This window comes from Polyodon spathula, chromosome 3 (assembly GCF_017654505.1).
Source record: "Polyodon spathula isolate WHYD16114869_AA chromosome 3, ASM1765450v1, whole genome shotgun sequence".
NCBI classification, from domain to species: Eukaryota; Metazoa; Chordata; class Actinopteri; order Acipenseriformes; family Polyodontidae; genus Polyodon; species Polyodon spathula.
The window spans coordinates 78,774,277-78,899,819 of NC_054536.1; the positions used below are offsets into that span (position 1 = coordinate 78,774,277).

Below are 125,543 nucleotides of genomic sequence, written 5' to 3' on the forward strand. Positions count from 1 at the left end.
TGTTCTTAATACAGTAAAAACAATATAAAGAAATTAACATAAAGGTAAAAAAAAAAAGTTTAATTATATTGTGTAATCAACCAGTGATGAAATGAAGAACATCCCCATTATAAAGTAAAGAAGCAACAAAATCAGATCAGATGTCTTATTAAATGAAAACGTAATGCATCCAGCAATAAATGTGGATACGTTCATAGGAGACCGACCGTATAAGACCCCGTTCACACTCCTGGGCTGGCCTAGGGTCACCTCAGGGGCCGCCTCAGGGCTGCCCCATATTTAGATTTGCAAACCTGTTCACATTTGTGTTTAAGGCACCTTTGCACGTTCATATATGTGAATGAAAAGCAATCCTAAAATGTGGTGAATTGCTTTTGTTATTTTTTTATGGAACAATAACCTGCACTCAAAATGAGATATATAATCCTGATTTGTAGCAACTAAACATCTATATATATTATATATATATATATATATATATCATATATATATATATATATATATATATATATATATATATATATATATATATGATTTAGATATATAGAGATATAGATATATATATATTTACTGTCGGTAGTGATTTTATGGTTAAACTGCTAGATTTATTTTTTTTGTCTAATATTTTTATAAAGTAGTATGATGTAGAAATAATGGCCATTCAATATTGATCCACTGCTGTCTTGGCTAGCAGAGAATTCACCTTTCTATTTACCTTTCACCAGTATGGGAGTGTCTATTGAGCTACGTAATCAAATTAGTCAGGTGATACGAAAAGGAGGCGCTAAGTCTGCTTTGCACTCATATATATGTAAAGGCCAGCTCTGGTCTTGCAATTGCAGGCCCTGGGCCACATCAAAACGGTGGTCTAAATCTAGGCCAGCCCTGGGCTGCCTTAAATCGCAAGTGTGAATGGGGCGCTATTCATAAAGGGTTAACGCCTGTTGAAATGAGAAGACATGATTAGGATTTCATCCATAGCCGCCGATTTAACAGCAGTTGCAATTGTCAGCCCCAACGATTTTAGTCTATGAAGACATGTTTTAAATGAATCAAGATAAAGCTTAACGATTACCTCATTAGCATAAAGTTTTCATTGGTCCTGAGTGCCAAGCTGCTATTCATAAGAGTGAACGAAAGCAAAATGCTGTTGATAACTAGGAGTTATTGAACACTTTCTACAGTCAAGTCTAAACTAATGACAGCCTCGGCAGACTTTTTAAAAAGACATATTGTATTACTACACTTTCTCTGTTATACAGTTTGACAAGCCCGGCTCCTGACAAGTTTGACGGCTCCCAAGCCCCAGTATCAGTACCCATCTAAGGGTGTTTAGCTCTCAATGTGCCAAGTTTAAAATCAGCAACTTCAACTGTTCCACAGAAGAAGATTTTGAAAGTGTTTTTTTTTTTTTTTCAAAAATGCATCAGGCAGCCATCTTGTTTAACGCAAGTTTCTTAAAAGTCAGTTGTATTGCTACAGTGTCAAGGATGATGCTTGTGAAGTTTCGAGTTAGTCAAGTAAACCATTTGTCAACTGAAGCCGTTTTAAATTTCAGACGTAAACATACACCTGGCGGCCATCTTGTTTTATAAAACATAACCATTTTGACATATTTGTATTTCATTGTTACTGGGATAATAACTACCATGTTTGAAGTTTGTTGGTGAAACGGAGTTCAATAGCAGCAATTTGTTGTTAAGGGCGCTTTTCGATAAGATTTGTGGCAGCCATTTTTACATTAAAATTTATAGCAGAATCTTCTGCGTCACAAATTTGATGCGAGTTTGAATGCTGATGATATATGCCAATTGTTAGATCAATCGCTTCACCGGTTCCTAAAAAGAAGATTTTGAAAGGTTTCTAAAAAATGCATCAAACAGCCATTTTTGTTTCCGGTCAACACAATTTTTTAAAAGTCAGTTGTATTGATACAGTATCAGGGAAGATGCTTGTGAAGTTTGGAGTTAGTCAAGTAAATCATTTGTCAACTGACACAGGTTTAAATTTCAAATGTAAATGTATAAGTGGTGGCCATCTTGTTTTATAAAACATAAGATAAGATTTGTGGCAGCCATTTTGACATTAAAATTTATCACAGAAACTTCTGCTTTGCAAAGTTGATGCAGGTTTGGATGCTGATGATATATACCAAGTTTCAGATCAATCGCTTCACAGGTTCCCAAGAAGATTTCGAAAGTTTTTATTGAAAAATGCATCACGGCACCAATTGCAAGGACTCAGCAGCAAAATTTCGATGGAGAGGAACACTTGTAACTCCCTGCCCACATAATTCAAGAACATTACTGATGAAAAGAAATGTCAGAATGAATCACTGAATCATCCCCCACATGTTTCATGCTCCTTTGTATTAAGTGACAGTGCCCTCAAACATTTGTACTGAACCTATAGCCAGGCATTTGCTTTCCTTGCTAATATGAATATGGTTAACAGGCATGTCGGCAGTATTCAGAGGGGGTTGACAAAAAATAACACTTACTGTTTAAACAAGCTATCCCTCACATTGATCATGTGAGTGGCATGTTTCCTTGTTGTATATAAATGTTGTCTCTCCCTGTTCAAATCAGTTCCAGTCATGATGGGCAAGATTTGAGCAATTTAAAAATGTCTATAAGCTCACCACCAAAATATCCTTTAACTGTCTAAACATTCCAGATATAGGCAGTACCTGTAATCTTAATTTGAGCATTTTTGTCATTTAAGAGGGTCTGATGGCATTACAAAGTCAACAATCATCACTTTTAAATCAAGTACACTGGAAAATGCTTACAACCTTTCAACTGAATCACTACTGACAGAGTAAACTAACTGCAGGGCTAAAATGGCTTCTTGACACAATCCATCAGCACACTACAGTGACAAACTAGATGCTCAAAGTGAAATTTCAAGCAGCGATGAGGATTTTGGAGGGTGAAGATGCTGAATGTTATACAGATATGTCTGAAGGCAATATTTTTGCTTATTCTTTTTTTTTTTATTTCAGTAGTAATTCGGTTTGAACTAAAGAAATAACATTGTTTGAAACAGTTTTAAAATCATATGCCGATATGAATATGCAGCAGAATATATTAACAATGTGGTTATTTACAGCTCCACCTACTGTCTGTACTGTCTGTCTGTCTGCAATGGAAAACTTGTTTTCGTTTCTCAAAAAAATACAAATGGCATCCTGCAATTTTCGATGAATCGCCAGAGAACCTTGCCTTTAAGTTTTAAAATTCGCACATGCATAGAAAGTCTCAAAAAGGCAAACGCTAACTTATTTCATCGCTAACTTATTTCATCGCTAACTTATTTCCTGTGACAACGGTACAAATAGAGGTTGAAGTGACATGATCAGTTCCTTCAGTTATGGTTAAGGAAAGAAACAAAGTTGTTTGACTAAACAGAAATCGAAAGAAAGCAGACTGACTTTTGAGATTTCCAATTTAAATAAAACACGCTGGCGCTCCTTCTCTGCAATGATGTTAGTAAACATAGGATTCATCTACAAATAGAAACAGATAATCTAACATAGAGCTTGTAAATTATTTACCAAGTAAAATGATTAAAGTTCACAGTCTAGCTTTTCAGCCTACAGAGGAAGATGTCTGTCAGCATACTCACAATTTCCTTGCACTAAAACTAATGGCAGCTAAAAGTACATTATGTGGGATCAATATTGTTTTCATTTACTTCTTCTTGTATCCTAAGGGTTTCACTGAATTTATCAAAGCTTTGATAAAGACAAGGTATTTCTCCATGAATGTAAAGCTGGAAAATATATTTAAAACTTGTATCTGCCTTGTGTTAAGTCAGAAAAAGAAAATTGTCCAGTACATGGTGTATTTTAGAAGGTCTGGTGGTTTCTGAAATCCTTAGAGTGTAAAGAACAAAATGTGATTATTAAGGCTTACATCAAATAATTACAATATCTGTTGGCATTGGTAGGAGTCTGCCTTCAAAATGTGCTGTATAACCTTCTAATGTAAAGTCAAGATGTAAGCAATCAAGTGTTCCTCCTTGTCTCTCCTCTGAGTTGTTTTTGTCCTGTTTCATTTCAAGAAATGAAGCTTTCCCAGTAGTATTTTGTTAGAGCTGGATACAATTTTACATCACGAGGTGTACTGAAGCACTTTCATTTGTAATGTCCTCAGACACTACATGCCATTTCTTTAGTTTTAACAGTACTTAACCTTTTATTCCCTTGTTGAAAATACACTCAATTCTTATTGTTATCTGCTCAACGCAAACACAATATTGAATATCATTTCTAGTTGTTTTATATATATATATATATATATATATATATATATATATATACAAACACACACAAACACACACACACACACACACACACACACACACACACACACACACACTGATGCACAAAAGAAACACAACAATCAGGTCTAATGGATTTAATGAAATATTTTAAACATCAAACAAAAACACAGAACATTTGAATACAAAAATTAATACAAAAATACAAATTAAAGAATCATGATAAGTTTTTAGTATGGAAAGTGACACACTGTCAAAATGAAAACATTACAAAGTTTGTTTTGGGTATGACCTCCCTCAGCATTAATACAATCCTGGCTGAGTTGACGCATAGACCTGATAAACCTCTGGATAGACTGCTGTGAGATGTTCTGCCACTCTTCCTGTGCAGCTGCATCCAGTTGGCAAAGGTTGGCTGGTCATACTTGTTTCCTGTGGATGGCACTGGCGATTTGGTCCCACAGATCAGGAGAAAAAGCTGGCCACGGCAAGACCTCGACATTGTTTTCCTGAAGTTGTGCAACTGTAATCCAAGCACTGTGTGGTCTTGTATTGTCCTGCTGGAAAATCGACACTTCCAGATTAGCTTGCAGGAACAGAAAAACTGTTGCCTCAAAGACTTCGTCAATGTATCACTGAGCAATAAGGTTGCCCTTAATCTGCATGTGGCAGGGCACCCCACCCTTGTGCGTATTTTTGTGTTTTATGTTGTATGTGGTGTGTTGTTAAAATGTATATTTATATTTAGGCATGGGGATTGCACAATCACTTCACGTTGGCAACCTGGCAAAAGCTCCCCCAGATATGCCATGTCAATGCCGGACGCCATGGTTTGTGTGCCTGTAATCCCAGCTACTGGGAGGTTCGCTGGTGGATCACTTGAGCACAGGAGCTCTGTGCTGTAATGGGCTGTGCCAATCAGGAATCCGCTCCAAGCACAGCATCAACATGGCACCTCTGGGGGAGCTTGTAAATGCCAGGTTGCCTAAAATGAAGTGATTGTGCAATCCCCGTGCCTAAATACAAATATACATTTTAACAACACTCATACTACATAGCCCAATTTATACCCCGTGCACCAATATATCCACACCAACAACAACATGCCACATACAACATAAAACACAAAAATATGCATAAGGAGGGGCACCATGCCACACTTCACCGAAGGCATTCTTGTGTTAAAGGAGATTCCTCTACATTATCACACTTCGACCACCCCACCGATTGGCATGAACAATGCAACAGTCAGCATAACGGTCCTGGGCCAGTGTGGTAACCCTTTCTGCCTTCCAGGACATGGCCTTTCCCTCACAGAGGCAGTTTCTTGGTTTCTCTGGACTAGTCTGCTGATTGTTGAAGCAGAATGTCAGGCCGCCTTCAATCTTTATCTTTAGCTATTCTTGTGTTAATTATAATCATGTATTTTTGAATGGCTATTTATACAGACTCTTAATCAAGTAACTTTGGCAACTTTAACTCAACTGAAATACCAAACATTGAGCAGCAGCCTGGCGTTTTTATGAAATCACACGACACCTCAAGAGGGCTCAACAGTGATTCTGGCATCCCAGCATCACCCCCCCCCCTCGATCCCCCACCATAAATAACATTATTCATACGCCCAATGAGCTATTGATGTAAAACTTAGACTACTGCATTTTCATTGTGCTTCAGTATATATAGATATATACCTTGCAGAGGGGCAACTTACTGCAACTGTAAGTAGTAGGAGCATGTTTGTTTAATTCATTGAGTGAACATATCTGTCAAGCTATATATATATATATATATATATATATATATATATATATATATATATATATATATATATATATATACAGTGTCTATAGAAAGTCTACACCCCCTTTCAAAATGTTCACCTTTTGTTGCCTTATAGTCTGGAATTAAAATGCATTAATTTTTTTTTTTTTTTTCATTTATCTACACATCCTAACCCACAACTTCCAAGTGAAAAAAAATATTCTAGAAATTTGTAGAAAATTAATTAAAAATTAAAAACTGAAATAGCTTGGGTGGATAAGTGTCCACCCCCCCCCTTGTAATAGCAATCCTAAATTAGCTTAGGTGTAACCAATCACCTTCAAATTCACACACCAAGTTAAGTGGCCTCCACCTCTGTTAAATTGTAGTGATTCACATGATTTCAGGATAAATTCAGCAGTTTCTGTAGATTCCTTCTGCTGGGTAGTGCATTTTAAAGCAAAAACTCAACCATGAGCACCAAGGCTCTTTCAAAAGAACTCCTGGACAAAGTTGTTGAAAGGCACAGATCAGGGGATGGGTATAAAAAAAAATATCAAAGGCCTTGAATATCCTTTGGAGCACGGTCAAGATGATTATTAAGAAGTGTAAGGTGTATGGCACCACCAAGTCCCTTCCTAGATCAGGCCGTCCCTCCAAACTGGATGACCGAGCAAGAAGGAGACTGATCAGAGAGGCTACCAAGAGGCCAATGACAACTTTGCAAGAGCTATAGACTTTTATGGCCAAGACTGGTCAAAGTGTGCATGTGACAACAATATCCCAAGCACTCCACAAATCTGGCTTGTATGGTAGGGTGGCAAGAAGGAAACCATTACTCAAGAAAGCCCACCTTGAATCCAGTTTGAAGCATGCAATAAAACACGTAGGAGATTATGTACCCATGTGGCAAAAAGTTTTGTGGTCTGACAAAACTAAAATGGAACATTTTGGCCTAAATGCAAAGCGTTATGTTTGGCACAAACCCAACACAGCGCACCAACCAAAGAACACCATCCCTACTGTGAAGCATGGTAAGATAAGATAAGACAAGAACCTATGCAATAGTCAGCGTGCCCACGAACAGCCAAGTAAGATCAATTTATGCCCGTGCCCAAATTACTTTGAGGACCGCTGTACTAGACCAATCAGTCAGAAACTTCTTCATTGCCCCCTCCAGCAGAAGTTTTGGTGCTCTGCCAAGTTAAATTACTCATTTAGTGCCCAATCATGGGGTTACCTATTAACAACAGTATCCCAGCCGAGTTTATGTGCTCAACATGTGACATGATGTGTTGATATCCAAATTCATCATGTTCTAAAACCATTTGTACAGTTGTGTCTTTCCAGGCTCTAAACCCAGGGCACCACATCAGTCAATTCTGAAAGGGCCCAGTTTCAGCATTTGGCAGGGAACAACAAGAAGTGACAGATATAAAGACAAAAGAGAATGGCTAAAAAAATATTGTGATTCAGTTACTAGGCAACAAGAGACTGGAATGTAAATTTTAGTTCAAACAAATCCAATGCATGTTCCCATGTAAAAAATTAGGGTATATATATATATATATATATATATATATATAGATATCATATATATATATATATATATATATATATATAATATATTAAAAATTATAAAATCATTTATTAATTTAGTTAAATCATTGTTCGTTGTCAAAGGGGGAGAGAAAACGTATGTCCTTGCAGCTAAAACCTTTGAGGAATGCAAATCTGGACTGCAACCAAGATATGCTTTCAAAGCAGATTGCACAAGAAGGTTATAACCATGGAAGAATACTTAACTATGACATTACGTAGTAGTCAGACACCAAGGAATTATATGTTACTGTCCAACTGGCGTTACTGAGGGACAGTGCAGCTTTAAGTCAAGTGTTTTAGTAGGCTGAAAAAGCAATGCATATATTAAATTGCAGCATGCAAAAGACAGCTTGCCAATTCTGATTTTATTGTTCTGTATCTAATAGGACAAGGAACCATACAACATTAAGAAAAGGTAATGGCACATCTGTTTGAAATCACCACTACAGTCAATTGTATATTTGTCTATTTTTGTTATTTAACTTTTGTTTTTTAACCATTTGTATAACTAATCTTTGTCTTATTATTAATCTGAAGCAGCCGGTGTTTCACGCTTCTCTTCTTGAGAGGTGTATTAAATGAATGTGTTGTGCTCATGCACGGAATGGTTCCAAGCCCGTCTGAATCCATGACGACATTCTGGTAAGTAACCACAGTGTTAGAGTAATTGCTGAAGGTCAGGGCTGAATACAGAAACAATAAATATCAAAACCCAGGTCCACAATTACAAGAAGTGACCATAACATAAACTACACAAATGTAAAGAGATTGCAAATGTTATTGAAACAAACCCTGTACTGGTATGTTAAAACGCACATATCCATGATTGTTGTCATGGAAACTGCTAATTCTGTCTCCTGAAGTAGACATTTTTTGGATGCTGATTTGTTTTTTACTTATTTTTTTGAAGATTTTAAAGACAATTTAGTGAGAGGAATAAATAAACTACATTCTTTTCTGGGTAAAATGTTCTCCTTGTCATATTCACAAGCAAAAATAATATCTAAAAACTCATTTTAAAGCAGGAAATGATTACTGCAAAAGCAATACATGTATTCAGTTTCTTTTAAACCCCCCTTTAGAACACGAAATGATACTGTAAAAGCAATACAATTCAGAGGGAGGAGACACTTCACACAGAGATGTGTCTCTGAAATGGGTTTCCAAGTCACCTGGCTCAGTTAAGACCCAGCTTGACATTGTTTTGTGATTAATCACTTACTATAAAGCAGAGAAGCATAGATGGGCCAAATGAACTCCTCTCGTTCATACATTTTCTTATGTTCTTATAAATTAAATTATAACATTGAAAAAATATTGCCTGCCAATTGGGAAAACCTTAAAAACATTTTTATACTTGTGGCGGCCACGACCTCCTCTTCTCAACTGTCCAGGTAGCTGAACACAGGGCAAGAAACTACCAGAAACAGTGGCTGGCAGCGTTCCACTTCCTACAATAAAAAAATAAACCTGGTTACGCCACACCGCCACAACAGAGATTTAACACAGAAATTACATTAAAACACTGTTTCCTTTACCTCAGGAGAGTCTGGAATATTGACAGCCAGAGTATATCCACCAACTCTATAATATACCAATAAACAATAAAATAAAACCAGAACACCACAAGAGTACTGCATTCATCAACAGAGATCGAGAGGGAGAAAAACAATAGTGGAACCGGCTTACCTCATCACAGGGGGAACCATGGGAACACAGGAACACCAAAACACAAGTACGTAGGAACAGAGGTACACAGGAAGACCAATTATCTCTCTCTGCTGCACCTTTGCAGTGCTGGTATTTATAATGCCGGCAGTTCACACTTCCTGGTTCCTACGGTCACACCGCTACATTCTAACCCCCCTATTTTGTGTCGACGCCCCCGTTTCCAACACTTTAACAACCACTGCCAGAAATACCAGGCAGCAACTTGATTGTGCAACTGTTGGTGCCTGGCCTAATGAGATTCACAGCCCTTATTGCTGGACCTGGAACGTCTTCAGCGTGCTGGACTACAGACCTAAGAAGGTTGTGGGGATTAGAATGATGACCCGCAGTACTCCATATGGTCCATCGAAGGCCTCTTCCACAACTGGGGGCAGCTCCTCATCCACCACTAGGGACAGCTGTTCCAGTTCATCTTCCTCATGCGGTCAAATAGGGGGCTCCTGAGGTACCGGGAATCCGCTCCTCACCACACTCTTCCCATCCTCTGATGATGTATTTTCTCCTGCAGTGGGAAACTGAGGGGAACAGGTCAAAATCTAGGTCTACAGCAGGTGATATTACTTCAACAACATTGGCATGAAGTGGTCTTAACTCACCTCGATGGGCATTCCGAACCATCCCAGTTCCATCCACAGGAGCAACAGAATAAAGGTGCTTTCAAAGTTTCTTCTTTGATCTGAGTGAATTCTCTCAGGCACTCCAAAATGATAAAAAAAACATTCCTGGACTAGTACTTTGGCCAAAGTACTAGCTCGTTGATCCCAAGTTGGCACTGCCTGTGTATACTTTAACAACACATTCATCATTGCTAAAACATTTTCCCTATCATCACTGGAGGGCTCCAATACAGTAAAGTTGATGGCCAAAACTTCTAGGGGCCTTGAGGCAAGTAAATTCCTCATGAAGGTTTGGATCTTTGGTTGAAGATTCTTGGACAATGTGCATCGATTACGTTGTTCACACCAGTGCTGAACATCCCTCCCCATACCTGGCCAAAATACCCTCTGCTGGACCAGGTGCATAGTTCGGTCCACCCCTTGATGGCCATCCGTTCCCATTGACGCACAAGTTCCAACAGTGGCTTCAACAGCTGTGTTCTCACGGCGAGGTCTGGTCCATAACCCAGTCTCCAAAAATCACAGAAACGCCCAATCACAGGGTCCCGGGCCTGTATGGTGTGCTGACTTGCTTCCCCCGTCCTCATGTCCTGATCTTGAAGTCTAGAATGAGATTCTCATAGAATAAGGGGCAGTTGTGATCCCACAACCGCTCCAGCCAAAGCAACCATAACTGTAATCCTTGGGTTTTGACCCATAACCAAAAGTCCAGGTTTTACACACACCCACACCAAACACAAAACACAAACACAAGACAGTGCGTGAAATTAGGTGCTAGTGGTGTAATTACAGTACTCCATGAAATACAGGGGTGAAAGTGATGTCCGGGTTGATGCTGGCTTGTGCTATAGCTTTGGATCGTGTTACTGGGAGTCTATTGAAACAAACAACAGTTACAGCCGACACTAGCAAACACAAAACAAACACTCACGGTTTTCAGCAATACGTTTTGCTCCTTCAAGGTCAAATCCAACCATTTACAAAGGAACATATTACTTTGCTCGCCCCTATTTTATATCCTCCCTCATGATCCCTTGGTTAACGAGCGCATGCTCTTCTCCAATCCGCGAATGCCACGCAATTTTTCTGTTCGGGTCATTGAGTTTGGGTACCGTAGATCAGTCCCTTTTCTAGCCAGCTGACTTCCACCTACCCACAGGAATAAAGTGTCATGCCTTTTGGTATTCTGTTCCCTTTACCAAGTGCCCTCATAGGTTGGGAGGGAGATTTAACACCAAGCACCATTCGATCTCTGTCACATGTCCCCAGCTTGGCAGTCTGCAAATAATGGAAAGGATTATTATCAGTGTATAACAGGTAATGCTGCCCGAGCAAATACTCTCTGAACTTTTTCGTCATGGCCCATTTGAGGGTGAATAGCTTCAGTTTCATGGAGCTTTAGTTCTCCATTTTCCACTCTGTTGGTCTCAAACCCCAACAGGTTAGCATCTGTCTCCAAAACAAAGGGTTTAGAAAAATCAGCATAATCCAAAATTGGAGAAGAAACAAGTTTAGTTTTTAGTGCCTGAAAACAGGTATTGCACTCCTTAGTCCAGATGCTCTCTGTAGTAACCCCTGGGCCTCTCTGCCCCTTTTTTCCCGTTCCTGCTAACTCAGCCATTACCTGGTGAAGGAAGGGCCACCAACTTGGCAAATCCTTCAACAAACCTATGGTAGTAAGTGCAGAATCCCAAGAAAGACCAGTGCTCAGCAAGACTTATAGACTGCTTCCATTCTGCAATGACGGTAATCTCAGGGTCAGTAGATACACCCTCATGGGAAACCAAATGCCTCAGATATTTCTGTATGGAAGAAACAGTACTTACTGAGATTAGCCTTAAAACCCTTGATGTTGGAGGCAACTAAGGACCATTTCTAGACTTCCCAGGTGCTGTTCCACAGTGGAGGAAAACACAACCACATCATCCAGTTATAAGAGGAGGAACTGGCAGCTCTAATCTGCAAACAGTCATTCCATTAGTCACTGGAATGTGCCAGGGACATTACAGGGTCCGAAGGGCATCCTGTTAAACTCAAACAGACCAAAAGGGGTACAAAATGCCATTTTATGCCGATCATGTTCTGCTACTGGAACTTATATCCACTTGCTAAATCAAGGATGAAGAACCAATGGGCGCCCGAGAGGGCATCCAAGGATTCTTTGATACGTGATAGGGGGTATGCATCCTTCCTGGTCCGGGCATTAAGTTGCATGTATTCAATACACATACTCAGACTGCCACATAACAAAGGAGGTAGCTGCTTCTGCATCCAGGGCCTTTTAAACCTGTTTTACTCTGAAAAAAAATATTTTATACAGTGCGTGTAAAACAAACAGCGTGTGTGAAAATAAATTGGACCTGACGCGGCTGACAAGCACTGAATAAATGGACTGCAAAGGGTTAACTCCCAGCACAACATACGGTCTTGCACATTCTCTGTGACTTGGTAACACAATCTCTGAGTTTGGAATACTGTTAGAATTACTCCGCAAAACCATTTCTAGTAAGGACATTAATGCATGGGAGTACTCTCCCTCGTTCTGCCTTCGCTAAAAAGACTCCTTCTATAAATCCACATAGGACTGGGAACAGCCATATAACTCAATCAATATTTGAAATACTTTCCCAGGATCCTCCCTCTCTTCCTTGGGTCGGTATTTTATCTCATTCCTAGCCTCACCTTCTAAAAGGTCGTATAAAAACATCACCTGATCTAATTTAGACATACAGTATGTCGGGCCCGAATGCTAGTTTGTGCTTCCTCCACCCAATCATCAAAAGACAGCCCACCGGTCACGGTGTTCCCTTGGAACTTGGAGCACCTCCGTTCCCATGGTAAATACACTACTTTTTTGGTTGCCGCAAGACTTTCTCCTGGTATAGCTGCAGCCAGGGTGTCATGAGCTGCCTGCAACTCCTGCAACTGCTCCCTCAATTGCTCCATCTCCGTCATCTTAGCATCTCTGCGTCCACGTTAGAAGAGCCCAAACACTGTTTCCTATCTTTCCCTTTATACCAAAAAAAAGAGAATAATTCAGCACTGCAGCATACAAACCAATTTCCAGTCTCCAAAATTCTTCTACTCAACTGACCAGGTCGGTGTCAAAATTACTCTGCCTATAGTTTTACAAGGAATAGAATCTCCAATAACCTTATCTATATACCAGTAATATTTGGGTACTCCCTCTGTGGCAAAGTGGTGAGCGGATTCAGGTGAGTGCAGTGTAGTGCAGGTACAAAACACCCAGACAATTACTTTCAGGGGTGTTTAATGATAATAATAACAAATGTCCAGAGCCCTAAGGCAAACACCTGTAAATAATAAATGCTGGAGTGATACAGCAGCATGTATCACTCGTAACTGTAATCTCCGGGTTTAACCCGCAACCAAAAGTCCAGGTTTTATACACACCCACACTAAACACGAAACAAACAAACACAAGACAGTGAGTGAATTTAAGTTCTAGTGGTGATTACAGTACTCTGTGAAATGCTGGGGTGAAAAGTGACCCCTTCATGACCCCTTGGTTAACGAGCTCATCCACTCCTCCAATCCACAGATGCCACCCCGTTTCCCGTTCAGGTCATTGAGTTTGGGTACCGTAGCTCAGTCCCTTTTCTAGCAGGCCGACTTCCACCTACCCATGGGAATAAAGTGTCATGCCTCTTAAAACCTAAAATAAATAATTGCTGCAGTGCAATAGTAGAAAAACAAAATCTTAACCGTGTATCTTGCACTAAAAATAATTATGTTTGCTTATTGTCCCCAGTGACACCTAGAGGAGAGATAGAGAAATGTCAATCCAATTGATAAATAATGTTGGGCTGTTCCACCCAACAAAGCCCAGAAGGACAGTCAAGCAACATCTGTGATTAAATAAACAAAATAAACAACACATGAATAATTAAGTAAATATATATTAAGTGTACCTATGAAACAAATCACCACACCAGAATTAATAACAATGAACAATTCAAAAGGAAAATACAGTCCAGCACCTGACTTGACTGAACACTCAGTGCTCTGTGGGGCAGAGCAGTGCTCTCCCTCGCAGCTCCTACAGACACACACATCATAAGCTAGCGAAATGCTGCACGGTACTATTAAAATTATAAAGATAAATAAAACCTTGCATATACACAACTAAAAGGAAGGGGACAATAATTACAAAAGCAATGTGCAAAATATAAACACATGGAAAGAAACTACCAGAAACAGTGGCTGGCAGCATTCCACTTCCTTCAATAAATTAAAAAAAAAAAAACCCCGGGAGAGTCCGGAATACTGACAGCCAGAGTATATCCGCCGACTCGCCCTCCAATATACTAATAAACAATAAAATAAAACCAGAACACCACAAGAGTACTGCATTCACCAACAGAGATTCAGAGGGAGCAAAACAATAGTGCAACTGGCTTATCTTGTCACAGGGGGGAACCATTGGAACACAGCTACACAGGTACACCAATTACCTCGCTCTGCTGCAGCTTTGCGGTGTCGGTATTTATAATACCGACAATTCACACTTCCTGGTTCCCACACACTACATACTGAATTTCAAAAAGAGAGAAAACAACTGTATCTTGTATTATGCTTTTCAATTCCAGCACATTTACTAGAATGTCATGTTTGAAAGTGTATCTGTAATACCCACTCGCTGAGAGGGGCTACGAACAGAGGAATTATTTGTAATATGTAGTCTGACTGCGCAAGTTAAGTGCAATAAAGCACAGAACAGTATGAGATAATAATTGATCAGGGTCTTTTTATTCAGATGCAAAGCTGAAATACCTTGAACAGCATCACCAAGAAAAACATAGACAATACATGCATATAAAATAAATGAAATGTTTTTGACAGCACGTTAAAAGAAACAGCAACACATTGTTCCGTAGCTTTGTATAAGACCACAACTATTCAGTTCATCAGCAAGTGATCAATTACAGATTTGTCGAAAGTCATTTTAATCACAAAAGTGTAAACTGCAATATTTCACTTTAGAAAGTGCTTATTGCATATAGTAAGGGTACAGTTCATTAACCAGGCATTCAATAGAGAACAATAATAAACACAAACACTAACCATTGTAAAAAATAAAACATATAACATGTTGTCTGTGCAGTGGGGGGAACATCAGAGCGAGTGAAAAGTCTATATAACAATCTCTTTACTTTCCATACCATAGATTCTGATCAGCTACCAACAGGATAAAATTCTTAATTCGCGCAAGCTCATTGTTCAAACCGGCATACTGTACATCAGACGAATACGTCAGGAAAGCCCATCTACAGGCTTGTTTCACTTCCCACTGCTACTCTCCATTCAAAATACTAAAATGTGTTCCCATCTTGCACAAACAAACCCACAAACTCCCAGGATGGCCACCCTGTTTGTAAGAGATGTGGGCTATTTATATTCAGTTAGGGAAAACTATCAATAATTCAATTACCCAATAAGGAATAACAAGTGAACTGAGTGGATAATCTACTAGAAAGTGATAAATAAATTGCAAAGTGTTAGTCAATAAAATGTAAACCGTGCACTAATCAAAGTGTAAAATTATAAAAATAAAACATACAAGTGACAAATACATATGTGAAACATAACAGGGGCATTATTGATTCTGTTACACATCCTTTAAATGAAAGGCAGGAGTACATCCTGTGGCTGCCACTTTAATGTAGATCTCCAGCTGCCTGAGGGATTGAGTTTGCCACACACCAAAGGGAACATGCTGTGGTAGACCTTTAGCCTTCACTGAGATTTTAATACAAGGAGACATGAAGGATTTTTCTACTGGTTGAATTGAACAAGATGGCCTGTTGGTGTAACCTTGTGGCAGCATGGTTTAAAGCAGCACCCTTTCTCAAGCCCAGCTACACCCACCCCTATATGTCTGTAAATATTTAACCAAAAAAAAACCCCAATGTACTGCACAAGTAAGACTAATTGAAATTTTTCAAAAGTGAATATATCTATATATATATATATATATATATATATATTTATATTTGGGATATTTGGTGGGACATTGGTACATGATGACAATTATTTTCAACAATATCGTTGGGTTGGGATATTATAGATAAACCCTAAAATAGTCTATATAGCTATGGCCAAACGTTTTGCATCACCCTATGTAATTAACAAATTTTGTATAAAGTCTAATGAACCCCGGTGAATAATGTTATGTTAAAATATTGAATGGCATACCTCTTTATAGTTTTTCATATATTTTTTAATGAAAAATGTGATATTTCGAAATCAGAAGACTGGCAGGGATTGCTTCTCTGCATAGCGCAACAATAAAAAGCAGGACGGATCTCTGTTCTCGGGGATCGGTAGCCCGTCTACCTCTGCTCTGGATTAGGCTTGTGAGATCGAAGGACGCTCATACACCCTCAGAACGTCTGTGCTGTGTGAGGAGAAAAAAACATAACTGGACATTCCAAATTGGGGAAAACAAATAAAACGTTTTTTTTTTATATATGCGTATAATGAGATTATAAATGAGTCTCTTCAGTTTACGCAAAAAAAAAGTAGTTTATCACAATGACTTTCATAGATCTTATTACACTGCTGTTACTGATTACAATGATATCCTTTCATGCTTTGTCTTAGTCAATAAATATCTGACACTGATTTTTTTGTAAATACTGTATAAGAGAACATACAGCTTTTTAAAAATGAAGCTGGGCAAAAAAAACTTAAAAAACAACAACACAGAGAGATCTCAACAGATTGAATACCTCAAAGTCATGAAATCAAATTAAGCCATGACAAAAAAGAAAAGCATGTGAGGTGCTCCAGGCTGTTACAAATACGTATTTTCTTTCACTAGCATTATATACAGCAGCATAAGAACTTGCTAGGCCATATCCAGAATGCCACAACATTATTTTACTGTACTGTAGCTGTTTAACCCTACATCTTTTATACTGTGTAGTATATCTCATTTTGAAAATTCTAATTCTGTTTCCCTTTCTAAATTATAACATTTACCCATGTTATTATTATGTTTTATTTTTTTATTTTTTTTGCTTAGTATTTTGGTCTGGCGAGACGATTCATCCATTTAGGACCAAGTCAAAAAATTTAAATCTTACTGTATTATATTTACAGTATTATATTGATAATCAATGGTTTATAAAATCAGTTATCAGGGCAGCTCACTCAAGTTATGCCTATAAGCCCATTGATGATAACTGTAGTGCATAATAATAATAATAGACTAAAAATAATAAGTCAGCATCATAATATTTTAAGTAACCTGTACTATGTTTTGTGTATTAAAGGTTAAACAACTGTATTACAAAGCACATTTCAAATTGTACAGTATATGATTACTGCATTATATTAACTACTCGAATAACAGTATAAGGAATTATGTACACTCAGAAGTGTATATTAAGGCTGTAATTCTGTCAAGAGTTTCTGGTCACAAATACATTAATCTATGTCACAGAAACTCATAACAAAATGACAGGCTTTTATGTAGTTCTGCTGTGTATTATTTGTTATACAACATGGTGACTTTACAGACAGAAATTGTTGAACTAGCTGTGTTTTTTTTTTTTTTTTTTAACATTGAAGTAGTGGTGAGAATAACTTTGGAAAACATTGTTCTAATTATTTTAAAACAAGTATATTTTTTAAAAATGTATTTGAAACTTCAGTACTTTTTGCGGATGGGGGTGGTGGTGCGCAGGAAAACTACATGTATTATTAGTAAGAATTAGAGTAGAACACTCACTTGGCTATTTTGGAAGGTGGAGTTGGATGAGTTCCTTGTCATTCAAGAGCCACTGCTTTCTGAGGGCCATCACTCTACACTACCTGAAATCCCATGGAGGGCATTTGACTGAGGTAATCCTTACTAAATGTACGTTGCTTGTTTGTTTTTCTGCACTTCTATAATTCTCTCACTATCTTCTGAGGAGAAAAGTTTAAATCTTCAGGCCATTGATGTTCGTTTTGGTATTGTCAGTGTTTTGTTGTGTTTATGCACCAGGAGTAGAGATTGTTTTTAAAAAACTGAGGTTAGAAGTTTCATCATCATTATTACACATGGGCAATCTTACTATACACTAGTCCTGATCCACCGTCCTGAATAATAAGACTATAAAAGCACCAAAATTTATAAGAAAATGATCATTCACCATGTACAACAACAATAATAATAGTAATAACAATAACAATAACAATAATTAGAACTGCCAGGCAGTTTTACAGGTTCCAAGCTCAGTACCAGTTGGAAATTTTGGCAAGCGGTAGCATTGCAGCACAAATGTCAGCAACAGATCAGTTTTATGCAGCAGTTCAATTCAAAATACCGCATTAGTTCATTATCTCGCGATACTTTATAACTTTAAACATCATAGTAACCATGACCCTATCTATGCACTGAAGGGAGTTATAAGCTAGTTTTACATTTTAACTTAAGGAGAGGTCAAAGGTCGCAGGCAAGGTCATTTCTGAACAGAGCACATATGGTTTCTTATATGTGTTCAGTAGTAACCATTAACCTATCTGCACTTTGTATGGAGTTACAAGCTAGTTTTACATTTGATCGAAGATTCTGAAAGGTTTTTAAAGAAATGTGTCAGGTGGCCATATTGGTTTACGCGTAAAAAACATTTTTGAAAAAGTCCATTGTATTGACACAGGGATGATGCTTGTTGACTTTGGAGTTGATCAAATAAACAATTTTTCAACTGAAGCGGTTTAAATTTAAGAAGAAAATGTAGGTCTGGCGACCATTTTGTTTTACAAAAGAACACCATTTTTCCCTATTTGAATTCCATTGTCCCCAGGATGATGCCTACCAAGTTAAGAGTTAGTTGGTTAAACAGTTTTCAAACAGAAGCAGTTTGATGTTTGGGGCGTGTTTCAGTGACTTTGCTGGCAGCCATTTTGATATATATATTTTTTTGTATATAACTGTAAGTTGTCCTGTGGCTAAGGGCATCTGCTAAGAAATTAATTAATTAATTAATTATAATAATAACAACAACTTATACTTCACAACTTGAAGCAGGTTTGGTTGTTGATGACACAGGCAATGTTTCAGATCAATCTGTTTACTGGTTCACAAGAATATGATTTTGAAAATGTTTTTTTAAAGAAATGTGTCAGACGGACATCTTGGTTTATCACAAACACCATTTTGGAAAAAGTCAATTGTATTGACGCAAGGATGATGCCTGTTATCTTTGGAGTTAATCAAATAAACTGTGTTCAACTGAAGCGGTTTTAAATTTAAGAATGAAACATAGTTCTGTCTGCAGTCTTGTGTTACAAAAGAACACCATTTTAGCATATTTTATTTCCATTGTCCCCAGGATGATGCCTAATAAGTTAAGAGTTAGTTGGTAAACGGTTTGCAGACAGAAGCAGTTTGATGTTTGGTGCGTGCTTTGGCAAAATTGGTGGCAGCCATTTTGATAATAAAATTTATTGCAGCAACTTCTGCTTCGCAAGCTTGAAGTGGATTTGGTTGCTGATGACGTATGCAGAGTTTCAGATAAATTGATTCAGCATTTCCCAAGAAGAAGATTTTGAATTTTTTTTTTTTTAAATGTGTCGGGCCACCATCTTGGTTGATGCAGGAGCACAATTTTATTTTGCATCTGAACTGTAATCTACACGGGATGATAGCTACTAAATTTCATGTTGATTGGTTACACCCCATGTGATTAGAAGCAGTTTTGGGAGGAAAAATGACAATACAAATAAATAAATAAATAAAATCTTTACAATAACAATAGGCTTCCCAAGAAGTGTTGGACTTTGTGACAGCAACATCACAAAATATGATCAAGCCCTGACAAAAAAGCATTTATTGCACGTTTCTACACACAACCCTTTACAACAAAATCCCTTGTCAGAATTAAGAAAATCGCCCTTTGCATTTTTCTAAAAAAAAGTTTTTAAAAACAGTGTAAATGTCATATCTACCACAAAAGTTCAGCCCTCTTCCATTGATGCTACTGCATATTTCTGACCACTAGTGAATATAAGGCCCCTTATTAAATACTTTGGTTTGCCTGAATAGATAACTGTCTCCTATTTAAATATCTGCAAACTGTTATAATTAAAAAATCTGTCCCATGGGTGCAGTGGTATTTAATTTATCATTTTACTGCCAATGCAGAAGGACTGAGAGGGAGAATTGTTCCTAATTTATTCTAAGACATATTTCAGCAATGGTCACTGCCAATGCTGGTAAAAAATGTAAGTCTTCAAGTGTGTTTTTCTGTTTAAAAAAAGGTGTGTTTCCTGACTGGAAAGGAACGAGATCTGAACTGGATGTATTCTTTTAACCTTTTAATTTGAATGTCAGAAGCCAAACAGAATACAGGAAATCCCCCAACCCTCTTATAAAATTATATTTATTTATTATCACAAAGCATATACAGTAAGCCACATTCTCAGACACCAACACCGTACACTGTTGATAAAATACTACACATTACATTAAATAATGCTGTAGTTACTGTACAATATGTGGTATTTTCCCCCAAGGGCACATAGCTTGTCTTTTTCACACCATACATGCTCAGGGAAGTTGCTGGGCTCCAGAGAATATTAATGAACTACAGTTATGGGAGAATGATATTCTGTCAATCAGATGCCATTTGTAACAGTATATAATGCACTTTGATCTACCAGACTTAGTGGTATTCCTGACAGGCACTGCATAATTTTTACAAAGTCTTATGTTAATATGTTAAGGCATAAGCCAATAAGGCAATATGTTAGCTTAAAAACCAGTCACTTTGTATTTAAAGCATGCCATGCAAAATGTAACTTCTTTTCTCAGTAGCTTTTTTAAAGTACTGTAAAAACACAATAAAAAGTATATTAATAAAAGTTATTAATATGCGGCAAAATAACAAAACAACCAGCATTATTGGTGCGTCTGTATGAGACAAAATGCTTCAAAATGTATACCGCAATATTACAAATAATAACTGAGTTACGCGTAAATATACACACACGCATATGATACCAAATTTAGTACTGTATAGATACCATATATATATACTATATATATATATATATAAGACAGTAGAACCTATATATAATATATATATTATATATATACAGTCTGTCCCTAATTTATCTGCACCCCATTTATCTGCACCCCATTCATCCGTAACTTCAATTATCTCCGGCTACCTGACGAGTTTTTTCTCTGCAATACAGCACATTATTGCCAATATAGACTTACTGCCCTCGGTGCGCACGCACAAAGACTCATACGTTAGTCTAAACCTGTGGAAGACAGTAGCACTGCAGATGGGAGGGAGGATTCATTTATTGGTATGAACAGCAGAAGGATGCCAATTCTATAAAATAAGTTCTCCTGAGGGAGTTACTTAGTGAATCCCAGCAAACATATTTTGCCTTACTGAAATAAAAAAAAAAAACACTTCTGTTAGTACGTATTTTGTTGAAATGTAAGAAAACTTAAAATTACACAGCAGCTTGTTTATTTAGTTTTAAATTAAAAAATAAATAAATAAATAATATAATTGTATTTTTTGTTTGAAATACAAGAAAACTAGCAACACTTAGCTACTATTATTAAATATTAATATAGGTGGCAAACATTAGTGATAATACCCTGTGGTGTTTTTAGCCGCTAAATACAACTTAGTTTATACATAAATTGTGAGCTCTGATGGGCTGAATAGCTTATTCCTGTCATAAAATGTTTTATGATCTTGAGCTTTGTAGTATTTTTATTTATTTATTTATTTTTTATTTTATTTTATTATTATTATTATTTGGGGTAACAGAAAACGCTTGGTAAAACAGGGTTGTTAGTGTATCACATTTAGATTTATTAGGATTTGCCTCAACTTTGAAAAAGTTTCATCTGATTATAATTTTGTAAGACAACAGAAATATTATATTGCATAACGTATGTAGTAATCATATACGATGGTTTACATTGTAAGGATCAAAAGACATAAAAAGGCAGTGTGTTCTCGCGCCTATTTACCTTACCTGTAAGTATTATATATATATATATATGATATTATATATATTATAATCTGATATATATAGATATAATGACCCTGGGTCTGCTGTAACTATGTTCTTGAAGGTTCTGTGACCCAGGGTCAACAGTTCAATGATAGCAGGTGTTCAGGGAAGTCAGAGATGGGAGAATCACCACCAAACAGAAGCTTGGTGGTTGCGGCACTTCTGGCACTACCTGTGTGTCCTTCCCTTCACCATCCTGACAGATCACACAGAGCTGTAGTGGCTCCTGACTTTCATGGAGCTGGAGGGGCACGTTGTGATATATAAATATTAAATCCGCTGGATTTAAGCAGCTCCAGCCCTTCCATTTCAAGATCCAGCACCGTGCTGGGGCTCGCCACGCCAATGTAGATGCCCTGTCCTATCACCCCTGCGTCGGGGAAGATTAAAACCACTGCCCAAAGAAGGAGGCCCTGGAGAGGAAGCTGACAGCCAGGAACCAAGCCGGGAGGCACTGCGAGTGGGGCCGGGGCAGTCGCTTGCAGGGAGATGATCACAGTCCATCCCATAGTGGCTGGTAGACCAACAGCGTCACCCCCGCCCCCCGATTCGAACCGATTCGAGGTCCCCCAGGACCTTTACAGTGACCAGGGGCGCCACGTCGAATCAAGGGTGTTCGGAGATGTGCTGACGGCTGGGCATCATCAAGACGTGGATGACCCCTCCTGCACCTACAAAGCGATGGCTTGATTGAGTGGTTTAATCACACACTCACTGTCCTGCTCGCCATCACCACTCCCACTCACAAACGCGACTGGGACACATATATATATACCATTCCCCGGTAAAATTATAATGTTATAGCTAGGGGAGGAGCCTAGGCTAGACAGGTCAATATATGGAACAACCTGGTCTAGAGTGGGTTAATTGGTTTTGTAGAGAAAACAGGTGAAGAGGTAGCAGCATACCTCTAAAAATGTAAGAAAAACCTTTTGTTTTGATTTTGTGTGCTTCCAACTGCTAAAAGTTGAGTCTTTTATTTATTTATTTTTAATAAAAACATGTTATTTTTCATTACAACTACGCTGAGTTCGTGTCTGCTTCTTGCTAATCACAACCACTCGGCAATCCCTCTAAGCAAGCAGGTTTTTACTCTATGGTGATTCTGGCTTTTTTAATACATCATGAGTCATGATGTGTATGTCAATGCTGTAAGCACAGTGTTGGCAGAATTCCTATCCTGCCTGCTGATAAACGACTCTCTTGAAGTTGTATTTGGGGGACAGTGAAACCGAGCTTAGTTCAACTTTTATTGCAGTTGAAGGAAATGGCATGACTATTATGTTGCTGCCTCTTTATAGTTCACTTGCCATTAACATGTCTCTGAAATTGAGATGAATGACAAGTGTGCAGTTTCAAATGTCATTTTAATTTCATATTTACATGTATTTTACTATTCTGTGACGTTGTCAGGAACTTTGAGTTATTTGGGATTCTTTTATTTCAGTTTTGAATTACAAACTGCCTTTATCTGGCTTTGAGCTTGATTTCAGCTTGTCTGGAGAAACCCTACTGAGAGTGAACAACCTTCCTCATTCTGTGAAAATCATTTGGCTATATGACCTTGAGAAGCCTTTGTGATAGTGTCTATTTTTTGCAACGGTACATAAACAGATACCTCACATTAGTGCTTTTCTGTGTGTTCACACTCTTATTTTGCTATTCAAATCTGTTTTTGCTTTCCAGGAGTGCGAGTCTTTTTTTCAGCTAAATAATTTCTTCTTTATAACTTTATAAAGACTGGTTTGTACAACATATTGTTTTTTCCTTGCAAAGCTCACTTGTAATTTTGTCTACAATGTTATTTTTGTGGTGCTGCCTAGTATACACTCGAGAGAAACTAAAGAAAAACTACAATCATCATTTACTTCAATTAATTTTGTGCCTTTTATTGTTTCATTTATAGAGGATAAAAACCATAGCAAATTGTAGTAAAAAGAACAGAAAAATGAAGACAAATAGGCATTGTACGCATAGTAAAATATATATTGTAACATTAAAATGCTGAGGGTCTTTGTTCACCCACCCCGGTCGGATTTTGGAAGTGCACACCCTCGTTAGCCCTGCCCTGAGGGCCAATCACTAGCCAGGACGCTGATTGATGGGTCTCTATATGGCTCTATGAGCGACGGAGTGGAGACACAGGACTGCTCTTGGTGGTTTACCAGACAGACTGTGGGAGGTGTGCGGGACTAGCGAAGGTTATAAGACTGGGGAGTGACCATGTTCGCTCTCTTGGTGAAGAGACAAGAACTGTGAAGGAGCTCCGTGTAAATTAGAGTATCAAAATATAGTTACATACTCCGGATTACATTTTCCCTGCTGACAGTTCACATGGAAAAATACTGTGCTGAATTCTAGAACTTATGTACCTTCCATCCAAGACTCTCCTTATGCCTCATTATATATATATATACACACACACACACACACACACACACACGGTATAGTGGCTGAAAAGAGGTATGTAAAGGGTATTCTTGTAAAGTCTGTAATATTGTACATAAGAGAAATGTAAAACCAGATGCCACATTATACTTAAGAACTCAATTTCCAGTGCTGCCTGAGTAACAGCAGCAGATTTAAAAATCTGAATGAACTAACGCGGGGCTAGAGCGAGAGGGGGAAGTCAAGCGATAGCGAGCAAAGGAAAGGAGAAACCAGGAGTGAGACGCTGTACATCGCTAAAGTGGTAAATCTGAAAGTTCAACTTTAAAACAAAAATAAGTAAAGGAGTAAGTCTCCTAAACAATAACGATGAGTGCATGAAAACGCTTGTATTCATGGTGATACAAAATGCAAAATTCAGTGTTGATAGTGTGCTTTAACGAAGCAAGCTGGGGGTCTGCAATGGTTGTTTTTGATGCAGTTCGGTAACCGGGATATACAAAGCATAACTAGAATGGAAGTTTCTGGGGAAACTTCGTCTGTGTTGTAAAACGTGAGCATTGACGTTGTTTGCCTATTCAACTGGTCGCTTTAAAAGTGTACTACAAGTTTATTCAAAGGCCATAATCAAGTTTTTTTAAAGGAATTATAAGCTATCAAAACAGTCACTTGTCCATTTGACCTTGAACAAGAGGTCAAAGGTCAAAGTCCAAGACATTTTTAGAAAGCTCTTGGTTGGTTTCCTATAAGTGTCCAATAGTACATATAAACCTATCTGCAGTATTTATGGAGATATAAACTGTTAAAACAGTCTATTGTCCAGTTTGACCATGAACGAGAGGTCAAAGGTCAAAGTCCAAGACATTTTTAGAAAGCTCTTATTTGGTTTCCTATACATGTTCAATAATAGATATGAGTATCTGCAGAACTTAAGGATATTTAAGCTATTATAGTGTTTTGTTGTCCAGTTTGACCAATAATGAAAGGTCTAAGGTCAAATTAAACAGCATTTTTAGACAGACCATTGGCAGCTTCCTGTTAGTGTTCAATAGCAACCAGTACCCAAAAAGTACTCTATAGGGAGCTATGCGCTTTCAAAAATGTGCTTGCTTTTTTTTTTTTTTTTTGGCAAAATGCCAAAATTATATATCTGGCTCTAGAAAGGTCATAGGTCATGGGCAAGGACACATTTTTATAGAGCATACAATGGTCAATACAAACTATGGGCCTGTCTGCCCTCTTTCAGGATTTATGAGCTGTCCAGTCTTAGTGGACATTTTTTAATTAGCCAAATGTCTATTATCTTGGTCTAAGAAGGTCATAGGTCAACAGATAAAAGTTGGTCTTATAGAGAACCAATGGTTTCCTATACGTGTTCAATAATAACTATGTTTGCTTTTTGGGGGCCATGACCTGGACCCCCAAATCCGTAAGTCCGATCAGCACCAAAAGTAATAGCAACTCAAGTCAGATAGAGTGCAATAGTTGTGCTAAGTTTAAAGTTCCTGCACTGCACCACCTCTGCACCTGTTCACAATCAGCAGCCACAATGCCACAGTATATAAAAGACTTTCAAGATGAAACTCACATAGTGATCCAACAAAGCAACCATGAAGATCAAGGAGCTTTCAAAGTCAGGGATAAAGTGGTACAGTGGTACAGTAAAGTGGCACAGAGCAGGAGAAGGGTACAATAACATTTCAAAGGCGCTGACTATCCCTCTCAGCACAGTAAAGTCCATCATTAAGAAGTGGAAGAAGCATCATACCACCTAGACACTACCCAGATCAGGTTGCCCTCCCAAACTAAGCAGCCGGGCAAGCAGGAAACTGATTTAAGCTGTCACTTTGAAGCCAACAATGACCTTGAGAAATCTGCAAAGTTCTATGTCCGACATGGGGGTCAGTGTTCACACATCAACAATAAGCCAGTCCTTACACAAAGCTGGCCTGTATGGACGGGTAGCAAGAAGCCATTACTTAAAAAGCCTTAAAGCCTGTAAGGAGTTTGTGAAAAAGCATGTATATGATACTGCAGACATGTGGAAAAAGGTTTTGTGGTCAGATGAGACAAAAATTGAACTTTTCTGTCTAAATTCCAAGAGTTACATCTGGTGCAAGCCCAACACTGCACAACACCATCCCAACTGCATGGTGGTGGCAGCATCATGTTATGGGGATGCTTCTCTTCCACAGGGACTGGGAAGCTTGTCAGGGTAGAGGGGAGAATGGATGGTGCAAAGTACAAGCAAATCCTTGAGGAAAACCTGTGTGAGTCAGCCAAGACTGAAACTGGGGAGGAAATTCATATTTAAGGAGGATAATGACCTGAAGCACAAAGCCAAAGCCAAACTGGAGTGTTTGAACAAGAGAATTAATGTTCTTGAGTGGTCCAGTCAAAGTCCTGACTTGAGTCCAATCAGAAATTTATGGTGAGACTTGAAGATTGATTGATGATCCCCAACAAACTGGGGATAAATGAATACCATAATAATAATGCAGTACTTGTCCCTATATTATATTAAATGCCCCCTGGGAAGACTATTGTTACCTTCAGGGCATTATAGCCCCTCGTCAGTAACAATAGTCTTCCATGTTTTCTCCCCCCCCCTCCCTCCTCCTCCTCCTCCTCCTCCTCCTCCTCTCTCTCTCTCTCTCTCTCTCTCTCTCTCTCTCTCTCTCTCTCTCTCTCTCTCTGATATCCGAGTGCTGACTGTAATTTTTCTTGCAAGAAAAATTATTTCTAACAAACATGTACTTAAAAAGAGGATTTAAAAAACAAAAACAAACCTGGAGCTTAAAAAGAGGATTTAAAAAAAAAAAACATTTAGATTAGATTTACATTAGCTGCAACAACTGATTTGGTTTTAACATAAATCTGCGATTATATGTGTCTATTTTCTCAGTTGAGCTACATCTAGCCAGCATGAACAACCTCTCCGACTCATGCCAAGACATCTGTATACAGGATTCACCGTAAAATGCTAGGGACAGCTCCACCGTTTGCTCTGAGGAAATAATGGGTCCTGCTACCTTTCAATCCAAACTCTACCCTGCAACTAGACCTCCAGCACCATCAACATGAAAATCAAACAGCCCCCACCAGCAGCCCCAGCCCCCGGACCAGCATGAAAGCAACTTAAACATTCCAGTAGGAAGCGATCGCTCGACTCATTTTAACATGTACTGTACATTTCTGCTACACCAGTGCTCCCTCCTCGCCACAGCCTCCCCTCCTTTCCAACTCAACACGCCGTCTGTCCTCTCACAGCAGCAGTGCAACAATCTAGAAATACAGCCGAGGCAGGTCACATCCAGCAGGTCCATCTCAACATTTTCGAGGATATGAAGTCACTCATTCAACCCATCGCCATCTCGATTTCAGCCATCGACACTCGGCTTGACAACATCTGTAGCTGCACCTTCCTTTCCAGTACTTCCGGGTCCCTAAGCTGATGTTCCCACCTATAAACTGGTATCTTCTGCCCTCAAAAGTTCCCACGAAGGTCCAGCCACCAGAAACCATATTCTGGCTCCTCATCTCCGGTGCCAGATCATTGAAGGTAAATATGTAAATCTTGTTGCCATTCTAATTGCCAATTCTGAATGTCTTAATCACAGAACAGTAGACTGTGGGGACCCATTACACTTAAATCCAGTGACCCCCATTTTCTCAAATATCTCTGGTTAAGTGACTAATCATCAATCTCTCTGCACTACAAGGATGCTCTACCAGCAGCATAAATTTGCTCATATCCCGCAACCAATTTTCTTTGCAGTAAATACAAATTTCAGACGCTGTCAGGTTAATCAAATCAGCAGGTCATGGGTCCTGGCTGGCCAAAGCAGATACATCTGACACATTCAAAGTTATGCCCATCCATCCTTCCCACCTGTTTGGAATCTGCTGGGAAGGAAAGTTTTATTTCACCACGCAACTCACCTTTGGCTGCCGTAACAGCCCCAAGATATTTGATTCACTTTCCGAAGCTCTCTTCCCTTCATCAGATCCCTTAGCAGAAGCAATCACAAAGCTCAGAACATTATTTTTAGAACTCGGCAAACCTTTCTCCGAGGAGGATACCATCGGTCCAGTACACTCTCTGGAATTGCTGGGCATCACCTTGGACATCATCAAATTTGAAGCAAGCCTTCTTCCCGCAAAACTGGAAGATATTCGACACCTCATTAGTCAATTCCAAACAGCAACTACCATCAGAAAACATGAACTATTATCCTTGCTCAGGTATTTCAATTACACAATGCGCACCATTCCTTAGGGTAGAACATTCATATCTTCTCGCTCTCTCCTCTACAGTATCAAGCCTGGAGGCTAGGATACAAATATCTGCGGAATCCAGAAAGGACATCAAAATGTGAGCATCACTAATCCAATACTGGAATGGTCTTTCACTCTTCTATAAAGACTACAGCTCAGCCCCCATGATTTGTCTATTTTTACAGATGCATCATTCCTAGGATTCGGGGGATTCATGGTTACGGAGTGGTTCTCTAGCAACTGGCCCCCTGAGTTTCAAAATGTATCCCCTCACCTCAAGGCTACCTCATTTTCTGGAGTTATACCCCATGTAGGAGCTGTCAACCTCAGCAGTGGCCCACCAGTGAACAAGGAAACCAATCCTATTTTTCAGTGACAATCTACCCACTGTGCACATTATCAATATAGGTCGTTCATCCTCTCCTCTCATCATGAGCTTTCTCCACCACCTCATATGGATTTCAGCGTTACACAATTTCATTATTCAGGCATGCCACATTGCAGGCATCCACATTAATGCTGCCGATGCTTTCTCACCTTCAGGTCTCCAGGTTCCATCAACTGATCCCAGAAGCAGCTTCAGTCCAATAGCAGGTCCCGCAATTCCAGCACCTGGTGTTCAATTAAACCCAACTCTATCCAAGCTCCTTCAATCTGTCAGAAACTACATGGCCTCAGCTCTCACTCAATCCACAGGATCATCTGACACCACAGGTTCAGTGGTGGAGCAATAGCAGGTGCAGCAGGTGCGTCTGCACTTGGGCACGCGCACTCAGGGGGTCCCGGAGGGGTTCAAAACTTTTTTTTGTTTTTTTTTTAAACAATGACAATATCCTACACATTTGTATAACTGTAGCTGCTGGTGTGCAGTGCCAGTAATTCAGATTGTATCCTCCCTCATATCAACAGGTATCGCTATTGTTTTAATTATCGTAACTTTTTTCCCCTGAAGGCTGGTACAGGGCACGTCTTCATGGAAGGTTTTGGTATATTATTCAGCACAGACATTTGCAGTTGTATTCTGTGTGCACGATTCATCCTGTAGTTTAGACGGAACCTGTTCAATGCTGCTGAGGGCACCAAAATAAACTACAGCAAATCAACATGCTTGTATTTCTGATTTAAAAAAAATAAATAATACAAAAAAAACGGTTTCCTATGCGAGACAATTTCTGCAAATGTTTGTGCAGAACTGTGAATCCTGTAATAATTTCTGTGATTGCAGAGTTGGGAAATCCAGGTAGGACTGGTGATTAAACCTGTTTGTTTATGATTAAAAAATAATGTAGTGCTTGATATAAAGATGTACACAAAATAAAATAAATAGGTGAGTAGAAAACATTCTTAATAAGTACTATTTCATACATGCTAACATTCTGACAATTAAATATAGTTAAATATTGAATACTTGATTTGGTATGTTTGATGTTTATAAATAAGGGTTAAATTAACGTTTAGGAAGGGGGTGGGCCACAATAAGGTCCTGCAGTGGGGCCCATGGGTGGGTCATGTGATTAGTCCAGACCAAATCTATGGTTGCTAAGGAATAATAAAAAAATTAAACAAGTCTACTGGTGCCCGAATTTAATATAGTGTTGCTGGTGCTTTATAAGGTACCCTAGCACTAGAATCTAGAACCATGAGCGCTTTGCACACACATAATGAACACATTCAATCTCACGGCAGTCCGGTTGACCTTGGGGCCCCTAAAGGGCCGCCTCGCTCGCCTTGCCTTAAGGCTGGCCCTGTGTATGCACTGTTTACTATTGTTATGAATTTACTATTCATCAATATTACAAAATCAACTTGGCTCATCAGGCACTTATGTATTTTTTTAGCCATGTTTATTACACAGAAATCTCTGCTAAACTATCACATAATGTATTGTGCAGAAATCCACCAAGCACCTACCATGGTTGTTTTAGTGCAGTTTTAATACACACACACACAGTTGCTGCGCATTAAGTAACCAAACTGAATTAATAACAGAACTACTTTTTCTGAACGGGATTAACTAGTGCAGTTGTCGCTGCCTTTTGCATCTGAACTGAGTGTGTACTTAAACCATATTAAGAGCAAAAGGTGAACTTGCAACTGCATTTAGGCTGTATGTGTATGAGGCCCTAGAGAAGGATGATTGTTTCTTCAGCTATGATTTGATGTCGTAAACACCAAATAAATCAAAAGAACATGGACAAGGGCACAATAAATATTCTCCATTTTGGGCATGATTGAAAAAGTTTTCCAGAGAGAACTTCCACTCTAGTAATCAGCAAGAGAGCTGAGCATGTTTGGAAAGTGCAATGTAAAATCAATAGAACTCTAGTGTGGATGAAGCTGTACGTGAACCAAACAAACAAATTTGAATTAATTTTAAAGAAACTGAAGTTTGTTTGATTTTCTTCTGTTGTGAAATGAACCAAACCAAACCTGAAAGGAAATGTGTTTATTGCAAGTGAACTACAATTAAAATCACTTGCAAGTAAACTAGGTGTGAAAGTGCCCTTATGTGAGGGTGTTAAACTAGACAGGAAATACGTAAGTGAACCTTAATTTCTAACGAACTACAGTATTGCAGATTGTAGACTGCAATTAGAAATGACAGCACTAATTTAATATTGGAGTGGTCTGGGATTTGCATGTAGTTTTATTAAAGGCAAGGCATGAAACCGTCACTCCTAGTCAACAGATGTACAGGACTGTAGTTTATATCTCTGGGCACGGATAAGTGGTCGGGTAGGTAGAGGAATCTAACCTGCAACCCACTGTTTAACAAACTAAGCAGACTTTTTCATCTCCTACCTAAATGTTGGCAAAACTAAATGCTGTAGAATGTTGTCCCTGAAACACTTATTCAACTGCTTACTATGCAAAAAAATCTCTAGCTTTTCTTTTCCTTCATTCACTAACTCTGCAGTTAACAAGGTTACTGTTTGTCAGACTATCTGATTTTAATCTTGGAGCTAATGTAATCTACAATAAGAGAAAGAATACATGATGTCTTTTTTTTTTTTTTTTTAGCTATTTTATAGGTTATAAAAACAAAAGCTTACAATGAATCACTCCGGAGAGATTTTGGCATTACCTAGGTATGCTAAATCTGCTGTAATGAGTTTTTTTTGTTTGTTTTTTTTACCTCTCATGTTTTACACAAAATTCAAGGAGTTTACAATGTTCTAGTATATATAATATATATATATATCTATATATATATATATATATATATTATATATATATATATATATATATAATAATAAATTTTAAAATTTTAAAAAAAAACATAGCTAAAGAGTTATCCTTTCTGTATGTACTGTGCACTGCATACAGACAGCATTACAATTTAGGTTTGTTATCTTCTTGCACAACAGTATACAGTAAACCAATAGTAGGCAGATGTGAGCTGCAGCAAAAAGATCAAGTCTTTGATCGCCACAAAATAGTCACACTGTTTCAATAAACATTTTAAAATATTTATCAAGAACATGATAGTTATTGTTTTGGAAGTACTTGACCTCCGATTTAAGATAAACACACATATTCTCTTAATGCATTTACTGCAATAGCATAACTGCTTTTTAAGACTGACAGCCCCGGCTTTGTTTACATTAACAACCTACCGCAACTTAAACTGTGATCCTCCTCTTTTAATCTGTCTTAACGGTTTTCTCATCCTCTCTTCCTTCTCCTTTGCAACTGGATATCCCTTTCAGGTGGTCCGTTAGTGGTGTCCCCCAGCTTTGTTTGACCTCTGACAGCTTTCAAAGGTCTCTCTTCTTTGGTCATAACAAGGAGGAAGCCTGGAAGGTGAGAATTTGGGTAACACCTGTTCTATCAATTCTAATCATTCTAATAATTGAATAATAATGCTGTTGCTGTTGCTAAGTAACTAATAAAGAGGCAAAGTGATATTAGCCACATGAGTTTTTGCATATCTCAAATGGATGCTGACCACACAAAACTAAATTATATTATAGAACTAAATTATATTTGGTTCATATTTCACTGAAGCCTGTGCAGCATGAATCTGCATTCCCCACAATCAGCCCGAGGAGCCTTTTTAGAAACCATGGTAATGAAACAGAAGGTAAACATGGTTATTAATGATCTAAGCAAAAAAACAACACCAGAAAGCCATATATAAAACCCACAATAGCGTGTATAACAGGGAAGCATATGAATATTAGAACAATAGATAAGGGCTTCTCAAACTCTGTCCTGGGGACGCCCTGTGGCTGCTGGTTTTCATTCCAACCAAGCTCTCAATTACTTAACTAGACCCTTAATTGAACTGGTAATTTGCTTAATTAGACCTTTTTACTTGTTTTCAGCTCTTAAGCAGTTGCAGTTCAAGTTACTTAGCAAATGGCATAGCTACCTTGAAATATGCAACTGTTCTATAGCTGAAAACAAGTAAAAAGATCAAATTAAGTAAATTATCAGTTCCATTAAGGGTCTAGTTAAGTAATTGAGAGCTCGGTTGGAATGAAAACCAGCAGTCACAGGGGGTCCCCAGGACCGAGTTTGAGAAGCCCTGATGTAGATGATATAAAATATCCCCTTGATTCTTGAAAGTCCCCTATGGAATGTATAGGAGTCATGTCATTTATTTATGCCATTCTACAGTACACATCTTTCCACAGTAAAAGATCACCGGCTGATGTTTCCTGTATACACATATAACTTACTGCTACCCAGAATCCACTGTTTTCTTGTTGCATGGAATATGACTGAGATTACTTTTAGTTTCATGGCGGTTGGTATTCACATGATTGCTGCAAAGATCCATGTAATCTAATAGAGAAAATTACTTATGAAACAACAGGGTTGATTCATATTTGCCATTAAGAAAATAGAAAATACAAGCACTATAACATTAATTAAAATACTTCATTTAATTTAACATTGTTGAAGTTAGAGCACTCTCATTATAACATCTTGAATAATATAGAGTCATATAATATATATATATATATATATATATATAATTATATATATATATATAATATGTATATATATATACTAACATACACATGTATGTGGTGTGTGTGTGTGTGTGTGTGTGTGTGTATATATATATATATATATATATATATATATATATATATATATATATACATATACATATATACATATACATACATATATATTTTACAGTAAACATGTCTTACTGAACTTCTGTTGTAGCTAGACCGTTTGGGTGAGCCACAGGCTATCACACATTTGAAGTGGTCATGCAGAATCTTGAACTTGCTGTTAGTAGTGCTTGGAAACCTTGGAAACCAGAATACTTAAGATACCACAGTGTACTTTCAGAAGGTGCAAGAATAAGTTTACATCTATACTACAGGGTTCTAGCATTTGAATAGCTGTAACTATAAAAGCCACTAAATGAATATTGCAGTGCTTTTGACTGACTGCTGGTAAGCAATTGTTTGCAGGTTAATGGCTACAATCTACAGTTGGTAATATTTTACAATTTACAGAGCAGATGCTAATGAACTTATACCCTTTTAATTAAAAAAAAAAAAAAAAAAAAAAAAAAGTATTTTATATTTCATTGTATCAGATCGAGATTTCTCTTTTCTAACTGTATTCTGTAAGTGTTGTTAACCAAGCGTGCAAGTAAATCGACGATGTTAATTAAAAGTTGCTGACTGTAATTCACGAATGACCACAATTAGAGTTCAGTGAGACATTGTTATTCATTTTTTCAGCTATGTATGCATTGTCAATGTGTAGATCATTTTATTTATTTATTTGTTTATTTATTTATAAACTTAGCCTACTTAATAATTACGTGAATTTATATAAGCTTGTGATGGTCTTAAAAAACACGCCCCTTAAAACGAGATGGAACCAATCATTTTAAGTTTGCAGGGAAGGGTAGTTTGGTTAATTGTTTAAATTTCTTTATCTCATCATCCAATTCACCCAAACATTTTTGTGAAAATACACAATATGTAAAAAAATAATCTTAATACTTAAGATATTTAGTTTAATTACAATGAATTAAGAAACAAACAGTCGAATTTCTATGTCGCTCCCCCCCCCCCTAGTTTTCCAGCTGCTATTGACAGACCGATTGAATTAGTGCTGCAAGCCCAGAAGAGGTAGCAGTGCAACAAATATACAGCGGCTTTTATATTAAAATATATTCTGTACACCGGCCCTTTCCTTCACAGGCAAAAGGTAAGACGATAATCATTATTGATATTTTTCAATGATATGTGAAATCAATAAGGGAGCAGAACATTGTACCAGTTTTGCAAATCGTTACTCATTTAGCTCCTGCAAAACAAAACGAGCTCTTAACTTAAGTCTCCCCCAGTCTTAGTGTTTCTAACCTAAATATGCTTACTGGAAAGGCATGCAGAAATGTATTATTATTTTTTTTCTAATTTTTTTGTAGTATAGTATTGTATCTTTAACTTGTTTAGTTTCTTGTCAGTTACAACAATTAGCAGTTTCAGCTTCCCCCCTGGCTTTACTCTGCCTGTTCTCGGCTTACAGGATGGTTTTTGTTGTGTCCCCTCTAATACAGTTTAATTTTTAAGTTGTTCTTTAACTCAGGTTTACAGTTAAACTACGTGTCAACGGTTATAGCGAGGTTACTTACTGCTTAAGAACATCACAACTGGTTTATGAAAACATAGTCACACTAACTAACAAACGGTAATGTTGAAAGAATTCAGAATGAATTTCTACTTCTCGATAGGGTGGTCTCTCTAAAATGCGAGGGAGTTTTATTTTACTGCTCCTGTCTAACTAACTGCCCGTAAATTGGGCAGCATAAAACTGTTTAAAGAAAATTGTGCCAACTACACACGTAATATATTATATAACTTAATATTAGCCCTGTATGTTTTGACACAGATTTTTGAGACGTCAATAGGTACAAATAATGAACGACATTTACATCAATCAGTGAACACAGCAGTCAGTTTTATTCTTATGTGAATGCTGGAGGACTCAGCACGGTGAGCCCCCTACTGCTAGTCTAATGAAGACAGAAAACCTTTTGAGACAACTTGACACAAGCTATAACCTCCTGTGTCCTCAAGTGACTCTGGGAGATTTATTAAATGTATTGATCTCTGCTCTGCCATTTATTTTCCTAAGAGAGCATTTTGTTAAGATTCATCGTTTAAAACGTATGGAAGTTGTAAGAGATGATGTACCTGCTTTAAATTCATTAGTAGATTATAACTAAGAAAGTACTCTATCAGTTAAACTGACACTGTCAGCCCTGTTAAAAGCAATTCAGTGCTTGACTGGATTGTTAACTGGGTATTATTAGTCATGCTGTGACTTAAGATGTTGTAATTGCAAGATTTTATATACAAGTATATGGGGAGGAAGTCTGTACCTGGAAAATTAATTTTCATCCTTCCCAGAGCTGCAAATTTTCCTGGAATTCCAATCTGATGAAACTAGAGTTTTTTTTTTATAATATACTATATATATATATATATATATATATATATATATATATATATATATATATATATATATATATATATATATATTTTTTTTTTTTTTTACATTCAAATTTATTGTTTAATGGTAAAACAACCTTCCGACGTGTGATTTTTAGTTCAGTAAATACAAATTCAAATGACCCTATGTCAATGTCCGACCTTGTGATGAACTAAGAAAACGGGTTTTGGTTGTTGGACTAAATTTGACTGGGATAAAAAACAAAAAAACAACAAACCTGATTATATATATACACATACACACACACACAATCTGTCGTAGTTAAAAGTTTATCAGTTCTGTGTGGAGGTGCTAGTACAGAACTATGACGCAAATGCTTCATTGGACTTGGCGAGTGAGAAAGATGCCAGTTATTTGTGAATGCCAGGTCAGGTGGCAAATAGCCATGGGTTTTACAGCAAGTATATTCAATTGATTTAAATGGTTTCATAGCTAAACTAAACGCCAACATAGTTTAAATCATGTGTTGCAAATAGTACGCTCAAAAATAAATAGGCTATAGAAACTTGTATGTACTGTTAAATACACAAAGGGGCTTCACTGAATAATATGCATTGTCAGAATTGGCTACACCACTGTTTAACTCAATTGATTAAACCAGATTTATATAGAATACTTTTTTCTCTTTTTCATTAACATACCACTGTAACCAACTGGAAGCATATTTTCCACCTGGGAAGTATATTCCCAATGACGGTGAATATAGTGGATGTGTCTGTCAGTCCGTAAGTATGTATTCATGTTCAGTCTGTTATTCCAGTTTTATATGAACCCCAATACTGAACTGTCTAAATGCGTATTTATAGATGTGTGTGTTCATGTAACATCTGTTGTATAGCCATGTCAGTCTCCGTTAACCTTGAACAGTATTTTAAGTGTTAAAATGCAATTACAATAAGAGCCACTTAGAATTATAACTCTGTATATTATAACTCTGTATAACAGTGTATTCTGGAGCTGCTATTCCGTTCCATGTTGCCTGCCATGTTTGTTTACAACAGCCAATGTGTTTACAACAGTAAGAGGCAAAGGTTAGTGATCTTCCACTTTGGATCCCCTTTTCTTCTGTTACACTACTTTTGCATTAGACTGGGCTGGTGCGTACTTCTATAAAGACACTTTGTCTACTATTGAAAATAAATCCATAACGGAGTATAGCACTTACCAGTACCATGTATTGACGTATTCTGTAATAACCAGTCATCAGGTAGTTTACAATAACCAGTTACTCTCAGGTAAATAATGAATACACAACCTTAATCCCTCGAATATGTCACATGCCGTGAGCTAAATACAAGATTTAAAACCAAGAAAAGAGTCCAATGCAAATCTCACAGTGAATGAAGGGTGAATTGGCATGGTCATCTGGGGTTCTAGTTTTAATTCAGCACCATTGATGCATGTTTTACATGGTCTGATCATAGCATTTGCTTTAGGCTAAATATATACCTTTTATTATCAATAGTGTAGTCCGGTGGGTAATCTCAAGAACACAGATTACATATGAATGGTGTTTTTGTCTTTCAAGGTTGAAAAGACAATCAAATGGCCCCTAGTTAAATTCCCTTGGGTTTTTAACTGAGGCAAGTACTGTAGTCTGTAGTATGTGACTATATAATAAACAGTACTGTGTATACCCCTATGTAATTTCAACTGCTGAATGCTATGCCTACCTTTTTGACTGCGTAAGGTAAGAACAGTAAATGCTGTACAAATATTTATATTGGATTATAGTCAAATGCAATCCAAAACATTTATAGGGGGCTAGAAATATATGTTAATAGTTTTGTGAATACTAGTGCAAAATCAAAGCTCTTACTGTGTTCAACATGTAGGTTGTGGCAAATACAAAGAAAATGCAGGCCTGAATTGAATATACTGCTAGTATAAGGAAGTATAGCAGTTTATGATTCAAATAACTTGCATGCTTAAAATCTTTTATAATATACAGGTATTTATTTTTTAAAATTTTGGGCCACAATCAACTCTAGTGACCCATTACATACTGTGTCGGGTATCCACTAACTCCCCTGTTCTACACATTCAGTTCTCAAATGTTGTCATTATAGTTTAAAGCAAAGTAGAAATGGAAGGGGGGTGGAGTGTGTGTGGAATGAGTGTAATTACAGTGACAGAGTACAAGAATAATACATTTAGCTTTCTGTTTATTTTTACCAAGAGAATTAATGTGCTGTCTCCCCAATTAACTCTTAATCGTTATGGCAGTCTTTTCACTTGGACAACTAAATAACAGTTTACAAAAAGTAGTCTAATCAGCAGCTTTATAATTCAAACGGCTAGAAGTGGTAGAAAAAATAAAAATAAATAGAGGTCTGCCGAATCATCAATATTACTTGCTTCTCTTTTTCTGATCCTGTGCTCAGTCCATTGGCTAAGCTGTAAAAGTTTGGCATTGTCATTTTTATTGTACGAAGCCCTTGTGGATAAGGAAATCTGTTCCAGCTGTAGCAAATAAAGAAACTGGCAGAGGCTATTATGAGCAAGGCTTTAGACTTGTATCACTTGGCAGAAGCTAAGATTTTGGATGGCATGTAAAGTGTACTTAGCTCACTTCATAAAATTTGCCATAATAGTCCTTCTTTCTTGGACCCATGTCCATTCCTCTAACGCTTAATAAACAAACACTTTAATTATTGAATTGGAAAAGGTGTGTTGAAAAGGTGTGTTGTAAAGTAAGCCTCATTATTGGAGATGTAAAATTGCAGACAAAAATCAAAGAGCTCTAGACTTGAGTTGGAAGGTGTTATAGCAACTTTATTATTATTGTTATTATTAATAATAATATTTTACAAACAAGATGAGGAACAGAACAGTTTATTGTGCTATATTATTGAACATTAAGTGATAAAGTAGGCTTGTAATGATAACGATAATAATCAAATTATTTATTGATTGGGACCCCACGATAACATGTCGATAATATTTTAATGAAATCGAATATTCCATAAAATTAAAAACGTGTCTTGTATATATTAACTTGCTGTCAAGAACCTAATCTGTGTTGTTGCTTCTGAGTGTTACTGAGAATATGCGTCTGTGAACAAATACAGGATGGTGATGCAGAGATCAAGAGTAACCTGCTTTGTTAACGTATTTTATACATATTTTTTTTAAGTCAGTCCCAACTGTAGCCGCCTGTCTTGAGTGAAACTAATAATATTTAACATTAGTACGGCGTCACGTGCCACTGTTTCAGGGAAAAAAAAAAAAATTAACGTTTGTTTTGGAGCAATGCAATGTCCATAACCTTTTTCATTTTTGATTGCTGCCTCAGTATAAATGCTGCTGGATCGTAGCTTGGCGTATGTGATCCAGTGAAACATTACAGGTTGTACAAAATAGTTTGCCATCTGTAGAATGCAACATTTTTGTACACGATCCACTGCAGTAATTATTGTAGATTTTTAAAATTAATTTTGGACACCCGCAAAATGTTCACTCGCTGAACAAAATCAGTTGAGATCTCCTAAGATACTAAACCCGCCACAGATGCCCATATCTACCAATCAATGAGGGGAGACCAGAGTGGTTATTAGCTGCTGTTAAGTGTCAATCAATAAATCCAGTCCAGTTTTCTTTTTGAAATTGAAACAAGCTTATAATCACATCAGGAACCTGGACCGATGCACATAACTTAATTGGATTTAAGTGAAGATTAAAAGTGCACAAAATAGACAGTTATCACGGTGAAGAATGAATTTCATGGTCCATGACATGTTTTTCACGGCCGTGAAATAGGTAAGGCCTTAGTAATGTACTGCATAAGTGTAAGTGAATCCACGTGGGCAAAACGCTTCTCTGAGCACGCCAGTATGTGACGCGTTTTTGGTTGCAGTGTGGTATGTAGATTGATGAGGCCTATACATGTATGAAAGATATTCTTCATATCTTGGTTGCAATGTGGGCAGTAAGTCAATTAATAATAAATCCACATGCATGTATGAAAGAGATATTATACATATTCTAGTAAGGAGACAGAAAATCAAATTATCAACCAGAGTTGTCGCTGTTGACAGTTCCGTTGCAGGAAAGGGTAGACTACCTAAAAGTGTCATGTAAATTTTGATTTCAATATGACAGCAAAAAGTGAAATGTACACTGGAAGGGACTGCTGCTTTCACTAGCAGAAGCTGGGCCAAGTAATTCATAGATTGTAACCAGCAGCAAATTTAAAAAAAAAAAAAAAAAAAAAAAAAAAGAGAGATCAAATTCTTTCCATGTGAATAGGCCATAATGTTAATGTAGTTTTCAACCCTTTTTTTCCCTCCTTTGGACAGTTGGGTTTATTTTTTATTTTTATTTTTTTCTTAATTTACCATTAGGTTACACTGGAAATTTGTCACAAAACCAGACAAAGGCTCGTGACAGCAGGAATATGACATTTGGGGAATGCTATATTTAAATGCCAATGTATTTATCATACGTTTCTTAAAACATCAGGATTTGTTTGAATGAGTTTTTTTTATGCTCTATAAAAGACTTATTGTTCCTTTAAACTGTTACTGTGTGAAGTTTTTTTTTTTAAACATTTTAACTCAATAATGATCAATAGTCATCATTAGAATTTGCACGATAATCATTGTTAACGTCAGGGTTCGATTTACAACACTAAAACACAGTGTAAGGGTACAGTACTGGTAGTTTATAGCGCAGTAAAACTGCTCCATGAGTTGAAGGTTAAAGTTTGATCTGCCTATGAAATGTGCATATGAGTAAGAATATTTGGATATTTATATATTTCAGTTTAAGTATTTTTGAGATTTACAAAGCACAGAAGGATTAAGTTAATTTTATGAATGCAGAGTGACACATTATGTGCTTGCTTCTCTGAAGCCCTGTATCCTATCTTGGGGAAACTTGAACTGGCAGTTCATACTTTACAGGTTTACCTATAACACTATGTAACACAATTTTTGTTCCTGGGTAGTAAGTGTTATTTCCTAATTGCTTATGCCTCAAAAGTATAGAAAATGGCTATTATTCCCCACAAACTTTGCTTTTGTGACCAGGACAGTGATATTTTGAAATATCATTATTTCCAATGAGAAAACGGACGCTTTTGTGTGTTTTTGCTCACATAAAGTCAGTGAGAAGTGAGTAGTTTTTCGAGATTTATGATTATACTGTAAATTTACAGTATAATCTTAAATCTTGAAAAACTACTCTTCTAAATCTTTTGTAGTCATTTTTGTATTACTTTAGTATAAATACATGTTAATTTGGATTCATATGTTGTTTTTTTCTGACTATGTGAACGAAAAGACACAAAAGCGTCCATTTTCTCATTGGAAATAGTGATATTTCAAAATATCACTGTCCTGGTCACAAAAGCAAAGTTTGTGGGGAATAATAGCCATTTTTTATACTTTTGAGGCATAAGCAATTAGGAAATAACACTTACTACCCAGGAACAAAAAAAAAAATGTGTTACACGTTGTAATAAGTGTTGCATTATTTTAATTGCCAGGTAACATATTTCCTAAAAGTTTACATTGTGAAGATATAGTTTAAAATTGTTAAGAAGGTGATATTCACGACCAACGGTAACACAGTGTTCAGCTGTCATCAACTAAAAGTATTCCATGGCTAATGTAAGACAATTTTGTTGACGTTTTCCTAGCCTCACAAGCCTGAGTGTCTATGAATCCTAAGAGTTTGCGCCATGAGTGTTATTTTTCACAGTAACATCGTCTCTAGAAACATTCTTTCTTCTGCGGTTTAAATTAAATTAGAAAATGATTCAGTACCATCAATCAATCAGCTTCCAGCTCTAGCAGGCTTCTGTCAGACAGTAGATGCCCGCTGGAACGTCACAGTAGCATCAACTGTGAATCAAACTTAAAATCAGTCTGCACAGGTGCAGGCTTTTTCATTTTGACTTGCTGTAATGAAAGCTTAGTTCACATCTGTTGGACAGCAAATACTAAACAAAGGCATAATCGGTCCCAATTGATTAAATTGTCCACAAAACCAGCCAATTAGTACTTTGCATTGATGAAAACAACCAGTCGTGTACCGGCAACTGCCGAATCAGGCTATCACCTTGGCTGGAGCTCAGCAAGTGACACAATTGTTTAAAATAAGTTTGTCCCCTACTATTTATATCCCTTTGATATATTTAACACCTAAAAAGAATGCAAATACAAACTGTTTGCCAAGAATTCCTACCGACAAGCTGTAGTTACAGAAGACGACTGAAACAGTACTTTGTTCTTAATGCTGGGCTTCAGAGCTAGGGCATTTGGGTGAATTTAATTATCTCAATAGAGCCATTGTAGATGTAATAATATCGATGGGTGATGGACTGACCCACTTACGTTTACTAAACTACATACGTTTGTAATATAAGTTACTTATTTTGCTTTTTTCCCACTGCTGTTTATACCCTGTAAAATGCATTTAAAACTGTCTTGTGTTTACACACAAGCCAGTTTTTTTTTGTAGTGTAAAATGTGTCAGGAAATAAATGTCTTCATTGTATGGGTAAACACAAAGCAGGTTTTCCCTGCGTTTTCTCGGTTTAACAACTTTAAATAACTCCATTAGATACAGTAGTTTTATTTTGTATATGAATTTCTGAAATCTTGCTGTAGGGTACAAATGTAAGTCAAGGCCAAAGTGTAGTATGTTGTGTAATTTTGCTTAGGATTTATATATAAAGCTAATTATTGACTACAGAAAGAAAACAACACAGCTTAACTTAATAGGCAAAATAATACTGGTCACCAAATCCATTTGTTGGGTGCCACTTTGAGTTGGCTGCTAATATGTTCAACTGCTTAAAATATAACAACTTCTTATGACACTAAAGTGATACTAAAACAGTAACTTATGTTAGTACTCACTTGTTTGTAGCCTCATTCTGTTGAATAGGCAATCTGTGCAGCTGATGACTGTAATGAACTCCTGTCACAGAGACGGCCGAAGTGGGCGGCGTCAGAGCCAGGAAAAGTAATGAAATACACAAAACACAGGACGGATGAAATGAAATGATGAAGACGCCTGTTGGCGCCGGTTTAATACAAAATAAAAGGTTTAACAAACACGAAAAACACAGGACACGGCACTCTACGCCAAAATAAATAGACAAACAAAAACAGACTAAACTTAACAAAACGGTGCACGGACAGACACTGACAAACACGGTGAGCGGATACTTTCTCCTCTTATTATTACTACTACTACTGCTTATTTCCTCCGTCTCCAATCCCGTTCTCCGCTCACCGAACACCCAACCCCAGTATGTGACAACGTGCATCTATATATACTATTGTGCTGGGATTCAATTACCAATTAATTATTCACTTGAATCCCAGCACGTGAATTAATAAAGTGCAATTCCCCGTGCTCACATATTACTACATTTTACTTGCACGTGAAGTGCTGTGCAATCCTCGTGCCTAAATACACATATACATTTTTAAACACTCGTGTTACACAGACCCGTTTATATCCCGTGTACCAATATCTATACACCAACATTTAAACACACCACACGCAACACATAACAGATAATATACACAGGGGCGGGCACTTTGTTACATATACCCCCTCCTGTGCAAAGCACACATGGCCTCAATGGCCACCTCCCCCCTTAAAAGCCCAAAAGTCCCGCCCAAAGTCCTTGGCCAGGACCAGAGGCTTCCAGGGGCCCACAGGTCGTAATGCTGTCAGCGGGGTAGCATTCTCCTGCCAGGGTAGTCCTAGCAGCGGAAAGGCTGCTTGGGGTGTGGTCTCCTGACCTTCCCCCTTCTTCGGCGCCGGCAGCTCCCCTTGGTGGGGCTTCAACCACCGTTCTTCCTGCAGGGAAGAAACTGCAGAGGGAGCAGGTCTCCGGACCTCCCCCACGATCTCCGGCAGCGAAACTGCTGCTGGGGTTGGCGGTCTCCAGACCTCCTCCCCCTTCTTCGTGGCCGGCAGCTCCCCTTCGTGGGGTTCCGGCCACAGTACTTCCGGCTGTGATGCGGAGCGGCGGGCAACCCCAGGCGATGCAGAGCGGCGGGCAACCCCAGGCGATGCAGAGCGGCGGGCAACCCCAGGCGATGCAGAGCGGCGGGCAACCCCAGGCGATGCAGAGGCATCCTTGGGCGAAGCGAGGCTGGCATCCTTGGGCGAAGCGAGGCTGGCATCCTTGGGCGAAGCGAGGCTGGCATCCTTGGGCGAAGCGAGGCTGGCATCCTTGGGCGAAGCGAGGCTGGCAGTCAGGACAAGCTGGGGTGCGGGTGTTGGCCCTCTTTTCGGCCACTGCAGCCGGGAGGTTCTTCCCCGTGCTTCCCTCAGCAGCCTATGCAAGGGCTGCTGAGGACCGCCAGCATCTAGTCCTGGTCCTTCTGGTGCAGGGAGAGGCAGCTCCTGCTCCTCTCCCCCTGATGGAGGTGGAGGCAGAGGAAGCTCCAGCTCCTCTCCTCGTGATGGTGGGGGAAGTGATACCAGCAGGCATTCACCCTCTGCTGGTGGGGGAAGTGATACCAGCAGGCATTCACCCTCTGGTGGGGGAAGTGATACCAGCAGGCATTCACCCTCTGCTGGTGGAGTGATACCAGCAGGCATTCACCCTCTGCTGGTGGACAGGGACCCAGCAGGCATTCACCCTCTGCTGGTGGACAGGGACCAGCAGGCATTCACCCTCTGCTGGTGTGATACCAGCAGGCATTCACCCTCTGCTGGTGGACAGGGACCCAGCAGGCATTCACCCTCTGCTGGTGGACAGGGACCCAGCAGGCATTCACCCTCTGCTGGTGGCGGAGGCAGAGGCAGCTCCTGCTGCTCTGCTCCTGCCGGTGGAGGTGGCGGAGGCAGAGGCAGCTCCTGCTGCTCTGCTCCTGCCGGTGGAGGTGGCGGAGGCAGAGGCAGCTCCTGCTGCTCTCCCCCTGCCGGTGGAGGTGGCGGAGGCAGAGGCAGCTCCTGCTGCTCTCCCCCTGCCGGTGGAGGTGGCGGAGGCAGAGGCAGCTCCTGCTGCTCTCCCCCTGCCGGTGGAGGTGGCGGAGGCAGAGGCAGCTCCTGCTGCTCTCCCCCTGCCGGTGGAGGTAGGAGCGGCGTGTAGTCTCCTGGTGGTGGAGGTGGGAGCGGTGTGTAGTCTCCCCTTGATACAGGGGACTGGTGCGGCTCTCCCTCACTTGCAGGGGACTGGTGCGGCTCTTCCTCCCTTGCAGGAGACTGGTGCGGCTGTGGAGACAGCGGTGGGACCTCTGCCTTCCTCTTCTGTGGCAGTTCCTCCTCTCCCTCCTGGTAGGGGCAGCGGAAGGGACAATTGGCAAAGAGATGGTCCTGGTTGCAGAGGAGGCACCCCGGCAAGGACTGGTTACATCGCCGGGGATGTCTGGCCCTTAGGCGGCACTCCTCCTCCCTGTCCCTCACCTCTTTATCCTCTTTCCTGCTTCTCCCCATTTTTTTTTTTTTTTTTTTTTTTTTTTTTTTTTTTGTAATCCAAAGACGCCCCTTTTTTTTTTTTTTTTTTCTCCCACACAAAAAAAAACCTCTCCTGGTCTGACGCTTGGAGGCGCTGTTAAATCCCACGCAGGACACCACGTGTCACAGAGACGGCCGAAGTGGGCGGCGTCAGAGCCAAGAAAAGTAATGAAATACACAAAACACAGGACGGATGAAATGAAATGATGAAGACGCCTGTTGGAGCCGGTTTAATACAAAATAAAAGGTTTAACAAACACGAAAAACACAGGACACGGCACTCTACGCCAAAATAAATAGACAAACAAAAACAGACTAAACTTAACAAAACGGTGCACGGACAGACACTGACAAACACGGTGAGCGGATACTTTCTCCTCTTATTATTACTACTACTACTGCTTATTTCCTCCGTCTCCAATCCCGTTCTCCGCTCACCGAACACCCAACCCCAGTATGTGACAACGTGCATCTATATATACTATTGTGCTGGGATTCAATTACCAATTAATTATTCACTTGAATCCCAGCACGTGAATTAATAAAGTGCAATTCCCCGTGCTCACATATTACTACATTTTACTTGCACGTGAAGTGCTGTGCAATCCTCGTGTCTAAATACACATATACATTTTTAAACACTCGTGTTACACAGACCCGTTTATATCCCGTGTACCAATGTCTATACACCAACATTTAAACACACCACACGCAACACATAACAGATAATATACACAGGGGCGGGCACTTTGTTACAACTCCCCATTTTATATTTGAGATATTTTGCAAGTGTTGTGTGGGGAATTTGTGACGACGCTTTTTAATTGTGTCCAGTTGTAATATGGGAAATAGCATGCTGCAAATTGCGTGCTCAGTGTTAGTAAGTGGACTCATGATTGGAGAGCATGTAACACAATTGTCTCGTGTTTTTTTTTTTTTTTTTTTTTTTTTTTTTTACTGTACATGGAACTAGGGCTGTAACAAAGGGTACATTTTGGATGTGACAATGCTTTTCATAACATATTGCATACATTCTGAATGTCACAATAATTAAATAACACACCAACACCATTGTGAAGAACTACAACCTCACAGACTTAAACTTAGTTATTATTTGTACAGTACAGTAGTTCAGTCAATATACTGATTACTGCATAGAGCGATTTAATGTAATATTTATTTCACATTTAGGACCTATGACAGTTGTTATAAGTGTTACTGTATGAACTGTTTTAGCTAGGCTGAAGGGTGCAGAAATGAAGCTATTATAACTAGAATGATAAAGGCACCCGTTTCTTATTTGTGTCAATCTTTTAAATGTGCAAATAAAAAGGCAAGAGTAAGTAGTCTGATTTACAAATGGTTGCTACTGATTGAATCATGAGATTATGTGGACATTAAGCAGAATGAATAAGGCTTGAAAACACTTCATGGCTGTTACATTAGTGGAATCAACAGAAGGGATTTATAAAAGCACCGTTGTATTAAGTGGGAACAGATGGCGCACCCTAAAAGTTTAGTTCGGGACAGCCAGAAGGATTTGGACTGCAAAACATTCAATGTCTGTGTGTGTGAAGCACAAGTTTGTGTTTAACATTAAACACTGCTAGGACAATAATAGAGGGTATTTAATGGTTTTTAAATATACATAATTTGATTAATCTTTAAAGATCAGGTAGATACTTCACAAAAGAAAATCTAAATGTATATTTCATACTTTTGAAGGTTTCGGCAAAACAAAACGGTGAAGTTACTTTTTATAATTATTTAAAAATCAATCTTTGGGTTTGAAATGTTATACTGGCATAAAAGTATGTTGTGTTTTAATGTGCATGTAGCACCAGTATTATGCTGCTTTCCTTAAATGCGACCTGTATGATCCCCATTGGGTCAAGACTGTAACCCTTGTAAAAATAAAGATGATTAAATATTACATTACATTTTTTAATGCATTAAGAAACAAGTAAACCATGACAGATGGTTATTTCAAGAAGTTCAAGACTGTAGCTTCATTGTCTTCCATAATTCAGTACAATTTTAACAGTTCCATAAAGCTCCAATTCTGTTTGAGCAGGACGATACAAATAGAAAACACATTTCTACCTAACTGCAGAATATAGCTTGTAGGATTTTGGTTTTGTTTAACAGTGAACACAATCAGTTATTAATGGGGACAGATCTAGCTTGGAGCTTGAATGGTTCACTAAATTCAAGATACACAAAGTTTTGCATGTCCGATAAAAAACTAATATCGCTACTGTTCAAATCTAGTTTAAAAATAAATAAATAAATATGGTAAATGGCAAACTAGGTTAGCAAGCCTAAAATCGAAAGAAAAAAACAAATATTAATTTTGTCAGGGAAGGTTTGTCTTGCTTCTAACAAGCCTTTTAATCATATCGTACACTGACATCGTATAAGTTTATGCCACATAGTTTCATTGCCATATGTTCAAAACTATGCATATGATCTAAACAGTGTATTGTCTCTGTTCTTGACCACAGTGTAGGAAATACCTGCTAATTTATCTTTCTCGAAGTAACCTAAGACTATGAATGGTCCTGCCACAGTGGATTTGGTGTTTTTTTTTTTCTCTTGGATGTCAGAACAACTTGTGTAGGCACTTTACAGGAAGACCAGCTTCAGATCTGTCAACTGCAGACTCCACCAGCACACCACAAACCAAAAGTGATGACAGTTTCAAAATCTGTGCAGTTATGTCATTTTTATGGGCTTATATTTAGCTCTGTGGGTCCTCAAGTTACCTTGTTAGCAAAACATTAATATAAATTACTGTTTTGCATATTCAGCAATAATCTGATATAGAAATATGATATATACAAGCACTGTGTAATGAAAGAAAAAAAAAAAAAAACATAATACAAGTTTTAAAATACAAATGTTGATGGCTGTCCGAGCTTGTCAGTAATATCTAGATGCTGCAGATCTGTTCATTTACTAAACAACGTAAGTACTGTACTTTATTATGCTGCTTAAATGTTCACAGTGTAATAAGATGCCATTAAAATAAGATTCTACTCTTATTGGCTAGAGGAACGTTCTTACCAGTTTCAGGAGAATGTAACTAGTCCTCTCATCAGCATGAAACAGCAGGAACCGGGATTCATCAGACCAGGCAATGTTTTTCCAATCCTCCAGTGTCCAGTGTTTTCGTTCCTTAGCCCACTGCAACTGCAGTTTCTTATGTTTTGCTGAAAGAAGTGGAACTCTGTTATGTCGTCGGCTGCTATACACCATTCGTGTCAAGGTACGACGAGTTGTGCATTCTTTTATGGGTCTTTCGGCACCAATGTTGTACTGGACTGTCAGTTGACTAACTGTAGCCCGTCTGTTGCAATTCGTGTCATCCTCCTTTTGGCTCTTTCATCAATGAGCCGTTTTCGACCTCTGGCTTGCTGTTGGCTGGATGTCCTTTGGGTGGTGGACCATTCTTAATACACACGGCAAACTGTTGAGCGTGAAAAACCCAGCAGTGTTGCAGTTCTTGACACACTCAAACTGGCGCGTCTGACACCTACTACCATACCAAGGTCAAAGGCACTTAAATCTTGCCCATTTACCCTTTGAATGGCACACATACACAATCCATGTCTCAATTATGTCAGGGCTTAAAAATCCTTCTTTAACCTGTCTCCCCTTCATCTACACTGATCGAAGTGGATTTAACAGGTTACATCAATAAGGGCTCATAGCTTTCAGCTGGATTCACCTTGTCAGTCTATTTCATGGAAAGAGCAGGTGTTCCTAATGTTTTGTACACTCAGTGTATATATGTGTGTGTGTGTGTGTGTGTGTTTACACTGCTCTGCTACTGTGGGGCGATCCTAATAATTGCACATACAGCAATCTACCCATTTTAAAAAAAAAAGGAATTGTATTTCAGCCCCATTGCACTGAAGCAGGCCTCCAGTATACAAAACAAGCTTGGGTTTTCTCGGTATTTAAACAGTAAGCAAAGCAGATTCATTCATTAAAAACCAAAAACATTTGCTCCAGTGCAAAGTTTTCACCACTTGAAATAATACAAAGAATTAGCATACTAATTCAGAATATAAGTAAACAAGTCATATTTCCCCCAAAAGCTAATGCTAAATGACGGTATCTTTTGGCTTCCATTCCAGCCGACGTCTGCAAAATCTGCATATCATTATTTTGTCGCCATCACCTGCATACATCCCCTCTGCAGCGTTGTTTAATTGTTGTGTGCGGTTTAGGCATTTTAGAAACAAACATCTCATCTCTTCCATCAGAATTTTAATTCCCAAAGACTCGCTCCAAATTATACATCTGCGCAAGTGCTAGTCAGAGCTTCCGTTTCCCTTCAGACTGTGTCTATGGTAATGGCTGAGCCTTGGCAACTACGACTGCAAGTATTTATTCAAAATATTTTTTGTATAAACCTCAATTTTTAAAAATGTCATTCTGTGTTTGCTTTAAATGGTTTTTCAGTTTTATATATGTTGCATTTAATTTTATTTCGTGCTATTTTGTATTTTCAACAAAACACAGGGCTCTAGTTATAAGATATTTTAAGATGAACCCATTAAAGTTGACTATTAAATGAGTACATGCAAATTTAGCTTGTAATGACAGACAGTAAAGTTAAAGTATTGAAGCCAGTATTGAGATTGCACTTACAACTGTGCTTATCTTTCATGTTCTGCTTTCTGAAAAAAATGAACATATATTTTAGAACTTGCTGACGTAAAAGTGAATACACAGAATTCTCAAGTACATAGGGGTCACACAACCTTGACCGTTTTTGTGTTGACAGGATGTTATGGGATGGGATTGAAGGCCTACAAACAACATGATGTGCTGACCCAATACTGATTGTCATGCAAACCAGAATGGAATCAGATACTAATTTTAATACTAGTTCCTGGAAATTCGAATCTTTAGACACCAAATATATTTGGCTAATTGTTTATATTAACTAAGATAGATTTTGCTTCAGGCATAAAACCTCCCTCTATCTTGTAGGTTTCTGGCCACTCATTGTTGTGACGTTAACTTATTGTCCCCAGTGGGATGCATATCTTTACAACAGGAATTTAGTGGAAGAACCCACATGAATGTCACAAATATCAAGAAAACAACTGTTCCTATTGTAATGAAACTTTAGTACTTTGAATGAGTTAGGAGGCATACAAAAGCTGTTTGTAACTTTATTTATTTATTTATTTTTGTCTGTCTCAAATAATTGTTGAATGAGGTGAGAGATGAGTACCCATCTATCCTCTGCCCCAGGTGCTAAGATTTCAGGTTCTTTAGTCCTCTCCACCTGCCTTTCTGGGCACATCTTTGATTTCTGCAAGAGAAGTCTACCACCTGCTATCTTTGTTGGTTCTCAGTTCTTATGTCTGCTAAGACTAGTCTTTTTTGATATCCAGGACAACTTTTCAGGTTAGCTTTGATAAGCATGCTTTACCTTTCATCTGACAGTCGACTTAAGCTCTCTTACGTCTGCAGATATACTGCCGAGTCACTGATGGCTGTTGGCGTTCAGTGCAGCAAATTAAAGTGTGTAGGTTTTTTTTTCTTCTTTTTGGTGTAGTTCTGATTTGGAATGGTATTTTTATACTGGATATCTGTATCCTCTACGCTGCATGATTGACATCTGCCTTACTAACACAGAGTTCAGATCACAGCCTAAACAGAGATTTATGCATGTTGTGGTACATGGTCAATAAAACTAACACACTGAAGCAATTAACTGCTGTGCTAACTTGTCTATCCCTGATCAGTATAGTGATACTGAAGTGATAGTCCAGTTTTAATCTTTCCAGAAAAAGCTGGCTCAGAACATGGACCTGGGATTAATTTGAACTGTTTACAAATCTTTCCTCTTCCTGAAATGTAGAATTCCAGTTTACTTTGCGAGCACCGATGGACATTGGCATCCTAATTAAATTCAGTTTGCTGTTAAATATGAAAAACGCTGGTGTTTCATTTAACCTTTATTCTTTAAAAAAAAAAAAAAAAAAAAGACATTATGATTCTGATGTCATGCAGGGAAGGTCGAAAGGAATTAGAGTAATAGAGCCTGACAAGGGTTTTATCAGCTGTAAGTCTAGCTGTTGCTGAGTGTGAGGCATGAGCATTAGATGAAGCATAAGCACAGTGTCGAGCTAATATAATTCATGGGGATGCTATGAAATTAAGGATTCAAACAGTGTGCACAGTGATTCTTTGCTTTCTTATCCGTCAGATCTGGAAATGTTATGTCAGAGTAGGCCCTTCTGGAGAAACCCAAGGCAGTAAGTGTACGAGGTTATCGTGTGTTTCTTTGTTCATTTACTGATGGGAGTTGTTGAATGCAAGTGAATTTGAACGGTCAATTCGGCAATACAGTCAGCATCCATTTATCCACCTCTTATTAATCTATCACTTTCATTTAGCTGCCAGTCAGCGGTGTAACAGATTGGCTTTTTTATAAAATACGACACTCTCACACACATTTTTCTGACTATTTGTTTGTTACAGTAGTAGTATATTGTTTGTTATTAGCTCTCATTTATCCGTTACTGAGAATTTTATTTAATGCTTTATTATATAGGTTTTACCAGTTGAAAAGCTATTCAGAAGATTTAAGTTTTATAGTACTGTATTGTTGCCGATATTGCATCTGATTAAGTAAAAGCAAGTGCTGACCAACAGTACTGTTCATATCGTAAAAGCACTCACGCTTTATATTATGAATGGAGTAGTCTTTTTTTTGTGTTCTTTTTATTACTGTAGGTTTGTTGTTTTTGTTTTGATACATCTTTCACAGCTTCAAATGCCATTTAAATGCAGCACAGTACAAAACTAGTGGAAATGTTTTCCAGTACTGTGACTTGCAGTAACAGTATGCTCGTAATTGTAAATTTAGTGTTTGGAAGTTACATTTTTTATAAGAAACGTATGTGCTTTTAGTGATTTATTTCTGGTTTAATAACCGGGCTAGATCAAAGTCAATTTCAGTGTCGCATGGCTGTTAAGATTCTTATCAGTTACAACTCCTGTTTGCATGTATACAGTAAGGGTTCTAAGCCGGCTTTGGTACTGAATGTCTGGGCACAACTCCTCAACTACGTTGAGACCTTGTTATACAGTACATAGGATGTAACTGTCGATATCCATATAATCTAAACATTCCTTGTCTATTTCATGGTAACCACGGTCCTTATTTTGCCATCAACAAAATGTTTTCTTCCGATTTTTAGATACCGCCTGACAATGCAGATAAAGCATGCATAGGTACAGTTTCTATGTCTGTGGAATTAGGAATGATTATATTAGGAGTTCAATACATGCTATTCTCTGACATTCCTTCATGGAATCAGGGAATATCACCAAAGCAGAAATACCAACTATATTTAATTGTTGGAAAACTGTATACAATATCCACATGACCATAGGATTTAATTGTGGAAGACAGCAAAGGAAAGAAGGTACAATTACTGTTGAGTTACTATACATATTGCGCCAGGAAAAAAAATGCCCAAGAATTTTGGAAAGTAACCGAAAGCAATAATCTCATACAGTATATAAAAAGCAACAGCCTCAAAAAAAAACAAAAAAAAAAAAACAACTATTTCAGGGTATCTACATAAAACTCAAAAATAGCTAGAAAAACAGAAGCCCAACATATAAAGTGAAAATACATATGTTTGCATATGATGGACGCTTTTAAATCCACAGTATTTCAGCATGCTTGCATGTGACAAACCTCTCCAAAAGCCAACATAGGGGCTGATTTTTGAAGTTTACAGTAGCTCTTACTTCTTTCCACAGTAGGGTGACTTTAACCCAGTTTGGGTAAAATGGCTGCGTTTACACACAAAAAAAAAAAAATCTGAAATTTTTTTTTAACCATCCTACAAGTCAGTCTTGAAGTTTGAGACAAAGAGTTCATGACTGTAGGTTACTGAATGTACTGTCAGTCTTTAGAGTTTAATACAGAGTATCTCTACCCAGTGGGACGGATCTTTCCTCTGACTGCAAGCTTAATCCATATTATAAATACGGCACTGTTTCGTGTGGGCTTGATCAGTCATAACTGCATCTCTCAGCAACTTTCAATTAAGGTAACAGTGGCCTCTTAGAGTCCAGGTTGGCAGACAGGACACACATTGAAAGAAAAAGCTTATAATATTTTAGTTTGCTCCACATGGTTGCATTATTTATTACAGTCACTGTTGGTGATACCCTGTTTGTATTTGACCTTGAACATGTTGCATTTTTACCTTTCCAAACAACTTTTTTTTTCTTTCTTTCTACTGGACTAAACTAACTAAACAGGCAATGGGCATGATAATGTTACAAGCAGTCTTCCAGCAATCTGCTACTATGCTGTTGTTTTAGAAGTGGAGTTTAAACTCCAATGTCTCCTCAGGTTTTTTTTGTTGCTATTTGTTGATACACAATATAAGCGTTTTAGATTTAATATAAAAAATAAATAAATAAATAAAAATATTGGTGAAGGGACAGGTGGTTATTTGGTACCAAATTATTTTCCACTCAACACGTTGCTGGAAGGACAACATTCCAAATAATAAAACTAAGCTTTATTAAATCCTTTTGTTTCAACTGGTAATCCTTGTGGACCTGAGAAGGACATAGTACTGTATAACATTAGCAGTTCATAGCATTATAGTTCATTTGGCAAATAACATTTCTTGGAACATAGATCCTTATGCTTCTTTGTTTTATAAATGAAAAACTGTAACTTCTGCAGAAAACATGCTGACTAAGAGCTAGAAAAGCAATCCTAATGGACCTCATGTGCATGGTGCCAGATCATTGTGCATGCTGGAGACGAGCTGTAATGAATATTGAATATTTATACAGGGTTGTTTGTGAAATAGAAGAGATCGAATTTTTTACTTAAGCAATTAATTAATGCTATTTATATATGTTGTCTTAAATGAACTACACTGACTAGCCAAATTAACTAGAGTAACTTGCTTGTGAAGCCCTTAATGCTTAGCTGCTGTTGCGTTATTCAAGTGAAAACCAGTGTGCCTTGTCGTGTTGAACGTTTATGTAATTTGGGCCACTGTAGCATGTCTGATGCTTGTCTTAATAGTTCTGCAGATTTGATCCGTCATGGCTTGCCAGCGGAGTTCTCTTTTCTGAAAATCGTGCCATTCCAGGAACACCCTGGAGACAGGCCCAGAGGACTTGTTGGTTAATGCAACCACTGTGTTGAAATGTATAGATCTAGACCTACACATTGACATAGACATAGTTTGTGTTTAGTTTTGCTTTCATGTTATTGAATATTTAAAGCACTGGTATTTGGTCACAGCAAATTATGAAAGTAATGGTAAGGTAATGGTAAGGTAATGCAACCATGAAATAAAAGACCACTGTGTCTTGCGTCGGCAAGGAATAATCCACAAGCTCAATTTACTACAGAATGTAAAATTCTGTGATAACATGCTGTATGATTTCTCATGTTTCAGTGCCCTGGTGTCACAGGGTAGATCCTAATTTCATCTTGAATACATTAATACCAGTTTCATGATTCTAAAATGCATCTACAGTAAGTTACATTGCAGTAGTGAAACATGGGAGGTTTAAAATTTGTAGAAGGCAGCTCAAGTACTCTTCCTGGGCCACTGACGGGCCCTCGAAACTAGCACAGTTGCTGTCATGCATTATAAGACCTGAAACAGGCAATCTTATCAATGAGTGACCCCTAACTTGGGTCTAAAAGAACCACTAAAATCTTTTTTTAGCGTTTACTGGCAATTTAATTTAAGCCTAAAAAAATAAGTTACAACAAAGCTGGTAAAACCTGTTTACCATGGTTGTTTTTTAAGCATATTTTGCAGTTGAGGTTTATGCACCTTTTGTCTGTTTAGGTTTTTCACTAAAATGGTGCTAATGCAACACAGGGGTATCTGCTTAGTCATTTTAAAACTGCAGTGTCTCACAGTCCTGTTCTTTTTAAACTTAAATACAATTCCTCGGTGCCCTCAATCAGTGCCTTATTGATTGTCAAGTTTGGTTTAGATTTGGTTAAAGCTTCCTCACCTATTGGAACCAGAATGCCATTTGTTCTGTGAACAACACGAACACTCTCCTCTTAGTACTTGAAGCAGTGGGACATCATTCATTACATTTGCAAGCTTTGTTATGGCTCAGGAAACAAAACAGGATTCTAAAAAGGGGACTGTATTTATTTAAATATGCAAAGCCTATTTTTTTTTTTTTTTTTTTTTTTTTTAAACCTTATGACACACTATGCATTTTAATGCTGCTTTTGCAAAATTGACTCATGATTTAATATTGCCCTTAATTGTGTAGTACTGCAATTTGAATTGCTGCTGTACCAAAACCAAAACAAAAAGCAGGAATAGTTGCAATAACTGTGCGTCTGGGTTCAGGTGCTATAAAGGTGCAACTGTTAAAAATGCTTGGATCATGTTGTCTCCAAAGGATTTCACTAGTTAATTTTAATTTTGCTGATACCTGCCTTCCCCGCACCGTTGTACTGGAAAATGGACATAATTACATTAGCAGCCAGTTTAGAAGCAGTGGCAGTGTCTGAGGCCCAGCGAGCATGTGCAGAATACTGCAGGTGTCTGTCTTCTATATGGAGCTGACGTCACAGCTTGACAAGTTAATAGCCTTCCACAGTAATCTTCAGCACTGCATAGGAGAGCAGTGAGGCAGCCTGTGGTACCTTTTTTGCTTGGAGAAGCAGTGAGTCGGTGAAATTTGTAGCAGCACAGGCATAAGGTGGCAGTGAGAGCTGCTTTGTTTACATCAGTACCTAAAGGTCAGTGTCTAGCGGCGGCTGCAGAGAAAAGAGCAGTCCATGGTAATTACTTTAAGGACTTTTATCTTTCCATAAAATGCAATCATAGGCTAAACCAATGCTGTTTATTATGTCATCTGTTTAATTTGATCTGGCTTTGTGTGAATGGCTGCAAGTTGTATTTCAGTGATGAGCCGATTTTATATGAATATGAGTATGTGAAATACATGTTTATAACCAGATGGCTTTATTGAAAAGGAGTGCAGTATTCAGTCAGTATTACTCTTTGTAGGTTGTAGGTTTTGGTGTGTTTTTTTTTTTTTTTTTTTTTTCCCTGATAGGATAGTATTTGCAGTAACCCGTAAACCGTACCAGGATTTTAGGTTGCTGTGTTACATTGTGTGTTAAATTTTATTTTTGTACCATGTAGCCTATACAGTACTGCATGCATTGTAAAACTCTGATCTGGCATGCATTTAATATTTTGTTTGTCTGTACACATTTATAATTCTTTAGAAAATACACTGGAGACATCATGCTGAACTCGCTCAGCAAGGGCTATTGTTCTGTGTTTACCACAGCTTATGTTTGGGTGGGTGGTTTTATATTTTTTGTATTCTTCTTGAATTTCCTTTTGAGAGGGTTTTTTTTTTTATTTAGGTAAATTAACATATCCTTGTCAAGACAATTGTGCATTGTTCCCAAAGATGGTATTTGGCCCTAGGCCTTGTTTACTGTAGGTACTGTATATTACAGTAAAGTGTTGATATTTACAAAATGCTATGAAAATTATGGAATGTTCTGATAATGTAAAACAGGGATACAATTTCATAGAGCTGTCCATGGTGGTGTTCTTTCTCTGTTTGTTCCCACAGTATTCTTTGTTAATTTTGTGTAACTTTTTGTGCTTTGATCTATGCTTGAGTTACTGTAGTGCTGCATGTAAGTTAGATTGAAGTTTTTATTAATTTAAAAAAAAAAAATTACTACTAATACATTCCAGCTGGACAGATGTGATGTAAAATTTACCTGTTGAAGAAAGAGAGTTATCATAAATGTGTATAACTAGTTTATAGTGTTTGTGTGTTACACTATTTTTGACCATCAACTATTATACTAAATTACAGTCCATTTACTGTGTTGCGACTTTATACCGCCCGCACTTTACCATAAACGCTGCTGTACATTTTTGAGGAGACGTCTATTACTGTTTTGATTTAAATTCTGTAAAACAACTTTGTCTGTTGCTGTCTCAGAGTCTATGATGCAGGGGTTTTGTGTAAGAACAAGCAAACATTAAAATGTCTCAGTTCCCAAGTTGTGGTTTATTTTGTGTGTGTTTATACACGTTTTGATTTAGTAATTATAATTTATAGTACATGCTCTTTTTTTTTTTTTTTTTTTTTTTTGTGCACCCCTCTCTCCGTCCCTCCTCTTCCCCCTCCCCTTGTGTTCCCGAGCCCTGATCTAACTGGATTAAACACTGCAATGATTATACAGTAGCAGTGCTTATTCGGCAGTGTTTTGCAATTGCAAAGTATTTTTTACTGATCATTCAATTAATCTAATAATACCAATTGTAAGTGAAACACAATAAAACTGTCGCCAGCTAGTGACAAAGTATAAACACTGGCTTGTATAGACAGAAATAAATGTGTCGCTACAGTAGTTACTGTATTTGTACATTAACAACAATTACTTTACGGTAGATACTTTTCCTGTGTAAGTTGTTCCTGTTATTTGTCATCGGTAAATGATTTAGCCTTAGCCTGATGCATTGATACAGTACCTTTTATTTTTATTTTTCTTCCACCACAAGCTCTACTGTAACAAGTGAGGCTGATGGAAGTCAAGTTTTGCTCATTCATTTCAGTCAATCAACGATAAATAATTGCTGAGTGGCAGATGAGCACTGTGTTTCAATGACACGGCTTCCGGGAAGAATCCTGCCTTGGTGATGTAATATCTTAACAAAAGCAGACGTTATACAGCTCTGGAAAAAATTAAAAGACCACTGCAAAATTATCAGTTTCTCTGGTTTTACTATTTATAGGTATGTGTTTGGGTAAAATGAACATTTTAGTTTTATTCTATAAACTACTGACAACATTTCTCCCAAATTCCAAATAAAAATATTGTCATTTAGAGCATTTATTTGCAGAAAATGACAGCTAGTCAAAATAACAAAAAAAATGCAGTGTTGTCACACCTCGAATAATGCAAAGAAAATAAGTTCAGATTCATTTTTAAACAAGACAATACTAATGTTTTAACTTAGGAAGAGTTCAGAAATCAATATTTGGTGGACTAACCCTGATTTTCAAGCACAGCTTTCATGCATCTTGGCATGCTCTCCACCAGTCTTTCACATTGATGTTGGGTGACTTTATGCCACTCCTGGAGCAAAAATTCAAGCAGCTCGGCTTTGTTTGATGGTTTGTGACCATCCATCTTCCTCTTGATCACATTCCAGAGGTATTCAATGGGGTTCAGGTCTGGAGATTGGGCTGGCTATGACAGGGTCTTGATCTGGTGGTCCTCCATCCACACCTTGATTGACCTGGCTGTGTGGCATGGAGCATTGTCCTGCTGACAAAACCAATCCTCAGAGTTGGGGAACATTGTCAGAGCAGAAGGAAGCAAGTTTTCTTCCAGGACAACCTTGTACTTGGCTTGATTCATGCGCCCTTCACAAAGACAAATCTGCCTGATTCCAGTCTTGCTGAATACCCCCAGATGAGTCCAATTTTCAGCTTTGCCCAACACCTGGTTGTCTAATGGTTAGACAGAGACCTGGAGAGGCCTATAAGCCACAGTGTCTCGCACCCACTGTGAAATGTGGTGGAGGATCGGTGATGATCTGGGGGTGCTTCAGCAAGGCTGGAATCGGGAAGCTTTGGCATGAATCAACCCTGAACCCATGAATCAACCCCATTGAATACCTCTGGAATGTGATCAAGAAGAAGATGGATGGTCACAAGCCATCAAACAAAGCCGAGCTGCTTGAATTTTTGCGCCAGGAGTGGCATAAAGTCACCCAACATCAATGTGAAAGACTGGTGGAGAGCATGCCAAGACGCATGAAAGCTGTGCTTGAAAATCAGGGTTAGTCCACCAAATACTGATTTCTGAACTCTTCCTAAGTTAAAACATTAGTATTGTCTTGTTTAAAAATGAATCTGAACTTATTTTCTTTGCATTATTCGAGGTCTGACAACACTGCATCTTTTTTGTTATTTTGACCAGTTGTCATTTTCTGCAAATAAATGCTCTAAATGACAATATTTTTATTTGGAATTTGGGAGAAATGTTGTCAGTAGTTTATAGAATAAAACAAAAATGTTCATTTTACCCAAACACATACCTATAAATAGTAAAACCAGAGAAACTGATAATTTTGCAGTGGTCTCTTAATTTTTTCCAGAGCTCTGTGTGTGTGTGTGTGTGTGTGTGTGTGTGTGTGTGTATATATATATATATATATATATATATATATATATATATATATATATATATATATATTAAAATTTTGCTGGTTACAAGCCCTGGACTTCAACCACTGGACCACACTACCTCCTTAAGATCTGCAAGATTTTAATTGAACTATTCTAACATCTTTCCAGCTTTCACAAAAGTTGGTATCTTCTGTACCAGCAGAACAGGGTTTTAGCCAATTATCAGAACAGAGTACAGACCAGCAAACACTCTCATTTACATGAGGATTATCTGGAACATGACAATTTCAATACAAGCTCCTGAGAATTATTAAGACTTTGATTTGGAAAGAGCACAAGTCAACTTTTGTTATGGATGCTAAAAGGAAAATATAAAGAACTTTTAAACCGCAGAACTGTAAATAGTTCTGGTGTTGACAGCTACCCGCAGAGACATTGGTACATTTTCTACAACACTGATTCTTACGTCAGAATTGGGATTTTCAAAAGAAAGCTTCATGGTAAGATTGTCTTTGTCTGTTTCTATTAGCAGTGTTTATACTGTGTACTGTTTTGCATGTTAACTTTGTTAATCTGAAATAGTTCCACTGGAAAATAATATAACTATGTTGATGCAGTATGTAAAAACATAGCTGTTATGGTTGAAAGCGCAGATTGAGATGGTATGCTTTTTACAACTGCACATTGTGAAAGGCTAGCACGACCAGTGCACCTCATTAAATGGTCACGTAAATTAGTTGTGTTACCAGAGTATCCCAAACATTACTTTCTTTGCTTTTCTTTCTTTAGAAAATAAATGCCAAATTCGGAAGGCATTGTAGCTCAGTCGATACAGTATTTGTAAGTCTAGCACAACTCGTCTAACTCTTAACTTGCTCTGTTTCTTGGAAGACTCCTGTACAGATGCAGTCCCATCAGTAAACACTCACAGGGGGTAGGGCAGGGGGTAGAAGGTGAGCTCAATCACATGCAGATTCAGTGACTCAGACCTGAGGGGAGCAGAGAAGCTCTGCGCTTAATGCAAAAAAATAATTGCTGATTTAATAAATAAAAAATGTAATAAAAAAATAAAAGCTTTCCTTTGTTTATACCCTTTACACAAAAACGATGCTTAGGCTTGACTATTGATAGTTGTCAAACAATACGATGCATCGATGTAAGATGTTATATAAGTGATTTGCATCTTGGTTCACTTGCAAACAAACTTTTTTTTTTTTTTTTTTTTTTTTTCAGTTTAGGTTCGGTTCGTGTCAGACCAGGAAAATTCAATCGAACTTGAAATAGTTTGTAAATGAATTCAAGTTTGTTTGTTTAGCTCACTTGCTGCTACACGTGGACCAGAATTCAATTGGTTTCACATTGCACCTTTTCAAATGCGCTCAGTTCTCTTGCCGTTTACTTGAGCAGAAGTTCTCTGTAGAAAAACATTTTCCATCATGTAGAATAAAGGTACTGTACGTGCTGTGCTGTTGCTTTTCCCATGCGTTATTTGTTGCTTTCACCAAATAACTGCAGAAGAAACGGAATGCATCGAAAGTGTTGCGTCTGTCTGTGGAAAGCACTGTCCTTTTGGAGGCGATTCACCAATTGCATCAATTACGACAAGCTGATCAAAACGGGCATTTTTCTTTTAATTCTGATGAACTCCCACTTGACAGGAGCATCTCTGTCGTTTTAATATAGGGCTGCCGCATTTTTTTCACTTTTATTCGGCACTCTGGGGGGGCTTCGTTCAAAGCCCTTGCTTTTAAGTGCTCGGAAAACACAGAAAAAAAAAATGTTTTTATGTGTTCTTTCCAGTTGTTCCTGAATGTTTACATTAGCCCACGCTTCAAGCAAAGCTTCTGTCTCAGCAGTACATCCCTCGCAAAGACATTTTCCAAGTAATTTGTCAAACGTGCTTGAGCGAAAAGGCTGGACACTTGCTTGACATTTGATCAATTGCACCACTTCCAGTTTGGTTTGCTGTTTTGTAGCGGTTTGTCTCTAAGTGAACCTGAATGCATTTGCCTTCACAATGCAAAAAGTTTTGGGAGGAACAATGTCGCAAACGTACAGAGTTCTAGTGATCTCTGTTCATTTGGTTTGATTCGCATCCTGGTGCGATTATGTCACTGTCAGAGTTGTTGCTCCAAACAAACTGAACCGCACTTCAATCCGCATTAAACAGTCAAACAAACTAGGTGGAAAAAAAGCAACCTCGTATTCCTCATGTCTTGCCTGAACCTAATTCTGGTACCTTTTAATTTTTATTTTTAACAGAGCTGACAAATTACGTAAATTCTTCATCCCCGATCCTATTTTTTAACTCCACATTTCATTTTTGCAGTCGCCTAATTTAACATTGTGCTTTTGTTATTTCCCCATTTAGTTTTTAACAGGGATTTCCTGACATTTTCTTTAAGCATGAAAATGAATACCTAGTACCATGTACACTGATAGCAAGTAAGTTGTCAATTGGAATTTATTTTTTTCCTAAGCCATCAGAATCTTCGTCCTGCTTTTTTTTCATGCTGTAGTATGTGTGTGAAAGAGCTGCTGGGCAAAAAAACAAAAAAAAACATTTTTCTACAGATTTCTCTAAGAATCTTTGCTTAAAAGACACAGCGATGCTGTTGCTGTTGTTGGAATGCAGAAAAATATGAAAACACACGTACAGTGCCTATGGAAAGTCTACACGCCCTTGAACTTTTTTTCACAATGTGTTGTCAGTGCCTCAGTTTCATGCATCTACAGTTATCTACACATCATACTCCACACTGTTAAGGGGAAAACAGTTATTTTTATTGAAAAAAAAATTATATATTAAAAATACAAAACTGAAAGATCATAATTGGATAAGTCTCCACCACTCTGAGTTGATACATGATGGAAGCACCTTTGGCAGCAATTACAGCTGTGAGTCTGGTGGGATAGGTCTCTACCAACTTTGTACACTTAGATTTGGCAATACCTTTTTGTTCCTTAGCCACTCCAGTGTAGCTTTGGCTGTGTGCTTTGGGCCATTGTCATGTTGAAAGGTGAACTTTCGTCCCTTCTGTTTCCCTTCTTTCCTGACAATGCCCCAGCCCCTGCCAATGAGAAACATCCCCATAACATGATGCTGCCACCACCGTGCTTCACAGTAGGGATGGTGTTCTTTGGATGATACTCTGTGTTGGGTTTGCGCGAAACATAACGCTTCTTACTTAGGCCAAAAAGTTCCATTTTAGTTTTGTCAGACCACAAAACTTTTTGGCACATGGCTACAAAATCTCCTGAGTGTTTTTTTGCATACTTCAAACAGGATTCAAGGTGGGCTTTCTTGTAAAATACAGGCCAGATTTGTGGAGTGTTTGGGATATTGTTGTCGCATGCACACTTTGAACAGTCTTACCATAAAAGCCTATAGCTTTTGCAAAGTTGCCAATGGTTTTTTGGTAGCCTCTCTGATCAGTCTCCTCCTTTCTTGGTCATCCAGTTTGGAGGGACGGCCTGATCTAGGCAGGGTCTTGGTGGTGCCATACACCTTCCACTTCTTAATAATTGTCTTGAGCGTGTTCCCAGGGATATTCAAGGCCTTTTGATATTTTTTTTTTTAATACACCTATCCCCTGATATGTGCCTTTCAACAACTTTGTCCCAGAGTTCTTTTGAAAGTGCAGAGGGAACCTACAGGGACTGCTGAATTTATTTTGAAATCATGTCAATCACTACAATTTAACACAGATGGAGGCCTCTTAACTTGGTGTGTGATTTGTGATTGGTTACAACTGAGCTAATTTTAGGCTTGCTACTACAAGGGGGGTGGACACTTCTCCAACCAAGCAATTTCAGTTTTTATTTTTAATTCATTTTCTAGAATATTTTTTTTCACTTGGAAGTTGTGGGGTAGGATGTGTAGATAGATAGATAGATAGATAGATAAATAAATAAACTATTTTAGTGCATTTTAATTCCAGACTATAAGGCAACAAAAGGTGAACATTTTGAAAGGGGGTGTAGACTTTCTATAGGCACTGTAGATTAAGGCAACAAATAGTGCTTAGAAATCTGTCCCTGTCATGGGAACTGTTAGTCTACTGTTAGTATATAACAAAAAGTGTGCCTGTATTCATATGTATGTCTATACACAAACAGAGACTGTTTAAACTACTATGGCATAGAGTTTAAACGTTCATAAAAATGTACCAAAATGCACATCCCTGGAGTTTATTACCCTTTGTGTTATGAATAGTTTAGTATTTGATGGATGGGACGCAACATTTTGGGCTTGTGCATTTCAGATCGCATAAACAAAAAAGCTAGCGCAACCTGTGTGTGTGAGAGAGTGTGTGTAATATCAACACTAAAAAAAAGTCCATAATGTCAAAATGAAAAATAAAATCTACAAATTGTTCTAAATTAATTACAAATATAAAACAGAAATTAATTGATTGCATAAGTGTTCACCCCCTTTGCTGTGACACACCTAAATAAGCTGTGGTGCAACCGGTTGTCTTTAGAAGTCACATAATTAGTTGAATGGAGTCCACCTGTGTGCAGTTAAGGTGTTTTACATGATTTCAGGTTAAATACACCCATCTTTGGGAGGTCCCACAGTTGGTTATACATTTCCTAACAAAAACTACATGAAGATGAAGGAACATTCAAAGCAAATCCAGAATAAGGTTTTTCAAAGGCACCAATTGGTTAGGATATAAGAACATTTCCAAGGCATTGAATATCCCCCGGAGCACAGTAAAATCCATTATTAAGAAATGGAGAGAATATGGCACAACTGTGAATTCTTGTAGAACAGGCTGTCCTCAAAAAGTAAGTATCCGGGCGAGAAGGGCACTAGTCAGGGAGGCCACCAAGAGGCCTATGGCAAATCTAAAGGAGTTACAGTCTTGCATGGCTGAGCTGGGAGACACTGTGCATACGGCAACAATAGCCCGGGTGCTTCACAAAACTGGCCTTTATGGGAGCGTGGCAAAAAAAGAAAGTCATTGTTGAAAAAAAAAACTTGCATCAAATCTTGGCTAGAGTTTGCCAGAAGGCATGTGGGAGACTCTGAGACCAAGTGGAAGAAGATTCTATGGTCTGATGAGACTAAAATATAGCTTTTTAGTCTCAACGCAAAGCACTAGGTTTGGCGCAAGCCTAACACTGCACATCATCCTAAGAACACCTTCCCTACCATGAAGCATGGTGGTGGCAGCATCATGCTGTAGGGATGCTTCTCTGCGTCAGGGCCTGGAAAGCTTGTTAAGATAGATGGCTAAATGGATGCAGCAAAGTTCAGAGAAATCCTGGAGGAAAACCTGCTGAAGTCTACAAGAGACTTAGGACTTGGGAGAAGATTCATCTTTCAGCAGGACAATGACCCCAAACATACAGCCAAAGCCACACTGGAGTGGCTTAAAAACAAAAAGGTCAATGTCCTGGAGTGGCCCAGTCAAAGCTCGGACCTCAATCCAATTGAGAATATGTGGAAAGAGTTGAAAATTGCTGTTCACCAAAGGTCCAACTTGACGGAGCTTGAGCAATTTTGCAAAGAATAGGCAAAAATTGCAGTGTCCAGATGTGCAAAGCTGGTAGAGAATTATCCAAATAGACTCATGTCCTTAATTGCTGTCAAAGGTGCCTCTACCAAACAGTGAGTCAAGGGGGTGAATACTTATGCAATCAATTATTTTCTGTTTTGTATTTGTAATTAATTTAGAACAATTTGTAGATTTTAGTTTTCACTTTGACATTATGGTGTTGATCAGTGGCAAAACCTCCTAATTAAATCCATTTTGATTCCATATTGTAATAATAAAATGTGGAAAAGTCCAGGGGGGAGGTGAATACTTTTGAGAGCCACGGAATGAAATATATATATATATATATATAAAAAACATTTTTGGAAATGATTCTATTTTTGCATTGTAGTTATTATTGAGTATGGACTACTTAGGTCTCTCTCTGTGTTTAGTGCTTGTATTATTGTGATGTACCTGGGCTGGCCTTGTTGGCAAAGTGAAGCAAAACTAAAACTAAGCAGTAACCACAGTCCAAGGTTTGCCAGGCTCTGGTCCACATTGTCACAGTGGTGCTCATGGTCATGTTGGCAAAAAAGGGGCCTACGGGTTTGAGACAATGTTAACATTTAGCAAACAATATAGTTTCCAGCTTTATAGCAACGTGAAATTATTTTCATTTCGGTTTCACAGCGCACGCAGCGAAATCGTTTTATAGGTTGTCAAAAAGCACTCCTTTTTGGCTTGTTCAGCAACCATGTGGAAAAACAAAGTTGATCAAAGAAAAAAAGAATTGAACTTTTCATGTCACGGTGATTTGGAGTAAAAGCTCAGTTTGGGATTCTTGCATGTTGGCTTAAGATTTGTTGCACTTTGAAACGATTCAAGTCAGACTGATTTTTGAATAGAAGTTCAGCTTCAATTTGGGATTTTTCCTTTTTGTACTGTGTTTTAATTATACACGGAATTCTACTTTTGTTCACAATCTCATTAACTTACTCCAGCAGTTTATCTCTCAACATAATGAACAAATGGCTTGGACCCCAACAGGTTTGTTATTTTAGAATCTAAACCAACTAAATTTTGGTTTACCATCTGCATGTAATAAAAAAAATAGTGAGGCTTCACTTTACTGATTTAAACTTAGGAACAGCAAACAAGTCTAGTTTTAAAACCTGTAAGGTCCAACTGTTCTGGTTTGTATACCGTATGCAACCATGTGTGTTTGCAGCAGGCTTCCAAGCGCAACCTCTGTTACAGTTTGCTAATGTTGTGTTACTGATTTAAAAGGGTTAATTGAAACCTCGAGTACAGAAATTAGCATACAGTTTTGTTTAATGTTAAAAATGCTGTTAATATTCTAAATAATGTTAAAATGGAAGACACTGAATTGCAAGCTGAGGGTTTATTTTTTTTGTTTGTTTTTGTATTGTTTATACAGCTGGTGACGCCACCTTCATTGTAGTTGCAGATGTGGTTCGGAGTAGGGATGGGAATTTAGAATAGTTTCCTATTCGAATACATGGGGGAGGGCAACATTTCCTTGTATTTGAATACCTGAGATAAATAATAAAGGCAGATATGCACATGTACTACAAGCAGACGGCATAATGGTGTTAGCTGGTAAAGTTTAAGTTCGGTCTTCAGAGGATCCGGTTGGGTTCATGAAGTGTCGAAACAATGTCCAAGACGAGATTTCTCCGTTCAAATTACTTTTGTTTATTCAATAACCTGTAAATAATTAAAAACAAGGAACATATCTGTTTGTACTTTTAATTGACAAATGTTGACTTTACTCCATCCATTCACAGAAATTCAACAGTAGATGTTTTACATTGCATTGCAATCCACAGAGTTAAATCCTTCCACACTGTTTTCTTATTAGTAATTGCGTTGTTCTGCTTAGCATGTAGTATGTCTTTTTATATTCATTATAAAGAAGTAGCTTTCTAATTTCAATGTTACCAAAGTATGGCTTCCTTTTTAGCACTTGCTATGTCCATTTGTTTACAAATTGAAAAAGTTAGCCGGTGCCATGCTCCAGAAAGTTGTTGTTTCACGACTGCCTAGCAACAGCGGCTGTGTGCAGTGCACAGTTAACATGAGCTGAAAACAAGACAACAAAATTGGCAACAATTTCAAACAAAGTACGTTTATTGTAGAATTTTGCTGTTTACAAGCATTGCATAATTAATTAGGGTCCTTGCATTTTAATATGTAAATCTCATTCACATAACCGCGCACTTCAAACGTCAGATGTAGCTAAGCCAGGTAAATTGTTGGTTGGTGCAACAGGCACAACGTCTGACTTCTGATGTCTGACGGGTTTACCACTGATTCTAACACTTATCAAGCGCCAGCATTTAAAAAAATAAATAAATAAAAAATGTGTTTTGCTTCTAATAGTAACTAATACGTGTATTTGTTTCATGTATTATTGTATTTTAAATACTCTGATTGGTCTATACAGGTCACATGGGGGTGTTGATATTACAGCATATCACCATGAGTCAAAAAAGGGGCAAATCACTTGTAGATATCCATACACCACTAGAACTTTGGGGAATTTATCGCAATAAACATGACTGACGAGATTTATGTAGATGTTGACCTTTTGGGAAACTGAACTCTACATGAGATTGGATGAGTCTGAATCGGACATCAATGATTAATTATAGTGAAAAAAGGCATAAGTATTCAAATCAATTCAAAACTTGCCATTCTTATCGCTCTGCTGCTTCTCCCTGAACTACAATGTTTCCCTATCCCATTCTGAAAATAGTGTAAAAATATATATATCTTAAACTTTCAGCTTGTTCTTAAGAGACTTTAGTGGTTAAATGGATGTTTTTGTTCTGTGCATTCTTCTCTGGTCGGGTACACCTCCTGCCCTGCCTGCTGCCACAGGTCCCACCCCCTGCACAGCTGTGTGGTCTGATGCAGAGTATTTATAAATGCATCTCGATGATTCCTGCAGTACCTTTCCTCTCAACGGAAATGTGTCCAGGTATGATGGTATCATCTCTTCTGCTATGCCATGCATTGTTTATAACACTGGCCCAGTAACTGAACACATTGTCCAGCCTTAAACTGCAAAGTCACTTTGATAAGTAACCGGGTATTCCATAATGCAAATAATGCCTTTCTCGCCACTGTGAAGCATTAGCACAAATCTGGTATGGAAAAACACAGCACTCATCTGATACTATTGCAGGTCTTGTGAGAAAGCGTCTGCGTGATTTAAAGGCAGACTCATTTGTGCAGAGTCATGATGAAAATGGGCAGTAATATTTGACTTTTTAAAATGTAATGAACAAACCAAGAATTACAAGAAATATAACAAATTAAGTAAAGAAAAATTGCACTTTCAATGGTAATGTTCAGTTATAAATCGCTTTCTTTTTTTTAAATTAATGGTTTTGTTGCTTTTTGTTTTTTTTGTAAATAGAACTCTCTTTTTTTTCTTACCTTACAGTGGCTTGCGAAAGTATTGACTTGGCATTTTTCCTATTTTGTTGCCTTACAACCTGGAATTAAAATGGATTTTTTGGAGGTTTGTATCATTTTGATTTACACAACATGCCTACCACTTTGAAGATGCAAAATATTTTTTATTGTGAAACAAACTAGAAATAAGACAAAAATAAAACAGAAAACTTGAGCATGCATAAGTATTCACCCCCCCAAAGTCAATACTTTGTAGAGACACCTTTTGCAGCAATTACAGCTGCAAGTCTCTTGGGGTATGTATCTATAAGCTTGGCACATCTAGCCACTGCGATTTTTTTCCAATTCTTCAAGGCAAAACTGCTCCAGCTCCTTCAAGTTGGATGGGTTCTGCTGGTGTACAGCAATCTTTAAGTCATACCACAGATTCGCAATTGGATTGAGGTCTGGGCTTTGACTAGGCCATTCCAAGACATTTAAATGTTTCCCCTTAAACCACTCGAGTGTTGCTTTAGCAGTATGCTTAGGGTCATTGTCCTGCTGGAAGGTGAACCTCTGTCCCAGTCTCAAATCTCTGGAAGACTGAAACAGGTTTCCCTCAAGAATTTCCCTGTATTTAGCGCCATCCATCATTCCTTTAATTCTGACCAGTTTCCTAGTCCCTGCCGATGAAAAACATCCCCACAGCATGATGCTGCCACCACCATGCTTCACTGTGGGGATGGTGTTCTCGGTGTGATGAGAGGTGTTGGGTTTGCGTCAGACATAGCGTTTTCCTTGATGGCCAAAAAGCTCAATTTTAGTCTCATCTGACCAGAGTACCTTCTTCCATATGTTTGGGGAGTCTCCCAATTGCCTTTTGGCGAACACCAAACGTGTTTGCTTATTTTTTTCTTTAAGCAATGGCCTTTTTCTGGCCACTCTTCCGTAAAGCCCAGCTCTGTGGAGTGTACGGCTTAAAGTGGTCCTATGGACAGATACTCCAGTCTCCGCTGTGGAGCTTTGCAGCTCCTTCAGGGTTATCTTTGGTCTCTTTGTTGCCTCTCTGATTAATGCCCTCCTTGCCTGGTCCGTGAGTTTTGGTGGGCGGCCCTCTCTTGCCAGGTTTGTTGTGGTGCCATATTCTTTCCATTTTTTAATAATGGCTTTAATGGTGCTCCGTGGGATGTTCAAAGTTTCGGATATTTTTTTATAACCCAACCCTGATCTGTACTTCTCCACAACTTTGTCCGTGGCCTGTTTGGAGAGCTCCTTGGTCTTCATGGTGCCGCTTGCTTGGTGGTTCCCCTTGCTTAGTAGTGTTGCAGACTCTGGGGCCTTTCAGAACAGGTGTATATATACTGAGATCATGTGACAGATCATGTGACACTTAGATTGCACACAGGTGGACTTTATTTAACTAATTATGTGACTTCTGAAGGTAATTGGTTGCACCAGATCTTATTTAGAGGCTTAATAGCAAAGGGGGTGAATACATATGCACGCACCACTTTTCCGTTATTTATTTTTTAGAATTTTTTTAAACAAGTTATTTTTTTCATTTCACTTCACCAATTTGGACTATTTTGTGTATGTCCATTACATGAAATCCAAATATAAATCGATTTTAATTCCAGGTTGTAAGGCAACAAAATAGGAAAAATGCTAAGGAGGGGTCAATACTTTTGCAAGCCACTGTAGCTTTAGGTGTAAGGATATTTTAATTTAAAAAAAAAAAAAAAAAAAAAAAAAAAAAAAGTAAAAAGTGTGGAAATTCTCCTGTGAGGATTATATTTGTGGTAATGTGACATGTCATGTGATCCACTAGATCTATGTTGAGAGTTGTGTGCAACAATAAAAACAAGATGTGAAAACAGAAGGAACTCATTTACCTTGTTTTTTTCTTACTTCCATCCACTGCAAATTTTTTATGCTTTGTTTTTGTTCAAAGACGATGTCTAGTTTCTCATTAGTGATCTCATCCTTCAACTACTCCAATTATCCGAAGTTTGTTTCTCAAAGAGTGGTATGTATCTTCATTTGTTTTTGTGATCTGGTTACAAACATTCTAAGGGCATGTAGAGGGATTATATCCCTCTTGCTCAGCCAGTCGAGTGCAGGGAATCTAATTGTTACATTCAAATATAGAATATAAGTATATATATATATATATATATATATTATAATATATATATATATATATATATATATATATATATATATATATTGTTTAATTGTTTAATTGTTTTATTGTTCATTTTCCCCTGCACCTGGCTATCATTGTAAATTAGAGCCAGGTGCAGGGTATTTAAGGAAAGCAGCCAGTTTGCTCAGGACGGTGTGGCTGTAGAGTGAGGAGCTCGAGGTGTTATGGTGAGATAAAAACCTACGTTTTGGTTTTTATAAAAATCTGTAAGTGTTTATTTTCATGTTGTATGTCAGGTAAACAGCTTAGGGTGTGATGTGATCATGTGTTTTACATCTGTAAGGATCCTGGAAGCAGCACTCCGAACTAGCTGCAGTTGGTTTATGGTGCGTGCCGGGAGACCACCGTGTAGAGAGTAGCAGTAGTCAAGAGGAGACAAACGCATGACAAAGTATCTCCGCATCCTAAGGGGACGGACTATGGAAATGTTTTGATGATGGTAGAAGGAAGATTTATCCACAGAGGAGATGTGGACATCAAAGGAGAGGTTGCTGTCAAGAAGATCTCCAAGGCTTCATACTATGGGGAAAGGCAGCAGCAGACAGTTTCAGAGGATCAGGGCAGCTATGTTGAGATTCTTAAGTTGAGTTTTAGATCCTACTAGAAGGAGTTCAGATTTGTTACTGTTCAGTTGGAGAAAATTTTCAGACATCCAGGCCTTTGTCTTGAATGCAGGCAGAGAGCAAGACCATGGCAGAGGGACTACCAGGGTCGAGTTTTAAGTAGAGCTGGGTGTCGGCAGCATATGAGTGAAACATGAGGCTGTGTTGGCAGATGGGATGACCCAGGGGAAGCATCTAGATATTGAAGTGAAAGGGCCTGTGGCAGGCTGGTGAGTGGATAGAGGCCCAGAGACAGTCTGTAGTTCAAAAATATATACTTTTATTATAAATAAACACAAAAATAAAGTGCACAAGGGCAAAATAAAGGGATTTAAACACAAATAAAGCAACACAAAAAACAAAACTTACAAAATAACAATTTCCAGGCTGGGCCATGCCTTCACTGGATACTGGATTCACGATTCACAAATCACAAAAACCACAAACACCAACCTGCTTCCTCAGCTCTCTCCTCCCAAATGAGAAGCAGAGGCCTCCTTTTATGTCAGGTGGCTGGGTGCTGATTGATCGTTAATTAACCTAATCAACCCCAGCCACCTGAACATAATAAACCCAGGCAGGTAGGGGAAATTAACCCCATCCCTACCAATTTAAAAAGGGCAGAGCTTTGCTCTGCCACAGGGCCCAAGAACAGACCCTTGGGGAACACCAATGCGTCCAGCATAAAAAACAGACGGCATGCATCCGGATAGGTAAGAGGACATACAGGTTCCAGACTTCTGAAGGCGGTAAAGAAGAATTCCATGATCTAGGATGTCAAAAGCAGCTGTTAGGTCAAGCAAGACAAGCACAGAGGATTAACATCGAGCAGATCATTCACAATCCAGAGCAGAGCAGTTTTAGTACTGTAATGTGGCCGGAAACCAGACTGTAGAGATTCATGTAGATTGTTGTTCCCGAGATGTTTCATCGGCTGACTGGCTATAGCCCTTTTGAGAGTTTTTGAGAGAAAAGGGAGATGGGACAGAAGTGAGAGAAGTCATCCGGGTCAGGGAAGGGTTTTCTGAGTACCGGTGTCACTCGGGCAAGCTTGAGGGCAGCAGGAACAGAGTCCAGGGACAGGTTGAGAGTGTGCATAATGGAGGGAGCAAGGTCAGAAGCATGAAGTTAAGGTCATGAAGGACGAGGCAATATTGCTTTCAATGGGCGTGAAAATTCAGGGGCACAGTTCTAGGGGGCAAAGAGGCAAACATAAATCCAACCAAAGGGTACCAAGACAATTTTATACTCATTCATAAAACAACAAAAAATACAGATCATATTATGTTGATGAAATGTTAATTCAAACAAACAAAAATCAATATTTTCTGGATGATTCGCACACTAATTTTTACAAAAATAAAATATAGGTACTTATCCCAATAAAATGTCCCTGTTAACAAGAGCTAAATCTAGCACTTGTTTGTGTCCTGAATACAAGTTAAAACGTTCTGTGATGGGTGTCTCTTATTGTATAAGAGATGTCCTCTCGCGCAGTTTGGGTGTGAGGACCGCGAAGAGACATTCTTCACACAACTTATTATAAATCACACACAAGGGTTAAGCACACAAATATAGTAAAAATAACTTATTTTTGTTTAAATATAACATTCCACCACCCTTCTCCGTCTTAAAACGGTTTGGTCCAACAACGACCATCACTGACCTATAGTAGCCAATCTGTGTTGTGTTTTCAGACTAGTTAAACGTGACAAAACTATTTATTAAAAACAATTGTACATCCTGTAAAGCTTGCACCACTAGCCTGTAAGTGTCCTGAAGTGTCGTTAGTAACTGAAGAGTTGAAAGAATTGTTCTGATTTGTTGTAGGAAAGGTATTGCTAGGCAGGGGGGGACTTGTTCCTGAAGACTTGCTTGAAGAGATGTATTTATTTCCTTTTTTTGCATTTTAGCCGTGTTTGTCGCGTAATGCTTGAGACTGAGTTCGCTCATGTGTCCAGAAACTGAAATAATGTGCCTGTTCTCAACTCCAGCATCACTTAAAACTTGGCAACTAGTGGCACAAACACAGTGGTTGGTGTACATTGTAGAGAGAGCAGCTTCTACAGAGATTTTTTTTTCATCAAACTGGCAATAAAACATTCACCGAGGGGATGCTTCCCAAACCAGTGGAATTTGAAAAAACCTTGGCTGTACAGCTTAAAGCTTATTACAGAACAATTTTCGAAATCTGGCTGTGATTACATTTGTATATTAGTGATTTTGGGACTGTCTTTAAGACCATCGTGATGATTTTTGGTCTGTAATGCTGATGTTTGAGTGACATATTCACAGCCAGTGATATCGGTAAGTAATATGCCCCAATTACTTAACCAAATTAAAACAAAGGTCGGAGTTAATAACATGATATACCATTTTGCTATATTTTTATTTAATTTATTTTTAAAATACAGATCATTCTGTGCATGTGATGTCATTTATAGTACACACGATAAGAGGTATAGTGATGATTGGAAAAGCTGCTCTGTGATTGGCTGATTTCTCACATGTGATTTCTAATTAAAGATTTTTTTTTAAAACCCTGTATGCCATGTGCTTCATAATTTAGTTAAATTGGATTTCATATAACAAGTTGTCCACTGGTGAAGTAAGTGTTTAATCAGTGCATTTTAAAAGTGTGTTAAATATATTTTTTTAGAAATTGAGATTTTCACAAAGAATTGGATATTATTATTACTACACCTCACTGATTTGAATTCATGGAAATCGTGAAGTCCATGCTCACCATGAAAAGTATATACACCCTTCCTTAGTGATACAACAGCACAAATAAGCAATGCCAGTGAAGGGAAAGTTAAAGATATATTTTCAGGTAAACTGGCTGAAGATTTAGCCATTGCTGGAGTGTAATAGTGATAGTGGTCAAATGAGTTGTTTGGTCTGCGCAACTGTAGTTAACTAACCACTGTAACCTGTACAAAATGCATAGCTTTGGGAAAAAAAAACGAAATTGAAACTTCGTCAGACAATGGAGTTCTCAATGATGAACAGCTGGATGTACATAATGTTAGATTTTAGATGTTTACATTTGTGAGACTATATAGTTTCACAGTTCTTGATGTACAGTTGCATAGGATTTACAGTTTTGTTATGGTGCATTGCTGGACACTGGATTTGGGGGGGGTGGGGGGTATGCTGTTTTAAAGCATTCACATTCTAACCTCACACGTTTTTACTAGTTAAAAAGCAGAACTATGTAAGGTAGTGAGAAGGTATTACAGAAAAATAAATGAACAGAAATCGATCCACTTCTCTATATCGTGTTTCGTTCACTATTATCTTCTCTCCTACTCATTTCATAATGCAGGGAGCTGCTACTTGAACAGTGTCATACATAGCTACTTGTTTTTTTTTTCTGTGTGTTAGGATTTAGCAAACCTAATAATTAACTACCTATTTGTGTGTTCAGTTTTAGCATAGATGTTTTGGAGGGGAATTACATGAATTACAAAACAGCAACGGTCATTGAAATGTCTATAATAAATTAGCAATGTGTATATATTGAAGACATGGAAGGAGTCAGAATGTGTATTGCACCGTTGCATTTTAAAGTATTGCAATTTTAAGCATCGAGTCAGATCTCCTAATACCATATATGATCATAGATTATGTGTAATGTGATATACGTTATGTGTTTTTTTTTTTTTTTTTTACTAAGCTATAAATAAAAAAGTAAATTTGAATATAGGTCTACATTATTTGAAGGATAGTGACGTGTATGTGAAATAGTGGACAGCGAAGCATCGAAAACAAATTAAATTGCAGCTGCTAAAGAAATGGCCTGAAAACCCTCTGCTGTTTTGATATTTTTTTGTGAAATACCTAAATGATCCAAACACAGTGGAATGCAAACTGTACAATTGGCTCTTAATATATGGAGGCACAGCCAATTACTGCAGTACTTCATATTATTATTATTATTATTATTATTATTATTATTATTATTATTATTGTCGTCTTGACAAATTGTTGTGCACCCATTTCTAACCTGAACATTAGAATTTGATCAGAACTAATAATTATCTACCTATTGTGTGTTAAATTTTAGTGCGTATGTTTTGGGGGTGGGGGGGAATAACGCTGAATTAGAAAACGGCAACAGTCATTGAAGTGTTTATAAATTACTATTTACTCTTGAAGACATGAAAGGAGTTAGAATGTGTATTGCACCGTTGCATTTTAAAGTATTGCAATTTTAAGCCCATTCTGTCAGTTTAATTTCATTTTGTCTAATCTCGTCTTTTCTAGTTGTTTATTTGCTCGGTTTAGTCAAAAATATGTTTTAACTAATAAAATGAAGAAAATCTTTTTTTAAAAGACTGCAGTAAATCATGTCCTGATTTTGAGTGTGCGACCAATTGGTTTTTTGGACTTCAATCTGTAAACCAAGGTTGGTAGATCGATTTGAGAAGTAGGCATAAGCCTAAACAGACTTTATTTTGTTTGTTTATATAGACATAATATACAGTACCTGTGTTAGAATTCTAGACAGCTCCAGACTTCCTGTGTGACCTTGGGGCCTTTCCATTTTGTCCTCTGTCTAGTGCCTCAGGAAAACCTGTGAAACAGGTTAATAAGCCAGACATTATGGCTGATTATGGTGTCATTCTGAGTCGTTAATTCGAACACAGGGGATTTACTCAATTTGTGTTACCTGTCATCAAATTAAAGACGCCAATCCTATGGTTTCAAACATTGTATTTATTCCATCACCCTTGATGCCCTTGTTCCTTTTGAGTTGCTATGTGCTTGGGCCTATTTTGTTATAACGTAGCTGCTGTTGCTTGTATGCAGACGGGCCTGGCTTCACTGCAGTGGCTGGCTGAGTTTTACCTCTGCAGTGCTACATCTAGACTGATGTGCCTCCCAAGCTGCTTGCTAGCTGAGGTGCTGGCTGTGTTGCTTTCAGATCTAATATTTGTATCAACTGCTTAGTCTGGTCTAGCTGATTCCCATAACTGGATATCATTCCAACTGTAGGCCTGGCCACATGGCAGAAAATAGGATTTTGCTTTCCAGATTGACTTCTCTTCATCAAGGCTATCAGCAAGAGAGAAACTGTGTTTCCTGTACAACCACAGGGCCATACAAGTTAGCAATTTTCTGTTGATAGCACTGTATAAAACAAACACTGACATCTGAAAACCTGTGCTTTAACATCATCTGGTCTGGTGCAAATGTGATTTCAAGCAATTGCAAGCACAGTTGTTTGTATTGTTTAAGTGGCCACCACTGCACTACAGTTTACAATGCAGTCATATACCAACATATATTTTTTGTAATGCACCTAAAGTGTGCCAAGATACATAAAGAACAAAAAACGGTAGGGTGCTAAACTGTTATGTTGGGTGTGGATTTAGATTATAAGACACATCTGTTTTTTAGGCATGACATTAGTTTTTTTGCTAATTTTTGTAACTTGTGAAAAACTGGCTTTCTCCATAGCTTTCACTCCTATATTTGGGTCTTAATGGTTTCATCCATTTTTAAATGTTTTTTTCTTTTTTTTTTGCCAGGGGTCACTTTCTTATCCTTTCTTTGAGTAATACAAAGTTGAAGTCAGATATACTAGTTCTAAAAAACTGACACAAATTAAGTTCATCTGTAGCATTCCTAAAATCTAGGCAACTTTATCTTTACCATGTACTTGGTATAACAATATTTAATAATTTTTTGTGTGGAAACGAATATAACATGCAACATTTCTGTGTTACGCAAAGCTGATGTCTGAATCGGGGATATCCACAGTAAATCAAATTAAGATTGTAATGTGTCCTGGAGGAAATCTGTTTTATAATCGTTAGCTGTTTTCCAACAGAATATTTAAATTTAAAACACAATTCAATGCAGTCAGTTGCTTTTCAACGATATATCCTGTCATTTACCTAGCAATATGCTCATGGGGTTTGGTTTATACATTTTGTTTTGTACAGAATTGTGACTCAATATTGCAATTATATTTTTATTATGTTAAAGACCTTTCTTGGACTTAAAAACCAAACAAGAAAAAAATACTGTAGTGTACTTTTCTAACCTTTTCACAAAGTTTATAAGCCTTGTGGCTTACTTTACACAGGATGGGCATTATATACGATTTACTGTATGCCATTTTATATGTTTTGTATAACCTATGTCCACAACCTAATTTTTTGCTTTACTCATCCTGAGTATTTCACAAAAGAGTGAGCAAGCGTTTCACAACGGGGTGCACAGAGTGCATGCAACACTCCGGGTGCAAATTATTTTCAGAAAATGACTGCATGTTGTTTCAAATGTTTTAACTAAAAGCCCCAGCTCTGTACATTCATTATGAGCCAAGGCTTGATGAGGTGGTCGTGCTGATCGCAACTGTGTCTGGCCGATACAACCGTCATCAGTACCGACGATTTTCTTCACAAATTCGAATTACAGTATGTTTCCTCCCCGTAGCAATTCTCCATAACTGCTCAGGAGAACTGAGGGTAAATGTACACAAGGTCCAGCCCTGCAGGTGTCTGCTTGAGTAACATTAATATTTCTAAACTAAGAAGTAACTAACATGTTTTATAAGATAATTTTAGCCATTGTTGTCCTTTCAGAAAAACTGGGGCAATTCTTTGCAGTCGGGGCAATTCTTTGCAGCCGTATCAAAATAGTGGGTGAGCCGCCTTTGGCAAGATTGCAAACAACATCCCAGTTGTAGAATCTAAATTTGTCAAATTATGATTAATAAGGATTTTTATGATACCACACATGGCAGAGTAAATTGCATTATTCTGTGATAAGGATAGAGCCTTGAAATGACTCCAATCTCTACCAAAATAGAAAATCACTAGTTGTGTTTGGGTCCCTGTTGTATCTTTGATTGCTGAGATTTTGCTGTTTGTAGATTATGAAATAAAATGTTATTTCATTTTGTTTAGGTTAAATCAGGACGCGAAATAACCAAAGGCAATCGCCGTGCTTCCCAGCCCGTTTTACTGCAGTGCCTCTCCAAATTTAAAAAACTTGCGACAAAAGATAAATAAGTAAATAATAATTAATTGTGTTCAAATTCTTACACAGTGAGCTAGTAGCTGTAACATATGTTACGAAACGATTTGGAGAGAGCACTAGCAATTGAAACACAGTAGTTCTGTTTTTTAACTAGTAACGTGTGCTTTCATGAAATGGGTTAGAAGTTTGCTCAAAAGCAGCATTCCACTATTTTCTTGAATCGAGTGTCCAAGTTGAACCATTCAGCTGAATGAATATTATGGCCCCCAATAAATTCAGATGCAGCTTGCTGTATTGTTGTTGTTAATTATATTTTTATTAATAATAATTGTTGCTATTAATTATTATACTTATTAATTGCTTAGCAGACACCCTTATCCATCCTTTATCATTTTATTTTTTTGGATAAAAATAATCACTTCCATATAGCCTTTTTTCACTTTTTATTTTCAGATCATGCAGCATTCTCCACTTAGATAATGAGCACTATAGGCTCATTGTGTTTATTTTTAGTTGTTTTACGAATGAGTACAAAGTCACCTTGGTGCCCTTGGGTTGTATTTTTGTTTTGCCTCTTTGCCCCATAGAACTGCCTTGGTGCCTGTGAATTTTCACTCCCACCGAAGGCAATATTGCCTTGCCCTTCTTGAACTTAAATTCATGCCCTGTTAAATGCATGGGACATCAAAACAGGTTATACAATAAGATTATTGTATAACCTGTTGCATAAGTATTATTTAGTTTCCAAGGAAAATGCTGTTGCTATAGTTATAAGCAACGCTCCAGTTAAGCTGCATACTGGATGTTTTACGCATTTAAAATATATGAATTACTTATGATATTTAAATTTAATGCATAGCAATTTTGCTGCACAGCTTGAGTTCATATGTTATCAAGCTGCTTCTGCTTTGTTCGTTTGCAGCATCTCCATGGTCAATTGTGATTATACTGCATGCAGTATCTAGAAAATGGATCATAGAAATGCTGGAACAGCTATTTGTAGCCTGCCTGGGAATTGCCAGAAACACATGACCAGTAAGTCTGGGTTTTCAATTAAAACAAAACAGAACAAAAAAAAAAAAAAAACATATGTTTGAACCCACTCGCTTGCAATGCGTGTAAATGGTGAATAAGCAACTGGATTCTTGATCCTTAGAATTTCTCTGTGTTGTCTTGGTCCCTCTCAACCTAACCCAACAATTATGTGCCAACCAAATTTTTGGAAGGTAAATCTGTATAATAAATACAATATTTGGTGTTTGGTGTGCTTTTATATTGCTACAGCAAGGAGATTAATAGGGTAGGGTAGCATGTCTGTTAATTAGAAAAAGAAGAGACAAGAAACTGAGAAAAGAAAACTATAAAAACTGTGACAACTTACTGACAGTGGGATGAGACTCAATGAACACAGTCGTTAGCTACATTGAGAGTAGCAACTTCCCAGACTATAATATTCTTAAGATAGGACTAAATGGCTGCAAAAAAGATTTTTTTTTCAGGTAAGGAAAGGGAGGTTTTTATTGGAAGGTCCAGGTTTTTTTTTTTATTTTTGTACAGTAACATTACAGTTAAAATGTAAGGCTGTAGTTAATGCAAAAACCTTATGTTAGCATTATGTAATATTAGCATTAAGTATGTACAGTATTTATTGACAGGACTTCAAGGTAATGTTGCATTTTACTCAACCAAAATACATTTTATTCACATAGTGCCGAAATTGGAGCGTAAACTGGAGCGCTGATTATAAGAATTACATTACGCAATCCATTTGCTGTATATTTCAGTAGTAAAAAATTAAATGTGTTCAATTCATTATTTATTAACAATTTGTAAAGAAATGTAATCTCAGGGCTGCAATGAACTGACATTGTTCAATCTATTTAAATCGTGCAATAATGATCTACAGTAAACTGGTTTAAAATAATTCATTATAGTATATTGACATTTTAACTTTCTAGTGTCTTTTTCAAAAAAGCTGGCAAAGATCATTTCTGATGATTGATATTTCCTGTTATCCAACAGTAGGCATTTTCCAGGGGGAGGTTGCTTTGCTGTAGCAATAGCTAAAGTACTGAGGGTTTAAAAAAGAAACTGGTAATTGTTTTAGTAAGCCTACCTGTTTTCCTGTAATATATATATATATATATATATATATATATATATATATATATATATATATATATATAATATATAAACAATGACCTTCAGTATATAAAATATGCCCCTGCCTGTCACCATCTTTACTTTAATTATCTTTCAAGGGCAACATACAGTAAAAGAAAGGCACATACAGTACAATAACTTAATGTTCATTGTCTGAATCTTTTATTTGTCTGAAAATTAGATTTTCTTTGCAATCTCATTTGTAATTGCTGTCAAGTAATGCTTATCTTTATGGAGCATGCGATCACAATTATACTTCAGATTGTCAGAGAAGGATGCTGAAAATTAGCCTGGTTTTAAAGGAAATGTATATTAAATAGTGTTAGTTGGAAAGCTGATGATTTGATTTCAAAGGATTGTTAAGATGTGTTCACAATGGGGAAGGGAAGGCTAATGTAATTAATTGACACTGTATTTCTTTTTTGGTTCCTTTTTGCAGTTAATACAGGTCTCATGTTTGTACATAATATTCTTAAAACCCACAGGTGTATAGCAATGTAATTAATGGCAGATGAAAAGGACAGTTTCTGCAAATTAGCAGGTCACTAGTCTGTCTGCAGGAAATGATCTTGCATTGTTAATAAAGCCTGTTGTCAGGGCAACCTTTTTATTTGCTTGCAGAACCCTTTGGCTTGTTTCACTAATGTTAATTCTCTACTGCCATACAAAGAACACATTAATGACCCTGTGCCAGAGTCATTGGGCGGGGGTAGGTACTGCAGCAACACACACACTGTACATTGTTTGAAAATGTAGAAATGTCATATTAAGAAACTTCAAAACTGTATTTCATTAATTTAGTGAAGCAAGTAGCAATCTGTTAAATACTGTGCTGAGGATAAAGGTTTGCTCTTATAGAAAGTATATGGATGCAGGTGTCCTATTATCCACTGTAATGATGAGGTATAACTTATTTACTTTAGTAAGTTTAAAAAATGATGCTATAATTACACTTTCTGTAATGAAATCTGTTTTACAATTATTTCATTGTCCTTTCATTGGGGTATAAAACTTAAATTGCCATTTTTCAACACAACCTAATAAGGATAAGTGAAAAATCTAGGTCAAAGCACTTTAAAATTACTTCGTACTTTGAGATATTCAGACAGCATTACTGTGGTATTTCATCACGTTATCCTCCCTGAGAAATCAGCTTCAGTGTGAGTACAGTTAAACGCATGGGAAATCTTGCCTGTCCAGCACTGAAGATTGAATGGAAATTTCTGAGACTATTTCCAGTAACTAATGACATCTTTGTAGCTTTCCTTAACTAATGTATAATGTTGCTCCTGGCCCTTGACAAAAACTTACATTGAAGGCTGTAGCATCTATTATGCATGAAAGCCAAAGGCAAGGCCACTAAATGAAGTCAACTAGTTTAATGAAGAAAAATCATATTGTGATATCTAGCTATCTTGCCATGCTCTTGTCCAAGTTGTTCAGTAGCCCCCAGTTGACAAGAACGCATCTTCGTCAACCAGTACTGATTTTATTATAACATTGCAAGCATACTAATACAATTCCAGACCAAAAATAGCACAATTCTCTTTAAATAGCAAACAAAATTTGCACTGTCACATATATATTTCCTATAGTTCTTACAAAGGTGCCTAACCCTAGCCCTAACCTAAGGAGATGGAGTATGTAGAGCTGCACCAGTTCATATGAGTTGAATGGGGTAGATAGATAGATACAGTGGCTCTCAAAAGTATTCGCCCCCCCAACCCCCCCCCCCCGTGGACTTTTCCACATTTTATTGTGTTACAACATGGAATCAGAATGGATTTAATTAGGAGTTTTTGCCACTGATCAACACAAAGTCCATAATGTCCAAATGAAAAATAAAACTACAAATTGTTCTAAATTAATTACAAATATAAAACAGAAAATAATTGATTGCATAAGTGTTCACTCCCTTTGCTATGACACACCTAAATAAGCTCTGGTGCAACCAGTTGTCTTTAGAAGTCACATAATTAGTTGAATGGAGTCCACCTGTGTGCAATTAAGGTGTTTCACATGATTTCAGGTTAAATACACCTGTCTCTGGGAGGTCCCACAGTTGGTTAGTACATTTCTTAACAAAAACTACATCATAAAGATGAAGGAACATTCAAAGCAAATCTGGAATAAGGTTCTTCAAAAGCACTAATGGGGTAGGATATAAGAACATTTCCAAGGCATTGACTATCCTCCGGAGCACAGTAAAGTCCATTATTAAGAAATGGAGAGAATATGGCACAACTGTGAATCTGTCTAGAACAGGCCGTCCTCAAAAAACTAAGAATCCGGGAGAGAAGGGCACTAGTCAGGGAGGCCACCAAGAGGCCTATGGCAAATCTAAAGGAGTTACAGTCTTCCATGGCTGAGCTGGGAGACACTGCATACGGCAACAATAGCCCAGGTGCTTCACAAAAACTGGCCTTTATGGGAGAGTGGCAAAAAGAAATTCATTGTTGAAAAAAACTTGCAGCAGATCTCGGCTAGAGTTTGCCAGAAGGCATGTGGGAGACTCTGAGACCAAGTGGAAGAAGATTCTATGGTCTGATGAGACTAAAATAGAGTTTTTTGGCCTCAACGCTAAGCACTAGGTTTGGCGCAAGCCTAACGTCGCACATCATCCTGAAGAACACCTTCCCTACCGTGAAGCATGGTGGTGGCAGCATCATGCTGTAGGGATGCTTCTCTGCATCAGGGCCTGGAAAGCTTGTGAAGATAGATGGCAAAATGGATGCAGCAAAGTACAGAGAAATCCTGGAGAAAAACCTGCTGAAGTCTGCAAGAGACTTAGGACTTGGGAGAAGATTCATCTTTCAGCAGGACAATGACCCCAAACATTCAGCCAAAGCCACACTGGAGTGGCTTAAAAACAAAAAGGTCAATGTCCTGGAGTGGCCCGGACCTCAATCCAATTGAGAATATGTGGAAAGAGTTGAAAATTGCTTCTTCACCAAAGGTCCCCACCCACCTTGACGGAGCTTGAGCAATTTTGCAAAGAATAGGCAAAAATTGCAGTGTCCAGATGTGCAAAGCTGGTAGAGAATTATCCAAATAGACTCATGTCCTTAATTGCTGTCAAAGGTGCCTCTACCAAACAGTGAGTCAAGGGGGTGAATACTTATGCAATCAATTATTTTCTGTTTTGTATTTGTAATTAATTTGGAACAATTTGTAGATTTTAGTTTTCACTTTGACATTATGGACTTTTTTGTGTTGATCAGTGGCAAAACCTCCTAATTAAAACCATTTTGATTCCATGTTATAACACAATAAAATGTGGAAAAGTCCAAGGGGGTGAATACTTTTGAGAGCCACTGTAGATAGATATATTGATTACAGGGCATTGTAAGAGAAGTGCTGTGGTAGTATAAGTATGAAACATTAATCCATTTTAATTTCGAAAACTGAACACCGTCCCCAGCTCGTGTTTCCAGAGGCCGAACTTTAGTTTCTTCATTCGCCATCTCGACCGCAACGCGTTATATAGTTTAAGCTGCATTGAAAGAAATGTCTCATACCTTCTGCTCTTTGGTATTTTTTAATGTTAAATGTCCATACGGCCAAAAAAAGTTGAATGCAAACTGCAAGCTACTCGTATCATGGAGGCACAATCAATCACCGGGATTACTTGACAAGCCGCGCGTAAGTTCATATAGTTATTATAATTTGTATTTGCTTTGGTAGTAGTATTAAAGTAGTAAAATGTAACTGATTGATAACCTGCTTGGAACGGTGACTGTTTAATAAAGTTTTGTTTTGTCTAAGTCTGGTGCAGTTCTTTTAATTGGCAATAAGTTGCTGCTGCAATGCAAGCTTACTGTATATATCGCAAGCAGCATAATTTATGTGTACATAAACAATGTGTATTTTTATATAAATTACAACAAGATTACTCTTCTATATAACATATTTTTACATGTGAATGTTTTATTACATTGTATATGGATTACCTGTTAAAATAATAGGATTTTCAATCAAATATAAAGTAGTTATGGTGACGTAAATTATGCAAATTAGTACCATCAAAGGCTCAAACCTTCCTTCAGTAATGTGTTCCAAACTTTCAAAGGTCAAAGTGTACCCTTTGTTACAGCCCTACTGAGTACGCATTTGTTCAGAACAATTTCATGCCTAATCTTTACATAAAAACATAAGAAATTCAAGAACGAGAAAAGGCCATTTGGCCTGCCTAAGCTTGCTAGCTTTGATGCCAGCGTGATCCGTTGGTACTCCGGAGAGGAAAAACAAAAACCCCCTAATCAGGTTAGTAGGGGAAATGAAACCTCTGGGAATTTGTGGCTAGACGGAGCGCCCTTCCTCCAGGCGGCTAGCTAAAGGTATTATTGTGGTCACAGAGTTTTATATAGTGTTGTTCATGGAAGCACCCAGTCTTTTTTCTTGGAAGTATCTGATAGCCTGTGCTTCAGCAACTCTGTCTGTCAGCCTGTTCCAATGGCTCGGTAGCCTTTCTGTGAAAAAGCTCCTTCTGCCCTCTGTTAATATGCCCTTCAGCTTCCACCTGTAGCCCCTGGTTCTGTTCTGGCTTGTATTTCTATCTGCACCTGTCTACCTTTGGTCCCAATGGTCCTTTCATTAATTTGAGGCTTGCATCCAGGATGAATCGATCTCATCTGGGAAATCACACCAACCTCAACCACACTACTGAAACCTGTGCCAACCATCTAGGTTTTTGTTTACCAGAACATACTTTATAATCAGTAGCATTTTTTTTTAAAGGAAAAAAACTATTCAACATCACTTTGAAGAAAATTTAACTGGTTATAGTTAGAGTAATTCAAGCATGTTATCTGCAGTATGCCGAGTTCTGCTATGTTACAGTGGTTACAGTAACAGATTTTCAGGCACAGTTTCCATCAGGTTGCATTTACATTTTTTTTTTTGGTTTGGTTAAGTATAATTTGACGCCATCATCAAGCGACTACTGGGAGGGTTAAGTTGCCATGGTAACCAGGCAGTTGCGTGAGGCTCTGTGTTTCAGTACTGCAATCTTCCAGCTTTCTGCTGCTGCATTTTCACATCTGGAGAGGGTAAGTTCAGCTCGCTGAATTCTTGACTAAATCAACTGTCCTAAAATATATATTCAGTTTATATTTTAATTAATAATAAATGTATAAAGAATATTCAAAATGCCTTCATAGATAGTCAGAAGCTTAGCAGGCCATGCCTCACTTGTCTGTACTGACGAACCGCTTGTTATTTCAACAGCCCCTATCAGACGTCACTCTCTCTCCTAACATCAGAAAATAAATAATAATAGGATATTAAGATGAGGGCTGCTTTTAATTTGTCACTGGAACGACCTGTCCTTATGTCTTTACTGACGCTTCATTCTTAGGATTCAGGGGTTACCTAGGGACTGAATGGTTCTCTAGGGAATGGCAAATCTTGCATCTCTAGAATTCAGTTCAATTACAGTCTCATGTCAGTGTCCTCTCCAATTCTTCTGGCCATTCCAGCAATCCGCCTGACTCTGTGGCATATCTAAGACCTCCCCTCCTACTTCCCTATCTCGACTTCCTATATCTTCGGATATTCTACAAACGCTCATATCAATCTTGTGAAAAGACTGTTTCAACCCCTTCAACAATTTCTTCATGGAATTCATGTGCTTAACTGCTTTCTTTGTAGTCCTCAGATGCTCCGAATATACAGTCCCATCCCTTTCCAGCTTCCCTTCTTTCAGCATCCGTTCCAACGACATCTCCTTAGTTCCAGATTCTCATTTCCTAATTAAGCTCCGCATTTCTAAGACAGATCAACTTCATCGGGGTCAATTTATACAGCTGTCAAAGATTAATTCTCCATTATGTCCCTACACCTCCAGCAATACATCTACAGCAAGCAGCCTTTCCTTATGACAGACTGTTCACTAGCTCCTCCCATGCAGTATTTACAAGACATTGGTTTTCAACTCGCCTCGCCTCCTTCTTCTCTAAAGCAGACCTTTCTCCTCAGGTCTACACTCCTCACTCCTTTAGAATTGGAACAGCCATCTTAGCAGCAAAAACCAACATCGGTCAGCATCTAATTAACAGCCTAGGGCGCTGGTCCTCCTCAGCAGTTGAATCATACGTACGCACATCTGTTTCCTATATCGCTGCAGCTCTCCAAAAATAAATTAAATAAAATTGTTAGCATGTCTGGAGTGGGGGCTACCTGCTCCGCCGGGTCCACCGGAGTTTTTCCCCCCTAATTGGCGGGGGAATTCCTCTCCACTGTGCATTAGGTAAACACATAATTTCACTCAACCCATTCTTTCATCCAAAAAATACCTTGTTTGTCTAGTATGTCCTTTTTTCACACATTAACTATTGTTTGGCCCACAGGTGTAGGGTTATGAAGGGGAGCCGGGGTCCAACCTTTTGGGAGTAAGTGCCGCCATCTGTGCCTCTGCCTAGGAGGGGTGGGGGGGTTCTCACCGCGTGAGTCAGAGGGGACCCCCGGCAACACACTATTCTTTAGCAGCTCCTGCTCTTTATCTTCCTCAAATTGAGACTGGGCTCTATTTCCAGCTCCCTATTCTATCATTCCTCCTACACTAGCCTGTTGTGGGCTCTGCCGAGCCAGTCTGTCTTATGTGATTTCTGGTTCCAAAGGCTGCTGAATATCCTGCCTTCGAGGCTGCTCTCTGAATATCTCCTGAGACCACTCTTCAAACTACCTCCAAGTAACAAACTTTCACTCCAGCTCTGGCTTTTGCCCTGTGAAATAATTTTTATTAAACATTTTCTGCTTTTTTTAAAACATTAAACAGATCTTGCACAGAAAAATAATTTAGTTACCATAATTTCTCATTAGGCGGCAGTAATGGCAACATATGGTCCTCCACTCTTTTTAATTAACTGCCTAATTACAGTAAATAATGTCCATGCCCTCTATAAAAATACAATATATATATATATATATATATATATATATATATATATATATATATATATATATATATATATATATATATATATATATATATATATATATAACCTCCCAATTTAAAAATATAATTCTGTTGTACTGTAATTTCCTCTTTAATTGTGTGGCCCTCCTGCTCTGTTTCCCGTTGCTGGTTTGTTTTACCTGTGTCTGTGTATCCTAGCCTGCATATGGACATGTTCTGTCTCCCTGTGATTGGCTGTTGTCTGACTGTCCTGATTGGCTGTTGTTATCTGTGCCCATTGGTCCTAGTGTGCGGCTGAAGGCCAGTGGGATGTAATTTTGTGGTATTGTTGGTCTTGTAACCAGGGCTGCCAGATTTGGAGGTTTTCCAGCCAAATTTGGCTAGCAAACGTCTAGCGGGCAAGTATTGTCTTTGGCGGTTTGGCTATTGTTTGGCTTTTTACCGTGCATTATTATTATTTTTTTTTTCCTATCCCTTTTGATTAAGAGGTCGTCATCGGTGCAGGACTTCAGTCACCATAATGCCCTGCATACTCTACCACGCTCTCCCCCTGGGGCGTGACTTTGTTCTGAAGCTCAGCATCAAATAAAATGACGAATCATACAAATGTCCACACTTGCATTCAGCAATTCCGGCTGAAGAAAATGGTGAACCTGCCTGTTTTTTTCCACAGGACTGGTTAATATGGGGAGTCTACAGATGATTGACGCTCATATGCATTTGACCAGGGTTGTTGTTGTTTTTTTTTTTTTTTTTGTAATAAATTAAGAACAAATATAAATAGAATTTATTGTTTTAAAGACTATACCCTGACAGTTTAGGATCATTAAATTTTACTCTGAATAAAATTAAATAAATCATGGATCGCATTTGATGTCATCACGTAAGAAACAGCAGTGCTTGTACTGTAAATAGTGAGAAAAAAAAGCAAAGTCCATACATAAATAAATAAATCATTTATAGCATTACTTACCTGAGTTATTTTCTATTTTAAATAAATTTGTAGCACTTGTATATCCTTTTGTACTATATATTCAAGTCTTCAATGTAAGTACAGGTTTTTGGCAAAAGTTGGCTGGGGCATTGCAAAGAAAATCTGCCAGCGCTGCTTGGAACCTGAGCAGCTGACAGCCGTGGTCTCTGCGAGAAAGCCGTGCTGAATAAAAGCCCTTTGGAAAGAAACTAGCCTCTGTCTTGTTTTCTGTGTCCTGCTGAAATGCTACACTGTTTGTTTTTATAATGATTTTGTTTTATTTTTTACTTTTTTTTTTTTCATTTTATAGTCGTTTTTATTTTGTATTTGTGAAAAACACAGGGCTCTGTATTAGCCATAGTCTTTTTTTTGTAAATGTAACTTAAAGCTACTTAATTATTTTTCGCATAAAATGTAATGCATTACCTCATTTTGTTACCAACCTTTCGTTACCAAATGTAATCAGATTGCAGTAACATGTTACTCCCCAACACTGTATTCCTGAATGTACATATATATGGCCTTAAAGGAAGGTCATATAAACAAATCTACAAACAAAGTAACTGGAGTGGCCATATCTTTTGTACTGCTGTACTTGGCTGTGTTCTAGACTTTCTGTATTTTATTAAGAACATAAGAACATAAGAAAGTTTACAAACGAGAGGAGGCCATTCGGCCCATCTTGCTCGTTTGGTTGTTAGTAGCTTATTGATCCCAAAATCTCATCAAGCAGCTTCTTGAAGGATCCCAGGGTGTCAGCTTCAACAACATTACTGGGGAGTTGATTCCAGACCCTCACAATTCTCTGTGTAAAAAAGTGTCTCCTATTTTCTGTTCTGAATGCCCCTTTTTCTAAACTCCATTTGTGACCCCTGGTCCTTGTTTCTTTTTTCAGGCTGAAAAAGTCCCTTGGGTCGACACTGTCAATACCTTTTAGAATTCTGAATGCTTGAATTAGGTCGCCACGTAGTCTTCTTTGTTCAAGACTGAACAGATTCAATTCTTTTAGCCTGTCTGCATATGACATGCCTTTTAAGCCCGGAATAATTCTGGTCGCTCTTCTTTGCACTCTTTCTAGAGCAGCAATATCTTTTTTATAGCGAGGTGACCAGAACTGCACACAATATTCAAGATGAGGTCTTACAAGTGCTTTGTACAGTTTTAACATTACTTCCCTTGATTTAAATTCAACACTTTTCACAATGTATCCGAGCATCTTGTTAGCCTTTTTTATAGCTTCCCCACATTGCCTAGATGAAGACATTTCTGAGTCAACAAAAACTCCTAGGTCTTTTTCATAGATTCCTTCTCCAATTTCAATATCTCCCATATGATATTTATAATGTACATTTTTATTTCCTGCGTGCAGTACCTTACACTTTTCTCTATTAAATGTCATTTGCCATGTGTCTGCCCAGTTCTGAATCTTGTCTAGATCATTTTGAATGACCTTTGCTGCTGCAACAGTGTTTGCCACTCCTCCTACTTTTGTGTCGTCTGCAAATTTAACAAGTTTGCTTACTATACCAGAATCTAAATCATTAATGTAGATTAGGAATAGCAGAGGACCTAATACTGATCCCTGTGGTACACCGCTGGTTACCACACTCCATTCTGAGGTTTTTCCTCTAATCAGTACTTTCTGTTTTCTACATGTTAACCACTCCCTAATCCATGTACATGTGTTTCCTTGAATCCCAACTGCGTTCAGTTTGAGAATTAATCTTTTGTGCGGGACTTTGTCAAAAGCTTTCTGGAAATCTAAATAAACCATGTCATATGCTTTGCAATTATCCATTATCGATGTTGCATCCTCAAAAAAATCAAGCAAGTTAGTTAGGCACGATCTCCCTTTCCTAAAACCATGTTGACTGTCTCCCAGTACCCTGTTACCATATAGGTAATTTTCCATTTTGGATCTTATTATAGTTTCCATAAGTTTGCATATAATAGAAGTCAGGCTTACTGGTCTGTAGTTACCTGGTTCAGTTTTGTTTCCCTTTTTGTGGATCGGTATTACGTTTGCAATTTTCCAGTCTGTCGGTACCACCCCTGTGTCAAGAGACTGCTGCATGATCTTGGTTAGCGGTTTGTAAATTACTTCTTTCATTTCTTTGAGTACTACTGGGAGGATCTCGTCCGGCCCAGGGGATTTGTTTATTTTAAGAGCTCCTAGTCCCTTTAACACTTCTGCCTCAGTTATGCTAAAGTTATTTAAAACTGGATAGGAACTGGATGACATGTGGGGCATGTTGTCAGTATCTTCCTTTGTAAAAACTTGTGAAAAGTAATCATTTAACATATTTGCTATTTTTTTTTCTTCCTCTATGATTTTGCCATTTGTATCTCTTAAACATTTAATCTCCTCTTTGAATGTTCTCTTGCTGTTGTAATATTGGAAAAACATTTTGGAATTGGTTTTAGCTCCCTTAGCAATGTTCATTTCTATTTCTCTCTTGGCCTTTCTAACTTCCTTTTTGACTTGCGTTTGCAGTTCCGTGTACTCTTTCTGCGTACTTTCTTTTCGGTCCTTTTTTAATGCTCTGTAAAGTGTCTTTTTTCGCTGAATTATTTTTTTTAATTGATCTATTAAACCATTTTGGCAATTTAGTTTTACATTTAGATTTGTCTACTTTAGGGATGTAATTGTTTTGCGCCTCTAGTACTACATTTTTGAAGAACAACCATCCTTCTTCTGTGGGTGTTTTCTCTATTTTACTCCAATCTACTTCTGTTAGTCTCTGTTTCATGCCTTCATAGTTTGCTTTTCTAAAATTGTAAACCTTGCATGAGGGTAGTGTATATATATGCAATTAGAACTTTGAAATAAGTTGGATAAAATTGCCAAGGATAATATCCCTTTAGTGTTCTTCTGTGTTGCATTTAAGTGGGCTTTAACAATACTGTACATTTTATATTTGTATGCTTTAACAGTGTTATTTATGTGTCCTATCTTTTTCTTCCAAGGTGTCAGTGTAGTGCTGTATGCTGCGTTTGACCTCCTACTCTAACTAGCTGTCTTTTCTGTTGCGATTGGCAAGATCACTGACGGCAGAACTAGTGTTAACCATGTTTTAAACAGTCTGTGCCCCTTCCTTTTGAGAACATTCTTAATGTGACTTGTTCTTACAAGAGCAGTATATGTTCCTGTGCAGTTTCACCACATCCTTTTTGAGCACTGATTATTACCTTTAGGGTACAGTATTATTATTATTATTATTATTATTATTATTATTATTATTATTATTATTTTATTATTTATTATTTATTTCATTTATTGGAGAGAGTGAGATTTTACCAAATAGGTAATACAGAAGGGGGGAGGGTGCACACATGGAAAATAATAATATATTAGGTAGACCTTCAGAAACGTATTAAACCATTAGCAGATAAGCAGACTAGAGCTTGAACAGTTATGTATATTATGGCGGCAACTATGCTTCTATGACTGGGTAAATAACAAAATGTAGGGCTGGTATTCATTTAGTAATTATTTATGCAATGGAATCCATTTCCTGTCTCAACTGCATAGTACACAAAACTGGCAACAAGCCATTGTAAATCTTAGCCCTGCTTTATATGCTATATGTCCCTACATGATGACAAACATTACATGCCCATTGGGAATATAAGTGGAAAAAGCATTCACTGCTTGTAAAAAAAAAAAAAAAAAAAAAAAAAAAAAAAGAATCGATTGATCAGTTTCGAGTTTTTCACCAAAAAACAGGACATCACAGTACAAAGATGGAGCTAATTTAAATATGTAATTATTTATTCGAATCAATAACACTGCTGAGTGTCTCTGCTGTCTCTCGTGGTGAAAAAGTGCACATTTTCTAGAAGGCTTGGAGTACAATTATTGTTATTGCTTTCTGATGATGTGGCAAATGCAACGAGAACAGTATCGCGTTAAACTGGAAGTTGAGGATTACAGTGACTGGTAGAAATAAAAGATCTTTATTATTAGTATAAAATATAATATATATATATTATATATATATATATATATATATATATATATATATATTTATATATATATATATATTAATACCGATACACATATTTTCCTAGATCTAAGGGTGTCGACAAGAAGTCACCTCATTTCAGTATCGGCCAAAAAAGCCGGTGTCAAGACTTCAGTTTATAAATATGTTAAAAACCATATCATCCTGAAAAGTTAGTGGAAAGTCATTTGAAACTTTTCATGCAGTAGGTTTCGAAATGAAAAAGAGTAGCTTTACGTGTAGATAGCTACTTTTTTGTCAGAATAGCTTTTAGCTTTAGCTAGCTACTTTTTCAAAGTAGCTTCCCCAACCCTGCTCACAGGATGGACTTTTCATGGCTCATTTGAGGGGGCCCTGTGTGCTCTGCTCTGTGGATAAAAAAAATATATGTTTAAATTAGGTCACAGTTTCTAAAAAATGTTTTATATGTTTTTAAAAACTGAACTTGTCGTTTTTTTAATAAATTTTACCAATATACTAGTTTTGTTTTTATTAAAATTAAAACTTTCTAATCTGCGTTTAATTAATATTGGTAATGGTTTATATCATGATATGCTAAATATTTTTTTTATGGAGGAATAAAATACTGTGTAACCATGTAGTGGCTGATGCATTACCAGCACCTTACACCGGAATCCTATTTTGTTTTCCTTGTTTTAATATATAACAGCTATTACTATAATATGCTACATGCTTTTACGCTACTCTTAATGATCATCATAATTAGCATACTTTTTAAAAGTGTAAAATATTGTAAAGAATAAAATTGCTTACAGATACTGATTCACATGGATATTATCATTGAATTTCAATTACTTTAGGCACTGCCAAGGTTTTTTTTGTTTTATAAAGGAAATAGCGCCTAATGACAACCAGATGCATGTGTTTCAGAGAGTGAGAGAGAGCGAGAGAGAGAGAGAGACAGACCCCCAGCTGGTGCTCTCTCCTGTCACTGTACCTTGTAAAAACATTTAAATGCCCAATTACAATGTCTTAACAAGATGATGATAAAAAAGGAAGGGGGGGGGGGGGGGCACAGGTCCAGCTGAAAGCACTCTTTGGCATTGTTTATTTAACAAAGGGCAGAGATTAGGTGAAGTTTATTTGTGGATGCTTCGGCAGACAGCTCACAAATGGTAAATGAAATCCTGTTGGTAAAGGAAAACCTCGTTTCCTGCTGTTGTGGCTCTATTTAAACAAAAGGGCCTTAAGGAGGTGTAGGTGAAGATCCCTTACAGCTGGAGAGTTTAGCTGCTCTGGCTCCCTGCAGGAGATTGTAAGTGGCTGGATTATGGCTGATATTGGGTGGGTGAGCACAATTAAATTTATCTGCATTACTTTGTTTAGCACTCGTGCATGTTAATTATTTTTGTTTGCAATAGCTTTTTAAGAAGCCTCTACTGTAGTAGCAGGTTTTGCGTTTTAAGGAAAAAAAAAAAAAAAATCAGATCTATTCCTGTTCTAAATCATAATCAGACTAAACAGAATTTAAACATACAGCATTGTTGAAAATTACAGTTTGTAGCCTAAAACCTGTACTACATGTAGGGCTGTAATTTACTGTAATGGTGTGTATGTGTTAATTTATTTATTTTTTAAATTGTGATTGAACAAGCTCTTCACTTTAAGCTGCAACAGTAAAACATTCATCGCTATTTCAGTCTCCCATTTGCTCATTATTCAGGCAGTCATGCATATGTTATGTAATGTTGATGAACTGAGCAGTCATGCATGAAAAGCATACAGGAATTATAACCGCAGTGATCTTTTTTTTTCATGTGCACATTATTGGTGATATCTTTTAATAGCCGACAACTCCACAGTAACAGTGGTATACCATTAACCCAGTCCACCGTATTAATTGTTGGATCAACACTCAGTAGAACAGACGTGTACTTTGTATAACAGCAAATGACCATTGAAAAATATGCATTTTTAATATTTCTCTTGTTTTTTGGTAGCTATGTGCAGGATTGTGTTGATTTGTTGCAGTTGCGAATACACTTGTATTAATGGATCATCATATTTGACAGTGATTTAATTTATCATTAATAACCGACAAGTAGTATCAGGACTACCGGTACCTATTTAAAAAGGGGTCAAGCAGGGGCAAACAGGTTTTTGGAGTAAAGTTAGAAAAGCATGAAATATTTTGGCTTATCTCTTACATCAGGGGCTCTCAAACTTTTTTTGTTGGGCCCCCCTTTGGAAATGTTTGAGCCTGTGACGAGTACGTTATCATACGAAATTACTGAACATACTATATGCAGTCATTATGCCTGCAGTCCATAGCACCAGAGCCTTTCTAAAAGTGTGTGTGGGGTGAGGTGCAAGAAACACGGGTGAGGGGGTTTGAGGGGTAGCAACGGTTTTCAGGAATAAATAAAAAAATATAATTTTAAAGTGCACTTTATTTCAACCAAACATTCAACTTGCATATAGTCTCAGTACCGCCTGCTTGTAGACTCCTCTGATTTGTAAATAACGCTTGTTTCTTTAAGTTCCACTTTCAAGGTCTCTTCTTCAGGGGTATGTAGACATTTAAAAAACATGTTACTATGGGGAAAAAATTGTGTCCTAACCTTTTGCAGCCAACAGGATGCAGTTTTGGGAGCTGCAAGTATAACTTGCAAACAAACTGAGTTAACCAAGGATTGTGGCAAATTGAGAAACAGTGTGAAACACCAAAAAATAACATAACATTTTAAAAGCGTTTTTTGACCTGCACTAGCACATTATACACAACTATATACACATGCAAATAAGCATCTGGACACTTGGTAAACATGCACTATAATGTAATGCTAAGGATCTTAAGTAAGACTCTTGTTTCTCAGTTGTGTGTTTTTTTTTTTTTTTTGGTGCACAGTTTGATCTATTGTTGTTTTCTATAAATCTTTTTTTTCCCCCCAGGGCTTTTGCTTTGTATATACTGTGTGAAATGATTGTTTTTGGTTACATTCCAAAATGATTGGGTGTTTTTTTTCGGTCACAGTAGTTGTTACTTGACTTAGTTGTACCACCGTTCCTTTGCTGGGTTTAAAGTATTCAAAGTGGTTTTGTTTTAGTTTTTCTTTTTTTTTTTTTTTTTTATTGTTTTTTGTCAGTTAAATCCAAAAATGAGAAGCCCATAATCTTAAGGTTATGTATTTGTTGTGATCATGCAACCCTCTTTTGGGTTGGGACCCCCAGTTTGAGAAATGCTGCCTCACATGACTGCTAGTAATATAAAATCTGCATTTCACTGTTGGAAAATTAGTTCCAGTTGCAATGATCAATACTGCAGGTTTAACAGACTTTGATAAGGGAATGGTATTTGTGCTTGGTTGGCAGGTGCTTCCACATCAATGGTAAAACTGTTTAAAAAAAATAAAGTAGTAAATGTAAACGTTACTGATGTTTCACAAATGACAGTCTCGGATACGATTTCTAGGCCTATTTTCAGAAACTAGAAGTTAATGTATCCCTTCAGAGTAATTAACTCCTCCCAGACTCATCACGTCTAATCGGTGCCTCTCTGGTTGTCATTTGGTGGCCCTACAAATTATGGCAGCTGTTTCTAATTATTTTAGTGTGCGTGAATGTGGGAAACGTCATATATATATTCTCTTCTGGAAAGCATTAAGTCTGCCCCACATGACCCTATGATTTGTAAGCACTTAATAAGTATGTTTAATTATGTCAGACTGTATTATGCAAGTGCAATGCCACTGGTTTCATGGTTACTTTCAGGTTACCCTGAGCTGAAAAGTCTAACTGTTTTTCCCTTTAGCGTTACAACTTATACTGCTAAAGGGTTTGATTGTTGTCCACTTGAAAATGAAAAATATTTTAGTGATGGTACATTGTGCCTGATATTCTGTATTTTCTTTGATTTTTGTTACTTTTTTATATGTGTAGTAAAGTCCACAAATCTGTATTCCTGCAATGGCAACCTTTTAGCCTGGGCTGTGCTTTATTTGGTATTAAGTTTGTGAACAATGAGCTGATCAGTTTGTGTGTATGTGTACTGTACAGATTTGATTTGAAAGATGTCCCACATACCCACTGGAGGGAGAGATTGGGTGTTAAATAATCCGTAAAACCAGTCTGGAGAAACCTGTATAGCCCAATCCAAGAGTAGGTGATCTGCAGTGGAAAGTCCTGCACACCATTGTGGCTGTGAACTCTTTTCTCAGTATTATTCAGTCAAGAGGCAGATGATGTCGTGTGTGTATGTGTGTGTGTGTGTGAGTTTTTTCAGCAGAGAGAATCTTTTTTTCATTATGTTCCTTTCTGTCCAAAGCTGCATTCTCTGATTTGTACTAGAAGATATGTTTAATAATTTAAAAAATTAAATGCTCGCGTGTTCTTATCTATGGGGTTAATTATTCTATGGGGAATAAGTATAAAGTAAAAATGGCAAATTTCCTCCTCTGTCAAGCTAAACTAGAAATTTTAAAATGCAGAAAAGGCTAATTAAATGGATGTGTTGACTACTGCTGTTGTATCTGTGTTTTAAAGTGTTGGTGGCTTGTAGAGTGTGAATTGATTTTATGTATTATAAATTAGTACATCACTTGGATCTGTTCCAAACAATCTGGGCTGTGGGTGCGGTGGTGTGCTAAGTCGAAGAAGAATTTTTATTTTTTTATTTTTTTTATCATGAGGATGTGATTTTAACAAACATTTAATGTATAGCATTGTTGTAATGTGGTGCAGGGTTGGGGAATTATAGATGGTGATAGACAGGTGGTAAGATGCAAAACACCGGAGTCAGAAAGACAGTGATATGGTTTGAACAGCACGATGTCTGTATATTTATTTTGAAACATTTTTTTTCTTCTATCATTAGCTTTACAGTAAGGCAGCAGATAAATATTTCTTCTTTTAAAGAAAATAATAATAAATAAATAAACAAAAATAATCTTCTACAAATTGCAAATTATATATTAAAAATACAAAACTGAAAGATCCTAATTGGATAAGTCTCCATCCTCCTGAGTTAATACTTGGTGGAAGCACCTTTGTCAGCAGTTACAGCTGTGAGTCTGTTGAGATAGGTCTCTACCAACATTGCACACCTAGATTTGGCAATATTTGACCATTCTTCTTTACAAAACTATTCAAGCTCTGTCGAGTTCCTTGGGGAGCGTTAAGGGACAGCAATCTTTAAGTCATGCCACAAATTTGATTGGATTTAGGTCGGGGCTCTGACTGGGCCACTCAAGGACATTTACCTTTTTTGTTCCTTAGCCACTCCAGTGTAGCTTTGGCTGTGTGCTGTGAGCCGTTGTTATGTTGAAAGGTGAACTTCTGTCCCTTCTGTTTCCCTTCTTTCCTGACAAGTGCCCCAGCCCCTGCCAATGAGAAACATCCCCATAACATGATGCTGCCACCACCGTGCTTCACAGTAGGGATGATGTTCTTTGGGTGATGCGCTGTGTTGGGTTTGCGCCAAACAACATCGGCCTCTTGGTAGCTTCTGTGATCGGTCTCCTTCTTGCTTGGTCATCCAGTTTGGAGGGACGGCCTGATCTAAGCAGGGTCTTGGTGGTGCCATACACCTTCCACTTCTTAATAATCGTCTTGAGCGTGCTCCAATGGATATTCAAGGCCTTTTGATATTTTTTTTTTTATACCTAACCCCTGATATGTGCCTTTCAACAACTTTGTTCCAGAGTTCTTCTGAAAGCGCCTTGGTGCTCATGGTTGAGTCTTTGCTTTGGAATGCACTACCCAGCAGAGGGAACCTACAGGAACTGCTGAATTTATCCTGAAATCATGTGAATCACTAAAATATAACACAGGTGGAGGCCCCTTAACTTGGTGTGTGCCCCTTAATTTTGAAGGCGATTGGTTACACCTGAGCTAATTTTAGGATTGCTATTACAAGGGGGGTGGACACTTATTCAACCAAGCTATTTCAGTTTTTATTTGTAATTAATTTTGTACAAATTTCTAGAATATTGTTTTCACTTGGAAGTTGTGGGGTAGGATGTGTAGATAAATGGGGAAAAAAAAAAAAAAAAAAAAACTATTTTAATGTATTTGAATTCCAGGTTATAAGGCAACAAAAGGTGAACATTTTGAAAGGGGGTGCAGACTTTCTAGTGTGTGTGTAATAAGTGCTGTGGCTTTTTTGTTCCGTACCACATCATGGATTTTTTTGCTGTTGCCTGATTGACAATGTGGGCAATAATCCTTACACTTATCAGTGCACTAGAGTGGACATTTTCAAAAGAGCTTTGAAACAGACTTTAAAGTTATAAGTGTGCAAAGTTGTCTGGGTGTTAACAATGAAAATAAAAATGCCATGTATGTTATTTAAACAGTTGGGGGCGTGTAACGCTATAATTTTCAGAACCCTGCTACTTACTCTTTAAGAGAACAGACACTTTGTTCAGCTAATTTTAATTTAAAAACAAGAGACTTACAGATTTATACAGTCGAGGGTTTACTGTGTTCATGGATATGCTACTGTATACTTAACTATATTAGCTACTAAACTTTTATTTAAAAACAGAAGTGATAGAACCTAAAATGATACCTCCTGTGCAATGTACCGTTTGATTTGTGTAAACCATTCTTATTGTAATACTGCACCTATACCTTATGACTGTTGTAAATTTCATAATCTGTTTAGGGGATTCAATCCAAAAAATGGGAAATTGTGTTTAAATGCATTCAGTTTTCTTCATTGTAGATGATTTTTTTAGTTGAATGTTGGCATATCAACAAATGTTAGTTCAGTACAAGCAGAGCCAATATTGACCCGCTGTAGAGGCTATTAAAGCCAGTCTGATTAATTATGCATTGAACTGTAAGTGGATCTCCCCAGTTCATTTGAACTCGGTAAGTTTGGTACACTGAAATAATGTCTTTTGAAAACAAATCTTAATATATTTTGTTACTGTGATTCCTAAGAGACAGCAGTTTGAGGTGACAATGCATCTCACTGAAGAATTCTTATGTCACCTCAGATAGCTGCCTTTGCAGTTTGTTGCTGTCATGAGACAAGAGAGGTGACTTTGGAAGAATTTGACACTAAGAGAGACACTTGACATTGCATTAGTCACATTTTACTTTGTCATGGTACACTGTAGAAACAATATTAAAAAACTAAATGGCAAAACCTTCCTTGACCCTTTAGAAGTTCTGTAACCTTTCCTTTTTGCCAACATGTTTCTGTAAACACGCAAAGATAATCTGTGTTTATTTTTCATCACTGCTAAGTATAGAGATAAGACCATTCTTACTAAACTGTGGTGCATCGGTAGCTGTACACAAAAGTATAAGGCCACAAGTTTAAAAAGAGAGCCACTTGTATATATTGTAGGATTTTCCTTCCCCCTTTTGACTTCTGACAAGGAAAATCCAAAACTGTCAGTAAATCTACCAATGCATATGAATTACAAAATGGATTTCTTATACAGAAGATATTGTAATCTTCATTTCTATTTATTTTTTTATTTTAATATGTGCTTCAGTTATAATATGCATTATGTTACTGTCTGTTTTGTGTAGGACAGTACCTAATCAAAATGTAATATTTGTATTAATTTATGTAATGTGTTAATTTGCATTAGTCATATGGTACAATAATTTATTTATAACCTTTCAGTTTGACACATTTATTGAATGTATTATTGAACTAAACAAATGTTATGGGTATAAAGCAAAAATAATTTACATTTAATATGTTATAGCACATAAATGGCAAAGAAAGTATTGCAAAAATAACTGTTTTATACTTCAAGCGTGTTCCTAAATCATGTGTTTTATTAGACACGTTACATGTCTGAAAGGAGACTCCAGCTTTAAAGATTGCCAGCCAACAACAAGGAGTTTTCCTTGTTGTTGCTATAGATGTGATGTCACTCCACTGCTAACACATGGTTGGTTATTCTGTGTTTCAGATAACTGCCTGCATTGAGCACAAAGGAAGAGGCAGAATTCCTACGTCCTTCATTGGCCTAAAGTAAATCACTGAAGCAGATTAATACAGACTGGTGGCCCCCTTTTTTTTTTTTTTTTTTTTGTACAAAGGCTGCCTGTAAAGAGAATGCAGTGTTATTTAATGAGCTGTGAAATGAGACCTTGCTGCTAATAGTCAGAGGAGAAAGGATTCTTCATCCATTCATCGGGCTTGATGTACATGTTTCTATTCCGTACTCTGAGGAGAGTCTACCACGGAATCCAAAACGGCAGCTGGGGAAAATCCATCAAACATGCCTACAGAAACACTACAGACAGATAGCATGGTCAAACCTGCCAGCCCAGCAAGCACCTTTACCTCAGCAGTACCTCTCCGGATACTGAACAAAGGGCCAGACTATTTCCGTAGGCAGGCAGAACCGAACCCTAAAAGACTCAGTGCAGTAGAGAGACTGGAAGCAGACAAAGCTAAATATGTGAAGAGTCAAGAGGTGATAAATGCAAAGCAAGAGCCTGTGAAGCCAGCAGTAACGGCAAAACCACCAGTCGGCTCAGTTATCAAACGGGCAGGGAGCAGTCCGGCATTAAAGGCAACAAACAACAACTCTAAGACAGACAGTAGTGTAAAAAGAGAAAACTTGAACCTGGAAATTCTGAAAAATATAATTAACAGTTCAGAGGGCTCTTCCTCAGGGACAGTGCATAAACACAGTGCCAGAAGCTGGGCTCCCCACAGGTCAGAATCTACAGAGCTGAACAGACGGTCTTTTGCAGAGTCGCTTAAGGTGTTCCCTACTCAAAGCCACTCAAGTCCCCAAGGAAGTAATTTAAATATTAGCAAACGTCTTTTTGAAGAGCAGTCAAGTGAGTCATCACTACATGTATCTTATAGCTCATCAGACATTAGAAGGGTATGCAATGGCAAGCCATCAAAAGCTATGCCTAGTAGTAGTTTGGCCCCACCTCTACCACCTAAACCCAGCGTTACAGCTTGCAATACACTGAAATCATCTGGGACTGACACATTAGAGCCTGATAATGGAGTGAGCAGGAGGCCCTCTGTGCATAGATCAAAGTCTGATCTAAGTGACCGATATGCACGAGCCAGTGCAGATGTTGAACGTTTTTTTAACTACTGTGGACTGGATCCTGAAGAACTTGAAAACTTTGGAGTGGAGAATTTCACCCGGGCAAACTCTGATATAATCTCTCTCAACTTTCGCAGTGCAAGCATGATTAGTTCTGACTGTGATCAGTCGCGGCACAGCAATGACAACCTGACTGATGATGAAGATGCCAATGAGCGAGTGCCATATGGCATCTCTGCTGTCGAAAGGAATGCCAGAGTCATCAAATGGCTATATAGCATCAAGCAAGCTCGAGAATCTCAGAAAGTGTCTCATGTGTGAGAAAGGAAGGACCCACCACTTTTTTTTTTAACACTTGTATTTAGTCTATAAATCTTATATTTGTGAAAGGGTGAGAAGTCTATTTTCTGCACACTTAATTGCTTTGTGTTATATGTGCAATGCATACAGAAATTGCATGCTTGTCAACATGTGAACTAACTTGACCTCCACTTATAGAAAAAATAAATACATAACTATACTATGAAGACGGCTGCAGGCCTATGCACTCTGTCCTAGATATGCTTATATCAATCAGAAACCTTAAGACTTAGGGTTACGCGTTGAGCTATTTTGCACAACAGGCACAGCTACACAGCCATATCAGCATGAGTGCATAGATTCAAATGAGCTAGAATGCATAGGTGAATTACTGATGCGTAATGACAGTCAGAATGTATATAATGACGTGGCTGTAGAAGCATGTTACAGTCCTTGCAAGTACAGTAGTAAACTCAAGAACATGTGACTTTCTCATAAATCTACCCAGTGTTGCAAACCATGTGTTACATATTGTTATTTAAATCATCAGCATTCTGTCTTTTATATGGCTTTGTCTTCTACTGTTCTGACCGACAGCTGCATTGTGGTGCAGTGGAATGGAATGGAAGTCCAGGGAGTGACTTCATTTTTCTGTAGTATTTGACAGAACTGCATTATGTAACACGGACAGGAAACCTTTTTTTTTTTTTTTTTTTTTATGATGTAAATTCTGTAAGGATTGTAAAGTTGTTATCAAATCTGTAACGATAACTGTCAGGCTAATAAATAGATCTTGGCTCATTTATTCTTTTTCTTTTATTATATTGCAGGGTTTTTTTTTTTCTTTTATTGATATCAAATTTGAAATCTTCATTTAACATCAGCCAGGAATCCTGGTGGAGTGAGGGTCTGAACTGTTAACATACGGTGTGGAATGATGGTATATCATCTTGTAAATGCACATTATTGCTAGGGCAACCACATTGTGATAAACAGGCAGAAGTTCAAGGATCTTATTTTAGATTAAGGATCTTGTTTTAGAAGCCATTGGCTTCAGAGAGAAATCTGTTGTTGAAAGTGTGAACGGCACACTTTACTGAAGTGTGTTTTTTTTTTTTATTTTGATGTACTAATAATAAATCACCAGTGGAGTGCTGATGACTTGTGTGAGAGGTCGTATTGTACTTCACTGTAGCACGTCTCAACCTTTTGGTGTGCAAGATTCTATTGTTTAGAGTAGAAGCTTCAAATAACCAGGGATGTTGTTTTTATTTTATTTTTTTTTTACAATCTCATACGTATCTGGGTTTTAATTACAGTATATGTCATTTAACGTTTTTCCCCATAATAAGTGCCCATTTCAGGTTGTGACAGCTGTCCTGATTTAAGATGCTGTTTGCTGTGTTTAAATCCAGAGATACGGTATGTAATCCCAGAAAATGCTTTGTTTACATATTTGTGTCACAAAAAAACCCACTCACAGGGATTATGTGCAGAATGATGCTTGCTATCTATATTCTTAAACTGAGATAAAGTAAATCATTGCTGCTAGTAGCTGAAGGGAAATAAATACAGGCATGGAATAGACCTGGTTCAATTTAAAACTGGCTCGTTAGTATTGGAGCACAAGTAGGGCACACATTGCATTATTTAGATCCTAATATATATATATATATATATATATATATATATATATATATATATATATATATATATATATATATATAATATATATACACAGATATGTCGCAACGTATGGTTAACATGAAAACTTTTAAATGGTGAATTGTAACAAAACAAACAACATTCAACATTTGGAAATGTCGCTATGCTTAAAAACAGTATAATTATAAGAGCAATCAAAATTAACATTTGAAGTAGAAATGGATGTTTTCTGCATCAGGCTGTTACACAATGTGGATAACACATAAAATGAAAACTCAAAATGAATTGCTAATCTAGAGGAGTTATTCAACACAACGTTTTTACATCTGCCAAGACAGACCATGGAAACATGAGCGTTCAGCATGAAACTTTAATTTAAAAAAATAAAATAAAAAAAAATCTGTTTACTGTAACTGAAAGCAGTTTGAGTTAAGTTATTTTCCCTTGTAGGCTTCCTCTTCTAGAATTGTAATCACATTATCCAGGGAGATGCCTGTGGTACTGTAAGCAGACCAACTGCTGCCCTTGATGTGCTTGAGGTAGAATGATGGACAGAAACCATTTCTTTTTGTGCCTCTCATTTAGCTTGCAGATGGCAGATTGCAAGCACTGAATGAGTTAACAAGATAATGTATTTACAATATATACAGTATTTTTTATTCAGGGTTGGGGTGAAAAAAAAAACATGTTCACACAAAAGTTGTGGCATGTATGCTACATCTGGAATATGTAAACCTTATCGAACAAAGGGAGGCATCTGGTAAATTGGTCATTCGGTATCTCTCAGGCACTTAATTTACAACTGCTAAAGGAAATGACCTAATTTGTTTAAAATGTAAGTGGTTCAGAACAGGACCTTGTCTTTCAGATGTAATTAAATCTAATTGAATGACCACGAATTGTTTAAGCCCAAGATAAATGTTAAAAAAACCATATGCTACAAATGCTTATTCTGGACTTCATGTGTTACAGACGTTTATTTTGGACCTACAAGCTCCCAGTATTCTCATTTTACAATATTTACCACATTACAGGAGGCTTGTAAATCTAATGGTGGTATTTTCAGATAGGTGAAGAACTGTTCCATGTGGTATAATATACCAGTAAATAGGTATAAATGTCCTATTTGGAACTATTCTTCTCAAGACAACCAGTGTCTTCTTTACCTGAGGAATCAATCTTTCATGAGTCATTCCAACTGTGACCACAAGAGGGAGAATGACACATGCTGAAGCCATTACGATAACAGAATCCAGTGATCATTTTAGTTAGATTGGGAACAATAAAAAAGATAACGTTGTAAAATTTTGAATACCAATACAAAAGATTTCCTTACGAGCTATGTTAAAAATACATTAAATCAATGTATACATACTACTTCGCGTTTGTTAGGGATTTCAACAAAGATGCGATTCATACTGCTGGCTTTTATTGAATGGCTGATTATGTTAAGATACAGTTTAACCTGTGGAAAATGATGCATAACAAAAAGAAGGTGCCTCAAGGTTCTGATAACAACAGAAAGTTATCAGAACCTTCCAGAAATTGCAGACATACACCATACTGATCATGTGCAATGGCATAGGCAGTTAAAAATGTTCATGACTGTTCATCACTTTCCATTGTTAGTAGAGTCTAAATAATGACTTTATCAACCTTCTTTTTGTTATGCTTCCTTTTCTGCAGATAAATCCTGTATAACACAATCAAACTCTGAAGCTAGTAGTTTTTATGACAACAGTAGGTCTTAGTTATTTGGTGAGGAAACGAGTGGCTTTGGGGAAAAGACAGGAATGAACTTAAGCTCATACAGTACATTATCGTGCTGTGCACCAATAACAATGGCTCTCAAACAATGTTCATTTTTTGTAAAAAACACGTCGTAAGCCCCCCCTCCCCCCCGCAAAAGGCGTTACAATACAAATATTCTGTTAGGTATTCATTGTTATATAATCTATATATATATATATATATATATATATATATATATATATAATAAATATTTTATTTATTTTACTGGTATGTTATGTAGTATAGCTTAGCTATAGCTGTTTTCTTTCAGTCTCTCTTCACTTTCTGTGTTCTCATCAGACTACAACTCACATTGTTATGCCAGGTGGTCAAGGTATTATTGATTAGACCAGTGAAGCATGCTCTCTACACTGAGTTATTTATTTGCCAGATTAAAAATAAATTGAAGAACCAGTTTACGTGTTGTTTCTCCTTTATCACCCAGGTAAGTGTCATCTCATAAAGAAAAATAAAAAAGCATCTGCTCAGATTACTTGAAGGGCATTTCTGCAGTGCTTTTAAAGAGTTAGGGTAGTCGGCTCAAAGAACCACTGGTCCTAACCCATTTTAGTGTACCTAATATTTCCTGATAGGTACTGAAATGAAAACCTTGATTGCTAGCATTGCAAATAAAACTAAGAAATCCATTGGGGTCAGCAGATACTGTATGTATTTGACAATAATAAAATTTAAGGGTGGGTGCTAAAAATCTTTTTAAAATATGTGTGGTTATAGCAGATAGGAGTTTGTAATGGAGACTTGTCTCCTCTGATGAAAAACACTTTGGACCCCTCCAATTAAAACCTGTGCTCAGATCATGTGATCTGCTTCTGTGATAGCTAATGCTTCCTGTGTGTATACGGCAAAGTGGAGTTGGAATTTTCTGTTAACCAGATTTTCCATTTTAAATCTGAAACATGTGCTTTTCTAAGGAGGCTGACAAGCATGGAAGAAAAATAACAGTCCAGATACATTTTTATTTTCATTTCATATAGTCTTTTCACAATTACAATTCCAGTTATACTGCAAGTAGAAACAGTAACTGGCTGTGCCTGGAAGAAGTGAAATGCTACCCTTCAGAAAGTCAAAGCCAGATGTTTTTCAGTTTTATGTGCATCCAACATAACACCAAGGAAATCTGAGGCTTTCCTTAGAAGGACAATGCCAATAGATACAACTGATAAGAATGGGTGAGATTTCAGCCTGTGTTAATAGCATCATTTTCTACATAAACTCAGATAGGCAGGTCAGTCACATGACAAAGCTCTAAAAATCTCTGCTAAACAATAGAGATTTAAGAATGTCAATCACTCCCTGAAAAATGCTAATAGCAAAACTTACAGTACATATAAATTCCAATAATACCCCTTGCAAGAGGTTTCAGTAGCATTAGAGGAAGATTCTTCACAGCCCCATTAAAATACTGCTTTATGTGAAACTTAAAGTTTGTTATTTAATCTCAAATGAAACATAATACTAGGTATTCTCCAGACTACTTTTCAACAATATTGAGACCACAGTGTTATTTGATTGCAACGCTTCTCCCTGGTGAACACTTTTGCAATGAGATGTACAGTTTTTTTTCTATCTATCATAAACTCAACGAACATGGCATATAAACAGGCACAATACTAATGACGTTAACACAGTCACTTTCTTAGAGTGGTATTGATGGAAGTAAAATCAGATGCCTGAATGTAAATAGTGTTTAAAAATTGCAGACACAATGAGGCAAACAAAATGCAAAAAAAAAAAAAAAAAGAAAAAACAACTAAAATTGGGGAAACAAGGCAAGCTATCTGCTTTTTTCTTAACTTCAGAGTCTGAGAGGGTTCAAAAACATTTGGCAGGATAATAAATACTTGTGTTAGCAGGACCTAAGGCGAACCCCTGCTAAGAAAGGTTTAAGGTTTGTACTGCCAACAAAGAAGAATGCAACAATATCTTAACAATCAACCAGTTTCTCTGCAGTACATTTATGAAAAAGAAGGCCATGTGCACAGCTTCAACTAAAGGGCAGCTTGTTTGGATCATAATGAGTGCACTCACTCATTCCTGACCAGCAGATTCTACAGCTATGCTCACAGCACATTTGAAAGATTGTCACATCGGTTATCCAGTCATTAACATAACTCTCTCTCTCTCTCTCTCTCTCTCTCTCTCTCTCTCTCTCTCTCTCTCTCTCTCTCTCTCTCTCATATATGGTATTTAATGAGAAATGTATTTTGTGATTTTAAAAGGAATAAATACACAAGGTGATGTTTTAATTTAGTCACAATAATGTACAAATGCAAGCTGGACCGTTATCTTCCACATATGACTATTACCTGCTAATTGTAACTAGCTATACAAGTACTGAAGAATAGTAATTTTCAATTGTTTATCATTGGAAGCATTGTTCTACAGTTCTAACATATATCAATGTTCACATTTTTACAGGATATTCACACAATTAAGTTTTTCATTTCATGAAATCTTGTGTAAAGTATAATATGTAAAGCAGAATACAGTTTGACTATCCTTCCACTATTTCACATTTAATTTGCTTTGTTTTTGGTCATTGTATTGTGGTAACCTTCCGTGAGCAGGATCAGGGGCTTCTCCCCCATTCATTCCAGCAAAATAGTTGTCAATCTTCCTGTTTTAGTCCTGGTCACTCCAATTCTTCATCTTGCTTTTTAGTTTCCTCCATCTTCCCCTCCTCCTTGATTATGCTGTGCCACCTCTGCAACACCCCCCCTCGGGGGGGCAAATGAAGCTCACTTACCAACTGTAGAGGTTGGTCACACCAGCCTTGTCCTCCGAGAGGAAGGTTTCCGAGTGCCAGAGGAGACCCCTGGCTAAAACTATCCCATCTTTCTCATTCTTTTGTTCACTCTAATCATTTTGACCCAAGCCAGTCACCCTCTCTGGAGAGCAAAGTTTGTTCGCAGCCTCGGAGCCCAGCTACGCAACTTTGCCTCCGAGAGCCAGGGGGAGATCCCTGACCCTTTGCATGTTTATTTCTCTCTTATCTTTTCCAGCTCTCCAGTTCCCTGATTTGATTTGTTACATTTTGTTTCCCCCAGGGGGAAGTAAAGTAGCTTCCCTGCCTTGGAGGTCGATCGGTTCCCTTTCAAGTACGAAATGTAACCATTACCTAATGGGTGTTTAGCTCCTAAAAGCCCAGAAACCAGAATATTATATACCAAAGCTGCTCAGCCGAGCCTGTGATGCAGTCATGGCCACCCCCGAAGATACAAAAGTGGGTGAGTGAGATGCAGGAATTTTCAATTGCAATAGCCTGCTTAATTTTTGCAGAAGCCAAGACAATGGTTGCGCTCTGTACCAATCGTGCTTTTTTGCCGAAGACTATCTCAGCATTAATGTCAACCAGTCTGTGTAATTGGAGGCTTTCCATCTACCTCCTTTCCATTCTGACAGGGAGTGACAGGATGAAAAGTTGTCTGCTATGGGGTTAAGTCCCATGGTCAAGCCCAAGTCTAAACAGAGGCTGTCCAAATGGATAGCAGATAGTCAGGCCTGCCTATGAGCTGGCCAGCTTGCCCCTCCAGAGTAGCCCACTGCATATTCCATCCAGGGGCGTGGCAACTTCATGGGCTTTATTCCAGGGTGCATCTGTCAAAGCCATATGCAATGCAGCGGTGTGGGCTACTCCCCATACCTTAACTTTGGAATTGAGATTTGGAACTAGAGAGTTAAGGGTGGCTTCCGATTCGACCCTTACAACACAGGCATAGAGGTGAGTTTCCCCCTCATTATTTTAGCCCTAGCTACTAGTTACTGGGGTTTTTAATGGTAATGTACAAGGCAGTCTCTCAGCTTAGCCTTGTAGCATTCCAGTCATTCTGTAATATTGCCCTTGTGACGGCTTGGGTATACTCACCCATTAGGTAATGGTTACATTATGTATTTGAAAGGGAACTTTAGGTTATTATCATAACCATGTTTCCCTATAATAGAAATGTAACCATTAACCTTCCAGGTTGCTGCGTCCATTACTGCAGCAGGCTTGAAGGAAAAATGCCATTGAGGTCTGCGAGTGTAGTATATTTATGCCCTCAGGGGCGGGCCATGACTGTGTCACAGGCTCAGCTGAGCAGCTTTGGTATATAATATTCAGGTTTCAGGGTCTTTATGAAGTAAGCACCCATTATTTAATAACCTAATGCTATCTCCTAGTTCAGTTCCCCAGGTTCTTCATACATGCAACCCTTGCTCCTGTCCACTGAATTACCATTTGGTAATGACTTCTTAATCGCACACCAACCAGCTTGCCTCTGTGATACATTGTGAACATGGTGAGGGTAATCTGTCTGCATCTGAGCTGTCTTTTATTTTATTTACAGTATAGAGTGCTATAGAATTTAATCTGTCAATGAGTTCCTGTCTGATACTGTTTATAGCTTTACTTCAACCTAATTCTTGTTGATCATCCTTCTGCCTCTGCATTTTATGAGGCAAAAACCCAAGACCGTTCTGAATGGAACTACTAGATGGAAATCTATTGTTCCTGTTCGTGTAAAAAAGCAAGTATCTTAGTGGATTATGTCACTTTGCTCACAACCTTTATCTATAAATGTCCTGGGTTTCACCTAATGATGTCCACTGTTAAACCACTTTAGGATAATTATTGATAAGCAGGGGCTCATTCTATTAACATTTCAAAACTCTGCCTACACATTTATAATCGGTTTACATTACTGGTGTATCAGGAAGATAGCAACAACAAAGTCACTTTGTGTGTCCATGTGTATATAAATATTTATACAACACTCAAGGTCATACTACGCAGAGACAGAACCAATAGAGCCCAAACCACGTAAAAAATATGCAGTTACACTGCTAAACATGTGCAGTCCAGGATGAAAATTGCATTAAGATTGAATGAGGTGCTACTTATGTGCCACATCTCAGTTTTGTTATAGAAGTTCCGTACCCATCACTTCTGTACTGCCCTGGAAGAGCCACCACAGAACTCGCATTATCTTTGTTCTTTCTAAAACAGCACAGATAGAAAGATACCTTAAAATCCAAACAACTGCATAAAATAAATAATCGAGCAGCACCACTTGGCAATGTTTATACTTAGCGTACTAATACTGACCCTGCGTAAATATTCCCTCGGTCAGCAGGTCCTGCTATTTGAATATCCTATATATAATAATCGGATTCTAGAAAAAATATACTGTATTACTGATTACTAAAGTCTTACTGCTAATCCTGTAGTACTAAAGTCTTAAACAAAATGCTGCAGTGGTGTTTTTACAAAAACAATGATTTCCTCCTTCAGTTTAAACTTTTTAAAAGCTATGTCGTTTCTATCTTTTTCCTATGTAACCCCAGGAAATGATGTGGATTGATATATTTCAGAACCAGATTCTTGCAGAACCTTCTTTACTTTGACTCGCTGCTCAGTCACTTCTCTGTGGAACACTTATTTTCCATGTAAAATACTGTAATGCTATTTATTGTAGAAGAATAATACCCAATATACTGCTATTAATTCTAGATTATGTCAGTCAGTAACACAATAGTCTTTGTAATGATTTATGAGGTTTAACCTGTTATTGCGAGGGGATTTTGAATGGTTTCCTTTCTGCTGCAACAAGCGTGTTCTCATTACCCTTTGAGTTTTGTGTTTTCCATGTCGCAGGCTCCAGCTTGGATATTATTGTATAGAAAAGGAAATCAAAGGTGTCCAGTAACCATGGCTCCTTGAAGTGCTGATTACAACAATTTACCTGATCTGTTTCATAGGAGTCATCCAAAGAGTATTGCTAGTATTATAATGATTTGTGCTTAGGGTCAGATTTTGGTATCATGGACCGCTGGACAGGGAACCAGAACCAGCAACCCCCCCCCCCCCCCCCCCCCCCCCCCCCCCCCACCCCCCCCCCCCCCACCCCCCCCCCCCCCACTCCATTGTTTTAACCCCCCCCCCAAAAACCACCCCCGCAACCCCCCCCCCCCCCCCCCCCCCCCCCCCCCTCCCCAACTGGCACACCAGATTCAAATGGCCACTCCATTGTTTTAACGTGAATGCCAAAAGTACATTCTCGAAACAATTAGCTATAAAGACTTGGCATTACACAACGCCATCTAGTGACTTAAATACACAACTTTTAATAACTGAGTTCATGTGAAAAGAACCTCTAAAAGAAGATGTTAGGAATATTACAATGTTAGTAACTGCTCAATACCACAATCGATCCTAAAACTAAACAGCATGTTACTTAAACTTTCCTAATCACCTCTGTTCTGTGTAAAAATCCAGTTTTCTGAGTATATCCCCTTAAATCCTGCCCTGATTGTGCTGCCTGTGTATTTTTGATAACCCTTTCTTGGTAACAATAATTCAATTATTTTTCTGACACATTCAGCAACAGAAGCCCCTTCTCAACTTGAATAAAATAAAACATTATCCTGATTTTTCGGCAATTTCTTCTAGTCAGGGAATACTTGAAAAACATATGTATTTTACTGCTTCTAAAGGTTCAAAACAGTCCTGTGATGAATATTGATCAAAAGGACAAAGCAGTGCTTACTGGTGGCATTGTTGCCTGCAGGGAACCATGGTTACTATGTTGTTGTGATTTTTTTCCCCAAACCTTTTATAGGTAAATTCCACTTTTTAGGTCAGCTCTAAGAGATATATTTTATAGAACACAAATGAGTACTTCAAACCTATGCGAGTCTAAACACTCCACTGAAAACAATGTGTAAACAAATTGATGCCTTTGGTTTATTTTGACCTTTATGTTTTAATTAAATAGTTTTGCAACTCATTACACATTTCAGTTTTATCTGGTTTGCACATATGATTGAAACAGATTTTAAGCAATAACCACTCAATGAGAATATAATTAAAATCAAAATGTAGCACCAGCTTGATCCGTAGACATATTGAGCCTGACAAAAATCATCACTGAGCAGAACAATATTGAAAGCCTTCATTACTCTACTTGTGTTATAAATTACACTACCGGTCAAAAATTTTAGAACACCTCAATTTTTTCAGTTTTTATTGAAATTTATGCAGTTTAATGTCTCAATGTATTCTGAAATTAAAGCATAGAACAAATAAACAATTGGAAATAAAAAATAAATCATGGAATCGTTTTGTTTAACAAAATTTAATCTAAATTTTTGAATCCTCAAAGTAGCCACCTTTTGCAGATATAACAGCCAAACACACTCGTGGCATTCTTTCTACAATGGAAATCAAATATTGTTCGGAAAGCTCTTCCCAACACTGTTGCAGAAGTTCCCACAAATGTGTTGCACTTGTAGGTTGCTTTGCTTTCACCCTTCTGTCCAGTTCATCCCAAACCAGCTTGATGGGGTTTAAGTCTGGAGACTGTGCTGGCCATTCCATGGTTTGAAGCCTACCGTCTTTTTCTTTTCTTCTAAGGTAGTTCTGACATAGCCTGGAGGTATGTTTTGGGTCATTATCTTGCTGTAGGATGAACCCCTGACCAACTAGGCTTATACCAGAGGGTATTGCGTGGCGCTGCAAAATGCTGTGGTAGCCGTTTTGGTTCAGGGTGCTACTCACTCTGTGTAAGTCGCCGACTCTGGATCCAGCAAAAGAGCCCCAGACCATCACACTTCCTCCTCCGTGTTTTACAGTTGGTGTCACACTGGGGAACCATCCTTTCGCTTACTCGACAGCGTACAAAAACCCTGTGTGATGAACTGAAGATTTCAAATTTTGATTCATCGGTCCATAAGACCTTCTTCCAGTCTTCAGTAGTTCACTGGCGGTGCTTCATGGCCCAGGAAGCCTCTTTTTCTTATTTTGCCATCTTAGCAATGGCTTTCTTACTGCCACTGTCTGTCTTCCTTTGTTTATTGCCTTTTTCTTGCCATTATGATAGCAATATACTACTTCCTGCAGTACAATACTGTTCAAGTAACGCTTAAGAGGGTGTAGTAACACGGTCTGTTCCAACACTGCTTTTATACAGACAGAGGGTTTGTAAGTAATCAACAAAAGTTGGGACATCTGTAGGAATTGTTAGCGTCAACTTTCAAGGCTTAATTTACTTTCATTGCTGCAGAACAGCTGTAAGTTGTTAACCCATTACTTGTTCCCTGAAAAAGGCCTTTTTGTATAACTCTGAATTGTACATTATTTTTCAGTTTTTGGTAACCTAAACTTTTTTTTAATTAACCTCCCTGACAGTTTACTGCTTACCTTTGTACCAGTTCAGGTTATTCACTGGACTTGAACTGCTTAAATTTCATGTTTATTAATAAGAGACATTTTGAAATGTGTAATAGAAGATGCCCAGTAGTAAAACTATGGGGGAGTGGGGACATTGATCCTTTGCCTTTTTCATGAACATGTTGGAGACAACAATGTTTAAAGCTAAAGTACTTTTGCAGAAGACATGTTATTTGTTTTGCATGTTTGGCTTAGAATTCTCTTCTTTTTTGTATAGAAAATGAGTCAGTCAGTTGCCCAAAGCACTCCTCAGCAGCTTCAGCGGCCAGAATATCCACACCCACCTTTAATTCAGGAACGCGGGGGAGCGATTTACTATGCTACACAGCGTGAAGTACAGCTTTTGGCCTGCTGACAAACTAGCTATTGCTACTCAGTCCTATGTTCCAGTACATTTGCTGCACACTTTGTTCTATTTAATGTATGTTGTTCAGCACTTAGTGTTAAAGCAAACTGCTGTGCTATACTGAGAAACCTCCAAGGAAACTCCAGCTACATCACTTAGGCCAGCAGTTAATTGGATTCTGGGGATAAAATGCTAAAATGAGGCTTAAGTACTAATTTTGTAGTGCAGTAACATATGGAGAATTGCTTTGCATTGGAACATGAGAAGACTGTATGCTTATTGATCACAACACAGGAAGAAAAAGGCCTACTACACAATTTTGTACTCCCTGAAACCTTAAATTTTGTACAGTACTTGAGTCCCGTCAAATGACAAACTTACAAACTGCACAATAAGTGTTTTTAGGAGAACTAATACAATAAATCCACACTGTAATGGTGGAGATTGATCCCCTTGAAGCAGATCTAGCTGTAAGCTATGTACTCAAAGGCTTATCAAACATTTATATAAATCAATGAAATAAACAGAAGGATTTTGCTCTAGCATATTTTATCATTCAACATTTGTTATCATCATTGGGAGAAATTCCACGTCTGTCATCATTCTCTAACCTGTTTCATGACAGACATCATATGCACGGGCTAGAACAACTGACTGCAGAGGTACTGGAGCATTGTTGGGGCTACTAGGCATTGGAGTGACCTGTAGCAGTGGTTCATTTTTGGCTTCCAAAAAATAACCCATAATGTCAACTTTATTGCTTCCCTGTTTTATATTTATATAGATAGGGGCCTTAGGATTGAGTGTTCAGCTCTTCTATGCTGTCTGTGATGTATCCATTGCCAGTTCTTTTGTTGCTGCTAATCTTTAGAACCATCCATGCAATAATTGTTTTTTTTGAAGGGTTGTTAAAAAAAAAAAAAAAAAACTAGAGCAACTTTGCATCTGCAAAGTGCTTAAAGATGTTTAACACAATTGACAATGCAGTCGTGTGGTATGTATTTTACAATCTTTTAAACAACCCCAGTAGTAACATTAGTAACTAACATTAGTCAAATGTGAATATTTTACGCATGCTACACCCCTTTTTCTGATAGAACTGTATTCTTATGAATCATGCAAAAAGATTTACACATTAAGTACATTGCAGTTATGCATAAGAACACATGTATTTACTAAGTAACTATTACGTAAATACACAGTAATTAGAGACACTTAATGTAAAGTATTACCTAATCTGCATCCAGTCATTCTCCAGTGGAAGTAAATGCATTTGAAGTACCACTGCAATTCTGGAATGAAAAGGAGACACATTTCTCTTTAGTAAACAATAAATGCTGTACTCTAAGACCTTCGTCATTCCTTGAATACACTGCAATTGTGAGATGATTTGCTCATTTAAAATGATTTGCATATATCCAATGAGCAGATGATTATCTATGCAGTTATACCAAGATATTAAGTAAGGAGTCATCTGTAATGGAGTAATGTTTTCCATTACAAGAGAGTAGGTATTAAAACTTCATGCTGATATTGGACTCGCCTCTCGACAAGTTAAGCACCAACTAACACTTAGCTTCTTTTACTGTAAATGGAATAATGGCTCCAGGGATCAGCCTATTTTGCCTCCCTGGCGCATCAGCACACAGGAAACAACCCCTGTGCGGCCTCCCTAGCACATCAGCATGACAACCGTCTGGACTGAGCTGAGTAGGGTAATTCTCTGGGGTCTTCAAGTGGGCACCTTCCATCCTTTGTGTTTGATCAACTAGCCCACAACACCTTAAAGGCTGACAGTGATTCTGGCATCCCAGCATCACCCCACTCTTTCCCCCATTCCGCGAAGCCCAGCTTATTTACCTTGCTTTACATCGACGTTGCCTTCTTTCTACGATGCTTGAGGTCCCCAACCAGAATCTTTTCTTCTCAACCAGAGCCACTTGCTGCTCCTCTCTGCTGCTTCAAATAAGTTCTTCACCATAGGTCACAACTCTTGAGCACTGAATCCGGTGTCTCTGAAAAACCAGGTTGTGGAGTGTGCCAAAAATCCTCAGTAACCCACCTCCACTGGGTAAACCTGGATTCACCATCCTCACTGTTTTGCTTCAGCAGCCAGTTGAGCATATAGAAGTTTCTTCCTTTCATACTCCCCATCCACTTCTTCTACCCATGTCACTGTTACTCTACCAGGTGAACAAGGAATGCTGATCCAGACTACAGCACAATATCAGTGTTAAAGTAGAACCTCTTGTCCACTACTTTACCTTTAATTATAGACATGCTCCTTGACTTAGTGGACTTGAATTGCATTCATGCCCACTCAATGTTATTGATTAGTTTGCCCAATAACTGATTAGTGCAGGCTACTGTTGTAGCCAACTGTTCTCCTCCCTGTAATAAATTAGGTTAACAATTTATTTAACAATAAATAAGTCTTTAGTCGCCCATCAAAGGGATGCCAAAATGTAGTGAGATGTGTATATATATATATACATTATGAGTACTGCATCATGTAGAACCAGAATTGCCTTGACAATAATCGACATTCACACGTGTCAGAAATATAAAACAATATTTTATTTAAGAATAAAAAGGGTGCTCAACTAATCTAATATTAAAGAAAGGAAATGTGATTGGTTAGAGATTATGCTTTAATAGTGTAATAATATCTATTTTTATATAGTGTCTTTCATAGTGGACCACCACCACAAACTGCTTTACAGGGGTAGGCTGTGAACTGTGCATTATACGCAGAGTCACTTACAATAGGACATTGATTTAACATCTTATCCACAGGATGCAGCACAAGGAGGTTAAGAGACTTCAGTTTCATCGTGGGTCTTTGTAATCATCGCATTTCCGGGTTAGAGTTTACCGTGCAGAGCAGAGAGCAGGGCCCTCTTCAAAGCTGACTTCACATCAGCCTGTTTTGTTTGGATTCGTTGGGTCGTGTTTAACTTCACACAACGTGTATCCTTATTGGTAGATTTCGTCTTTGTGCCACTTCTTGGCCTTGCCCACAGCTCGTGATTGACAGTTCACTCAAATTTATTTTCTCTTGGCAACTTGATCTCCTCCTCTCTGCGTTCAAGGGGAAAGAGACAACTGCTTCATGTCAAATGTCCAGAATTGCATGTTTGCAGAGATCTCAGTTTTTGATTACACAAAAGCATTTTTACGATTTGTCTACTTTGACAAAGGGATTGGGGGAAGAGAAAAAACATTAACTTGAAACTATCTCAAACAAGGTTAAACAGTGTATATTAATATCCAGAAATAATCTAATTTGACTGCACTGTCCACTATATTCCCCACGAATTAAAACAAAGAGGCCGATTTTGTCTTTTAATCCTCAACTACAGTTAAGCAGTGTCAACTCAGTGTTATTACCAAACAAGCATCAACAATCAATTAAATCACTGATGACTCAAACTAAAGGGAAAAAAACAAACATTTGCATATATGAAAAAGAAAATATCAAGCAATACCAAAATATCAAAAAAGTTATCAAGTTTAATAGCTTCTACTCAATCATGAGGTTAACATGCAAGTTATTACATATTATTTATTTATGATAGCATATCATTAAGGGTTTTCAACCTTTGTAGTAACTTAATTACTTCCTATTACACACCAGTATAGTACAGTCATTCATTTTACAAGTCACAACCATTATTAGTTACAGTATATTCTTGAACATTACCAAATTAAAAACCATGTCTATAAGTTTGTTTGTTTTTTCACAAAATTAATTTTTAAATTTTGATTTAAATGGTATCTTTCTAAAAAAAAACAAACAAAAAAAAAAACATTCATTTAAAGTACAATTGTTTTTCTTTTTTTCTTTTTTGCAATCAGTGCTGTGTCTCTAATCTCACCATGTATATTACAAGCACCAGGAATCAATTTATCTGCAACCTTTTTCAGGTATTTATTGTAAAAAAAAAAAAAGCTTGAAATCTGAAAAATAATTACTTCAGTGTTAAGGTTAGTTTTACTAATAGTTACCAGTTCTATGTTAACAAGTGCATACATTAGTATTACTGTAACAGTGTTCTTAATAGGGAGATCTAATGCATTTTCGTGGCATTGTCTTACAAACTTATAGTTCACCATTTATTATGTCTGAGAAACATGTCTATTGATTTTAATATATGACAATCAGCATTCATAGGAATGCAATTCCTGTAAACTAACCTTAATAGATTCAGGCTAATTCACTTACAGATCCTTATGACAAACAATTTAGAGCAACACAGACCACATCTATCATGTTTTCTTAACATGAGATTTATACTGACAGATCTACTATTTTAGACACAGTACACATATCAATATCTGTCACCTCATCAGTCTAGTCATGAAACATCAGTGAACCGTTCTTATAGAATGGTGAGAGTTACATTCTTACAAATTTCAGTTAACGTTAAAAAAAAAAGAGAGAGATTATTGACTTCTCATAAGTCATCTAGCTATTTATTTCAAGTTTCTCAATTGTTTTATAGTATATTTTAATCCAGAGACCTGAATAATTACCATTGTGGTTGCACTGATAATTACTGGAATTATTTTCCTATTCAGGAGATATTAAGATCACCAGATTTTATAGTTGCAGATTTTCTTCCTATTACAGTTTATGGTTTTACAAGATCATTGGGGTTATCTCAGCTAGTTAATATGAACATATTTAAAAACTGCATTTTAGGAGTACTTATCAAGCTTAATTTGGTAAGCTATAAAATAATATAACTAAAGATTTTTCTCTTTTTCTTTTTTTTTACTACATTCTAAATTTGTAGCACAAAAGCAAAGGTTTCTTGCATATGTTCTTTGAAGTGTGTTACTGTGGCAAAGTGGCTTGTAGTGTACATCTGTAGAGGTGATGCAGTGCTCAAATAACGACAACCGTACTCACGGTCCAAACAGTTTCTTTAATTTGTTTTCACTGTTTGGCACTGTTAAATAATAATGCTGGCAACTACACAACAATGTAGAGTTGCACAGCTAAGCAAAACAGGGTTTCAGAACCGATATAATACAAGAATACAAGCACAGCTCCGAGCCCTTTCTCACGGTGCTCCAGTGCTGGTGGTGGATACACAGTTATTTGTGTGACTGGTGCAGTATTTGTAATCCGGGTTTTAATGCTGGCTGGAACAGTGACAAATTATTTATTTAAGCATTTTTTTTTTTTTGTAAAACTAGCCTGAAATGAAAATTAAATTAATAGCTAGTTGAAGCTTCAAAGATTCTCAATCAGATTGAGATCGGGACTATGACGAGGCCATTCCAGAACCTTGATTTTATTCTTCTTTAACCATTCTGAAGTAGATCGAGGTGTGATTTGGATCGTTGTTGTGTTGGAACATCCAGTTGTGCTTTAAATCAAGTTTTGTAGCGGAGGGTTTCAGATGATTGGCCAATATCTTTTGGTATGCTATGGAATCCATTTTACCATGTATTGGAACTAAATTTCCTGTGCCACTAGAGGAAAAACAGCCCCATAAAAGGTTAATACCACCTCCATGCTTGACAGTAGGTATGGTGTTTTCTTTGTACGACTCACCAGACTTTCTCCAAATGTAACGACTATCAGCCTGAACAAACAGCTCAAATTTTTTGTTTCATCACTCCACAAAACCTTTGACCAGAACTCATATCCATCATTCAAATGCCGTTTTTCAAACTTTTTAAGTGATTGTCCTTGTGGCTTTTTCCTTGGTCTGTGACCATTGAGACCTTCACCATACAATACTCGCCCTATGATTGAAATGGAAACCCCAGTCCCACATTGCATCCAATTCACTTGGAATATCTTTGGCAGTCAATCTCAGATTGTTATTAACCTTCCTCACAATTCTTCTACTTGTTCTTGGTGAAAGAACTTTTTCTTCCAGACCGAGGGAGCGTTGTGACAGTGCCATGAGTCCAGTACTTCTTCATAATAGAAACAATAGTTGAAATTGGGATACTCAAATGACAATAATGTTTTGCCTAAGGTCAGATAGCTCTTTACTTTTTCCCATATTGACTTCCTGGTAATGACAGCAGATATCCTATGCCTGACCCATTTATGCTCTCTATGAATGGTTACCTACAATCCTAGCATTTTCTAGAATTTGGTTCTGCATTATCATATTGAAATTTATAACACCTTGTAGACAATATTATCATAGCATGAATACTTTTGAATTAGCAATTTTGAAAAAAAAAAATTGCTGAAATAAATAATTATAGACATCTATTTATTGTTAATTTGTTTTCGTCATCCACAAAAGCAAAACTTTTTCTACAAAAGATTTTTCCTAATTTTTTTTTTTATTTTTTTTTGAGAAATTTCTGAAGTTATAAATTTCCATTGGCGTATGCAGACTTTTGACTACAACTGTGGGTGTGCGTGCGTGCATGTATACTGTGTGTGTTTGTGTGTATATTATATATATATATATATATATATATATATATATATATATATATATATATATATATATATATATATATATACATACATACACACACACACACAATTAATGTGTCGTTAATCAAGTGCAATTAGTTCACGTTCTTTTTTTCAGTCAATTTGTCTTATTCACCTTTATTTCTAGTCACTATAATAATAATAATAATAATACACAAATCAGACACGCAGCCATCAGTGAAATTTTACTCAGACATTAATATAATGATTTTTACCATAAAAGGGGTACACTTATTAAGGAGTACGCTTATTGATTGCTCACTGATGGTCATGTGGTGGTGTTTTATTTTTGAAAACAGTTGTACAGTTTTCTAGACAATGCATAAAGTTAGCTATATTTTAGTTATTTTTTTCTTCTTTTTAAAAAAAAAAAACAAGGTACATAGTCAGAAGTTGACTGAAAATTATTAATCAAAGATTAATAATTTTTGAAGTGATGGTATTGTGTTCTAGGTATAATCATTCATTGATTTCTAATAAAAACATTTAAGACAACATATACAACCCTAGTGTTTGTCTGACTTTAAAACTTGTTTTAGTACCTGTTTGCTTGTGTTTGTTTATGCGCTTCTGTTAGTCATTTCTGGAGTGCTTTTAGAATTAAAATGGATTTGATTTAGCATATACCACACATGCATTTGATATTCTTGAAACTGTTCTGGAGTCTGGACTGTTGATGGTTTCATAAATAACAGGAAATAACAATGTTGTAAATATGATATATAGTTGTAGATCTTTTCTTTTTTGTTTGTTTCATCTATGCTATTGTTTAAAGACCTAGTGTTTGAACTGTTTATTGATTTCCCATGACTGCTTTTTACTTTTCAGATGACAGCCAAACATGGACAGTATTTTCACTTTACCCGGTTCTTTGAAATGGGATTTACTTTTCAGAAAACAAATTATTGTGTCCATGTAACCACATTAGTCTCTGACAAAGCTGAGGTAAACAATTCCCCAGGTATGCCTTGTGATGACAAGCATCTCTTTATTCATGTGTGCAATTTGACCCATGGCACCTGAAAAACAAAAAGTGGCAAGAACAGCTCTATAACCTTGTAAACATGCAGTTAATGTATTAATACCATGATGGGTTGCTTCATGTTGGTATTATATTAGAAAACACCCAATTGCTCTATAAGTTAGACTTTACAAGATGACACCAATATCTGATGACGTTGTATTTGCATTGTAGTTTCATTGTAGTCTTATTTTGGTGAATTTATTTATTAGTTTATTTATTTATTTTTGACCAGTTTTCTGGTTGTGTTCTATGAAAGTCTTTTTTAAAAGCAAAAATTAAAAGGTAAACATTGAACAATAGTGGGCCCAGGAATCTGTGTTAAGAAACCCCACCGGTAACATCTACTGTGAAAGAGAATAATCCCTCCCTGCAAGACTTTTCTGTCCTTTAGGATTTTACTGGATACCCAAAATTAATACACACTATAGTTTACAAGCTGGTTTTAACTGTTCTAGTGCAGTCACAATGGTCTCATTCTGTTATTTCTATTTTTGAGGAAACAACTGCCAGATTGACTTTGGTGTTGCTGTGTTCTGAGAAACTTTCAATAAATATAACATAATAGAAGATATACGATAGTTTCATATCACTATTAACAAAAGTTGGCCTACAGTATGAAATGATTAGCCTGATTAAATGTTAATGGGCTTAAGGAAAACAATTTTGGTTATTATAATTATTATTAAGTTTAACTACATAGAGCTAAGAAAATATTTACAGTAAATTTAATGTCTATTACCATGGTGTTGTATATCTAACATTTTCCCTTTATGAAATAATGTTTGTACACATTGGACTCTATGCAATTGATCTAAACATTGTAGGATTTAAATACTGCCACTGTTTACATTTTAAATTGCACCAAAAAAACACTTGATACACACTGATATTCACAAAGTTCTCTTCTTTTAATGAATGAAAAAGTTCAGTAATTTAGACCAGCCCTTGTTTAGATCAATTGTGGGGATCCTTATGGGGGAACATGGTTTTTCATAGCTATCTGTAAACAAAAAAAATTAATAATAATACAAAGAAAAAACTGGCCAGTCTCTTTTGTACGCTTTTCAGTTCTCCACTTGTTTATAAAAGAACGCAGTCAAAACTGAAAATATGTGAGATTTCGAGGTCCTGTAAAAGGAAAAACATGACTTCTAGAATATATATTTCAGTAGAAAAGTAGAATTCTACCATTTCATTTCTTAGTAAGAACTCAAAATTCCCAAAAGCCCCACGCCATAGATTGCCTTCCCTTTATCAAGGCTTGATTTACGATTATTCCCAGGGGAAACTCAATCTGATTACTTTTATTTTATAGCTAAAACATCCAGCTGCACAGATCTTTTCTCAGCAAGTCCTCCTTTTCCCTGAGATTTTGACAATATGTCTCTTGCATCACAGATCTGAATAAAGAAAGAGTAATTATGGGAACTGGATCTTGTCCATTTGTTTGAAGATATGACATCTGGTTAAAAAAAATAAAAATGCAATTGCCAAAGAACATGAGAACATCAACAACATAGAAAAGTTTTTGCAAGGAAAACACCCAAAAATAATATGTCGATTTCCTGTAGATTCAGCTCTCTGGTTTCCAGAACTTTCCTACATGTAAAAAAAAAAAAAAAAAAAAAAAAAAAAAAAATACTTGTACTGTTCTTACATCAGATTAGCCATTATTTAAGGAACTAAGGTGTTAAGTAAAATAGTCTGGATATTTTAAGCAAATTGAGCGAGGTTCCCCTGGGACTCACTGTGACAAATATGTTAACTATACAGGTGTGTGTATAAAAGGCTACAGAAAGCCCAGTCAAGAATAGTATAGGAATAGTTTAAATAAGAAGCTGGTCCAGCACTGATAGCAATGCGTGGCATATGAGCCCTGTAGACGTTTACGATAGTAAAAAGCATAGCAAAGCATTATAAAGAACATTACAAGTCATCGCAAGGATGGAAAGACGAGCCTGGATGGCAGTAAGTGTGTGGGTATTTTTGTCACAACTGTCACTGAACTAAGGGATAAGGAGGAACTAATTCTGGAAGATAAATGTTTTACATTGCTATAGCAGTGAGGATTTGGGATCAGTAATAGGAATAACCCCTATAAAAGCTTATAAAATCATAGCAAAAGCATAGCAAAGTGTAATAGAGCATAGTGAATGCATGGTAAAGTATATGAATAAACACGGCAAACCAGGGTAAACTATGGTACATGTATAGTATAACTATGGGAAAGTCATGACAAAACTGCATAAATATTGTGGTATAAATACTTTTGAAAAGGAATGTACTGGTACTAGGGAAAGCTGTGTCTTCTCAGTTTAAAACCCCGAAGCCTGTCAGTGTTTTATTACACCTGTGTTTACTTGCCTAACCAGCTTCTGTCCTGTCACACTCTCATGATACAATTATTAAAAAAAAAAAGATTTAAAAACAGAAAAAAGAAAAATGACAAGGTGGAAGTAACAGTGATTGATGTATGTTTTATAGTGCTATAGACCTGACTTGAACCTGAATTGCTTGAAAAATGTAGATTTACACAAGTACACAAATTTGTAATAAATCTGAAGAAATTAAGGTGTAGGTTCCGTCCTATAGAAATTCACAATAAACAGTTTAATTAAAAAAAAAAACAAAAAAAAAAAAAAAAAAACACTTTACTTACTGTGTTCTTGTTTGTTGGCTTTGTTTGAGCATATTACCTGTCATTGATTAATAGTGGTGTATTACTATTATCACAGCCCTTTGATTAGTATCAGTTGACTGCCTGGGCCTTAGTGATGATCATACCTGCAAGCCTGCTGCATTCCAGTGATACTGAATGGGGAGAGAGTCTTTAAATAGAACTTCTGCCTGAGTAGTGTAATATTACTTTGAACCAATTTTAAAAACAGATGTTTCCTGTTATCTTAATCATGGTGCATATCCAGCTGTCTTTTTGGTATCTTCTTTGGTGTCAGTAAAGTTTTGTGATATGTAGGTTCCACAGGGGCATCAACCATTATCATGTTAATGATTATGCTAAATCTGTTTGAACAGCAATATCAGTGTTCAGCCTTAAAACTGCTAGCCTTGAGAAGCTCTACAGGGTATTTGATTAGAAGATGTATTTGATGAGAACTATAATGTGACGCGGCTGGTCTGAAGTATATGGCTTCGTCAATGCTCAATGATAAGAAGAACACGCACTGTGTTTTTTTGTAGTATATATCACTCGGCAAAGCAAAAAAAGCCTCAATAAGTTACACATTTCTTCTGGCTTTACTCTAGCTTAGGATTCACAGAACACTCCTTGCAATCATAACTGCCCAATAAAAAATAATAAAGGATGAAGATTAAAAAATCAGAATCCCCTGGCATGCATTAGTAAATGTTAAATTGAGCCTTGAATTGAAGCACTAAAGAAACAAAAATATGCCACAGGGATATTCTACATCTCCCTTCACTTTGAAAATGTTCTGGAAAAAGCTGTCAACTTTGTGTTCTTAGCAACATACTGTAGATGTCTTTTGAAAGAAAAAAATTAAAAAGATTTATACGCACAGGCCATTACCAGAAACACACACAAAACTCAATAACTGCTTCAGAGTATTGGATAAGGTTGATAAAAGGTTGATAAAAAGAGAAGTGGCAGGATTTCCTGTTACAAACACAGCCATATATACTGTAACTGGTGTATTTTTTCTTTAATCACACAAGTTTCCAAGGAGCTACCTCTCGATCCAAGTAGGGTTTTTTTTTTTTTTTTTTTTTTTTTTTTTAACAAACTGGTAAGATTTGTAATGTGACCACCTATATTTAAGAGTAGGTTGCTTCAAATGTGATATTAATATTTCTACTTAAATTATTATTTTAGATTTTGTGTTACATTTCCCTATACTGATTTATGTTATGCAATCATTTTAGTGGTTCCTGGGTTCTGCTGGAATTACAATAACTGTTCTATAAGACAAGATTTATTGAATCGTTATTAATAAACACATTATTAATGGTGTTAATAATTAAGGGTAACATTATGGAAACATATCACTGTCTATCAGGCAGTGTTATAGGATTCACTTC

The 125,543-nt window shown here is 37.4% G+C and overlaps 1 protein-coding gene across 3 annotated transcripts; it reads left to right on the forward strand.

The window, feature by feature from the left end:
* Positions 1–34,790: 34,790 nt before the first annotated feature.
* On the forward strand, positions 34,791–103,591 carry LOC121313447 (protein FAM110B-like). Of its 3 annotated transcripts, none has more exons than XM_041245976.1 (2): positions 34,791–34,910; positions 100,547–103,591. In XM_041245976.1, exon 2 carries the CDS (start codon positions 100,859–100,861, stop codon positions 101,972–101,974), a length of 1,116 nt encoding a protein of 371 aa, XP_041101910.1. In that variant the 5' UTR covers positions 34,791–34,910; positions 100,547–100,858; the 3' UTR covers positions 101,975–103,591. The 3 variants fall into 3 exon arrangements, with proteins under 3 accessions (XP_041101910.1, XP_041101913.1, XP_041101911.1); XM_041245979.1 differs by lacking the exon at positions 34,791–34,910 and adding an exon at positions 56,315–56,484; XM_041245977.1 differs by lacking the exon at positions 34,791–34,910 and adding an exon at positions 56,315–56,442.
* Positions 103,592–125,543: the final 21,952 nt, after the last annotated feature.

Bases quoted from the DNA above. Each gene is read 5' to 3' on its own strand.
- LOC121313447 (XM_041245976.1), top strand. From the start codon at position 100,859: ATGCCTACAGAAACACTACAGACAGATAGCATGGTCAAACCTGCCAGC.